Genomic DNA, 138,158 nt, shown 5'->3' on the forward strand with positions numbered 1-138,158 from the left:
GCAAACTTTGAACAGTAGCTAGCTAGCAATTACCAAAAGTGACCCAATTAAAACAACTTTATATTCCACTATAACACTCCCTTTTCGTTTCAGTAATTTGGAATATCTGCTCCCATTCCCATGTACATTATACATATCATGTCTAGCACTTAGCTAGCTTAGCTATTCCCCACCTGCCTCCTCTGCACCTCTTAACTCTTTCAATCCCAACAGTGAACAGTTTGTCTTAATGCTCAGGTCTTGGCCTTTTCCTTCATTTCCCACCCTAGCTACCTAGCTTCATTAATCAATCAAGTGTTCAACATTTTAATTACTACATTATATCCATGTTGCATAGCAGAAATGCATGTTTGGAATGACCCTGTTGTCATTTTAATTTCTCTAGTACGTTTTAAACATATCCATGTTGCTAATTAAAATTTCTGTCTTGCAACTGATAAATTAGGCCCTTTAATTTTTCTTAAACAGGTTACGGATTCAAGTCCTATGTATTTACTAAATCAAAGGCAGGACTATCTGCAAAAGTTTCAATGCGGGCAAAACCAATTTATATTCAGTCGTTGGCTTGTGGGTACAGGACATATATATAGATAGGCAGTAATGTGATCAATTTTGGTTGGTTGCAAATTGTCCTATCCAATCTGAAAAGACCAATGTATGATTGTCACATGTAAAACTAGAATTCATTCTCCACACACAGAGTGTGCATATATGGAAACGCCAATTTTGTATTGACAAATGATTCAATATATACTGGTATGGATGGCACCCTTGCTTTTTCCATTTTTCTTAAGATCTATTAATTTTGATAAATATGCAGTTCGCATTTTTTCCAATTCACATAAAACAAGATGATATATATATTTCTTATAGTTTGGGAAATCGAGATTCTAAAACATAAAAACATATATACCCACTAATTAATTAAAGCTAGCTGCTCTCTTTATCCTCTAGCTCTTGGCAATCTAGCTAGGAAAGGCAGGCCAACCCACACAATATATAAACCCATGTCCTCCTCTTCCTACACTATAAAACCCACTCTACAAAATCGCCTTAAATCTCACTCTACATGCAATTAAAAGTTACAAACATACTGAGAGATATGGTTTCTTTGGTGCGGAAGAGAATAGCATTGCGCCGAAAGCTTCAAATTCTGAGGACCCTTACCAAGTCCAAATCTGTACGCACTGCAAAAAAACTTAAATACCATCTGCTTGATTTTCTTATAGATAGGTACTGCACTCTCTTGTGCTGCTAATTAACCTTTTTGATTAAATTGGTTGTTGTATATATGTTTTTATAAAGGTCAAGAAGAGCGCCATTCTCATGGATGCTTTTCTGCACATTCACTTGCTGAAACTCAAGCTTCAAGCAGTCCAAAGAGACTACTTACAGCTCATGACTATCAAAACACACTACTTAAATTACCTAATCAAACATTTTCATGTGCCTAAGGTACTCTCTCTCTCTTTCTTTGTTTTCTTTTTTAAACTAGAGCAAGTTCTTAACGTTTTGGTCAGCGTATAATATTGTGGATAGATGCATGGATGGACAGGAAGTGAAGGTAGAGAAGATTGAGGGAGGGTTTCTTGTTAGGGTGACCTGTGAGAAAGCAGGGGACACTCTGGTTTCAATTTTGCAGGCTTTTGAAGAAATGGGTCTTAATGTTGTGCAAGCTAGAGTTTCATGCAGCAATTCTTTTTCTATGGAAGCCATTGCAGCTCATACTCACGTAGCTGAAAATCAAAACCAGCACCACCTGGATGTGAGAGATGTCACGCAAGCAATTGTCAGGGCCACCACTACCAGCAAGCAAGATATATGAAATTAAAAGGGACGCATGAATTAATTAATATGCTTGAATTTGTAGTTCCCCATCAACTGCTTCATAATAACTCTTAGTTTGCTCATCATAAATCCAATGAAGATATTAACTAATGCGTATCCCGAGCAGTATGTAGTATATATGTATTTGTGTCACTTGCACTTTGAATAGAAAAAGCTATTGAAGTGGGGTATCTGAATTGAAAATGAGATCAAACATTGAAAATTCACTGTTTCTGTCCAATTTTGGATTTCTTAATAGCCTAATATAGTTAGTAAAATTAATATTACAACATGACATGCCAAATATTTAGTACGAGAATATCACCCCATATATATTGGTAAACTAAATTTTTAGAGTAACACAATTTCAAGAACTCTACTCTGACTATGTTATTCTTGAAAGGCCTTCGGCCCAGAAAATTGGAAAAGAACAAGCCCATTAATTTGAAAGTTTTTTTTTTTTTTTTGCTATAGCATTAATTTGAAAGTTGTGTAACCTAACCTCCGATCAATCTTGGCTTGCAACAGCCCAATCCAAAAAATATATATATTAATAATAAGTAAATATTTTATTCATTATTTATTATTAGAGTAATAGTACTTCCAGCTCACCTGTAACGACATTACTTCATATCGTTATGTGCAAAATATACATCATTATTTGTCTCACTATGCAACTCCTTTTTTCCATTCTCTCCCCTCTCATTTTGAGACCTGTTTTCAATTTATTATAATAATAATAACCAGTAGAAACCGAAGGACCAGATTCTTTTTGTTTTCTTTGGGCCTTAAAAGTATTTAATTGGGCGTTTTCTCAGAAGGCCTAGGCGAATCATCTGCTTTATTTAATTGTGCTGCCTTTTGTCTGGGTCGGCCCTATTTTTGAAGAGGTAAATAGATGATGGTAGTTACTGTTGGAGAATGGGTAATTGGGTATGCAGGAAGAAGCCCATTAAGGATGGGTAAATCTATCTTAAGTTTAAACCAAAAATAAAAAATAAATAACTCGAGTATAAACATGAATTCCAAACATTCTAAGTTAAAATTGATTCTGGGTGGCCCTTGATTCTAGAACATTTTGTAAAGAAAAAATAAATTTCCTTATGTGGCGAATATATATGACTTATCTCTCATAACACGCATATAAAACACTTCTTAAGGCTTTCTATAACAACAGCCAAAAAGGTAAGTTAAAACCCATTTTGGGTATTTTATGGCTTTATTGAACACCAATGGGTCAGAAAAAGTAACCCAAATACACCTAATATCCAAACGAGAAACCCAAATTTGGGATACCCTGAAACCCAAACCCAAAAGCTGACATGGCCCAGCACATGGGTGAGACATTCTTTTTGAATTTTTTAAGGGTTGAGATATGTGGCCCGTTGCAAATCAACAGCCCAAATTATGCCATTATTTATTTTTTTATTCATTAAAAATTCATAAAAAAATTTAAAAAATGTTAGAAAAATCGGAAAAAAATTTTAGAAAATTTTAAAAAATTTTCCATAATTTTATAACGGCTAGTAAATAAAAATTTCTATATATACCTCATTCTTCTTATTATTTTCTTCACATCTTTCTCTCTTTTACACAACAATTTCAATATTTATAATCATTTTATATTAATATTAGTATCATTTTAAATAACTAATTAAAATATTCATAATTATATAATATTCATAATTATAAAAGTTTATAAACTTTAAATTAACATGCACTTAATTAAATTTTTACATAAGTTAAATGCGTAGAAAATATTGAAATCCAAACCCAAATTTTGGACACTTTTTTGTGGTAAAAATGGATTTGGGTTTTATTGTTGTAGAAGGCCTAAGAAGAATATTACAGATAGCTATGCATATAATAACTTTTTCATTCCTCAATTTTTGTCCAAAAATCTACCCTGTTTAGTAGAGAATATTCGCAATTTTCCTTGGAAGCCAATCCAATACATTACAAACAGTCATATTGGAACATGTGACATGCATGTGCAAGGCTTTACTGGCTTATCCATCAATAGTATGCATCTATTGTAAATGTCGAAACGACTTTCTATTACACCCCTATTGATAATTACACAAGGCCTGCAGCTTGACCATCAATTATTAGTTTATCAAAGTGATGTGACCCATTTGATGACGAAATGCTGGGTTTTTCTTACAAAAAAAAAAAGAAATGCAGTTTGAGATATTTCCTTTAGAAGTACACAGGGGGCCACTTTCATAGTTCCATGTTAAAGCTTTCACTCAAATCGGTCAAATAGGATTATTTCTCACTTCCCAAGAACATTAACATATACATAGTCTTTTTGTCTACTTTTTTTCCTTTATTTTTTTGTGAATTATTGTCGTGATCATACAGTGAGTATTACAATATATAATTTGCAACAAAAATAAATTAAGTATTACAATATAATTTAAATGTTTGTTGTGGGATCTGTAAATAATTGAAGAGTTATATTCTAACCAACTCTAGTCCAAAAAAGAGCAAAAGATGTCACTCCCACAAACCAAAAATCAGACAAAGCTAAAGTCAACCAATTAGTGCATGTACCTTCCATCGTATGTGGAAGTACTCCCAAAATAAATTTGTCCCATTAGACATTTTTGGAGCAGCAACTAGCTAGGAACCCCATTTTTGATTTGCAGAGTAAATTGATGTCAAGTACGTCTCAAAATAAAACTGTTTATCATACATTTACTACTATATTATAAAACTAACAAGCTAGTTATTAATCTAATAGTAATTTTTTTCACAAAATGAAAAACTCGAATACCAACTAGTTAATTAGGTATGTGCATTCCATTTTGGCCTGGACTAAAGAAGGTGAATCCACCTCGTACGTACCCAACTCTTATTAATGGAGATGGTTGTGATCGAGTTGTGTGACCCCAAGAGCATTACACGGATTAGGACAACATGTGGGTTACATTCCATTGATCATGGCTGAAAGTCTGGGATCATAAAGGTAGCTTTTAATAAATATGCCACTTGTATATAGCTCACCAGATATGGCTCCATCTATTGTAGTCATAAATTTGAACATATAATAAATATATATATATACACATGCTTTCTTAATATTCATACATGTCGTGCACAAAAAGTATGCGTTTGGCTCTTTGGGAAGAGATTTCTCAAGGAGTTTAAAAATGTGAATGAGGAAGGCATTAGGATGTTTCCTATCCTTGAAAATATAGTTGCGAGCTGTGACTTTGTGAAGGGTTGATTAAAGCAATGAAAAGATATGTATAATATAATGGATGCAGTGGGTGAGTCAATATTAAAATAAATTATAATTAATATAAAACTAAAATAAAAGTGGGGTAGTGGCCGGCTAGGGTTATAAATATATAAATTATGTATATATATATACAATGAATTTACAAAGAATATTATAATACTCACATTAATTGCTTCACGGCATCCATGAGGTCTAGAAGACTATGGCTTAGTTTGATATTTTTGATGTCACATAAATTGCCCAATTGGCAATTTCCATCCCTTTACCTTCGGGAGAGGGACGGAGACTGCTGAAATTCTAACTGACTTGGTCAAATTCTGTGGCTCCTCTAAAATTTGGAACCATGCCTGCAGAAGCCACTTTCTATAAGTTATCAATCCAAAATCTCATCATATTATTATTGGTTTATTTTGCCTTGAGTCATGGGTCATGACCCTGAAAAATACTATACTAAATGTAAACGTATGACTGATTAACTTAAAAAAAAAATATATATATATATATATATATAGGAGTGCTCTAAAATTAACTGGTTAGCAAGTTAATAAGAAGCTAACTATGCTTTTAGGGTTACCACATAACTAATCTCATAATCCGAGCCGTTCATTTTTTATACCATACTTCAAAGATCATTATTGCAAAAAATCAACTAAATCGGAAATCATTTAGTCATTTAATTGTGATCAAATAAATAGACGATCACTAATTTCAATAAAAACATATAAATAGTTGTTATTATAATCAAATGACTAAATGACTTTCGATTTTAGAAATTTTTTACAGAGATGATCTTTGAAGTAGGGTCTAAAAAATAAACGGTTTAGATTTTGAGATTACATTATGCGGTGGGCCCAACAAGGTGGTTAGTTTTGTATTAACTTGCTAATTAGTTAACTTTAGAGCATTTTTGTATATATATATGGTTATTCTCCACCTTTTGGTTTTACTCTATGTCTATGGCACCCCAAAACAAATTTCCTGTATTCTGATCTTTGGGGTTTGGGTTGCTCTAGAGGTTTTGGGCTGTTTTGCTAGAAAAAAAAAAAAAAGAATTAAACTTTCCGATAATTCCTTTTCAATAGTTTTGGAAATTATGAACATAAATTCGATCTGGCCGGTTTAGGTTTGTTTTTTCTCCATAACCAAAAAGAAAATGAGAATAAATTTTAGTAAACGTCATTTAGGGATTGGTTAAGCTAGCTAGCTAGCTATTAAAAAAAGTTAGTAAAGAATAGCTGTATTTGACTAATTTAAATAATTAAAGAATAGTTTATTGGAATCAGATAGGGGTAAGAGGCAAAGAGCCCTGAAAGAAAGGAATATGAAAAACAAAATTGATGAGATAATCATGGTTATAAAATATAATATATGTACGTCATTAGAGAAATTAATGTAAGCCGATAAATTAACATTATCATGATCGTATCATTTGTATAATCATTTTCATAAATCATACATGATACATACCATCTTTCTCCTTGTATCTTGATTGGGGTTAAAAGTCCATGTGAACTAATTCGAACTGGGTCTCCATTGAATATTCGAGCCAGGAGAGAACAAATTTAATATACTTGTTTATCATTAATTGGAAAGGAGTAGGTTTTTGGCAGACTCGCAAAATAATAGACTAACATTTACAACAAACAATTAATGTAACTAAATTGCAAGATCGAGAACCTTAACATATGCTTTCATACTGTGAATTTGTGCTATTGGTTGATCGAGTTGATTATTGTCTTAATGTGTATTTCACTGACAAGATTAATTTAGAAACAAGAGTCGAAATGTAGCTCTTTTTGTGGAGAATCTAAAGTGTCTTTAGTTGATCTGAAAGAGTTTTGGTTTTAAGATCAAATAAGAATGTAACAAAATTATGATTGTGGTTTCACAATAAAATCGTAGTTAGGTAAAATTGAAGGAATTTCGATTTGGTTTGTAATTTTGAAATCGTGTGTGTGTGTACAGACACATATAATATGTTAGCAGGGTTTCATGGTATGGACTTTTCTTTATGAGTGGGGGAGTGGGGTATTAAACATTGAGATAAAGACCGAAAAGGGTTATCACCAAAAAAAAGACCCAAAAGGGTGACGTGAATAGAAATTGAAAAGAGAGAGGGGTCTCTTTCAAATTGCAAAATGTGATTCGTTTGGCCAAAAAAAAGAAGGAAAATGGGATATAATTTGAGAAATCCATTATTGGGGTTTAGAAAACAAATTTGGTTGCACACTTGCACTTGCACGTCCTTGAATAAACTAATGAAACAAACAGCCCATTTGTCAATGTGGCGGCCAATTTTTAAAGGACCCACCTCCATTTCTACACCTCCCCTCCCTCCCTCCATTTGTTTCTTCTTCCCATCAAACCCAAACCCAAACTCAAACCCTCTCTCTCTCTCTCACAAATCTCCATCTCTCTCTCTCTCTCTCTGTGCGCTGCTAATTAAGCAAGCAGCCACTTTGTGTTATATGCAAGCTTCATCATCATCATCAGCACATCCAAACCACCAAATTCAGCACTTACAAGTTCCAATTAAGCATGGACTCTACATTCTTCAACAACAGCAACAGCAACAAACACTTTATGAGTGATCAAGAAGAGAATGACAACAATACTACCAGTTCCACCCCAGAAAATAGCTCAGACTCTCCTCCACCTTGTACCACCGCTTTCAACGACGTCTACTCCTCCAACTCCAAGACCAACAACAACAACAATATCACTTCCACCTCCTCCCCCAAGAAAAGGTTCGTTTCAATTCACAAACCCCATATATCTAATTATTCACTCCATGCACCAATGTTAATTCATAATGGGTAACTGAAATTAATTCATATATTAATGTTACAGTGGTAGGCGAGCCATACAGAAACGAGTGGTGTCAATACCCATCAAAGGTGACAGCAACACGAATACTCCACCACCCTCCGATTCTTGGGCTTGGAGGAAGTACGGCCAGAAACCCATCAAAGGTTCACCTTACCCCAGGTACTCGATCAACTACCAATCAGTCAATTTACAATAAATCAACAACCCCTATTGGGGTTCTTAATTTACCTTAATCTCTTGGGCCTACTCTGATCAATTTGGTTACGAAATGATATATGGAGCAGAGGGTATTACAGGTGCAGTAGCTCAAAGGGATGCCCAGCCAGGAAACAAGTAGAGAGAAGCCGCATGGACCCCACCATGCTCGTCATCACCTACTCCGCCGACCACAACCACCCTTGGCCCGCTTCCCGCAACCACCACCACAACAACTCCAAACCCGGCACCAGCAGCACCAAACCCGAAACCCCCGCCGAGGAGCCCCACCCCCAGCCCGAGAGCTTCGCGGATCTCGGCGCCGACGACTGTTCTCTTATTGCCAACGACGACTTTGGCTGGTTCGCGGACATGGAAACGACGTCGTCCACGGTGCTCGAGAGCCCCATTTTTGCGGAGGACAGCGCTGACGTGGCGGCGGCCATGGTGTTCCCCATGCAGGAAGAGGACGAGTCGCTCTTCGCCGATCTGGGCGAGCTGCCCGAGTGCTCGCTTGTGTTTCGGCACCGTGGTGTCGGAGTGGGACCACAAGTTCAGATCTGTTGACACGTGTCCCCTTCTCATATCCAAAGCCTCCACTTTTTCTTTGTCTTTTGGTCATTTGCAATTTACACGCCACCATTTTCCCTCTCTCTCTCTCTCCGCGTACATACGAGTTTTGTGTTGTGTCATTCAGCGAGAGGTTGGAAGGGAGTATCATGCGCCCTAAGATACCCAAACTTTTCCTTTTTTATTTTTTTAACATTTTCCTAATTTTAATTTTTCTTTTTTAGTAATAAAAATTTTAATTTTAAATTTTATTATCTTTGCCTTGATTTTAGCTTAGAGATGAATAAACAAAGTGCCCAATCTGGATCTGTCCTGATGTGGGTGTAATTAGCATACTTGGCCGTCTGTTTTCAGTTTTTTGTGCATAGAATATTTTCAAGTGGGGCTCACCAATCAATTATTGGTACAAGATTACCATTAAAAAATATCTAATTTATATATGCAAATCAAACGTTGATGACATAATTAATTTTGTAGTACTTGTTCATACCATGCCCTACTGGCTGCTAGCCTGCTACATTTTATATATTTTTTTCAATATATAATAGCACATTAGTTTTGTACAAAATTGACCTATATAGCATAATTTTAAGCTGTGAATGGGTGGTGGCAATGTTTAAAAATTTTGTTTACAAACTATTATGCATCATACTGTTTGATATATTATGTTATTATATTTTTAATTTATATGCGGTTCAAATCAAAATTTAAGACTTTAATTATTTAAGGAAAAACTTTTCTTATTATATCCTATGGATGCATAAAAATTAAAGAGCTTTGTTTTGGTTTACTTTTGAGTCAATAAAGATAAAGAGGTTAATGTACGGCAATTGGTTATAGTTATGACATGCATGGTCCTTAGTCTTCAACGGTATTTGTATTAGGTATATGTTTCTCTTGTCTTCTCATACTCAAATTGTAAGTAACATGTCGATTAAAGCTTAATTTTGAGTCTATTTGTGTAATAGAGGATTAGGGAGATCAAATATGAAACTTGATCCAATTCATTACTCAGACTGTTAGCTAGGACTTGGATAGTTGCCAATTTTATTATTTATTAATTATGGAAAATAAAATAATAAAAAAAACCATTGATAATCACATGGCCATTGGCTTCCTCTTTTTTTTTTTTTTTTTTGGCCAAGACCATTGGCTTCCTCTTTATGCTCCTTGAATTCCATCAAAAAAAAGTAAGACCCGCGACGTACATACTCCATTAATTATTAGGTTATACTCCACCTCTCATAAAGAAGCTAGCCCACGTTATCGGAATGAGAACTCAGAAATTGAGGAAGATTCTGAATGTTGGATTAGACGTGCAATTGAAATGTCTAAAGTTCTAAAGTCAAAGCAACTCTAAAGCCTTGACTTTTAGGTGATGATATAATTAATATAGCAATTAGCAATAGCAGCTGGATTATTAGACTCCGTCAGCTGTCCCGCCCCTATTAGTTGGTGGTCCATTAAACAAACAACAACTAATATCTTCTTGTTACACTTTCGATCCAAATTCGGATAAAATTGCTTGCACTTAGTCTATTAAATTGACCACAGAGAGAGGGAGAGGGAGGGAGAGAGAGAGTTACTGTAATAATATAAAACATGGAGTAGTTGAGGAATTAGATAAGGACCCTTTAGTGGATATTATAGTTCAAAACCTTAAATTATTAAAACCATCTATGTTTTCTTACATAAATATTAATATTATTATGAATGAATTACTGGCTACATTTTACTTATTGTTTGTAATATGTAATACATCTATTTATAATATTTAACAATTAGGTCACTTTATTATAATATTTAGGTCAGTTGGCTTTACTTCACTCTCTCACACCCTCTAAAGCCAAAGAACATGACAAGTTTATCACTATAACAATGCTCAAAGATTAGGAAAGCAACCTCCACCCTCATGCCTTCCTTATTAGTAGCATGTTCTTGATTTTTTTTTTTTTTTTGTTTAGCTCAGTTTCTGAAACTGCAACTTATAGTTTCACCTACTGTTTTTAAAACTGCAGTTTCAGTGGTGTATAACATTTGATATGAGTTCTTGATTTTTTTTGTTTAGCTCAGTTTCACTTGTAGAAACTACAGTTTTAGTGGAGTGGAACACTTAATATGAATATTTTCTGAAACTCTAGTTCCAATTATGTTAAGTGGCACGTAAGAATATTAGAAAATAAACTAAATAAAAAAATACTTGAAATAAATGCTTTTTGGTTTAGGATTTGAACCTTTTAACTAAAATTGTAGAGGTTAACAACAACAAAAAAAAGCTGAAATTGTAGAAATATGAACTAGTTCAATTAATTGGAGGAAGCACTGGTACCTAGTTTCTTTGATGAAGATTTACACACCCAATTGATTAGATTTGTTTCTTCAGATTGGTGGCTTCATCGGCCTCTGCAACATAGCAGAGATATGGACATAGGAGAGAAGAGAGATAAAGGGAGAGAGAGGGAAGAAGAGAGGGGGGAGAGAGAAAGAGTATGATACAAACGAGAACAAGAACACCCATATATATAGAAGGTGGTCCGCAAAAAAATTATGAGGCTTTGGGTGTGTTTAAGTAATAAAAGAATTTGTCAGTACCTAATAATTAATGAGCTCTATTATTATTGCAATTACATGAGAGAGAAGAGAAGTGAAGAGAGAGAGAGCCAAAAATAAGATGTAATAAAATTGTTAAAAAGAATAATTAATTAGTTAATTAATTAAGGACCCATCTTGGGCTAAATCTTCCATAATACGTGAGTTTCACCTCATTGTAAGAATGTCAGACATGCCCATGAAAGAATCTCTCCCCATCTTGGCTTTGAATTTTCGTTGGCGTTTGCTAGATTTGCAACACCTACATAATAGCCTAACGTCGCATACAAAATGCATCGTCATGGGTAACATCATTATCATAATCGAATAATCCTTGGATAGTTGGATCGGAATCTACTTCTTCCTTATCCATTATCGCATAAACTAACGCAAATGACAGCTTAGCCATGGGATTAAACCATTTTTTAAAAGCTTAACCTGCAAACCCTGCAAGCTTTAGTCTCTACATCTAACATGCTTTACATTAATGGCGGCCACCACTACTGCACAATTTTAAGCCTAAAAAGACAAAACACTAGTAATTATCTTTTTAATATAAATTTTAAACTAAAAGACAACCTTGTTTTAGATATAAACACATAATCAGCACTGGAAAACAAACAGATTTTATTTTCAGAGTACCTTTCGAATGATTTAAGGCAACCTTGTAAGGGTACTGGTATTTTGGAGACTTGGACAGATCATTATCAAACGACATCCCAACTAAAGTTTCATTAAAAAAAGAAAAAGAAAAGATTAAACCACATGCCTTGCACCACCTTTACCACAGCCCGTCTTGAGAAAACTAAACTATTACACAGGCACAGCCAAGTCTTAGCCTCCAACCACCAAGAAACTTATACAAATGCACAACAGATCATATGCATGGGGTTGAATAAACAATTTCAACTAATAGGCCTCAAGAATAATCTCGAAATACAGAATTTTGGTGCAAATTTGCCCCATTCAACACCTATGTGAGAGTAGAAAGATGTAATACCATGTTCCTAAACAACCTCTTCTTCATCAGCTAAACATATCTGTCTTGGGTAATTACTGATAATGACAATGGTAGTGAAATCAAACCAGACAAAAGAATTTTGCACAACCCCGGTATACAGAGATACAGATGTAGCAACACAAATCAGCCACATCTAATGCAGAAGATTCAAATCCTAGCTTGAACAACACCCAGCTTTCTTCACAGCAGAAACATCTTTACTGACGTCGATTTTCTCTCCTTGGGAAGGAACAGCTGAAGCAGCTCCTTCATCGCCAGCCTCCATGGTCTTCTTGCTCACAATGTGAAAGATCTGGGTAAGGACTTCAGCAAATGCATTGTCCACATTAGTTGCTTCAAGTGCAGAAGTTTCCATGAAGTAGAGGGACTCCCTCTCGGCAAACGATTTTGCATCCTCAGTTGAGACTGCCACAAGGTGACGAAGATCTGATTTGTTACCGACAAGCATGACAACAATGTTGGGATCAGTATGATCTCTCAACTCCCTTAACCACCTTTCCACACTTTCAAATGTTGCATTCCGAGTGACATCGTACACAAGCAGTGCACCCACAGCCCCTCGATAGTAAGCACTAGTTATGGCTCGGTACCTACAAATACAAAAAGGAAATACATGCTGATTCTGAAATGAACCTCAAAAAGTAGAAATCTTCAAATTCAGTGGGTAGCAATAGCAGTAATTTAGTCATGCTAAATAATAATAACAACAATACTATCAAACACAATTGAAACATTTAAGTAGCGGTAAACATATCCAGAATCTCATATAGAGCATCATCGGAAAGAACCAATTTTAACCAAACCATCCTGGTATAGCTGTTGGAACCTATTAAATTTATCAACACAGTGTCTAGAGTCTCATACTGAATTTGTATATTACCATACATGTAGATGTTCCCAGATCAATTGTCTGTCATATTATACATTTGAATCAGAATATGATGTAACCATACATAATACATCTGAACAGAGCCCACAATTCATCAATTTTCTATTCATAATGGTACCTTATACTGAAGCTTTCTTTTGTCTCTTCCAAATTGATATGATTCCCAAGTTATATATAGCATATATACAAGCATTCCAGCCAGCACCGCCAAAGCCATCCCAATCCCAGTCCCAACGACCAAACCAACTAGTAGGAGGATCTAAACATCATCCATGGCAGTGATGGAGACGATGGATGGCCAACGATGAACGACGAATCATAAGAATTTGCAGCATGTTTGTTGTTATATTACAACATTCATTATTTCCTCCCTTTCAATGCTATGAAACAAAGCGGACCAGGTAGGGTTCACACACCTCACACTTCTAGTTCAGGCAAAACCCATTTGAGATTTGAATTCGAGAAGTACCACTCAAAGCTAAAGTTTTTAAGGGTAATTGAACTGTCATGCAGCTCATACAACTTCACCAGAAGAGGAAAGTAAACTAGACAATCTTCAGCTAGCTGGTTTTGTGGGTGCTCAAACTATCATCCATTATTGAATATGTGTCAATTTGAACTGATGGTGGCACACTAGTTATGCAGAATGCCTTGCCCACTTACTCATGTTACAAACAAAACGGCATGTGAATGAAGTTGAATCACAGATGATGATTCTGAGTTTGGATTTCTGGTGGGCAGTACTCGTCTTCATGGTAATAAATTAAAAAGCCTTACTTTTTAAAATGCATAGTTACCATCTTGCTCATAAAGAAGCCATTAGGATATAAAAAGACACATTTTGAATCACATGTACTATAAGAAAGAAACTTTTAGCCAAATTAAGCATCCAGTCACTCAAATACCATGGGTTATCTTGTTTTATTATATTATTTTAACTTGAAAAAAAAAAACACACACACACCAGACCCTACTTATAGATTCAAACCTCACTATACAGGGATACTTGTTATAATTAAGCAAGATAACCACTCGAGAAGCTTTAAAGAACTTTACAAAAAGCCTGGGACAGTTCTTATAAAAAAATTTAAACTACATTATCTAACTTTGGATTACTGAAATAACTTTAAAGGAGTTCAAAAAGAAATTTTTCAGGAGTTTTTAAACTTACAAGTTGGTATCAGCAATCATAAAATCCCCAAGAGCAATAATTTCTGCACTTCCTACCAAATGGTATGTAGGATGAAGAGCAAAAGTAAAGCTTTCACATGCTGTAGTCTAGAACACCTATATCTGATACAGCTTTTTTTTGGGCAAGATACAGAGGAAAGAACACAACTGATACAGCTTTTTCACAGTGATGTATGCTACAAACTTAAATATAAAATTGCCTGTACTCAGGGGGTGACAACCATATTGAAGCCCATAGGAAAACTTCAAAACAGAACTAATGAATGACCTCCACCAAAATCTACCAACAAACTAGCTGAGATCTCTAATAAGCAATGACTTTGAAACTGATGTTAAGTTGGTTTTGACTAGTATCAGATAGTGAGAGGCAAGTAACCTGCCACAGGACACTTCAGAAAATACCCAAACAGCCCATCAAACAAGCTTCACATGTAATAGTATCTAACTAACAGCATTTCAGCATATAGAATCAGCAACATCCCTCCGAAATTAAGTATCTTCCACAGTAAATGAAATAAGGTGAAATGTTTTTCAGCCAGAAGAATAGTCCACAAGTAGTCAAACAATTTGTATAGACTGGTAAAGACAATAGATTCTTTTGAACATAGGATAGATATAAGCTTTCATAAGTATTCTATCCAATGGCTTAATGACGCAGCAACTGGGATTTTCGATATACCCTTCCCATCATCTGGGAAGCAGAAATTACACTGACCTAAAAGCTAACACAGTTTGCACATTTCACACTTCATTTCTAAACTACCAAAAGAGAGGCAAAATACGCAAACCAAGCATAAAATATCGAATGCAAAATATTATTTAGTTGATGAATCTAAGTTTGATCTGTGTATAACTTAGATTGTTACAAGAACAAAGTAATATTCTTTATGTGAACAATTTCTCAAATAGGAACTTATTACATGACCCAAAAATTATTTGTGTATATCTTACTTAATCCCAACCTCTTCGGATCTACTAAAACCGAACCCAAATAAGAAACCAAATCTCACCAAGCTTATATATAATTTCATTACTTAAAACCCAACAAATCTTGTGCCTGCACTCAACCAAGCCTAATAATACGTATAGTTACAAAAAGTTTCTCATGTCCTAAGATCATTTCCTCAATTTTCTCAGCAACCAAACAGGCGAAAGATTCAAACCCACATAAAAACTGAAGAAAGCAAGAAAGACCCAGATCATAAACAAGCATAAATATAAAGAAAGAAGAAAGAAATCGGACCAACCTTTCTTGGCCAGCAGTGTCCCAAATCTGGGCCTTGATGACCTTGCCATCCACATCCAAGCTCCGGGTGGCGAACTCGACTCCGATGGTGGACTTGGACTCGAGGCTGAACTCGTTCCTGGTGAACCTGGAGAGCAAGTTGGACTTGCCCACGCCCGAGTCCCCGATCAGCACCACCTTGAAGAGGTAGTCATAGTCATCCTCAGCTCTGTACCCAGCCATTATGGTTACTAATTCCTTACTGTAACCAAAACAAAAACAGTAACGATTTATTTGCTTCCAAGAAGAAGCCGAGAAAGGTAGTGGTCTTATTCTTTAGATCTCTCTCTGATTTTGTTTTTTTGGTGTTTTTCTTTTCGACCTTTCGGCTTTTCTGAGGTGTGTCAAAGTCTCAGACCATGGAAGACTGCTGTCTGCCTTTGCTGGTTTGGGCTGGGCTAGGGTCCAATAAGGAAGAGGGTGATGTGTCTTGGCCCTTGTGAAACTTGAAATGACATTTATTTCCTTGTTGGAGTCATTTGAATTGGATTAAATATGAGGGTGTTTTTGAGATTTTGTAATGTTATCAATTTGCTCCTTTTGGGTTTTCTCATTTTTTTTCTTTTTTATCAGATAAAAAAAACCTGATCAAGGAATAAGCTTCTGATAACGGAGGGTTCTTAAATCTTTAATGAATGATAATAAATTTACTGTTGCAAGAAAGCAGGAGTGAATTAATGAATTTAGCAGATTCCAGTGAGATATTAAGAAAAGTTTTGAGGGCTGCTATTTGCACATCCTTTTTTTTCTTTTTGCACACCCTTTTTCTCTTTTTTTCTCCTACACACCCCACACACTTACTTCAAATTCAAAATCTCTCAACACACACCTAACCCATTACTAAAATACCCTCATTTCATTACACACCCTTCTTTCTTTCCCTCTCTTTTTTCTCACGTTCACACCCCCTTCCCCCTGTTTTTTTTTTTTTTTTCTTCTTCTTCTCCAACCCTCCCCCAGCCAGCCAGCCCCTCCACCCAACCCACCTAGCCCCTCAACCCCCTCACCCGACCCACCCCTCCCTCCCTCCCCCTCCGGCCTCCCCCCTCCACCCAACCCACCTAGCCCCTCAGCCCCTGCACCGACCCCCCCGCAGCACCACCTTCTCTCTCTCTTCCCCAGCCCACCCCAACCCAGCCCCGACCACCCCTCACAGCCCACCCCAGCCCCGACCCACCCACTCAGCCCCTCACCGGACCACCTCATTCCCTCCCGCACCCCAGCCCTGTAGCAGCACCACCTCCTCTCTCTCTCTCCTCCCGCGCGCAGCTGCGCATCCGTTCGACACTGGCCCACCGAAAATGTCACACTCGTTCGGCAGGCATCCGCCGAACGATGTGAGTGTTGTTCGGTAGGTACCCACCGAACATCAAGGACCCGTTCGGCAAGTGCTCGCCGAACCAGCTACTCGGAGAGAGAGAGAGAGAGAGAGAGAGAGAGAGAGAGAGAGAAGGGCACGCCGGTGGTTGGAAGCCGCTGCGCGCGGTGGCTGGAGGGCTGGGGTGGTCGGGGCTGGGTTGGGGTGAGAAGGGGCGGGGCTGGGGTGGTCGGGGCTGGGTTGGGGTGGGCTGGGGTGGGGCTGGGGTGGTCGGGAGAGATGGTAGAGAGAGGGAGAATGGTGGTGGGGGTGGCTGTGCAAGCTTGAGAAAGATGGAGGGGTGTGTACGGGGGGGGATGGGAATGGGGTGTGTGGGTGAGGGGAGGGTTAAAGTGGTCTTTTTTTTTAGGCTTTTTTTTCTTTTTCAAAAGGGGTGTGCAAAAAGAAAAAAGAGGGTGTGCAAATAGCAGCCCTCAAAGTTTTTTTTTTTTTAAAGGAAGATACTAATATATATTTTCACATGATTAATGAATACCATTACTTTTCAATATTATTTTGTTAACTAAACCTATCCTTATATATTGTTTTGAGAATTAACTTGGAGTATAAACAATACATCAACCACAATTGTAAAGCTTACTAACTCATATGATTTTCACTAATGGTTTAATATCATGAGCCATTATTGGCCTACATGTGTAAATGGCTGGGTTACACCATAGCTAGTGACTGCACTAAGACTGTGATATTCTGTTGCTATATATCTTTTTTTTATTTTTTTTGGGTTTGTAATTATGATTCACAATTTTTTCATGATGGTTCACTTTTGAGAATCATAAACTGTGAATAATAAAAAAAAAAGTGGCAAAGGGTGATATGAGAATATGAAGCAGGAAAACTGAATCAACACTGTTTTCAGCACCTTCCTTATTCTCAACTAGAAAATAATTTATTTTCTACTAGAAGTGTCAACATTGATAATATTATATCATCATTAGTAATCATGAAGCATGACAACTCAATAGTGAATATAATTGATCTCTTACCAGGACTTTGCAATTTGAAGTGCATGACAACATAGAACAACTTTGGTTGGTAAACATCAGGAAAAAAAAAAAAAAAAAACATTCTTCATTAGGTAGGTAATATAATCAAATTAAAACAAGTTGCCGACAAGCATTATAAGAATTAATTAAACCACCAGTCAAACTCATGTCTGTCTACTTAATAACAAAACTGAATCTGCTCCAATTGGTGTAATATGCATGCAAATAAAACTCAATTACAAATACCAACAGAACAGATCAGACAAAGTGAGTACTAGAAAATTTTGATTTGTTATGATAAGTGAACAGTGCACTTGCAGCAAATTTGATTTGTTTGAAAACCCATTTTATAGAATGGAGAAGCTCGATGGTGGATTAATACACAGTCCACACATTTTGCACAGGGAATATATAAAGACTTTGATAACTAGGAATGTGCTTAATTATGTTACATAAAAGCATAAAATTGCTTCTGCATTGATGAACACCTCACACGTTTAATACTAATCTTTGTCACCAACCAGACGAATCTTTCGCACCAACCATGAGTTGAGTTATGACCCATGAAGTAGACCCACAAATGATTATGTTCCACCACTATGTCCATCAAAGAGAGTGATATACGTTGACTGATTCAGAAACGAAACTTATCTTTGTGGGAATGTGATGAATAAATCTCTTTGAGACATGTGATCAGATAATTTTACTGTACTCTTTTACAAAAATATCAATAGTTGGGGGCAATAATCCATATTATGGGAGTTGGAAAAAAAATTAATGGGAAAAAATATTTCCCTAGAAATAATTGACCCCTACCCATAAGTCATATGGTAAATTACTAACTAATTATCAGTTGAGTGGTATTTTTCTCTACTTTATTAAAAATAGTCCCAAATTCAACTCAAATGTCATAGTATAGATTGAAATTTGTTTTGATAAACAAAATATTTTATTTTTCAAGAGGAAGCAAGCACATCATCATCTAGTATGGGGACCAACCATTGTAAGCCCTCCTCCATCCAAACAGATAAATTGGAACAAGGTAAAGTAAAGTAGAAACACATGCGCTGCACGGTTACAATTCGAGTATTCGAGGCCTAAATTTAGCATACAATTAACTGAAAATTATTCAAAGAACATTCAATTCAGATTACAAATTTAACACATCAAATTATCTTATAAGAGAATATTTTCGACACTACATAAAATTAAACGTATAAAACAATTTTTAATAGCAGCCGCTATACCTCTAGCATCACTCTAAAATTAATTAAGGTTTTCAAAGCTTCAAAGACTCTTGAATCTTGATAGCCTACCTGATATTCAAACACATGTACAATGATCATGTAATATGGTACCCACGACCTCCCTATGATTGCATACATACAGCCATACACGTCCTTATCAGACTCCCCACCAACATGTTACAAAATTAGTGACTACCTCTGCAAAGTGCATCAACTATGTCCCAATTCTCAATCCCCAGCCACCAATTCCAAAGCCAACCATTTATTCATTTATCATTATCTTATTCAGTTTTCAGTTGTATTCTCCATTGTAATTTGCCAAATGTCTGGCTCTCAGTCTGAGGTCTCTTCTTCAGCTTCCCCTCCAAGTCCAAGGGTGATGTTGGTCCCAAAATCCACTTCGGATCGACTGCTTGAGAAGTTCTTTGATGCTGCACAGTTTGACTTTGATTATGAGCAGAGTGGATTGTGGTCTCCTCCAATCCGGCGTAGTGCCTTCTTCAGCTCAGCAGGTAGAATTTTCACTGAACAAGAAATGCTTGCCAAACTTACAACTCTCATGGATGCTCGCACAACACACAGAAAACCTTGTTTCCGAGTAAGTTGCTAGCTACCCATTACTCCTTTGTTTCCTCTTTCACTCTTGAGTGTGTTTGAGAGAAAGACACACACACATACATAGATATTTAACTTGTACTTGTTAATGTCTCTGTTGTAGGCATTCTGGTGCTCTTGAAGGATACCTTGTATTCATGAGAATTGCAGGTCAGGAAACAAATACAGAGCAAACAAGGAATAAGAAACAGAGAACCAAATTTTTACTTCTTTTCTCCTTTATCATGTAAATATTCATTGTTCAAAATTATTAGAAAGGAAAAAGAATATAAAGAGTAAAAATGTTTTGTCATCGACCCTTTTCCTTTTTTATTTTATTATTTTTGGTCTTTAATTGCATTTACCAAACTGAGAAGTTCTGTGATGTGCATATTCTTTGTTGTTCAATTAAAGTATTTAATTATCTAGTGATTCTGTAGTGGAAGTCATCTTTATAAAAGTATCTATTAGCAAAATAAACTCCATAAAGATTGTTACTACAGGAGGTGTACTAGGAGTTATAAAAATAAAGAAAAATGATAGAGCTGGTTTTGGGCAGTGGAAGTTCATTGCCCTGTAGTAGATGCAAATTAGCTGATGGGTTAACTTCAAGATGTTATATATATTTCGTCAAGTCATGACCAGCAGACCAGGCCGCCATTCTGATTATGACTTGAAAACATAAAGGGGATAATTTGCTTACTACTCAACCCAGCTCACACAGAAAACCTCATATTCCAGAGAAAGGTGGAAAGTAGAGGACAGGTCCAAACCCCAGAAGAAGAAAATAGAAAAAGGGAAAAAAATTCATGTTAGATTTTCTGCTAGAAATATTCGTGTAATCTGTAGTCTGTAGAGCAACATACATTAAATAATATGCTGTAATTGATGAGGTCATGCACCATATATGACAGACCAGCTCATTCAGACAGACTTGTGGGTCCTCCAGTTGCAGTATTTGCTAGCAATAAACAAAGGGAATAAATAGGGTGTGGAATCAGGATCATGAACATATCATTATGCAGAGAGGCAAGGATTTCTTTTGCATGTGGCAGCAGTGCTAGCTTGACAGACTTCTAAAGATTTCCTGCTGCAGTTCTGATTCAGAATTTCCAGCTGTACAAGCAGATCCCTACTTTTAGTATAACAAGGTCAGGCTACTTAAAAGGGAGAGCTTCCATCAAAGCTTATTACCTACATTGCACAGAGAAAGAGAGCTGTCAAACTATGCGGCTCTTCCCATTCACACTTTTGCCTATTTGGTTTTACATCTACAATGTGATTAACTGATAAGAAAATGGTAACTGATGCTAAAACTGTCAGCTGCTGAAAGCTACACTAGGCCTCACTCTACCCCTCTCACTACAGGGTTAGCTGGCTTCTTATTGAATATTTTTGTGCTTTTTTTTAGTCACAATAATTTTTTTGGGACCTCTCTCTATAAAATGAGAAAAAAAAAAAAAAAAAAGAGCTCAACTATGTAAATGGAATGGTACGTAGCTTTTCCAAATTTCAATTTGTTACACACTTATACTCGCACTCCACTGGTTGCATTTGCAAAAACTTGGAACTCAATCGAGTGAAATAATCCAATGCTTCTACTCGTGACACTGCTTATTTTCTTACTGATTGAGGAAGGTGCATCATAACAACCCTGAAAAAAGTTGCTTTTTTTTTTATTAAAGAAATGTTGTCATGCCAACACAAACCACAGAACTATAAATATTGGAATTTACGGGGTTGCTGCAGAGATGGTTAAAAGGGAATTTTTTTGGGAGTAAAAAGGAGTTGAAAAAGGACTTGCTTGCATGGAGGGCTTCAAACTCCTGTTATATAGATATAAAATGTAGAGATACTGTATATACAATAAGTGGAAACCTCTGTAGCCAAGTGAGGTCTATTTTCCCTCCAGAACCCTATAATCTTTATCGCTTACATGTTCCTATATAAGTCTCTGCCTATCATCTTCTAGGGGTATATACACCTGCATTGAGACAGAGACGGAAGGTAGCATTTTATCAAAAGGTTATGTACAGTAGTTACAAGAAGCATAAGCCATGGTCCGCGGTTGTTTCCAATATGCTCCATTGATCAGTCAAAATCAGTGGCTTGATAAAGGACCAACATGCGTATTCAATGTAATGCACCTATATCTATGAAGTTTTTTATATACTTTGAATCATATAGCTTCAAATTTATTTCAAACTGCAAATGAGAAAAATATTCTGTTTTCAGATTTCTTCTCATTGCTGAGAGAATTAACATCCATAGGTCAAAATGGTAAATCTATTAAGCTCCACTATACTTACAGAGTTAAGGTTGAAAAGCGAGCTCTATGCATAAGCATTACACTGGTACAGGATTTTGTTCCAAGGTTTCTTTTCCTGTAATTCCATCCTTCAAAGTTTTAAAGTAAACATCATACTCCTTCTCGGGAGGTGGATTTTCAGGGTCCACTGTAAATGGCTCGCTAAATGGTATGACACTTTTAACCTGCAAGGGAGTTGTGAGTATGTGACATTGTCCAGAGGTTTTTAACTAAGAAGAAACATAAATTGGTGATTTCCAAAAGCAAATTACAGCCACAGTACACAATTAATGGAAATGAGTTGGGGTGTGACCTCAAATGTCTTGCCAGAAGCAAATGGGCTTTCTAATGCAGCAACACAAATTTGAGCAACCTCTTCTCTTGATATCTTACCCTGTATATTATAATATATATCATAACATTAAGAAATATTACTGTATGAGAAACGGGCCATTAACAATTATCTGCTGTCCAAGAACCCAATTTCAGAAGTATACTTTTAATACTATTCCAATGGATATTTAGACATGGAGAGATCAATATATCACCAAGCATACAACAAAATTGGAACATCAATCTTCCATTTAATTATGCATACCGTAATATTGTCTCCTTGATCGAAAAGGAGATCTGCTCCGGCAGGTTCCTCAGTTAAAGCACAAGGCCTCACAATCGTATATGGAATTCCACTTTCCCGTATTAAATCCTCCCCCTGTTATAAAACTGACAAATGTAAGAAATTGAAAAGAGCTAAAATGTGAAATTTTGGTTTTCTCTTTAAATGACCTACAATGAAGCAATAGGGATGAGGATTGGGTACATGCAAATATCAGTATAAGATGAAATAAACTATCAGGCCCCAATATGAGTAATAAATATAGGTCAAATTTTCACACAGCTTGCACTGGATTAGGATGAAACCTTCAACTTGAATGTCAGGATAAAACCCAATTCCTTGTTCAAGCGAACAGCAGGAGGTTGTTTACTCAGATCAAGTTCAGGCCTGTCAGGTCGGGTAACTCCTGCAGATCCTACATGTACAAACCTACATGTGACACAAACAAAGGAGATGAGTTAAAGAATAAAGCCAGAAAGTGCACCTAGCAGATCAATTCTGTTCAGTCATAAGAAAATAGTAAAACAAAAATTAAAGATCATGAACCTGGGAGTTATAGGTTCTTTTAGATATGCCCGTATGCTTGATAGTGGGAGCTTAAATGCACCTTCCACAAAAGTAGGATTCAGTTTCCCATCATATTCAAACTTGCTGAACATAAGCTGCAATTGTTTTGAATTTCTCATCAATAAACATAGAAGAAAATCTTGAAGTGAAAGTATAGACTAAACAAAAGGTGCTACAGAAATGTGCCTGCAATGACAAAATATTGCTCGGGTCAAATGGTGGCGCATCAGGTACAGTTCGTGCTCGAAATATCGGCTTCAAAGAAGAAAAAGGCACACGTACCTGGAAAAACAATTGGCAGAGTTTGAGACTTTTACTAACAATTTTAATATTCAATTTAAAAATACTCGTGCTTCAAAAATATCCCCAAAATTAATATAGGTCGGAGAAATCAGGTCTTCAAACCTTATTTCAATTCATGAAATTGTGTCCTGAAAACAGATTTCAACAAACAACTTAAAGCTGACTTATAATCTTGTTTTCAAGATGCAATTTCCTAAGCTAAAATCAGGTTTTGAAAACTGGATTTCTCATGCTGCAACAATTTTGGAATTGGTATTGAAGTGACAGCATTTCTTAAATTTGATTGTAAGTTGTAAGAAGTCCCAAAAACCCGAGATGGAGATTGTATATCACAACTCATTGATCATGGGGCTATTACTTACTGTCTGCCACTGGTCTCCTACAGTGTCAAAGCCTGCTGTGTAACCAACAGTATCCCAATCACGGCTTGTGCGAACAATTAATTTATAGCGACGGCCATCACCTTTAAGGCGCAGTTCCAAACCATCATATGCAGAGAGATCCTCAGGTGTTGATAGATTCTAAAAACAAGCACAAGTAAATTTAGGGAAGTAAACTCAGCGAATTGTTCATCCATTAAATATGGAGTTAATAAATAAATAAAATCCATTCAACCATATAACTTGTTTGAACCTGATAACTAGAATACCACCATTGCTCTTTACCTTTGTTCTGATACTAGTAAAACCACCATTGTTTGCAGTGGAAACAACTCCTGAAGAAGATGTACCAAATAAATTAATGTTTAAATAAATGCATCCAAATCCAAATATGAAAAAAGAACAAAGTCACTCTAGTTCTAATAGAATCACCAGTAAGAGAACAATAAACAGGGCAAAATTCTAGAGTTTGAAAAGGGCAGACCTTTAAAAAGCCCAGTTGGTCCACCATTTTCACCGCCATTTGGGTTAATCTGAAATGTACTTTCACTCACTCCACCCATCACAACATCATCTAAAGCACCCCAAGACATTTCCCTATAATTATTATCTGCAAATTAGAACCAAGAGAAAAGAATCTGAATTGGTATACATACTTGTTCACAAAATATATTATAAGCATAGCATTAAAGACCAAGTATAAGACAGCAGCAAGGATGCTGAACAGTGGTTTCACCGTACAGAAGAGTGTACCTTCAAATCCAAATAGTAGTCTTCCATTTTGAAGACCAACACTTTCTTTTACAGCATTGATCAAGTTTTTCATCCCAATGTACTCCACCATTTCAGGTGAATCCCCCTTGATCTGCTTCCACCGATCAACCAATGCTTCATAGTTACTAAGAAGAACATATAAAATAAATGGGAAGATAATTCAAGTTCCAAATTAAATTTTATATTCAAGAAAACTCTGACTCCATATATAAAATTTCGGCAATCAGTTCCCCACCTCTGGTTCAAAGAACTTGATTCCCTGTACAACACCATATTTGAATGTCAAGTTCCTGCTTAAGACAAACAATAACTGGAATATAATGCAGGCAAGCAAATAATTTACAAGATAAAAGGCTTGCTGGTCCAAGTTTACAACAAATAGAAGTTAAAAAATGAAGTGTCTTCAACTTAACAATGTTTATAACATACTTGGCTGTATTTTTGCCTGTCAGGAGTGTCCCCTTCCTTTGGGCCAACAATGACAGAAACAGCATTAATCACTCTCCTCACTCCTTTGAAGTGCTCAGGGACCAGAGTACTCTCCTTAGTAATGTCTCCAACAATCTGAGATTTTTCCAGGAAAAAGGTCACCATTGACAACATAAAATGTAAAGAAATAAAACCAAAATCATAACAAAGTAGGAATTACAAACAAATTTCCATCAAGGAAATTGAAGATACATGGGTTGCTAGCTCACCAAGTCGATATCCGGGCCTAACATTTGTCTTGCTTTTTCTTCATTTCTAACCTGACAGAAGTTTATATGAAACTAAATAAATTCGAGAAAGGAAAAAAGTAAGCAGTAAAGGTAATTTGAAAATATGAAAATCAGAACGGAGATGTTTATATTTATTTTATCCTTCTTGTTTTCTCAATTGTTCTGCAGCAGGAAACCACACCTGTGAGCCAAGATATGCATTATGCATTAAATTAAAAAGGTAAGAGCAGAATACCAATACTCGGACTGGAATTCCTTTCTTCCGTAAGATGTTGACTACCCTTCGACCTACACCACCAGTTGCTCCAGCCACTAGGACGGCCCCAGAAGTTTCCATTCTCTTCACCGGTGTCCTAGGTGATGGGCTGGATAGTTTCTCAATCAGAGACTCAATGAACTTCAAAAATAATAAATTGTTGTTAGCTGAGACGTAATCAATTTTCACTTTTAGATAAGTTGAAAAGTTTAGTAGTGTCCAACCTTAGCAGGAGAGGGAGGCTCGTTGAAGAAATATAATGTTTTCAAAAATCTAGTCAAGTCCCAACCCTGCTTTCCAGCTTCTGCTGCTGATATGGATAATTTATACGTTCTTGGAGAGAGATGACCGGAGTTTTGTTGGTGGAGAAAGGTCAGTGGTCGAAGAAACGGTTTAGGAATTGGAGAGGACAGCAACTGAGGATGTAAAGATTTTTTAAAATGGTTCCTACCAACAGGTGATGAAAAATCCTGCAATGTCAAGCCATCAAGTAATTAAATTATAACAATTAAAATTCACTAAGTATTCTCCTGCAGCAAATTTTGTTAACTTATTATACATGATTGTAGGCACAATTCACAAGAGAAACTCCCAGTTATTTCTTCTAGAACATGCAGATTAAATGAGTAACAGTGCAATTTGTTTTGATTGCTCCTAGAAATGAGTTGAACCATGCAGCAACTGTTTAGGACTCAAAGCAGATACAATTTGTCACCTACTCATTCACCCACCACAAACTGAAATTCATTTGGGGGAAACCTTGCTTCACAGAGTTTTGATAGGCATAGCAAGAAAATTACACAACAAAACCACTCCAACTTTAAAACCCACTTCCCAAATTGGGTGGGTCTGTGTAGCTATGACCATATGGGACTTTAGACTATGCTAAACACCAAAATGGCTACGTTCCCTAAACATGCTCATTAATCATTATTGTTTTATTAAGGAATACAATTTGTACAATACAAAGCACTAACATCGATCGAAATCATGTGGGTTACCTGAAGATTGAGAGCGGAGGACGACAAGGGCGATGATAGCTTAATGACACCAAATCCCATTTTCAAAGAGAGTTGGAAACAAAACTCAAGACCCTTCAGGGTATTATCTTGTTGCTTAAAGAGCTGATATTCGAATAGGAGTGAGTAAATACAGACCACATACACAAGGGCTGAATGGTAAACACCACACTAAACCTTTGGCAGTCGGAAGTGAGTCAAGTGACTCATAAGCAGTTTTGTTCGCTCATTGCTATACTGAGTTGGCTGGTAATGATAGGAAAATGGTATTGACGGTTGCCACGCGCTGGTTCACTTCCAGCCATTGATACGTGGTGGGGGGTCCCAAAATAAATGATAAGAGAATGTTGTATTGGACTATTTGCGTTCGTTAATCCCACATCGACAATCTAGTGAAATAGCGAAGTAGCACTGTCGACATTTAAAATTGGAAGCGAGCATTTGTGAAACTCATACCTTTCTCGGCCTTTTGGCTAAGATCAAGTGTAGTATCTGTTCTTATCAGTTTAATATCTGATACGTGGCCCAATGGGTCACATGATATTAAATTAATTTTTTTCAAGGGGAAGGTCCATCACAGTAGCTTGCTACTGGGCCCTTCACGCGTCCCCCATGCGCTGCACTATAGCACGGGCCTGGCGCACCCTTCCAAGACTAGTCTAATTGTTTCAGGCCCAAGATGTCAAATTGAACGGCCCATTCATTCACATTTTACAATACAAAATGTAGCCAAACTCAATGTACGGGCTGTGTGGTTTATTAGCATGAGCAAGTGAAATTACAGGAAAGTTTTCTTATTCTAAAATAATTTAGGGTTAAATACAAAAATGATCCACGAACTTTACAGTGAAAAAGCAATACAAATGTTAACTTTCATTGAAAAATTTAACGAAAACTGATCATGTGCACAGCAAGTGACCACATTTTCAAAGGCATTTTAATCCGTTCATCACATTTTCATGTGACCAATTCCGTTAATTTTTTGATGAAAATTAACATTTGTACTAGTTTGATACAACTTGGAAAGTTCGTGGACCAAATTGACATTTTTTATAATTAGTGAACTAAATTGAAATTCACTGTAAAGTTTGTAGACCATTTTTGTATTTAACCCAATAATTTAAAATAAAAAGATTCCTACAAGCAAGAATGAGCCGTGACAGGTTGGACTTAGATCTTAGCTATCTGATCAGTATGAGTCGTGTTAGACTTAAATTTTAGCTACTTTATTGACATTAGCAAATTATTATATAATATGACACGAAAACACAAATAAGTTCAACTTAAACAAATCGAACCAGCATGAAGTGGACATCTTACACCTATGGCCCCATAGGACATGATATAGTTGATCTTAGCTAATTATGCAAATGGAATAATATTAAAGGACTCAATTCATTCTTTTCTTATGAATCACATTCTACCATACCAAATCATAAAGTACTGCCCTCAATGCCACACAAGACCCAAAAAAAAAGTAGAGAGAAAGAAAAGGGGCCCTCAACTTGATGATGTATTAGTCCAAAAAAGACTTTATGATGTATGGTGCGAGTCGTGCGACAAGATAAACGTTTTTGGGCGTGGGAGCAGATAAATCTCGTCTCTAAGGAAGACATTGACGAATGGTTTAAGGGCATTTTGTTGACATTCTACCCTACAATTTCTTCTTTGTTGGGCCATTTTGTGCCGACAGTGCAGGAAATTCAACACATACTAGTATACTACAGAGTCTACAGTGACTTCTCTTGGATTTGGGCGCTTATGTTTCTGCATTATGTGTGCAAATCATGCATATACTTTTGTTAATTTTATGCATATGGCCTGTATTGGTAGCATGTAAGTCAACAATATTGACATGGTTTTGTCTGTAATGGGCATGGCCATGGAATCGAGGCCTCCCTGGCTCTGATTTTTCCTTTTCTAATTTGTATTGTGCATCATGCATTATCAATTATAAATCAGATTCAAAGATTTTGATCTTAGTTCTCCTATCGTTGTGATTCAATGGACTGATGTACGTGGTGCCATGACAAGTACTTATATAACGCATAGCATTTCATATGATCAATTGCTTTCTATATACAAGATATCCAGGTGAAAATGCTTGCATGTTCATGTTTCCAAACTAGTGTTTAAATAAAAATAAAACCCAAGAAAATTAACAAGATCAGCAAAAGGGTCCTACGAAAACCAAAGAAATGGTTCATGGGATATGATATACTAATTAATTAAGTAGAGTAAAAAGCAGACCCGGCCATAAGGGGTTGTCACCAGAAAATGTATAAAATCTTTTGATATCTCTTCTCGGAGAGTTGAAACATGGAATAATATTAATTAATTGATTAATTATAATGATGGTCCATCATTCATATCTAGTTAATCTAATGAGAGGAGTTGTTGCTGACTTTCTCTATATATACAAAATGCATGACTTTCGGCCAATTATATATGCAGTACGTGACATACAAGTTACAAAGTCAAACACTCCAACTCTTATCAGTTATCATAATTCACAGCCTACTTGACTAATTGTCAGTGCAGTACATGAAGCAAATTCATTGATTACGAAATAATTGTTAGATTAGAAGTAGCCAAATCTCTAGTCTTGTATTCTTAACCACTTGTTCTAAAACTAAAACAAAAGAATTTTCACGATTCTGTTTAGTCCTAGATCAGCCTCGTAGCTAGGCACAATTTAATTAATTTTTGTCAAGTCAAACTTTCTTAAAAATGTTATAATCAATAAGCTTTATTGATTGCTAATAAAGACTGTAGTCCACGTCTCGCATACTTCATTGACCTCATGGTGCTGAGAAAAGCTGGGAGATAGTGACGGAATTAGATTCTTTCTTTCAAGTATCATAATTCTATTATTTTATAATTAATAAACAATTTTTAAGGTGATTATGGTTGCATAACAACACTACAAAATTGTTAGCTAGGTGGCCAAGCATAATATTCAATGACCTCTTACACCTCTGCATTCTGCAGCAGCTAGTCCCACGAAACCGCGTGTGTAGCAACTGCCTAACCTATTTTAAGGTTATGAACTTCATTCATACTAAATATAGAACTATTTAACTAAATCCAAAAGATTTCATTCAATTAAAGTAGCTTCACTCTTAATTAATTAGCATCGATCGCTAAACACATACATAAAATATATATATATATATAGGAAATTTTTTTAAATACGAACATTTATATTTATTTACATAAAAAAAAACACTGAGACCGATGCTTTATTGTTTACCAAAGTCCGCAGTTGAGCAGTTGAGCCTAAGATATATTATCATATATTCATACCCCACCAGAGCGGTAGAGAGCCTGCCGTGCCAAGTTTTGTAGATTCTCGCTGGCTAACTAGAAAAATAATGTGAAGCTACGTAGCCAGAATTTACAGGGCTGTAAATTTTTGGAGTTGAATTGTGAATAAAATAATTAATTTATAACGTCATACAACATGTCATTGCCATTGCAATTGTGTAATAAGGTGTATATGATAATCCTACGTATCTTATCAACTAATATACTAATTAATTAAAGCTCTTAGTCAAATTAAATCCTACTGAAGCATCACGTACACATAGTCCACTTTTTGCCACCAACTGTCATGGGTGTTCTTGGCATATATATCTTATTAATTTGTGATTAATTTTGTTTTTCTATAGATAAGGCCTTCTACAATGGTGATCTCTAAATATTCAATACTCAAATCAATTTTGGATATCAAAAAGTGTAAAAATATAGATTTTGAGGATCACCAACACACTGGTGTTGAGGCCCAAATATGAGGATATTAATATTTAACTCATTTATTTGTTGATGGGTCAGCCATTTAATTTGATGATAGGCAAGCCATTTAATAACTTTTATTTGTTGGTGGGTCAGCTATTTAATTTGGTTTTGAGTATAGTCTATACTCAAAACTGGGAATAACTTTTGAATTATACCCATTTTATATTCAAAAAAATGAGTTTGAGGATCAGATTCAGACTACATTGTGGAAGACCTAAGAGAACCAATAACAACAAACCCGATATCAGGCAAGTTGCATCCCGATAACACTTGACTTAGCCATGACAGTTAAACAACTGGGTTACAGCGGTACAGGGTCCAGACAAGTGCAACTAATTATACATGGCACCAAAAATCAATAAACTTTTTCTGACTCCAAATAAAAAGTAATGGCCATGTAATGTCCATTTGATGATAAAAGAAATCCATTCACATCAAAATGGTTTTGAATATATTATAAATATTTCATATACACTTTGTGGAAAGAACTTTAACAATTGTATTGAAAAAGAAAAGAGAAAGAAGGCAATGGTGAAATTCCAAATCGTTTTCTGATTCGTGGGGTTTAGCTATTCAGAGCAAGAAAGAAAAAGATCTTAACAAAGAAGTTAATTAGATGCTGTAGAACAAGAAGAATAAAAGGCTCCATCAAATTAGACCAAACGTAGCATTGCAATGTGACTATGATTCTGAGGATAAATTTTTTTTAAAAATAATTTTGCATATTATAATTTTGTAGATTCCACGTTACACTCGAAAATGGGAGACCATTGAAAAGGTGGTTTCCATTTTCTTCTCTTAGATTTGATTCAAATCCGAAGCTCTTTCCGACGTAAAAACAACTTCACTTTGGCGTTGTGAGGTAGGGACCACATGGATCTAACCCTTCAGCTTCACGGCTTTGACTTTGTCTTCCCATCCACGAGCTCAGCTGCTCAAGGCTACAGCTAGCTCGGCTGGGCTTGGCTAGTTGGCTTGGCAGGTTAAGTAGCCGCTAATTATTTGAATTTAGATATCAGTAATGCTACGCTTACTACATTTTTATACCACAATTTTATACCATCTTACATGACATTCATACATTGAACACTACAAATTAAAAAAAAAAAACCTAAAATATACATAAATATAGGTGCATTTTGGGAGCATCTTTGTTACTGCCAGCTGGCTAGATGTTTCTTTCAATTTATCTGTCTGTATAAATATTGTTTTGAGCTAGGTTCTTGCTCACTATTTTAAGAAAGAAAAACCTTGATCAATTTAAAATTCAAACCAAACCAGCAAAATCGAACAATCTAATTCACTCTTTTATAATTTTGATTGAACTCTTAACTCAATTGAAATATTGGATTAGATGAATTTCAAATAATCTAATTTAATTAGATTCATGATAATCGATTTAAGTGTCAAACTCTACCAAAATGAATTCATCGGCCAGTTAAAATTTTTTAAATAAAAAAAATGTTACATATTATATTCATGTTGAATTAAATTTTTACGTTATAAACAATGAGTTTGCATACAGCAGTAAATTCTATTTTATTTTTATTTAAGGAGGGAGAGTTAAGTTTGACCTTAAGACCTCTTAGTTATTTGGTGCAACACCAATTTTTATGTTGAGTACGTATTAAAGTTTAATTTTTAAAATTTGTGATTGAATATAAACAATAATTAAGTTTGAGTGGGTACGTTTCACATCTATTAAAGAAATAGTGTACAATATAATCAATTAAAATGGTTCAAATAGCATTACTCTTAAAATGATCCAAAGCCACTCTTTCGACACATCCAATCTTATCAACTTTGTGTCTATACTCTTTTTCTTTTTGTTTTTTAAAAATAATTCCGAATTTTATTTCTCTTCTATCACAAAAATATTAAGGACTCCCTCCCCGGATATAAACAAACTTAAAAAAATTGGCAATCGAGCCACAAGTAGTAGCAGCTAATGAAGCCGATGGAGCTGAAGGCATTAAATGAGGGGAAAAATGAGGGGGGGAGTTTTGGAAATTGATGCATTATGCATATGAAATTATCAATGTATGATTATGAAGTTACCGAGAAGGAACCAGTGGCCGGCGGCTTAGCTGAGCTCACACTATCTATCACCTAACTACAAGCCTCCAACTTCCACGCGGCCTTCTCACGCACACACTCTCTCTCTCTCTCTCTCTCTCTCTCTCTCTCTCTCACATCCATAAGACTATAATAGTCCATTGTATCAAAATTAATATTGTCACATTTCTCTGACTAATATGACTCCCCATCCCCACCACCCCATTTCTCCTCCAAATTTGATCTTTGACTAGGCCACCCCTCTTAGACTCCTCTAACGTGATCCCCAAGCGCTCTCTCTCTCACTAATCACTATATATACAAGGCATAACCCAATGAGACCACTCCCTCATTAACATTCAAAACCTTCCCTTTGCATTCATTGCCTTTTCCACACAAAACCCACAAACCCCCATCTCTCTTTGCTTTGTTAATTGATAATTTGATACAAACAATCACTATGCCTCGCATAAGCGCTTTGGCACTCATGTTTTTAGTGGTGTTGGCCTCATTTGTGTCGACTTTAGAAGCCAGAAAGCTCTTGGACACCAAGAATACCAAGGTGGGTTCCTTGGACGGGTCTCTGTTCCTCAGTGCCCTTCCCAAGGGCAAAGTGCCATCCTCTACCCCTAGCAAGAAGGGTCACGCCGTCGTCAATATCAACCGCCAGCTCATTGCTCGCCGTCTTATTACCAACGATCGGATTCTGCAGTCTGTTCCTAGCCCCGGTGTAGGCCATTAATTACTCTTCTATATTCCTACATCCTATATTTTTCCATTAGTTTGGTCTCTACAATTTTGGGTTTTATCTTTTTAATTTATTTTTTTGTTTTTGGTGGGTAGGTATAGAATTTAAAGAGCTGAAATTGAACTGTATAGACACTGTAGGAGTTGTTTATTTCGATCATTTTCTTGGGATTCATTTTGTAATATGAATCCCTTTAGAATTAAGACAGTTTTTACAAGCATTATGACATTGTATTTTTTTATTGTTCATAATCTTCTTTATTATTGGTTATTAACTTATTATTATGTCATCTTAATAATATCCAAGAAAAAATAGTTCGGAGAATTTTCAAAGAAGAGAGAAAGACATGCAGAGAAGAAAAGTAATAAAAGAAAAAGGTACCAAACACAAGGAAGTCAACTCTCTAAAGTGTAAACAACATTTCTCACTATGTTTATTCTGGTTGATTTGGCCTGCATTTGATTCAAAAGGTTGGCATGCATCTAATTCAGAGCTAGCCCTCCTACTAATTTAGCCCTTGTTGAAGTTCCACAAATAGGGCTTCTAATATTTGGTGGGTATTGGCCTATTGGGTATTCAAAGCAAAGCTTTCTTTTCATTGAATGTCGGAGCAAAATAGAAAAATATTTTTTAGATGGTGTTGGGAAATAAAATAATGCAATGGCAGTGTATAACAGTATATGTTGGCATATGGCATATATAATTAAAATGGCAACCATTTGGCTCCAAGGTGGTGCTGAAAGACAGAAAAGTATCGAAAAGGCAAAGCGCGTTTTCGAGAGCTATCCACCCCGGCCGGGACCGTCACATAAGCCATTACTTGGTGTTTGCTTTTTATAAAAATGGCATTGATTTGGAGTTGTATATATATGGTATTAAATTGACTGTTACCTTAATATTTTTTTTTTTTTTTGGAGATAGGGATTAAACTTGGGTGTATTGTGTATAATTGTACAACTATTTCAACTGGACTACCCAACCCAACAAACTGCACCTTAATTCTTTCTTTAATCATGACTTAATTATTTTATTGATTGTTTTATAGTATAATCTCTTTGTATAAATGTGAAACTTATTCTGTATATAATTTACTGAATGAGAATTATTTTAATATTTTAATTTACTTATTCATCTTCAATCAGTTTGCCCCATAAATTATTTTAATATTAAACAAAAACACTGAAATTTGATAGATTTATTCCAAAAAAATGGATTTACGTAGTAAATGTAAATCCAATGAGAAAATAAGTGGAAAGTGACTCTAATATCCTAACCATCAAGATTGACTTGGAAGTCTAGAATCAGATAAGCATGGTAGTGTTAGCTACAGTCTACATGTTTTGGTTGTTAGTCTCTGCAATTGGATCTTTAACTTTCAAATCACAACTTGTTAAATTGTAAGATCAAGTAGCTAGGTCACTGTTTGTCTTGTCTTAAGTTTCACATCTATTTATTATGGTTGTCTTCCTTAATGTTCATTTTGATTGACCAGGCCTAATTGGCTAATTGTATTTGGAACAGTCGTCATGCTAGTAGGTGCATTTGGACTGTCCAGTAGTCCTCCTCTATGTGCTAAGCAATAAAAACAAAGATTAAATATTAATGCCGACTTGGGTTAAGAGATTAATGACATATATGAAGCAATAAAAACAAACATTAATGACATGATTAATTCGACCTCTTTAAAAACATGTATTGACATAATGCAAAAACATGCATCAAACACATAAGGCACAAATTAGAACATATATCGAACCACCAAGCCAACCTTGGCTTTTCCAAACCAACATAGGGGCTCCACAAACCGCCCAGCCATTAATTTGGAACTCACAGGACCAAAAGGTCCAAACTTCCACTCTCTGTTTGTGAATTGTGATTTTGGATTTTTGGGCACAGATTAAATATGTTTCCATTAGATGCGGAAAGGCTTAATCTATTTTTGGCCATGTGCATGCACCAGTCCTCTTAGTCTTGGTCATTATAGTGACTAAGAAATCTGGGTGCAAGCAATTAGAAATTTGGTTCCAATATTTGTCGTCAAATGGTAATGGTCCTAATGGACAAATAGGCATATTCTGTTTGTTTACGCAGGGCGCAGCCTACCATACTGATGGTCGTTGTGGTTGGGGGTGTGACCTACAGTACATAGGCAGCGCTACCACGTACGAGATTTTTTTGACCGTTTGACTTTTACTTTATACCATTATGGAACCTCAATTTCAGCGAAAGTTCTTAAATAGAAAGTTTTCTTGCCACGTGCGTATCATTTGTTTTGTTATCAAGAAAAATAGAAGCAATGAACTTGTTGGAACTTTAAACTAAATTAACATACAAGAGACGCAACTCACCGGAGGCCAATTAAACTAGGGCCGGAGAGAGCAAGAATTTCTACTTTCTAGGCCCCATGTTGGGCCTCAGGCCCAAAATGAAGAAGAGACGTTAACACAAATGGCACAGGTGACAGGGCCTAATAACTTCAACTAAATCATTTTGGGATACACATGTGGGACTAATGGTCCCAATGGTCCCAATGTCATGAACTTAACTAGTGTCTTGAGGAATTAGGTGCCTTGTTGCTCCTATGGCTTGGGCCAGAAGGTGGGATAGGATGCTTAGCAACAACATGATGGGAAGCCACTGCAGCCACCTGGTGCAAATCTAACAGCAGCAACCTATTATGCACAACAGCTGGCTTCTTAGAAGCGCCTAATTGATAGGTTGAAGTTGCAGATGCTATGGCTGCCAAAATACAGAGAGATAATATTGTGAGGGTGAACAAGAAAGATGGTTTCTGACTGAAGGTGGACATCATAGCCAGAATTTGGTAGATTAATTTGGATAGATTCACATTTCACATACTAATGCACATGTGCTCATGGCTTATATATGAAGGAAAAGATCGTGGTCACAACTCACAACTACGGATATGACTTTTTGGATATATGCTAGCAAAGAATATAAATGATGACACTTTGGAAAGTGTTAAGGAGTGATAAGATAATTAATTTCGTCGGCTGGCTAGGTTTTTTCTGTCCATGATGTTCATGTTCTTGTTGCATATTGCAAATTTGCAAGCCTAGCCTATTGACATTGAATTTAGCCCATTTCTCCTACCTACCAATTTTATTTTCCACAAACCCCACATAGAAAAGACTTCATGATCCTTTACAACCTTTCACCCACTCAAAGAATCCTACCACCATCATTTGGACTTTGAAATTAGCTCCACTATTTTCACAGAAAGGTGAATGAAAAGGGCTTTCTTGATATGTTTAGCCTCACCTTTTGGAAAAAGCTCATGAAGGTTGAGCTTGAAAAAGTTATATATACGAAGTGTAGCTATCCCATTACACACTTTCTTTCTATTCTTCGTAGGGGCAAATTACAAATTGATAATTCCATTCAAAAACATTGAATAAGAATCGTGCTCTTGAAAGGCGTTTTTGAAACCAAATTCAACAATAAGGGCTAATCCACATTATACTTCATTACAAAACACTATGAAGGTCAATGACCTTGTACGTATTCTAGTACAAACGCTTTCTTTAGATAAATATAGGTCATACATATTATGTTGTGAGAGGAAAGTCATATGTTGACCTTCAAGTCAGTAGAAGAAGAAGCCTCGAGTATTTTTGTGGTCTAAAGAGGTGCAGGACAAGTTTATTGAAGTAGTCAATCAGTTGGGACTTGAAAGTGAGTCTTCTCCATCTCTATTCTCTTCTGCTAGCTAAGCTACACAATTGATCCATGTCTTGCTTTTGCTTTTGATATACTACATACACAGATGAGATGACCATCTTAATTATATCCTTCACTCATCATGTACATATTTTCTACTTTAATATATATTTATATTGATTTTATGCAGCAGCCGGTCCTGACAAAATTGTTGAGCTGATGAATGTTGAAGGACTTTCAAGCGTAAATGTGGGCGGCCATCTTTGGGTACTCATCTCATCCTAAAATTTGTTGTTACTTTCATAACAACTTAACTCGCCTTTAGGCTTTATGTAACTTAATTTGCTGCACGTACAAAATCTTGAATCAGATAGAAATCAAATTATTATTTCGACCCAGGAATTTGGCTATACATTTCATGGGGTTTAATAATATGCATACAAAGAATCAAATATGATCTTGTCATTACCATCATGCCATGATAGATTTAGAAACAGTACCTTTTAAAGAGTCATTGTAGTGAGAAAATAATTGCTTGAATTTTACTAAATCTAAATCTCTATTAATCTAATATTCTTGATTTGTTTCCCCATTAGAAAGCCTGCTGTATTGATCGGCAAACTTCTTGTAAAAGGAACCTCCCCTCATGCATCCGATCTGGCATTATATTAATGGGTTAAGCTAAACATTTCATGGGTTCATTTTAGGAAAGACTTTACCCTGTGGAGACCTTTCTTGAAAGGGCTCTTTACCAACAAAAAAAATAAACAAGGTTGTCCTATGATTTTGGATTTTCAGTAACTTTTTCACAGTGGCCAGTAGGCTTGTTAGAAATAAACTTTGGTTTTTGTCATACATACGTCCATGGTTACCGCTCTCACTTTGTGTTGCAGATATATAGGAATGACCTCAAAAAGCGTAACTGTGTGGCAACCCATCCAGCTACCTTGTTTGCTTCTTCTGAGGGGGAACATTCCTCTTACATGTGCAATGGTCCCCTAGAGGGGTTTGGAGGTCTACTACGCTCCTTAGCTGGATCAGGGAAGCTCTCAAATGCTGCTTTATCATCATGAACAGATTCTGGGATGCTTGGCAGATTAAACTCCCCAGCTGGTTTGAGCAAAGCAGGACAGCAATATCATGAAATTAACAAGTGTCTTGAGGAATTAGGTGCCTTGTTGCTCCTATGGCTTGGGCCAGAAAGTGGGGTAGGACGCTTAGCAACAACATGATGGGAAGCCACTGCAGCCACCTGGTGCAAATCTAACAGCAGCAACCTATTATGCGTAGGAAATAGCAGCTGGCTTCTTAGAAGCGCCTAATTGGTAAGTTGGAGTTGCAGATGCTATGGCTGCCAAAATACTGAGAGATAATATTGTGAGGGTGAAGAAGAAAGATGGTTTCTGACTGAAGGTGGACATCAAAGCCAGCATTTGGTAGATTAATTTAGACAGATTCACATCTCACATACAAATGAACATGTGCTTATGGCTTATTATATATTTAGGAAATCACGGTGGTAACAACTCACAAATACGTATAGACTTTTTGAATATATGTTAGCATAGAATATAAGACACTTTGGAAAGTTTGAGTAAGATGATAATTGATTTCGTGGGCTTGCTAGGTTTTTTCTGTCCATGATGTTCATGTTCTTGTTGCATAATGCAAGCCTTGCCTATTGACATTGAATTTAGCCCATTTTTCCTACCTGCCTATTTTATTTTCCACAGACCCTACATAGAAAAGAGTTCATGATCCTTCACAACCTTTCACCCACTCAAAGAATCCTACCACCATCATTTGGACTTTGAAATTAGCTCCACTCTTTTCACAGAAAGGTGAATGAAAAGGGCTTTCTTGATATGTTTAGCCTCACCTTTTGGAAAAAGCTCATGAAGGATGAGTTTGAAAAAGTTATATATAAAAAATTTAGCTATCCCATTACACGCTTTTGGCAACTTCTTTCTATTCTTGGAAGAGGCAGATTACAAATTGATCATTTCATTCATAAACATTGAATAAGAGATGAGGTTTTGGGATGAGCTCTTGAAAGGAGTTTTTGAAACCAAATTCAACAATAAGGGCTAATTCAAAAAGGATTGCATTGAATGCATCACATGCCTTTGGTGAGTGTGCTAACGAAGAACAGTAGCAGCAACCCTATCCGAAAGAATGAATTGTGTGTATATATGATGTAGCTTTTCATAATCATGATTGGGTGCATGTTGGTGATTTTGGGCAGTTGCAGGGCTCTGTTCACTACATGAGCTCATTTCTTAATATAGACGAGACTGTAAGCGGCATTATTGAGACCAATCAGATCGAGGAAGGGATATGTGTCCCAGAGCCTTTGAGAACTTACTTGGGAGAAGATTACTTGCTGCCATTCGTCTAGGTATAACTTGTCCTTTAAAAAGTTTAGCTATCCCATTACACACTTTTGGCAACTTCTTTCTATTCTTGGAAGAGGCAGATTACAAATTGATCATTTCATTCATAAACATTGAATAAGAGATGTGGTTTTGGGATGAGCTCTTGAAAGGAGTTTTTGAAACCAAATTCAACAATAAGGGCTAATTCAAAAAGGATTGCATTGAATGCATCACATGCCTTTGGTGAGTGTGCTAACGAAGAACAGTAGCAGCAACCCAATCCACTCAAGTGCATCTTATCTAAGCAGACCAACTTGTGCACAAAGTCTAGTCGAAGGGTTGTGTATGTAATTTGTAAAGGACAAGTTATACCTAGACGAATGGCAGCAAGTAATCTCCTCCCAAGTAAGTTCTCAAAGGCTCTAGGACACATATCCCTTCTTCTATCTGATTGGTCTCAATAATGCGGCTTACATTCTCGTCTATATTAAGAAATGAGCTCATGTAGTGAACAAAGCCCTGCAACTGCCCAAAATCACCAACATGCACCCAATCATGATTATGATAAGCTACATCATACATACACACAATTCATTCTTTCGAATAGGAATGTAGAACCAAAGGAAAGTTTTATAAGCACCTAACTCATTCTGACCATACTGGATTTCTAATTTTCTGGTGTAGTAGTATGTGCAGTTCGAACAGGTCGCCAAAATCACGTTTGAGTCCAAGGCAAGAAGCAATCCTTGTACAAAAAACCCCTGGGATGAGTCGAGACCTAATTTACTTGAAACCATCTTGAACACATTACATGGTATGTTCAGCTGGAAATCATAAAATTAAAATAGTTAGCAACCAATTTCAATATATCCAAATTTCAACAGCCGCTGCATCATATCAATTTCAATATATCCAAATTTCAACAGCCGCTGCATCATATCAATTTCAATATATCCAAATTTCAATACATGGGATCAGCCGCTGCATCATATCAATATAAATATAAATATATATTAAAGTAGAAAAATATATACATGATGAGTGAAGAATATAATTAAGATGGTCTATATCATCTGTGTATGTAGTATATCAACAGCAAAAGCAAAACATCAATTGCATGTGTAGCTAAGCTAGCAGAAGACAATAGAGATGGAGAAGACTCACTTTCAAGTCCCAACTGATTGACTGCTTCAATAAACTTGTCCTGCAGCTCTTTAGACCACAAAAATACTCGAGACTTCTTCTTCTTCTTCTGACTTGATGGGTCCTCCTCATTGTTATGTTCATCAGGTGAAACACTACCCTCTCCAATTCCAGACTTACTTTGGTGTTTGGCATCAAATTCCTTTGACTCATCCTCACCATCCAAAGCTCCACTGCTTTTAATTTGAGAGAGAGGATTCGAAAACATATCCATTGCGAGTTTGCCACTCGATGATCACCAACTTCAAACACCCGATGGCTGTCCTCCGCGGAGATGAATAATTTAGGGTATGTAATTTTGGGGATTTTTCGGGGAAGAGGTAAGTAAAGGAGGCTTCCAATCTTAGCCGCCCAAGAGAATGAACAGCTAAGATAATGCCACGTGTGCATAGGCATGTTTTTAACAATTTTATTTTTTATTTTTGTTTTTGTTTCAACGAGGGATAGGCCGGATAGCTAGGAAAAGGGAAATAAATGTTTAAAATTTGAAGGAAATTTGGCGACCCAAGTACCACCCTGCTCTCCCGAAACGGCGAAACCTCAATCCCCGATTCCATCGCTCTGTTCCTCCCTCCTTCGTTACCCAAAACCCTAGCTCTCTGTTCCTCGCTCCTTCATTAATTCTCTATAGTAAACCATGTTGGATATTACGCTTTTTCGAGAAGAGTGGGGTTCCGACCCCCAGAGGATTCGGGACTCCCAGAGAAGCCGTCAACGAAACATTGAGGAGGTCGACGAGGTCATACGACTTGACAGACTATGTCGCAAGCGTCAATTCGAGTTCGACACCATTCTCAGACTATACTTAGGCCCCGTCACTGTTAGTATTTTTTATCTCTCTCTTCCTTTAACTGGATGTGTAGTTAGATATCTGTTGTGTAGAGTGTGTAGGCGGTTAGGGTTTAGTTCAGTATTTTTATTTCAATATTGAGAAGCTGTTGTGTATTCTGAATATGATGATACTTAATTCTGTTACAGCCTTTTTAGTTCAATATTCAGCTTCATTTCTTTACTAAATATCATTATACTTGCGGTTAGTAGTTGCACTGGGGTATAAGGGTAGCACAAGTATTCTGATTAGAGACATATTAGGAGCTTAATAATGCAATTGATTCCTTAAAGTTCATTACAGTTTCTTAACCCTTTGTAATTTTTCTCTTTGGACATTTTAGTTGTTGTTTTACAGGTTACTGGTGATGATCAAGATAGTTACCTGATTGATTCACTGGAGATACCCATGTTAGCATTTAATGCTAACGAGTTGATACAAGCCACTCGCTTACCTTAGGTAGTAACAACGTGTTGTGTAGTTCGAACAGGTCGCCAGAATCACGTTTGAGTCTAAGGCAGAAAGCAATCCTTGTACAAAAAATCCTTGGATGAGTCGAGACCTAATTTACTTGAAACCATGTTGAACACATTGCATGGTATGTTCAGCTGGAAATCATAAAATTAAAATAGTTAGCAACCAATTTCAATATATCCAAATTTCACCCCTAGTCTCGATGAAACTTTATAGATAGACCCAATGAAACTTTCACAAATTTAAGTTTCATCATATTCGATGAAACTTTATAGATATATCCAAATTCAGGTGCCAAACTGAGAGAATTTAAATTTCAGAGGACAAAGTGAAAAAAAGTATATTTTACAGGAGCAATGGTGTAAATAAACTTTCGCCAAAAAATAAAATTGTTAAAAACATGCCTATGCTCACGTGGCATTATCTTAGCTGTTCATTCTCTTGGGCGGCTAAGATTGGAAGCCTCCTTTACTTACCTCTTCCCCGAAAAATCCCCAAAATTACATACCCTAAATTATTCATCTCCGCGGAGGACAGCCATCGGGTGTTTGAAGTTGGTGATCATCGAGTGGCAAACTCGCAATGGATATGTTTTCGAATCCTCTCTCTCAAATTAAAAGCAGTGGAGCTTTGGATGGTGAGGATGAGTCAAAGGAATTTGATGCCAAACACCAAAGTAAGTCTGGAATTGGAGAGGGTAGTGTTTCACCTGATGAACATAACAATGAGGAGGACCCATCAAGTCAGAAGAAGAAGAAGAAGTCTCGAGTATTTTTGTGGTCTAAAGAGCTGCAGGACAAGTTTATTGAAGCAGTCAATCAGTTGGGACTTGAAAGTGAGTCTTCTCCATCTCTATTGTCTTCTGCTAGCTTAGCTACACATGCAATTGATGTTTTGCTTTTGCTGTTGATATACTACATACACAGATGATATAGACCATCTTAATTATATTCTTCACTCATCATGTATATATTTTTCTACTTTAATATATATTTATATTTATATTGATATGATGCAGCGGCTGATCCTGACAAAATTGTTGAGCTGATGAATGTTGAAGGACTTCCACGCGGAAATGTGCAAGGCCTTCTTTTGGTACTCATCTCATCCTTCCTTAAATGTGTTGTTACTTTCATAACAACTTTACTAGCATTTATGTAGCTTAATTTGCTGCTCTTACGAAATCTTGGATCAGATAGAAATCAAATTATTATTTCCACCCAGGAGCTAGTGATTTTGAATTTAGTTATACATTACATGAACATTGGGGGTTTTAATAATTTGTATACAAATAATCAAATATCAAATATGATCTTGGCATTACCATCATGCCATAACATTTGGAAACTGTACCTTTTAAAGAATCATTATAGTAAGAAAATAATTTTACTAAATCTAATTCTCTATTAATCTGATGTTCTTGATCTTCTTTTTCCCCATAAGAAAGCCTGTCCACTGATCCGCAAACTTGCTCTTGATAAATAAAATAAAAAAATAAAGAACCTCCTGTCTTGGATCTGATCTGGCATTATATTATAGGGTAAGCTACACATTTCATGGGTTCATTATAGGAGGACTTTATCCTGTGGAGTCATTTCTGGAAAGGGCTCTTTACCAACAAAAAAAAAAAATAAAAAAGGTTGTCCTACGATTTTGGATTTTCAGTAACTTTTTCACAGTGGCCAGTGGGCTTGTTAGAAAGAAACATAGGTTTTTGTCACACATTTGGCATCACCTCCATGCTTACGCTCTCACTTTGTGTTGCAGAAATATAGGGATGACATCAAAAGGAACAACTGTGTGGCAACCCATCCAGCTACCATGTATGGAGGTCAACTAGGTGTATATGGAGGTCAACTACGCTCCTTATTAGCTGAATCGGGCAGGTTCTCGACATATGGAGGTCAACTACGCTCCTTAGCTGGATCGGGTAGGCTCTCAAATGCTGCTTCATCATCATGCACAACTTCTGGGATGCTTGGCACTTTAAACTCCCAGGCTGGTTTGAGCATAACAGGAAAGCGAAGTTGGGATTGGGCAGAGCATGTGCCAGATTGCAGCGATAACCTGAATCAAACTTTCAGTGCCGTTGCCATAAATACCCGAAGACAGAGTTTGGACCGAAATGATACGGAGGTATTCAGTAAAACGATGAATTCGTCTTTGTTAAACCAGTTAAATGAGGATGAGTCAAAGGAATTTGAGTCCAAGCACCAAAATAAGTCTGGAACTGGAGAAGATGGTGTTTCACGAACAGTTATTTCACCTGATGAACATAACAATGAGGAGGACCCATCAAGGCAGAAGAAGAAGAAGAAGTCTCGAGTATTTTTGTGGTCTAAAGAGCTGCAGGACAAGTTTATTGAAGCAGTCAATCAGTTGGGACTTGAAAGTGAGTCTTCTCCATCTCTATTCTCTTCTGCTAGCTTAGCTACACATGCAATTGATGTTTTGCGTTTGCTTTTGATATACTACATACACAGATGATATAGACCATCTTAATTATATTCTTCACTCATCATGTATATATTTTTCTACTTTAATATATTTTTATATTTATATTGATATGATGCAGCGGCTGATCCTGAAAAAATTGTTGAGCTGATGAATGTTGAAGGACTTCCACGCGTAAATGTGCAAGGCCTTCTTTTGGTACTCATCTCATCCTTCCTTAAATGTGTTGTTACTTTCATAACAACTTTACTAGCATTTATGTAGCTTAATTTGCTGCTCTTACGAAACCTTGGATCAGATAGAAATCAAATTATTATTTTGACCCAGGAGCTAGTGATTTTGAATTTGGCTATACATTACGTGAACATGGGGGGTTTTTAATAATATGTATACAAATAATCAAATATCAAATATGATCTTGTCATTACATATAGTTGGGTACCTTTTAAAGAATCATTCTAGTGAGAAAAACTAAATCTACTTCTCTATTAATCTAATGTTCTTGATTTGTCCTTTGTCTCATAAGAAAGCCTGTCGATTGATCCACAAACTTGTTCTTGATAAAAAAAAAATAAAGAACCTCCCCTCATGCATCTGATCTGGCATTATATTAAAGAGTTAAGCTACACATTTCATGGGTTCATTATCGGAAGACTTTACTCTGTGGAGATCTTTGTTGAAAGTGCTCTTTACCAACAAAAAAGACATAAACAAGGTTGTCCTATGATTTTGGATTTTCAGTAACTTTTTCACAGTGGCCAGTGGACTTGTTAGTAGGAAGCTTAGGATTTGTCACACATTGGGCATCACCTCCATGCTTACGCTCTCACTTTGTGTTGCAGAAATATAGGGATGACCTCAAAAGGAACAACTGTGTGGCAACCCATCCAGCTACCATGCTTGGTTGTTCTCGGTTGAAAGATTCCTCTTACTTGTGCAATGGTCCACTAGGTACATATGGAGGTCTACTACGCTCCTTAGCTGGATCGGGCAGGCTCTCAAATGCTGCTTCATCATCATGCACAACTGCTGGGATGCTTGGCACTTTAAGTTCCAGTACCATAAATACCCCTGTTTCTGACACTGGTATTCCGGGTCCTCTAAGCCGAAGTTTGGGCAGAAATGATACTGTATTCAGTAAAACAATGAATTCATCGTTGTTAAACCAGTTGAAAGAGGCCACTACAATGAATTCATTGTTGTTAAATCAGTTGGGACTTGAAAGTGAGTCTTCTCGATCTCTCTTCTGCTAGCTACACAATTGATGTTTTGCTTTTGCTTTTTCTTTTGATATATATATATATATATATATATATACATGGATGAAAATGTTATATTCTTGACTGATAATGTATGTATTTTCTACTTTTAGCTTATGTTTATATTTATATTATGCAGGGGCCAATCCTGACAAAATTATCGAGCTGATAAAAGTTGAAGGACTTTCAACGGAAAATGTGGCCAGCCATCTTATGGTACTCATCTTTCCTTAAAATTGTTGTTTCACAACAACTTTACTAGCATTTATGTAGGTTAATTTGCTGCATTTACGAAATCTTGATTCAGATAGAAATCAAATTATATTTTCAACCCAGTTGCTAGTGATCTTGAATTTGGCTATACATTACATGGGGTTTAATAATATGTATACAAATAATCAAATATGATCTTGTCATTACCATCAAATATTTTGTTGGGCTCCCTTCTTTTATCACTTGGTCCATCATGTTACAATTGGCCCAATAAGCCCACCTACCTTCAGACCGTTGCAGCTACAGCTAGCAAGATTCCGCATCTTAATTTATTGGTAGAAGTTTTTATTGTCTGCTGTTGCGTTTAGTTGTTCCCATCTAGGATCTGTTGCCCTAAGACCTAGCTTGTATTTAAGATCCTTAAGGGTTTGGACAGTTATGAATGTAAAGCATTTTCCCTTTTTATCTTTGTTTTACCAAATTTTCCTCTTTTCTCTGTGGCTCTACCATATTTGGCATCCCATGATATATTTGGAAACAGTACCTTTTAAAGAATCATTCCAGTGAGAAAAGTATCGCTTGAATTTTACTAAACCTAAATCTCTCTTAATCTAGTATTCTTGATTTTTGTTTTTTCCATAAGAATGCCTGTCGTTTGATCCGCAAACTTGTTCTTGATACAAAAAGAACTTCCCCTCATGCAGCTGATCTGATCTGGCATCACATTAAAGAGTTACACTACACATTTCATGGGTTCATTATTGGAAGACTTTACCCTGTGGAGACCTTTCTTGAAAGGGCTCTTTACAAACAAAACAAAAAAAACCAAGGTTGTTGTATGATTTTGGATTTTCAGTAACATTTTAACAGTGGGTAGTGGGCTTGTTAGAAAGAGACATGGGTTTCTGTCACACATTGGACTAATCTCCATGCTTACGCCCTCACTTTGTGTTGCAGAATTATAGGATCGCCCGGAAAAAAAACAACTGTCTGGCAACTAATCCAGCTACCATGGTTGCTTCTGACAAGCACATCTGTCCACTAGATGGGTTTGGAGGTCTACGCTCCTTATCCTTAGCTGGATCAGGTGATGATGCGATAATGAAACGGGTATGATTAGTAAGCTGCCTATTATAAGGCTGTTTCATTGTTGATCTGCTCTATTATTTTTTGCATGTCGTATTTAAATGGGTATTAAATCTTTGATCTCTAGTAAACCATCAAAAGCATGACTCAAAATCATGGGTAAGGATTTTTAGTTATATGATCTTGTTCATTTGGTGTGGACATATTATTTTCTTCGTGTTCATTTTTTATGGATTCTTAAATTGACAACCCAGACAGTCCTGAGATATCATTTGTGAAGGCATGTTAACATTATATAATAAATTGTCAATTTATTGTAATACTTCTCTGTTCATGCGAAGTATATGTGGATTGAAAAGCAAAGAAACAGAATTTCTTTTTAAGCTATGATTATGTTTCTCTCATGATTTGGCACAATTGTGGGATGTACAACACAATTTCTGTCAGTGGTGTGTTGTTACTCTCAGAAGAACAGGCATGTCGCCCAAATGTAAAATCCCTACTTCCAGAATTACCTGATGTTTGATGTGAAGGACCCTACTGCATGCAATTTTTTCTGTTGATATGGACTGTCGAATTTTAATGTGTTCTCAATCTTTAGATTTGTGGTGATTTATGGAAGTCTGCTAGAGAAGTAAAATCTATATGGTGCAAATGATTGGATGGCTCTTATTAATTGTTGCTGAATTCAATAGATAAACACATGGCATATCTTTTATTTATTTTTTTCCATAGTGTCTGATCACAAGGACCAGTTGCTATCTAAGAAGATCCCAGTACTAGGGCACATGTTACATTGCAATCCGAATTTCCCGTTATTTTGCTATAGAGGTTTCCACTGGCCAAATATATGCCATTTGGAAAGACTGATTGTGGGTTTGTGCTGTGTCCTATCTATATTAATATGTTTGGTTAACTAACACAACTAACAACTAACAGAGGAATGTGCCCCAACCCCTCCTCCCGGGTTGGAAGCCCACTACAACTAAAAAAATATGTTTGGTTGATGAATGAGAATACTTAAATTTCTGTTACAACCCTTTTGTTAGAATGATCTGTGTTTAATTCATTATTTTTATTTCACTGTGTCTATTGTCTTTATCCATTTTCTTTCTCTTCCTCTTCAGCAGTATATAATATGAATATGATTAATTGATTATGTTGGACAGGGACAAAATGAGAATATGTTACCGGACAGGCAGTTTGGATCTGAGGCTTGCTCTCTTGGGTCATGTACATGAGACTTCATTACTGCTATTTCCTGTTGAAGAGAATGACATCAACAGCAGTTTAATTACTTACTCTATAAGAAACTTGTAGCCACAACCTGAATTACTTTACAACTACTTTTGGGTTTTGATTTTCTTTCTGGCGGTGACTCTTTAGCTATATGAATGCCCAACGTTCGATATATTATTTCTTATGTTTTAATAATGTCAGGAATGGTGAAGGTTCTAGCTACCATGAATCATATGACCAGGAATGGAGCTAAAATGTGAAAATGTTAGATTAAAGATTTTTTTCTTCCCTCAATTTGAATTGAATTGATTTTAATGGGTCATCAAAGGCTCTATAACATGCAGCGCTATCATATTCTATGAGTTGATAGGACTAATGACAATTTCTACCAATAAAATTAAAAAGCTCTACCGTGCATCATGCATGCATCACTTATTATGTCAGGTGATGCCAATTATAATATACTCTGTACCCTTCACCGGAGAATGCACTATAAACCTGCATGTAGAGCTTATTAAAATTGAAGTGGACAAATATCTACTACTCAAAGGATATATAATTTATGAGAAAATTACAGATTTGGTCCACTTATTTTATACCTAGTTCAATTTTGGTCCATAATCTTTTTTAAATTCTGTTTTGGTCCACTAATTGTTTCATTTGTTCAGTAAAGGTCCAGATTTGTGACTTTAAATCCTTTGGGTTGTGTTTTCTTCAATTATAATTGAACTATAAGTTATATTTCATCATTTCTTAGTCATAAAAACAAATTTGGAGTATTATAATCTAAAAGAATTGAGATTTGGTGAAGTTTGAAAAATTGACAGTTTCGGGTATCCTACTTTGGGGTCAATTATCTTGAGTTTTAGAACTCCAATTTGAATGATTTTTATATGGTTGTAAAGAAGAAATACATAGTTTTAAAACAAGTATATGTTCGCTGAATTTGGGTGAGATTTGATAGGATAAAAAGCATGCCAACTTTGAGAAAACAAATATGGACCTTTACTGAACAAGTGGAACATTTAGTAGACCAAAACAGAACTTAAAAAAGATTGTGGACCAAAATTGAACTAGGTATAAAATAACTGGACTAAATCTGTAATTTCCTCTATAATTTATCCCCAGAATATGGGGTTGGGGATAATTATTACCCTTCTTTTTCATTCCTCTCTCATCGGTGAGAACCAAACCTCTTAACCTGCAATCCAATGATGCCCATTAAAAAACATTGCATATGGCAAGGACATGGAAAAGAATTACGGATTTAAGAGATGAAATAGAGTGTTAATCTTTTATTTGTTTTTTTTTTTTTGGAGCAAGTTAATCTTTTATTTGTTAAGTTCATGGATTGAGGTGTATTTGGTAGCTATTTCATGTTCAGTACTCATGTATACGGATAATTCGAAGTGGAAGGTAGCTAGCTGAGAAGTGGATTAACTGAAATTCTCATTTGTCTTCTTGACTTGGATGCATATATGGAGACTTGGTCCTCTAGAGATTTAATGTATAATTAACTGACTAGGGTATGTATATATAAAGTTCCTAATACGTACTAATAAATAGCCGCACAAATGTACGTACGGATCGATGATATACTTTCTCCTTGAGTATGTACGTGTTCAAGTATTAATTTAGAGCATTGTTTTACAATAATATTACCTCTTCATGTGCTTGTGCATGTGAGTGAGAAATTAATAAAAGCATCTCCAATTTATCTTCAAACTGATCTCTATTTTGGAGCACTAAAATAGAAGATTCTCATTATTTTCCATCTCTCAAAAGTTTCATCTCCAACCATTCTCTATCTTTACTCACTAAAACATATTATTTTGAGATTAGGAAAAAAATTAGCAAAAAGACCCCAATTGAGAAAGCAAGCGGGAAGTGCAAGGGGGCTTGTTGGGTGTAGTTTAGGAGCTTACCGGCCAAAATAAGGGACACAATCTCTCACTTTCCTAGTGGACGTCAAAGGATTCATTAAATCCAGTTTAATATTCACTTTTTGGGACTTGAAAAAGAGTCCAAAAAGGCAGGGTTGTGTGGGTAGTGCCACGTAGGCCGGCAAGAAACCAACTAAGAGCTTCAAGGGAAGTCTATTGCAGTGGATGCTTCAAATTCGGGTGATGTTTATTTTCCAGATGAACTTATAATTAATTGCTGGAGACAGTTGGGTCCATTGAAAGAAAGGTCCGTCCACGGTGGAAATTGTCAAAATCTGATGCTACAAGGCAATCTTTGAGTGACTCCTACCATTGAAATCCACATTCCATACCTTTTTTTTCAGTATCATTTACCCCCCCCCCCCCCCCCATTGAAGGAATTTGCACAGGTTTAAATGTTCAATAACCATTCATTTGATCTACTAGCTTCTCTATAAGGAAGAATTAGTTCACTTCATGCCAGGTATGACAAACCCGCTAAAATGAAGAAAATAAAATAAAAATGAGATGATGAAAGCAAGAAATATAGAAAATCTTTATTTGAAAACTAGAGCTTCAGAGATGATACAATTTCACATGTGCACTTTTAAACTGATACAAAAGAAATTAGATAACCGAAGTCTTTAAACCCTGGGATTAGACACCCTCATTTCTTAATTTCAACCTGCATGGGATGGCCTGAAAGTTTACACTTGGGCTGAAGTGTAGACTCCTACGCCAGGCTTACACAATACTAGGTTTATCAACAAACCGAAGAGGAGGGTGGTGGGTTCCTCCTTCTCATCAAAGGAAAAATTAAACATGCATGGATTTGAACTTCCAAATGCATGTTGATTCACTCTTCATGAGACCTAACACAGACAACAGTAAGTCTACCTTGATTATTATTCCTTTTCAAGAGAGCCTACAAAAATAGAGGGCAGAAAGCTTATATAACCTGGTTAGCCATAATAAAAAGCCGGTGAGAAACTCCAGCATTACAATGGAAGGGGATATCCACGGAGATATGTGGAATCCACACCGGAATCCCGCTCCAATGCCACCCTCCCAGTCCGTGCAACCTTCAAGGAGGAAAAAAAAACCGTTAAGATCTGAGAACTAACAATCAGCCAACAACAATGCAACCAACTTCTTAGACAATGACAATTTTGATCCTGATCTGTCAGATTCAAATTTTACTACGATCCAATAGCTTTCAAACTTTGCAACAAAAACATAGGAAATGCATATGCAAATTAATCATTGGTTTTGTGTTCAAAGAATGATAAGACATACCTCACAAATCCCATAGCGCTCTAGTAACTTCTGCAGTGCAACCATCTTATTTAAATCACCAGTAAGCTGAAAAAATTATGAATAGATAGTACTTGTGAGACTTTATGAAACAAAAGCAATAATACAAATGCTAAGTCCCTACTATTTTTACAAAATCACTTGAACAATGAATATTTAAAATTTCCCTACTATGATGTGTTCATGCATCTTTTTACTTTGAGCCTAACCCTGCATAATTCCAGTGATCAACAGAAGGCAAGAACACTTTCTAACTGCTGTTGAATTTGTGTAAGTATATTTAACAATCACAATATGTTGACTGGAAAGGGAGGAAAACGTTTCAACCTCAAGGGTTATTGTGTGATCAGACACATCAACAGCTTTAGCGCGGAAAATGCTGGCAATATCAAGAACATCCCTTCTAGCAGCAGCATTCACAGCAATCTTTATCAACATCAACTCTCGCTCAGCAAATGGTGAGTGAGTAATATCATGAACCTGAAGAAACAACCATCTTTTTTATCATCTATAAAGGCATCAACGAATCCCATTTTGTTAATAACCTTGGAAAAACTTCATCTTCTCAAAATTTAAATTCATTAGTCATCAATATTGAGTTGAGAAAGGATCAATGACAGATAAAAGAGGAACAGATTCCGACTCATTGAGATAAGGAGAAGTAAAAAATAGATCCTGGGCCAAAAAGCTACTATATATTTAGCAATCAACCCCAACCTACCTAATCGACCTCAGTGCCATCACTGCAATGGCATTTGACTTCCAGAAAGTAATTCCAATTAAACATATGGAGCCTAAAATGTGTACTGGGCATGTTTGAAGGTTTCCAACTCTACAACTACAACTTGACCAAAAAAACACTCCATAACTACAAAGTTTGAAAATCCTCCAAATAGCCACTACGTAACGATTAACCCATCATCCCCCAAAATGAATACTATAAATTCGCAATAAACTAGTCAACATGTAAGTTCAGTAACCCTCACCTCATGAAGATCTATTAACTTTCGAAGTTGCTGGACCAACTTGGTAATTGACTCCTCTGTACCAGGAACAACAGTTGTAATGCGAGAAAGCCCCTCCTTTTCAGCAGGCCCCACAGCAAGGCTCTACAAGTATGAAGTCAAAGACAATAATCACATGAGCAAAGGCCAAGGAAACAAATATAAAATGATGAGCGCAGATCACAATCAACTAACCTGAATGTTATAACCTCTTCGAGATATGACCCCTGAAACAATGTTCAAAACTCCAGGGCAGTCATTCACAAGCATAGACAAAGTGTGTGATCGAATCCCTTTTGACTGAAATATCAAATTGAATGGCACAAAGGTTTAGGTCATATGGGCACTGATTTGTAGAGTTTACACAAAACATGAAACAAATAGTAGATTTTTGGATTTAAAGTGAAACACATAGTCATCCTTTTAGGAAGAATTATAAGATGAAATTACAACTTGAAGCATTTTATGTTTTTAAGAGAACTTACATCTTCATCATAGAGAACACCCCAATGAGCATCAAGAACTTGGTTCAAAGGAAAGTCATCATAGGGTTCCACAGGATAAACATCACCCTTCAATAATGAAATGAAATTCACTTATGTGCAATCCGAAATTACCAAGACAAGAGCAAAAGTTGTGCAATGTAAAGAAGAACTGAAAAAGGAAGAAATGACAACTGTAGCATATTTGGTAAATCAAGACCAAAATAAATATCAAATTATGATAGATACATATATTTCAGAACCTTCTTGCATGACTCTTGACACAATCCTTGGGCAAAAATAGAAAAAATTCAAAAACATAACACAGCTAGTCAAATATCATATTGACTTTTTTCCCTTCCATCATTAGGGTTTTAAGGACCGGCTAACCAAATATCTAACATACAGTTATATGTAAATGAATACGATGTAGATTCCGTATGGCCACCAAATGGCATTCGTGAATAAGTTACAAGTTTTGACTAGTTGGAGGCTCTCTATCCATATGTTTTTCAAGTGTATATAGTAGTTTTTGGAATTGGGAACAGACCGCATGTTGTGTACCATAAAGTTTTTTGTAACCTGGTCAAGGGTATCTTAAAATTTTCTGCTTTTTCCTAACTGGTTAGTAGGCGTTGAACAGTGTGGGCATTAGTTTGTCAGCATTACTTGTCGACTTCGTCAGAGAAGGCATACCTTTTTGTGCAACACATAAATAACTAAATGTTATATGGATTCATAAGCCAAGTCATTATTTAATTTATTTTCATGTGAATGGGGCACCCACTATATATAGGAGAATCCCTTTCAGCCCTTTAGGTTGATTCCATATAAATAAGAAAAGATAATTATACATGAATGGAGAGAAATTAACAGCATTTAAATCTCCTCAATTGAAAAAACATATATACCCCTGAGGCAGTACTAGGATCACCATTGACTGAACGGTTTGCTTTCACCAGCAGAGCATCAACAGACATTGAACTTTCAAGATCTGGATAAGAAGCTGCAGAAAATCTCCAAAAAGGAGCTGTCTCCCCCATCTTTTCTCGTCTTAAAGCAATCTGTTAGTAGAGTCAAATTGAAACCCAATTACATGATATTTACATAGTACATTAAAACAAAAACAAAAAAAGATGTGTCAAGTCATCTACACAGTTGCTGTGATACATCACCACCCTAATTAAGTTACATCATTGGAACTGAAAAAGAAGCACACAGTAAGAGAATAACAGAAGTGCTCTCTCTTGCATATGCAAAAACATTAAAGAGAATTTATAAACCCAAACTTGATAGTGAATTGTGTGAGAACATATTCAACAAAATCCAACCATTTGGGGCTATAGGTACATAGGAACCTATTAAAAGATACCATCCATATAATTCTATTACTCATCATGGTGGTGCACAATGATGTTCAACTCCCATGAAAATTTGTCTTAGAATCTCCATGCTAACAATAAGTAGCTTCCTGACTGGACTTCTATTTAATATTATTGTTGATGAACATCTTGAGGGCTCAAGTTATTTGGCTATTCATGAACCATTTATTTATTGTATATCATACATATATGACTTGAAGGTTTCAAATATGACTTTTATTTCAGTTTGGGATCTCCAGGGGCACCATCCTACGGGTCACTTTTTGTAGTTTTATGTTCTAACAGAATCAGCTTTGATATCCAGCTATCAACCTAGCAATTTATTGCAGCTTTTTACATGCCTTAGTTTATAGAGTTGCACATTAACACATGCATGAATGTACATCTTTGTATAAGCATAACATAGTAATGCAAATGTGCAACTTACCTTTCCAGTTCTTGCAAGTTCTTTGATCCCAAACTTGCTTAAGTTTCTTTGAACAGCAACCATCTTCCCAGGGTCTCCAGTAACCTGAGACATCCACATGGTATGTATTGACATTTATAAGCCTAGACAGACTTGGAAACAGTAAGACTATAAGAGGCTACGAAGTCAAATGAAGAATTGCACACACTTAGCATAACAATAGTATATTTTAATGTTTTATAAAAGTTCCAACATATAAGGATCTGACAAAATTCACCTCGATTGTCAGTGAATGCTCAGAGATATCCACAATTTTTGCTCTGAAGATGTCCACTAACCACATGATCTGAAAATTAGAGCACACAAACAATATCAGGTACAAGTATGTATAAATGAGAAAGAGCACCTGAAAACAGTGCTCATAACCGTCAAACTAGAAATGGCTCCCATTTCTTCCAACAATTATCTCCTACATCAATACACAACCAGTACAAAGAACAATGACAGCCTAGAATAAATGCAATTGATGGGCCCAAATTTCAGACTAATTATTTAAGACTGAAACATAAACGTATAAAAAGGAGATGGTTTATCCAAATATTGATTGGATGATCTAAATTATTACCTCTGCGCGGCTACTTGGATCTGCATTAAGTTTGATAAGCATCAATTCACGTTCTACTTGTGCCTCCCTTGAGATATCTTCGACCTGAAAAAGAAAATTTAAAATTTGGGGTCAAGTGATAGGGAGCAGATGCAAGGAATCACAATTCTTGAATTCAATTATATGAAGTTAGTAGGCATTGATCAACCAGTTTTTGATTGGTTGTTGGTCAATCATCTTCCTATTCATCCTCTTGAAAGGGGGAACTAATCCAAGTTAATACCTTACCTAGCTAAATTGTAAGCTAAACATAAGTTTTCCACTCATTAGCTAAAAAAGAAAAAAGGTTTTGGCAAAAACATGTTATATTTTTCCATGTCATGATCTGTCAGCAGAGGTAGCTTGTTTGTCCTAATCTAGACTCTGGATAGTGTCCTGTCTTATTACGTCAAACAACAACTGTACGATCCTCTACAGCACTTGGATGCAAATATTTATTAAAACTAACTTTCCTGGAAAGATAATTGATAAGCAGAATCAATTTCTAATCAACAAAGGCTACAGACCGGGCACATTAACCTTTCTTTTTACAAGCATGCAAACCCAAATTTCCCAAATTTATTTTCTTTAGGCTCTGATAATAAGACAAACAAACTATAAATTTAGCATGTCAAAGCATCCAGCACATCTTCGTGGTCCACAGGGAAAGGAATGAAAATGAAGGGTTGTGTTATCTACAATCATTTAATATAAGCATAATAATGTTGAATCTAGTTCAATTTATTCCAATCTCAGCATCCAAATAAATACACCTACATCAAATTCATGTAAGCTACCAAATACATTTTGGAAAACACCCGACCGCTGAGATATTTTATGTAAAATACTAAAGTAACACCATAAACTAAGATCTCTATGGAATATTAGAAATAATTAAGGTTGAATCATAACCTTTATCACATTCACCAACTTGTTGAGCTGTTCAACAACTTGTCGCAAAACCTTTTCAGTTCCAGACACGACTATGGTAAAGAGAGCTTTGTCCTTGTTCAAACCAACAGCAAGGGACTCGATGTTGTAGCCCCTCCTAGCGAAAACCCCAGCTATTCGGTTTATTATTCCACTCTCATCCCCAACAAATACAGAAATTGTACGGCGTTTCACCCTGAAATGATATATAGGATCAGTGTTGAAAACTTGAAATAGCAGATGTGCACATTGGAAAGCCAAAGAAGGCTTTCTCAGTAGCCTTTTCAGATTTAAAATTTCTGGCTCATTTATGAAAAATTGCAATAGACTTCCAGATGCAGGCATGATCTGGGACTTGGAATCAGCAAGAGAAGAAGCCAAATCCCTGCCCAAGGAATTAATTTCCTAGGGGAAAGCCAAGATTCAGCCAATAAAATCAATCCCCTCCCCTACTTTTATTCAGGCTTGTTAACTGCACTTTGATACAGGCATACAGCTAAACTAAGATAAAGTGAATTCCGTCTATAATCACAGCTCTATTTATCTCCGCAATTCAAAAATTTAGAAAGAAAAAGAAAGACAGAGTAATCATTTCTAGTAACAGGATCATGGCCTGTATTTTCACTCTTGCTACTATCGTCAGTAGTCGCAAAGGTAGAACTCCCAAATCAGTTCTTCACTACATTGGTTCATTCCTTTAACTAAACTTCAAAAATGAACAGTAATTAAAAAAATGTTTCTGGTCTCCATCAAAACTTAAAAATTTAGTTTGGAAAAAGGACAAAACTGTTCCTTAAATAGTAATAAAAAATAAAAGTAACAATGATTTCGGTTCCTTACCTTTCAAAAACAGAAATACAAGTAACAATGCTAACAGGGAACAGTTCTATGCAAAACCACTTAATCAGACAGCTGATATAACAAAACCCACAAAATTGAACTCAACCCCGAAACAATAAGCAGCCCAATTTCAACCAAGAATTTACCAAAATGCAAGCTTCATTGCATTCAAAGCAATCCCAGAAAGGAAGGAAACGTATAATAGAGAGAGCACAAAGTTAAAACTCGAAAAATACTCACTTAGAGTGAACCATTGAAGGCACAGGATCAGCTACAGACACTGCATTGTCGCTGGTAGCAGAGACCACCAGTTGCTTGAGCTCAGAAGTACTCTTCCATTTGAATGGCCTCTGATGACCAAAGTCAAAGCTTTTCGAAAACCCACGCCCGAAATCCACTCTGAGACGCGGTTTCTGGGTCAGCAACGAAGTCGAGCATGGTGATGACACAGCCGCCGCCATTGTTGGTTTCAGAGAGAGCTGCCGACAGACAGTGTTGTGTATTTTGTAGAGGGAGAAGAGCAGCCAGCCACATACAAAGCCTTCTTGTCACTCTTGTAGCACGTGTTGTTTGATGGACGGTATGCACCGTCGGCTCAAACCCTTCAACGACGCGTTTCGCCACCTCTTTATTTATTAGCACTAGGGATGGCAACGGGGCGGGTTCGGGGCGGGTTTGCCAATACCATACCCGCCCCGCCGGGTAATCGGGTCCCCATCGGGGGTATTCAGGGCCCCTATTATTTTCAAAAAAATAATTTTTTTATTAATAACATATCAAATTAATATAAATATATAATATAATAGATGAAATACATTAAAATTCATCATATTATATTACAATAACACTAAATCATAAAGAGAACACTATTAAATTTTAAAGATATGCAACAAAAATTAAGAAAATAAATTAAAATATAATTATGTAATATAATATTTTTATTAAACGGGTATACGGGGCGGGGCAGGGATGGGGATGGTATTACCATACCCGCTTAATCGGGGCGGATCCCCACGGGGATTTTCGGGGGCGGGGAATTTTGCCATCCCTAATTAGCACGGCTCAAACTACACCTTCCAATTTCATTAGTAAAGAGAAAACTGTTGACTACTCTGTTGTTACTGTTAGGGTTAGTTTTGGTGTTTGTAAATAAAAGAGTGCTGCTATTTGCACACCCTAAATCTCTCTTTGCACACCCTTTCTTGAAAAAAAAAAAAAAAAAAACTCAAGGGAAAAGACCATTTGGCCCTTCCCTCACCCACACACCCCATTCCCATTTCCCCCCCGTACACACCCCACCCCTCACCTGCAAATTTCCCTCACCTGCAAATTTTTTTTTTTCTTCTTCACCGTCGCACCCTCCACCCTTTATCTTCTTCTTCTTCTTCCCCCCACCCCAACCACCTCCCCCCGAGCCCTCCCCTTCTCTCCTCTCCTCTCCGACTCCTCCCCCCTTGCTCTGTTTTTTTTCCCTCCGCCGATCACCACCTTCCTCGCACCAGCAGCACCACATTCCTCGCAGAACCACCACCGCGCGCCACCACCTTCCTCGCAGCTAGCTCACCGTCGCGCGCCGGAGAGAAGATAACTTAAAAAAAAAAAAATTGGAGTGGGTTCGGCGGACCAGTGCCGAACCCGATGGTTTCGTTCGGTAAGTACCCACCGAACAATCCTATTCTATTCGGCGGGTACCTGTCGAACGAAACCACCGGGTTCGGCACTGGTCCGCCGAACCCGCTGCAATTTTTTTTTTTTTTAATTTGTTTGGCTGTCTGCTGGGTGAGAGGAGAGAGGGAAGGAGAGAGAGAGAGAGAGAGAGAGAGAGAGAGAGAGCGCTGCGCGCGGTGGCTGGAGGGCTGGGGTGGTCGGGGCTGGGTTGGGCGCGGGGAGGGTGGTGCAGCAGGGAGGAGAGAGAGGGGTGGTGCATGGTGGTGGGCACGGGGAGAGTGGTGCAGCAGGGTGGTGGGCGCACGGTGGTGGTGCTGCGCGCGGGGAGGGTGGTGCAGCAGGGTGGTGGGCGCAAGGTGGTGGTGCTGCGCGCGGGGAGGGTAGTGCAGTAGGGTGGTGGGCGCGGGGAGGGTGGTGCAGCAGGGTGGTGGGCGCACGGTGGTGGTGCTGCGCGCGGGGAGGGTGGTGCAGCATGCTGGTGGGCGCAAGGTGGTGGTGCTGCGCGCGGGGAGGGTAGTGCAGCATGGTGGTGGGCGCGGGGAGGGTGGTGCAGCAGGGTGGTGGGCCCACGGTGGTGGTGCTACGCGCGGGGAGGGGAATGAAGTGGTCGGGCTGGGGCTGGGTGCAGGGGAATGAGGTGGTCGGGCTGGGGCTTGGTGGAGGGGAGGGAGGAGGTCGGGCTGGGTGCATGGATGGGAAAGAGGTGGGCTGGGTCGGGGCTGGAGGGAGGGTGCGACGGGGCTGGGCTTGGTGGAGGGGAGGGAGGAGGTGGGTGCTGCGTGGGTGGCCGGTGGGTGTGGTCGGGTGAGGGAGATGAAGGGGGTGTGTGTGTTTTTTTTTTGTCTGTTGATGGGGTGTGCAGAAGAGAAAAAATTGAGTTAGGGTGTGTTGGGTGAGGGGTAAGTGTGTCTTTTTTTTTTAGTTTTGATTTTTTTTTTACAAAAGGGTGTGCAAAAAGAAAAAACAGGGTGTGCAAATAGCAGCACTCATAAATATTTATATTAACTCATAGTATTCATATAAACTATTTTTTTATTATAAATATAATGAGGACGAGAATTCAACTCTTACCTTTAATAAGTGTCATACCACTGAAAGTATAAACTTTCACTAGCTTATCATCTCAAGCACGCAGTGAATGTTGAAACAAAATAATTATTACAAATAAATTAAAAATAAGCGTGTATGTGTTGCACAAAGCCACAAACATGTGTGCACGTATTTGGTAATTGTTAGTCATGATCATGATTATTAATGCCTAACAATTAAAGTTAAAATGAAGGGTAGAGGTGAAGAGGAATGAAATAGTGATTTATTGATAGAATGATGAAAAGAAAAAAAAAAAACAAAGGTTACAGTTTGAGACAGATTCAGGGCACTACATAGGCTGGGGAGTGTATAGAAACTGAGAAGATCGCATAAGCAACCCCAGAACAAAACACAATAGTAAGCACCCACCCACATATGAACTTAAATAGTAGCTTCCAGTTTACATTCTGCAAAAACCAAGTTAAGGAATTTTTAGTATCAAAGATAAATAACATTGTGGTTTTGCAAAATGTGCAACTAAAAAATGAACAAACATTAAAATAAATAAGTAACAATTTTGGGAAATCTTACCCTTGGGTCATCTGCAATCCCAACTCCTACTAAAGATCCAACAAAAGCATGAACAGTTGAAACAGGAAGCTTAATCCTATTGACCGTGATGATTGCTGCCACAGTGGACAATTGTGCTGCTAAGCCTCTTGAGTTGCTTATATATGTCAGCTTCCCACCTAGACATTGAGTCAGCCTCCACCCACACACAAAGAAACCAATTGCAGCACCAAACCCACCAATTGCCTTAAACCACCAAGTTACATGGATGGATTCCTAGAAGCATCTTATGATTGGTCAAAATGGTAAAGTTATAGAAAACCCATATGCAAGAGAATCATAACATGCAGCAAAAGATTGAAACTGATTAATTATTAAGTACCATTAAATTGAAGATTAGATTGAAAAGCAGTAAGACGAGGAGTGCTTTCAACTCACCACATCTTCACCATTTCCAGAATATTTTGCTCTATGTTGAAAAACATCAAGAATAGCTCCATATGGACTCACAATGGCAGCTACCTCACCAGCAGATTGAATAAGCCTGCACATGTCAATGTATATTCATTATGTCTATGAGGTCATGGAGTGTAAATTTGTAACTTTGTGATGATATGTTTAATGCATTTTGTGTGTGTGTGTGTGTGTTTTCAGCCAGAAGTGAACTTACGCAAAGATACACGAAGCTATAAGCTGTGGGAAACTTAAGAAGTCTTCCATATCATCATATTTTTCAGCTAGAGCATGGCGAACAAGGGTCTGTCTGTCATACTCGATTGCCTATTTCATTTCATAAGCACCACATTAGCAAATCTACATATATAACCAAAATGACCAAAAAGTTTCATTCTGCGGACAGCTAGCACATACTATATACATATATGTGGATGTAACTTCTCTGAGTTGCACTAGTCTAAAAAATGTATAGTTACAGTTCAAAGTGATATTAGTATATATGTGTCAATCGAATAATATTTTAGAATGCAAGACTCACAGGAGAAAAAGTTGATTTTGAGGAACCTCTCATGAGCTGAAAGGCATTCTCAGCCGGTGCTGTTTTGTCAATCTTCTTAAAGTGTCTTGTTTGAACTGACCGATTTGGTGAAGAATCAAGCAACTGTCTAAATGAAGTACTAGATTTCTCTGTAGTAGACTGATCATGAGAACCTGAATGGTCATCATGAGCAGGCTCTGCAGGCTCTTGTATTAATGAGTCTGGTGAAGCCCAGCTCCTCTCATCCTCTTCATACACAGTATCAAGGACTCTCATCTGCATGAAATCTTTCAAGGCTTCTTCAAACTGTGCTTGATCATCATCTGATTTTGAATTGCATGTTTGATCTTCACTTTCTATGCACTTTTTCTCGGATTTGGACATGCTTCTCTTCATGGTCTTGTAATTTTCGGCTGTACTGAATTTTTTGATGGCCAAAGGAACCACCACAACCTATTACGTGCAGATCCGAATTCAGATGCTCAGGAACATATAGAAGGAAAAAGAAGGTGAAGGTTCCCAAAAATCTGATTGTTATAAATATTACCATGGATAATAGTGCTCCAAACAAGGTGGCCACTGCAACTCCAACAATAGTCACCCAACTATAAAGAGATGTTATATATGGTATGACCTGCAATATGGACAACAATGAACTGGTAAACATGATAGGGATGCTTTTCTTCAATAATTTCATTGTTCTGTTGGTAGTGAAGAAAATGAGGGGAAGTAATGTTATATGTTCTGGTTTTCCAATGATCTCAACTTGGTCACTTGATGTAATAGCTCAACTGAATGGGTGCTATAAGACAGAACAGGATTTGAGGATTTGATTAAAATTTATTGGAGTTATGAAAATGGTATAGCCTAGAATATGAAAGAACTTATGACCTTTCTATCATACAAGATTAGATAAGAAATATATCCATAATATATAACCAATTATAAAAAACCTGATACATGAGAAAGAGGCAAAGCAGTCCAGCAGATATTCCGTAGTTGATTGGAAGAAAGATAAGAATCCTTTTTTTGGAATTTTCATGGCGAAGCAGAGAAAACTTCAGGACAGTAAAGAGGATGAATGCGCATAAACAGGCAATTAGTGGAGCAACAGTCCATTCAAGTATTATCCAAACAAGTCCTCCACCATTGAAATTGTGATTTTCGTTCTGCATTTCATCATGACTTGAGAATAAGAAATGAAGAATTATAGAAGGCAACCCCAGCGTAAGCATTTGACATCAAAGAGTTACAGACTTCCAAAAAGAAGAAGAAGAAATCAAAACATTTACATTTTTCAACCTCATGTAAACTTTAGTGTGCAACATCTTAATTAGCCATTTGAATCTGTATCTGCTTACCTTATTCCACAAGGGTATGTAGCTAAAACCTTCAGTAACAAGTATAGTTCCTAATAGAGCACCTTGCATTGATTGCTGAGATGAGACTGGTAGCTGCAAATATGTTGCCAGAGCAAGCCAAATTGCTGTCCAAATTACAGGCTTATGGTTATAGATGCCATGACATGAACTTATGATACCACATGGTTGTCTTTCATAAATAAAAACAACCTGAAATTATTGATTTCCAAGCATGAGAAGAGAGAGCAGTCCAATAACCATTTGGATTATGAATGGTCATTGTAAGATTGTCCCTCCATCTTCTCAGCAACTGGAAAATTCAATATGAAGTTAATTACCAACATATAAATATGACAGTAATAAGCAAGTCTTGTAGTACCTGCAGTGAGGAGAACAACCACCAGACTCCACATCAAGAAACCTTCACTTGGCTGATTTTCCTTAAGAAACTGGGAAAATAGAGAGCTCTATAATTAGCTAATTATAAGTAACAATTTTATGGTGATTTGGAGGCAAAAGAGATTTTGAAAATTTAGGCACCACTATTGTTTCATCCATACATCAGAAAACAAATTATTGACAGAACTGCTGGAACTTGCAAAGGCCGCTCCAGGAACATAGATGACACAAGCCATTACAAATGCCTTTAGAAGGGTCAAAGTCCCTGACCCAACAGGCGTTGAGAACTGACAAATCAAACAAAAAACATTTTCAGAGGCTATAAAGTGGGAAATCAAAAATCTGATGTCATACATAATACAGAATGTGTTTGTTGCTTAATTGTGTTTGAATTATGCTTAACAATGTGACTAGCTAATTAATAGCCTAAATCATGCAATGAAGCTCCTTCCACAAACCGGAGCTGGAAGATTGTTGGCACCAGTTAAAAAAGCCATTGCAATTGCAGCAAAAGCTCCAAATATTGGTATCCATCTATAGGTCTCCTTCCACTTCCCCAAAACATTGATGGCTAAATCAATCGGAACTTGGCCATTCTTTGATGACATTTTTCGTGTATCCGAGTTTCAATTTGTCAGAATGATACCCCAGAATTTCATAGGATGGTAATAGCATAGGTTAATGATTAATATTGTTATTGAGTATTGACATTGGATTAATCTCCAAACTTCATAGGATGTGCTGTTTTTTCTTATGTTGTTTAGCATCTTCTGTACTTCTTGTGTTGGTAGTTGTTTGACCATGACAAGTGTGTTGTCTTCCTTGTTGTTCATTGGGTGAGGGGTTGTGCACTTCATACATGTAATAAGGAGTTTTATATTACCAAATGTACGGCAGTTTTTTGTTTTTTTTTAATAAGAAACTAATCACCAAGGATGATTCATGTATTTAGAAAAAAATGTATTCATATAAAAGGGAGTGACTAATTTGACAAGGCCCAAAAGAGGCTCCAGTAGGACATCCCTAAATCTAGCAAGCCCAATACCATTGAGAGGGAGTGACCTTTAGAATGAAAACAGAATGTACCAAGGATATTCGGATGGATACAAAGATTGGGATCAACTATTACAGAAGTAATCTCACTCTTTTTTGGGTCAGATATTGCAAATGCATTTTGAGTGCCAAATTGCCAATATGTATGAAAAATTAAAGTAACAAAAAAACAATATATGAGAAATTATTTATAAAATATATTTTCTCACAAAGCACACCCTCATCCTCTTATTTCCCAATCCCATGCAAGAAAAATTAGGTAAAGAAAAGCATGTTAGTCAAAAGAAAACGCCCACCACATGGTCTTACTCACATATATATTATATTTGGAGAGAGAGATAGAGAAATAAAAGTGTAGCATATGCAATTTTTAATGAGGCATTAATGTAATAAATATAATACCCCCCCTATTCCATGGTTTATTGTAGAGCAAGGCAACTCAACTAGCCAAGGGTAATTTGGACCGTAAGCCCCAATCCAACAAGAACGAAAACGACATTGCATCACCTTCCCAGTTTGAACTTTGAACCCCAACCATGCAAAATATGAAATATGTATATGATTTTAATGCCAACACCACCAACACCAACCCAAACAAAACCGAATGTGTAAATTGTAAATTGCAACGCCCACATTCGACCAAAAAAAAAATTGCAACGCCCACAAAACTCACTCCCACAGTCCCACCCAAAACCACGTGCATGCCACCTCCAATTTTTTTGCATCACTCATGACGTCATCTCTCCCTTTTCACCTTACCCCTATTTTCGTATTATTAGGCACCACGTGGCAACAGCTGCAGCTGTTGTTCCCACCAATGTTATTCTAATGCTTTTAGAGTTTTAGGACCATTTTTTTTCTATAAATTTACTACATCCAGCACTTGTCTATAGTATTTTTTTTGTTGTTTTTAAAGGACTAGTCTATAAAGTTAAAATTTTTTGAAAAGAGTGACTCACTTATGAAAAAAAGATTAGATTTGATGGCAATGAAATGAGTTTGGGGGACTGTAAATTAAAGTGCTTCTTCCATATATTTTATGACCTTAAGTAGGTAGGAGAAGGAGACTTTGAAAATATTGGTGACTAGAAAATATAGATTACAGAAAAAAGGAAAAAAAAAAGGATGGATATTGGATAATAAAGAGAAATATTCTTCAGCAGATATTCTACATGTATGATGTATTATGGAGATTGTCTGGAAAGGAAAATTCTCATAGCTCTTAAAAAAATATATATAAAAGTCCACAAATAAAACGAGTATAGCAAGTTATTCGAAGTGCCCAACAAGAGGAAGCCACGTGTCAAGAATTAATATGTCTCAACTTTGTCACGAAAGCAATGGCCGAGTGCAGATATTTAAGTAGTACGTGAAAACACGGGATGATTTTTGTCGAGTGGATATTATCCAACACGTGTGGGCCGGAGGGGGGCTATTTCACGTAGAGAGGTCGACGTGTCCCCACGCCTTTTTCAAACGGTGTATGGCGTGCCAACGCAGTGTTGGATTTTGACACGTCATCACATGTCTTGGCAAGCGGGAGTAAGAGCGCGTGAGCGAAGCTTTTCAACCAAGCAGCCAGTTGGCGTTACTGGGTAGTCTACTGGCCAACCTTATCCTCTTCAATTTTTTATTCTTATTTAATTTCCTTAAAAATATAAAATAATATATTTTTTATTCATTTTGTTCCTCCAAAAAGAGGGAAGCATTTGTTATTGTATGGAGAGAGAGAAAAAGAAGAAGAAGAAGAGAGAGATTGCAAGTGTGACTCTTGGAGATAGAGAGAGGACCAAACCAAACCCTAGATTTCTCTTTTTCTGCTGAAATCACCCAAATTGCATTTTTTATTTGAATTCTCAGATCCAAATTGTACCTGGGAAAGATTCAAAATTTGTTCTTTCAAAGCTGTGAAAGGTATCCTTTTTTTCTTTTTAATCCTATTTTGTAATCATTGAATTCAATTAAGCCTCAACGCTATCCTTGTTTTTGGGTTATAAATTTAACATGCAGATTTATATTGTATTGCGGTTTTTGGTATATGGGAGTGGCAATAATTAATGGTCATCTGCAATGTTTGAATCTAATTTAGATGTTAGAATTAATGCTTTGATTATAGGGACCTGCTTAGTGTGGTATAAATTGATTCTTGGTCTTTGTAACGATGTCTGTTTATTTACAGATCCTGCTCAATTATAGTCCATTTCAAGAGGCAAGGAATCTTGGGTCTGGTTTATATCTCTGAGATCTTGCCAAAGATTTTTGAGTGGAGGGGAAACCCCAAATAAAAGTTATTCAAGATGATGTCCAAATCGTATACCAACCTTTTAGATCTAGCTTCCGGCAACTTCCCAATAATGGGTCGTGAAAGGAAGCGACTTCCGCGTGTAATGACCGTTGCAGGGGTTATATCGGAGCTTGATGATGATCAGGCCAATAGTGTGTCGTCGGATGTTCCCTCCTCGATCGTTCAGGACCGTATAATTATTGTTGCCAATCAGCTCCCAGTAAAAGCTAAGCGCAGACCTGACAATAAAGGGTGGAGCTTTAGTTGGGATGAGGACTCATTGCTATTGCAGTTAAAGGATGGTTTGCCTGAAGATATGGAGGTTTTGTATGTAGGTTCGTTGAATGTCGAGGTGGATTCGAATGAACAAGATGATGTATCACAGCTCCTGTTGGATAGGTTCAAGTGTGTTCCAGCCTTCTTGCCAGCCGATATTTTGACCAAGTTCTATCATGGGTTTTGTAAGCAGCATTTGTGGCCTTTGTTTCATTACATGCTTCCATTTTCAGCCAATCATGGTGGACGGTTTGATCGGTCTTTGTGGGAGGCATATGTGGCTGCTAATAAGATTTTCTCACAAAGGGTGATTGAAGTAATAAATCCAGAGGATGACTATGTGTGGATACATGATTACCATTTAATGGTGCTGCCTACCTTCTTGAGGAGGAGGTTCAATAGATTGAGAATGGGGTTTTTTCTTCACAGCCCCTTTCCTTCTTCAGAAATATATAGGACTCTACCGGTCAGGGAAGAGATTCTTAAGGCACTTCTAAATTCAGACCTTATTGGGTTCCACACTTTTGATTATGCTCGGCATTTCTTGTCTTGTTGTAGTCGGATGTTGGGTTTGGAGTATCAGTCAAAGAGGGGTTATATTGGGTTGGATTATTATGGAAGGACAGTCGGAATAAAGATCATGCCTGTTGGGATTCACATGGGACAGATTGAGTCGGTGTTGAAACTTGCAGATAAGGAGTGGAGAGTAGGAGAACTTAAACAACAGTTTGAAGGAAAGACTGTGTTGCTTGGTGTTGATGATATGGACATCTTTAAAGGTGTCAATTTGAAGCTCTTGGCAATGGAACAGATGTTAAAGCAGCATCCAAAATGGCAGGGGAGAGCAGTTCTGGTGCAGATAGCAAACCCTGCTAGGGGAAGAGGGAAAGATCTTGAGGAAACACAGGCTGAAATACAGGCAAGCTGCAAGAGAATTAATGAAAAATTTAGTCGGCCTGGTTATGAACCTATTGTCTTCATTGACAGACCAGTCTCTCTTAGTGAAAGAGTTGCGTATTACACCGTTGCTGAATGTGTAGTGGTCACAGCTGTAAGGGATGGGATGAATCTTACTCCATATGAGTACATTGTGTCCAGGCAAGGAAACTCTTCATCAGATTCTGATTCAGAATTTGGTGGGTCAAAGAAGAGCATGCTGGTAGTATCAGAGTTCATTGGATGTTCCCCTTCACTGAGTGGTGCTATTCGGGTTAACCCATGGAATATTGAAGCAACAGCCGAGGCTATGAACGAGGCAATTTCAATGGTTGAACCTGAGAAGCAGTTGCGCCACGAGAAGCATTATAGGTATATTAGTACACATGATGTGGCATATTGGTCACGAAGCTTTTTCCAAGATATGGAGAGAACATGCAAAGACCATTTCAGAAGACGCTGCTGGGGAATTGGTTTGGGCTTCGGTTTCAGGGTTATAGCACTTGATCCCAACTTCCGAAAGCTGAACATTGATGGCATTGTGTCTGCTTATTTGAGATCTAAAAAAAGGGCTATACTGTTGGATTATGATGGCACTGTGATGCCTCAAACATCTATAAACAAGTCGCCGAGTCAAGAGGTCATCTCCATCATCAATACACTTTGTGGTGATGTTAAAAACACTGTTTTTGTGGTCAGTGGAAGAGGAAGGGATAGTTTAAGCAAGTGGTTTTCTCCTTGCAAGAAACTTGGAATTGCTGCTGAACATGGTTATTTTGTGAGGTATATCTATTATCTATTTGTCCTTCACAGAATCCTTGTTTTTTATTGCACTCATTTAAATTGTGTTTTTTTAGGTGGTCTGCGGACAAGGATTGGGAAACTTGTGGCCAGGGTAGTGATTTTGGGTGGATACAGATAGCTGAGCCAGTTATGAAACTGTACACAGAAGCCACTGATGGTTCTGGCATTGAAACCAAGGAGAGTGCATTGGTTTGGCACCATCGAGATGCAGATCCTGGTTTTGGGTCCAGCCAGGCTAAAGAATTGTTGGACCATCTAGAAAGTGTGCTAGCAAATGAACCAGTTGCTGCCAAGAGCGGCCAGTATATTGTAGAAGTAAAGCCACAGGTGAATATCTTAACTAACTTTCTATTTTTAATTCTTTACGTGAATGCAAAGTCTTGTCCACTTGCTGGAAAGTAATATAACCAGGTTCTTCACCCTAGGCACTACCTATTTCTATCTCATCACAGCAAAAACACTTAAGTTCCAATGTTGGACCACATGAAAGATACACACCAGTTATTTTGCCATCTTGCTCTTCCCCATGGAACTGATGGAAGATACACTAATTCAGGTTAAGAAACTGAGAATATGTGTATAATAACTTGCCAAAGGTGGCATGACACTCGGCTATCTTTGAGAGAAGATTCTTGATTATGCCTTCATTTAGCATAATCAAGTGAGCCTGAAGAATTTTGAAACAATAGCATGCTTGGAGTTTTTTGTTTTTGTGTGCTTAATGAGGGTTTCTTCCACAAATAGCCTCATGAGAAAGATTTTAAAAGATTAACAATGAAGCTCTGCCAATGCTGGAATGACATTAGCTCATGACGGCAGTCACATTGAGAGTGTTAGTAAGCTTGACTGCGATAAATTTTAGACAAATAGTTTGCTTTCTGATGAGAAAATAGATAAAAGATAAATGAGATACTTATCAAATAAGTAGATAAAAATAGATGAATACAGACGTTAACAGCAGTTGGCAGTATTTATAATGGATATTTACATTACCCTAATGTGGGGTTGTTGCAGACAAATTGATTGTATGAAAAAAAAAAAAAAAAAAAACATGATGATTGAAGGTACTTTTTGTTGTGGCTTGTAGGGTGTCAGTAAAGGTGTGGTTGCGGAAAAGATCTTCACATCAATGCATGGGAGTGGGAATCAGGCTGATTTTGTCCTGTGCATTGGTGACGATAGATCCGATGAGGACATGTTTGAGATTATTGGCAATGCAATGACAAATGGTGTCCTCTCCTCTAATACAAGTGTATTTGCATGCACTGTTGGACAGAAACCAAGTAAAGCCAAGTACTATTTGGATGACCCTACTGATGTCATAAACATGCTTGACGCCCTCGCAGATGCTTCAGACTCTCCACCCTCCTCAGATGTCGAAACAGGCTCCCCTTGAAACCTTGCGCCTTGACTTTGTTAGACTCCAGTGTCTTCTTTAAGCCAATGATGATGAATCACAATATCACAGACTGGGAAGTGATCCTTTTCAGCTTTCTGGAAGTGACTTGTTGGAGGGAAATATTCTATGACCTCCTGCACTGGTGATTTGCTGCCAATTCCAAAAACATCAGTAGCTTGGATTTCTTCTGTGATATAAACAATCAATTCAGAGTGTGGATTACAATGGGTTTACTTGGTAAAAAACTGAACTCTTAAATCAGCTCATGCTTCTGAAGATCTAATGGGAACTACAACGTTTATTCATGGAGGAGTTGGACCATTAAAAAAGAAAATACCCAATCAATTGTTGCATCATATATATATACATGTATCTGAAGGTTGACAAGTCTGACGAAGGGGTGCAGGTGACTTGCATTCTAGGGGCAGTAGATTATTATGTTAATGGCGGGGAAGGTGATGGTATTCTAGTAGTAACAGGAGGTGTCTGCTGGTTAGTCAAATTCCCGTTGAAACAGTAAATACTGGTTTTTTCTTCTTTTTCAAGAGTGAATTTGCTTTGCCATTTGTTTCTCAGATCAATTCCTTTGCTTATTGAACCTGTAAATTATTATATAGCAATATTTGCAAGAAATGATGACGTTTTCAAAGATGCGCCAAATAATGCACCTTTCAGATTTCTTAGAATTCAGGTGGGTCATTCTTCAAGCACCTGTCAATTAAAGCAGTCAATGTTTTCTTGAAGTTTGTACGTGTCTCCATGCCTTCATGCATGCAACCAGATGTTTTCATTTGATTTTGGGGCTTGAAATCTTTTTTGGTAAATTGTGGTAGGACTCAAACAATCAAAATCCATTCTTTGAGGTTAAATTCAAGCTATGGAGTCGTAAAGACTAGGTTATATCGAGCTTGGCTTGAATAGGTGGAGACTGAAGAGAGAGAGAGAGAGAGAGATTCAGAGGTTGGAGAAGGGACTATGTCACCCTGGATAGCTGCAAACAAACAAACAAACAAACAAACAAACCTCAGGTTTTCATTGCATTGAGCGCTGAGAAGCAAATTGGAAGTGCCTAAGCTAAGCAGCTTCAAAGTTGAGAACTCCAGAGCCCGAGTACCAATATTTATCATTGGGACTATGACCCCTTATTTACTTATTTCTAACTCGAAGCTTTGTCTGTTTTACTTGGATGTCGGATATCCAAAGAATCAAAGATAAGGAGTATCAAAGCCGGTCTTTTTCTCTTCTTTTTTAATTTAGAGAAGCGGAAATGCGAGAGTGAACTCTGATGATGAATGTAAGTACTTTACCTTTCCTTTACACTTACATTTTAAGCATGAATTTTCAAAAAAACAGCTCCAGCTCCCTAGATTAGTTCTCTGGTGTGTATTGTTTCTTATGTAATATAGACATGAAGAGGGGGAAGACACCCAAATCACTAATATGTCTTAATCACTCCCACTCAAGACCTGATATTTCACAATATGTGAGTGAAAAAAAACCCAATTTGATTTGGAATTGAGGTTGGAACAAAAGAGGGTATGTGGGATTTGTCAAGTGTAATATAGAGGATGACAAGCTTAAAATGTGAATTCAACAGTTGCAAACAGTCATTGTTCTTTTCAATACATATAGAACCAAACATTCGAATATGCAGCCAAGGATTTGCTGGCAATTGGAATTTGGGACATCTACTAGAGTGTAGCTAGACACAAACAAAGGCTGAACTGAGTCAGCTATTGCTGTCTTTTACAAGGCACAGGCCCCGTGAACCATGCTCAGAGTTGTCACTCCCTAAGCCCAATAATATACGAGAGTAAAACAAAACGATGATCACCAATGGCTCTATCTATAGGCCAACACTGGTATGGTACATATAAGAAACTCACCAAACAACTAAATACCCTTATCTTTGTCAAACTTGCCTTAAGCGTATATGTATATAGAAAGCATGCCAATGATGCTTGCATTGAATTATTTCATCTCATTTCTGAATTTCATGCAAGTTGCAAAGCCTGACTAGGCTGAATTGTATGTGGGTATGTACATTTACAAAACAATACAATTGCAGAAAAACATTCATTGAACATTTTTAACTCTTAAGTCTCTAACCCATTTAGTGGCAAAAAAAAACTCTACCCCATTTAGTTTATCTCTCTTGGTTATTGCAATTCAAAGACCAGATATCCTTTGGGCCTACACAACCTGACTGCCCTCTCTCCTCCATTACTATGATCCGAATCCAGATCATATCCTCTCTGAACCACTTTCATATGTACTCATGTAGGTCCAGCAGGATGCCAACTCCTAGCAGCTCCTGTTCCCCCCACACACAGTCCCACATAAATATTTATTGTATTTATCGTTTTTATCATGTGCTAAATCACAAAAATTTAGAGAGATAAAACATATAAGATTAGAGGTGAGATCGGTTTGGTTCCACTCAGTTTTAGGGCTGAACTGCAAATCGAACCCAATACAAAGAATCAATTTGATTCCACCAATTAAAGGATTTACAACCGAACCTAACCAAACCAAACTAAACCAAATCAAACCGATTCTTATCGGTTCAACCGAATCTAAAAGGATGTTCAGTTCAATTTTGGGTCAATCGGTTCAGTTTTTTTTTTTTTATCAAAAACCGATTTTTTTTATTGGGTTCGATCGGTGTGGTCGATTTTTGGGTTTTCAAAGATATATCATATATACACTCGTGACAATTAAGTAAGTTTTTATATAACTGGCCTTGTAAAAAGTTCAAATACGAAAGAAACGTCGTATTTTATCCAAAGAAATATAAATGCTACACAAAATATTCATTGCTCAGCAGGTAGCCTTTGCACCTCTAATGTGAAAACTGAGCCATACTGGCAAATAAGACAAGACAACTGTATACCTCTCTCTCTGCTACAACTTTTGCACCTACACACCTTCGCCCCACACAACCATCAAACGGGTCTGATCATTATTTACATTTCTTATGACCAACCATCACCATCCGATCTTCAATTCTCCAATATTGTGTGGCTCACATTCCAAGTCCCAAAACCAAGCAGAGCATCAAGTATCAACCATCAACTCGCCGGAGTAGTCGCCGGAGACAAGTAAACCTGGCTCTGTATCACCGTCTTCCCAATCTTGAACCCCGGCACAACCGTGAAGCTCACCCAAGGCTCTGTATCAACATCGTTGGGAGTCACAGATTCCATGAACACCTCGGAAAATCTACAGTTTTTCTTGACCTGAAAGATTGAAACTTGTTGCCCCAACGAGAATGCCAAGCAATGCAAGAGCCACACACGCATTGACATCTCTGCAAACGCTGCGAAAAACGCAGAGTCGGGAACCCCACCGGAGTTGATGAGCTTTCGCTGGTTCAAATTGCCGAAAAGAGAGCACTCCATCTTTGCGTGCACGAGTTGGAGGTACTTGGCCCTTGTGAACTTACAAAACGATGCGTTTGGGTTCTGGGTCAGAAAGATTTTGGGGTTCACTGATTTGAGTTTCTTGAATTTGTCGAAGAAGAGGAGATGGGGTTTGTTGTTAAGGGATAAAGACTCACTGGGTAGTCCAAAATTTGGGTGGTTGAAGCCTTCAAGCATGGTTTTGGTGACGAATGATTCGAATACGAAGCAGCGATGGCTCTGTTCTGCAAACTCTGCCTCTGGCTCGATGAATTGGATGGCTGTGTCAAGATCCCAGTTGGCCAATTCCATTTCACGGACCATCAACTTCACGAAGCTCCTTATGGGTTTCAAAGTGTGTTGCTGAAATTGAACGAAATGTGTTGGGTTTAGCACCGAAAGTCGAAGATTGTCGAAAATGGACAGAGACCCACTTGCGCTTAGCTTGCTCTCCAAGGACTTGTTGAAAAAGACAGAGTCTTCAAGCTGTTTCTTGAGCGAAGAAATGTGTGAGTCTTTGTTCTCTGCCTCGGACTCCAATTTCTTGATGGTGATCTCGTAGGTCTTCATCAAGCCCTGCTGTTCTTGAATCTCTGCGAGCATCAGAGTGACTTGTGGGGAGAGGTCGAGTTCTTTCTTCAAGAAGCTGCGTTTCAGTTCAGATATGGCTTTGAGCTCGTCGACCACGGCCTGGTCAGCAGTCTGAATAGCTTCGTTGTTGTAGGGGTTTTGAGCCATTTGGAGCTCTGCATAAGCGGCTTTGATGGAGGTAATGCCAGCAAAGAGCTTGGCCAGCAGAGCTTCCATGACTGCTCTGTTTCGAGCTCTGAAATCTTGTTCCTTCTTGCAGTGATGGTGGTCATGGTCGTCTTTGACTTTGGTCTGGGACGTGAGCATACAAATGCCATTGTTGGAGGCAATTCTGCTTGTTGCGGTTCTGAGGTTGAGGACCTTGTGAAAAGTCCTCGCCAGTTTGCTCTTGTTGGTGTTTGGTTTGGGTCTGAGGGTGTCCATCTGAAACAGTAGTAGTACTCAAACTGATCAGATGAAAGTGAAAAGAGTGAGACTTGTTGGAGGCATAAAATTGGGTTGATGGGTTTCTGTTTGTGGGGATAAAAGTGTTTGAAAGAGAATGAATTTAATGGGAAAGCGAAGCATGAGGCGCAAACTTTGACTATAAGATTGAGAGCCGGAGATGGAGGTTAGAAAAGTGGGGATTTTTAAAGCGCGGGAAAAAAGATAAAGAACACTGTGGTTACTGATCAAAACAAGTACAAATCAGAAATAAAGAGTCACAGATTATATATATGTTTTAATTTTTGGGTGGTAATTTATGATGGTGGTATACAGAGAGACGATGATGCGAGTGATTGATGGCTACCATCTACTCATGGACCCTACCTGCTGTATCCATGGTAGTGTTTCACTTTCACCATTGGTCAACATGATTAACGACCTTTGTATGCAAATTAAGCATTAACATGATGAACTAGGACAATATAATGCCAAGATGACATATACATGGTAGCAAAGAATTCTATAATCCGTAATGAAATATATCATATTAATGCAACATTAATGCGAGATGTGAGATAATATTCAAATGTTTGATGATAAATGTTTGAACATTGTCGCCCCATCTCTTGTATTAATGTTTGATGATGAGGCGAGGGAGCATTGTTGCATATTCCATTTCAGTCCTACATCTTTTATTTCATATTCGAGAGAAAATTTGACTTAAAGTTCAATATATAGAGTTTATATCAAAAAAAGTATTAATCAAATAAATTTGAAACCATATAGTTTTAAATATAAGTACAATATTAATATCTAACACAAACTGATGATCGAAATTTGAAAATAATGTTGCTTTATATAATATTAGGTAATTAACCAATGAAGTGAAGTCGAAGCAAAATAATTGGCAGTGGGATGCTACATTATTATTGGTACATGTATATCATTACTAATCCAAAAGAAAACGTATAAACCATACGTGAAGTTGTTAAAAGCCAAATGTATATAATTGATGTCACTCAGTACTGACTATTATTATAAGCCAAGTGTATAAATTAACATACTCATGGTCTTTTTGAAATTGATTTTTTATTTTTTTAAATAAAAAATGGAATTGAAAGCAACAATTATTAACCTGCTTCGAACTCGTGTGGAGCATAATGCAGTGGCCTCAAGAACCCTAAACGGCAAGGACGGCAACAAAACAGAGCTTTGGATTTTGTGATTTCTTCAGTGCAGCACTAAGTACGTACTGAATACCATCAGCAATGCAGAGGTCAACTTCCTTAATTGGATAGGCATTGCTCCAACAAAAAAAAAAACAAAAATGTCAAGACTTCTTTAGATGATATAATTAACAATTAATATTATACATATGTACGTATATATGAATTGCAATTTGCAAAACAAAGCCAGCAAGAAAAAGAGTTTGGTTGATCATCTTTTCTTTTTTCCTCAACTGTAATGTACTTTGGATATATACATAAACAACTATCATTAGCCATGTGATTGTTCTTGGAAATTTAGAATATGCAAACTGCAAAACATAGACATAAAGAAAGGAGATATATTGATGATGATTAAACTTTTTATTTATTGAATAAAAGTGGTTTTATAACATATTTTGGACAAATTAATATAACAGTGGTTTTATAACATAATTAACTATGCAAATTGTATTGGTTTGTGCAAAAGTTTTAATGTTTTATTTTTTGTGCAAAGCATTATTGGTTGTTAAACTGTATTAAACTTGTATTTGTTGAAAAACATTTTTAATTTTATTTTCCGGTTTTGGGCAGGCATGGTTCTGAATAATAATTAATCTATAACTCATAAGTAGGGGGATTGCAGTGTGGGACCCGAGAGGCACACACAATTCAAAAGAGACAGAGCCGAAAGAAGATTGTGACGACATCACAGTCCTGACTCCCGAGATATGAGCACCACACTTAATTGGTTTTGTACTCTGCAGCCTGCTTCAAATTTTTAATTCATTTTCTTATACCTTTCCTTTGATTCTTTTAATCTTTCTTTCTTCTAGAAACATATTTTTAATTCATTTTCCGACCCAAAAAAAGAAACATATTTACATAATCTAAAGTTCTAAACACTGGTTATCCTAGGATTATTTGCTGTTTTTTATATTGATATCGCGTGTTTATGAGGAAATTTGACATCATAATTATTATAGAAAGAAATATCACTAAAACATTAACAGTGATATTGCATGTTGAGGAACCATTAATGGATCAACACCAGCTCTGCCTATTTGAACATGCATGTGAAACAATTAGTCTCCTCAAATATTATAGGTTCTATATGTTCTTGCTGTAATACACCTTCGACATGTCCCACGAGGGTTAACTAAATAAATAGCACATTCATAAAATTGATTGAGGTGGTAATAAAAGATGGATAGTGGATATGTTTCAAAAGTCAAATTAGTGGTGTTCCACATTAATTATTAGTAGACAATAGGAGTGGGGCGAAAAGAAAAATATTGTCTACAAGTCTACAACCCAAACGTTTATATATATATATAATTCAGATTGAGCCACATCCCTGCACAAAAAGTTGCTTAATTTGTCATAGAAAACTACAAAATGTGACCCATAAGAGAACACATCGATTTGATTTAAGGATCAGAGTGTGCTGGATTTCCATCTTTTATGATGGAAAATTACACAAACTGTTTTTGGTTTTTAGTAAGAGGCAAAATCCTCTACATTTGTTCTTCAAATAGGAGACGAGAGTTTCAAGCTAGTTGGAGCAAAGTATTCAATTATATATAGCAAATTGCCACACCAAGATACAAATGTTGACGAGTGGTCTTGAACAGTTGAACATATGATTCAAATGATATTGAGTTTATATTATACGAGGTATTTTTGAATTTTAAATATTATATATATTACAAAGATAATTAATAAAAGTCTAAAACGATACTAATTTAAAATTTGAATATGATATCTGCATATATTAAATATGAACAGTAAACTATGGGTTACAAATTAAAGTCCAGATTGTGTGATATCTGGCAAACAAAATCATGGTTATGTGTTAGATTGTGCACGTCCATTATAACTTAAGTGAGAACTTTCATTAAGGATATATAGACCTTGTACACTACTTATAATATGTGGTCGATCAATATTATAATATATTATTGGGACCACAAGCACATCTAGTACAAGTGGGCAGCAAAACTAATACCATTATAGTTGCTTGTAAAGTTATAATTAATCTTGCATGGCGGACCAAATCGCTTGTTTCTTGAAATACAACATTATTTTGTCATATATCCACTATATATATATCTAATCTTCGATATAGTAGTTGGTCATAAACCTATAACATATAATAACCTTTCTTTTTTGGCATGCGACTTTAGTATATATATATATATATATCATCACGCGGACTCAACATTAAACCAAATCATTTAGTTGAATTGTCATGATCTTTCGATCTCCCATTTGCATATATAATCAATTCATAATTCTTCAGTGTTAATTGCATGGCACAAGACCAATTGGAAAAACCAAGTCAATATATCACGAACAAACCCTTTCTCAAGCTAGCTAGCACTGTATATATATATATATATATATAAAAAAATCTCTCCCACGAATAAGTTGGTATAGCAATTACATATGTATAATAATTAGGTACACGTAGAGAAATTAATTATTCAGTTTGATGAATATTAATGTGTTTCTAATGGCATGGCAAGCAAAATTGAAACTATGTACCATGAGGACTTGCTTGCATTATAATTGTGTTTTCTAATCCATTAATACTATTCTCTATTTCTCTCGTCTTGTCGTCTTGTCCTATAATATTCATACAAATGTTCATATATATCATGATTTCGATCCCCATAGCGATCACTTTACCTTGCTTGATTCTTTATTGATAATATGTTGATTGAGCTTGTGCTTTGTGTTGGACCTACCGGTTCAGTAGGTAACTTCAGTTTCCTTGAATCGAATTTTCCTTGTATCAAAAAACTAACAAAATCTGATATTTATTATTTGACCCCCAAGGCCAAGTGGGCCTTACTGTAGGGCATTCTACATTGCTTTCCAGCTCCAGTAAACTTCGAATATCCCTGAGAAAGGATTCATAGTTGCAATTGAGATTGGAGGGGACTACTTCATTTTGGACATTTATGTATCCTACTACTAGTACTTGCAGTTGTTCAGTGGCTCAGTGGCTCAGTGCATGCAGCACATATCAGCTTTTCAGGCCAATGTCTAATCGAACGTTTGTTATGCATGGAAGGGAATATATAGCTAGGTAGGTCTGTTATAGGCTTTTAGCACAGTGGCCGTCTTGGTGATCCCTCTAGTCACACAAAGTCTTGGCTATAACTCAGTGTGTTTGAGAAATTCTCACTTGCAATGTGTGTCAGCGTACGTGAGTAAATATCAAAGAAACATTAATTGTAAACACTCATTTTACTTAAGAATTTCTCCAAAATCTTGGTATAACTCAACATTTTGGCGAAATTCTTAGGGACGCCCATTTTTATGTGATTGGCATGTGATGAAAACATGCATATAAAACACTGCTTTCATATAAAACACTGCTTTCATATAATTATATTTGACAGTGAAAAATTTATATCCTAGTTGTCGGGTTGTGAACCCACTAAAATTTTAAAAATTAAAAATAATTGTATGATGCAAATTTCGATTCCCATTTGTTTTACTGAGACTTTTATACTTAGCATCCCTCAGCTTAAACACTGAATTTCAGATTCACATCCTAAAAGATTGTCTAGACATTTTAATAAGAATTTGGAATATCGTTGGTACAATAGTAATCTTTACTTTTTTAAAATAAATTTTATTTGTCTATTAGGAAATAAAAAATTCTCAAAATCTTTAAAAATCTAGAAATGTTCCTCGTATTAATTACTTTAAGTGTCCAGCAAGCATCCTTGGCAGCAAAAATTATAGGCTGCGGGATCCAATCATACGAGACATGCATGTCCCCTATTTAATCTAATGCATGATGGATAAATAGAGGTCAATTTAATTGTGAAGCTATATAATGTACAAAAAATAAAGCCAAAAGTTGCTAAAGTTACAAAAATAATAGAATCCATATAATCTAAAGTTTGAAGTTGTCGATTAGAGGGACACACCATGATTGCCAACTACGTAATATCACTAAGTAATCATTTATTAAATAGCTTAAAGGGGAAGATGAAGGATAGTAGGTAAAATACTAAAAACGCAAAGTTTGGAAATTATGGGCTTATCAATTCTCGAAGTATTTGGTGCAAGTTTCATGTTCTGTAAAATTAGTTCATCAGGTCCAACTCGATCCCATTTTTTGGGCCATGTCATACACAGGTTCGACCAACAGACAAGGTTGGGCCAAAATCCAAGACTTTTAGTACAACTTGACCCAAAATTCATGAGCTGATGAATGTTGAAGGACCTTCAAGGGAAGATGTGGCCATCCATTATATGGTACGTACTCATCTTTCCCTTGCCTTACTTTCATATACAACTTTACTAGCACTTATGTAGCTAACTTTGTCACAAGAAACATTGAATTAGGTAGAAATCAAATAATTATTTGGACCCAGGAGTGATCTTGATCGAATTTGGTTATACATGGAATATATGGGATTTTATAATATTCATACAAATATGATCTTGTCATTACCATCAAAGATCTATTAGGCATAAAATATTTGGAAACAGTATGTTTTAAAGAAGGATTCTAGTGAGGAAAGAAGCTCCCCTCATAAAATATATGTGTATCTTGAATTTTTTCGTAAGGCTGTTAATTGATCCGTGAACTTGTTGTTGATTAAAAAGAACCTCCTGTCTTGGATCTGATCTGGCATATATTATATTATAGGGTAAGCGACACTTTTCATGGGTTCATTGTAGGAAGACTTTAACCTCTTGAAAGGGCTCTCTTTCCAAAAACAAAGGTTGTCTAATCAGTAATTGTGGTCTGTTAGAAAGTTGGGTTTTTTGTTTTTGTGACACATTGGGCACCTCCATGCTTACACTCTCACTTTGTGTTGCAGGAATATAAGATCGTCCTTCAAAATAAAAGCATTGCGGAATATATAATATCCAGGTAGCATGGTTGGTTCTGCGTGGAAATCTGTGTGGGAAACTTGGTAAGCTTCTTATCATCAGGCTGCTGTTTCATTATTGATATTTTTTCCATGTCATATTTAAATGGGTATTAAAACTTGGATCTCCAGTAAACCATCAAAAGCATGACTCTGAATTAGTTATGCATCGATGTGTGCAGTATTGTTTTACTCTGTTGAGAAAGTAAGGAGTAAGATACTAATTAAGATGGGCCATATTGGAGACGGTCTCTTGCTGCTACATTTTTATGCCGTTTGGTTTTACTAATCAGGAAGTCATCTCAATCAAGTTACTAATCACTTCGTTATAGCAGTCATAGGTGATAATTTGTCTCTGAAAATTCTCACTCATCCGAAGTTCCTGTTGATAATCACCTCTCAACTCTTTTGAGTGTTGCCATTGTTGTTTTGTAAGTAGCGCGCTGTTCTCTATTCCATAATGTTCCCATGTATCTTTCTTGATAAGGATGTTTAATCATATATGATCTTGTTCATTTGGGGTGTGGACATATTATTTTCTTCATGTTAATTTCTTTTGGATTCTTAAATTGACAACTCACACGCCGGTCATAAGGATCAGTTGCTATCTAAGAAGATCCCAGTACTAGGGCACATGTTATATTTCAATCCGAATTTCACTTTATTTTGCTAGATAGGTGTCAACTAGATAAATATTTGACATTTTAAAAATACTGAATGTGTTTGTGCATGTTTATGTGCTGTGTCGGTGTGTCCTATGACTCCTATCTATATCAATATGTTCGGTTGATTGTTTGCTTTTAAATATCAGCTCACATATAGAAAGAATACTTAAATTTCTGTTACACCCTTTTTGTTAGAATGATCTATACTTTTTGAGATCGAGATTGGGTTTTGGTATTGTTGGGAAAGCAGCATGAGAGTGGGCTCGGCTCAGCTAAAAGAAAAAAGTTTATTTATCCAGCAACCCAAACCCACTACCCCAACGGCCCAACCCATCCCTGAAGGTGTACAACAGGCCGCCCCGGAACGTTTAAAGTACGTCCATTCGTGCTTCGTGCCGGGCCAATCCGACTCAACTTCTCTCTGAAGGGGACCTTTCTGTCTCCGGTAGAATGACAGAAATGGTCTCACCAAATGCAGCACTCTAAAGTCTAAACCCTCCTCTCATTTTCAACTACCTGTAGCTCAGAGTCAGAGACCATCCAAATTCCACAACCGTACGTAACCCAAAACATTATAGCATGTAAAACAGAAAAGAAGAGAGTTTTACCTGAGAGAGCTGGAAAGCTTCAGTTGGTATCCAATGTGCCTCAGGCTTCTCAGGCAAGAGACAAGTATAGAGGCACCACAAATTCTCACACTTGCCTGCCTTATCCAATGCGTCGTGGCGACACCACTTGGCCAATTGTCAATGTCCGCGTAGCTTGTGAATTTGAGCAAGTAGCGTGCTTCTTTTAAATTATTTCTTTTTGGCAGTTGATTTTTGTTTTTTTTGTTTTTCCTGATTTAATCTTAATTGGGCCAGGTCTTCCACCGGCCCAACCATGAAAACAGTAATTACGTAGCAAAATAGTATAAAAGTTAAAACTGCAGACTAGCACAGTTGCACCATATATCTGCCATTTTCGTTCATCCTTGCAACAACATCTTTACAAGGTGAAGATACAACGTTTTGAAAAGTATCAGCTCATAATGAACACGGGTGTAATCTGACCTAGGTGTCTATGAGATGGGCAACTCTACTTCACCCAACATCCACTGACTATTCCCCCATTTATGGTTACAGGGGATTGCATCCTAACTCAAAACTACATATTCTGTATACGCTTCTTCCGGCAGAGTTATCTTGCAGGTAGATTTACCACCACGGTGTAGAAATCCTAAGCAATGATTCAGATTTAAAATTTAAAAAATGCATCCTCCGCTTAAGCTGGCAGCTGAAGCTTTGCATTATTTTTCCAGCTGCCAAAAAAAAAACACCTTTTACTGTTAACAATGTACGAGGATGTACAAGGAACATTAGCAAGAAGGTGACAGGATTTCCCACCTGAGAAAGTAGTAGTAGAAAAAATCTGCATATAAAGCTGTCTGAACCAAACCAGAGATGCACGCTGCAAAATTAGAAAAAAAAAAGGAGAGTCAGCCAATTAGCCAAACTCTCCCCAAGTAAAATAAAACCAAAAAAGAAAGAAAGCATTTGTCCTCTATAACTTACCGATCCAACGAGTGAATTGTGGTTCTGTTAGGTAGCGATAGATCCAATTGAGGATGTAAAGTGCACGATAGGCCCTGCAATTTGAAACATTAAGTTATATCCCAAGATGAACTGTATTTGCACACAAGCACACACATCAGCCATTTAATCTGGTCCAAACTGCTGCATGTTATTTGGTCTTCTTCATTTCAACACATTCAGCATTCGTTCAAGGAAGCAAGTATCAAAATTTTCCATAAATAACTCACACCTCAAGAGTAACCAAATACTAAGGACCGATATTAAAACCTGGTATGCGTAAAGAAAATGTTATGATTTCCCCTAATTACACATATCATTCCAACTTGGCAGACCATACAAGTCAGGTCCGTAGACATTGATCTGAATAAGTTTGTCTTGCACACAAAGGACCAAGCTACTCTATAACCCAGTTTGGAGCTTTTTCACCAGTTCAATAGCCTATTCTCTTTTATCTTTTCCTAAAGCAGGGCTGGCTTTTACTTCTTTCCCAAAAGAAGGAAACCTCATGGTAAGTAACCCTTCTTAGCCAATAGTGCATCCAGGGTGAATACCCATAGTCCAGATTCCAGAAAGACAATTTGCTTTGCTTTCCCGACAAACAAGTCATATGCTCTGTCCTTAATGAGACAAAAACATTTGAGACACTTATAATCCCATTACATGTGACAAGAGAAACAAAGTACATATCTGATAAATCTGATTGTGAATAATGACTGAGGAAAGAAAATTTTTAGAGGACATCTAAATTCAATTAAACTCCACATAATAGACAGAAACCAAATTTTAAAGCCAGGTTAAACACAAGATATTCTTGAGTGTAAAACAGATTACGAACCTCATGGTGGAATGAATATACTTACCCAAGAAAGAGCACATACTGCCCAGTCAAATTGTCCACATTTCCACTTCGATGAAGCAAAACCAACTGCGGAAGAATTGAAACTGCCTCCAAGTATATTGAGAATGCCCAGAACACCTGAAAATAGTTTTACTTCAGTGTTAGAAGCATACCATGTTGCAGGTGCACCATTATGGCTTAAGAATGCATGAGGGAACAACAAAACAAAAAACTTACAACAGTGGTGTTTGGGATCAAGAATCAAAGAACAAGATCACTAAATTCTTACCAGAAAATAAGTATTTATAATAATTTTAAAATAAAAAGTCTTAGTCTACTATGAAAATAGTAACTTGTACTCAATAAGAAAAAGAACTAAAAATATGACTTGGTCGTATAGTGTATAAGAAACCTCAGGAATGTCAGGACCAATATGCAAAATATAGCAATCATTATTATGCTAAATCTTCCCCCTCTAGGAGTAGGAACCCATGTTGGTGAGACTAACTGGTTATCAAATAACTGCCTGTATGTTAAAGAAAAAGCTTCTTCCATGTAAGAAGAAACTAGCAGCCTTAACAGGCAAAAGGAAACCTAACAAAAGTTAACTAAAAGAAATAACCAAACATGAGATGAGAATTTAAGAACAAAACACAGGCAGATGCTACATACATGTATACAAACTTCTATTTAAAAGTGAGAGTAGAGGCCAAGACCAGAGTACACAGTAGATTTATAAGCTCTATCTGAAATTTACATAATAACTCAAAATTAAACAATTATCATTATGGAACATCAATTGTTATGAATTAAGAGTAACACAACGGGCAACAGTGAATCTATCAGGATGGGGTTTTCCAGCTTGTGGTTTAGTTTAGGATGGGTGAAAAGGTTCACACTAGATTGAAGAGAAACCAACTAAGAGGCACAATTAGGCTGAAGGCAATAAACCATCAAAACTACACACCGCACAACATGACAGCACAATAAACCATAAATGCCAACTAGAAATATTCAAAAGAATCAATCATCATAAATCCATAATTCAAAAATGACTAAACATAAAATACATCAAGACAACTAGATAACGTTAGATTAATGTGTCACCTCTTGAAATGTGAACTTCTCATGGACAAGGAGCGCAAACACAAAGCATCCCCCAATAAGGTAATAATGGCGGAATGTGTCGAGCTCTTTATCGTAGGAACGCCTCACCAATCTGTGCATCCGCATACACCAAACAATCGCCAGCGTGCTCCCAATGAACACTATCTTCATTACAGTGTTATAGACGGAGATAAAGTCCATGAACAGATCCAAGTACCGAGTCAGAAACACCAGCGCATAAAGCTCCTGAGTCTTAAGCGAAATCCCTAAAACAATAAGCAAATATCAGTTTCACAAATCGATCACGCTCATCGCTAATGCGTTTCTTGTTTGCCAACAAATTTTATGGAAAATTGAACTTAATTGTTCCGGTTCCGAATATTTGTCATGTTTTGGGAGGGAGCTGACGAAACTAATAACCTTTACAACCGAACACTCATCAAGTATTTGTCATATTTTCCTTTTACTTCCATCCTCTGTTTCTCAGCAACCAAACGCTAAACAACAATGCACGATTGTTTGCCGGGGAAAAAAATTAAAGAAATGAACACGAAACGACAAGCCTTCAGTTAATAAAATCTGATCCAGCATTACTGAGTAGAGTAATTTCCCACTTTGAGCAATCTTCCAAGGGGAAAACAGATGAGATTAATTTTCTTCCTCTACTTTCCTGCGTTTTCTCGGGAAGCAAACAGGGGTGGGAAATTAAATGAGAATGAGAAAAGCAGTGTGTGATTACCTGAGCATGATTTGGTGGCGTAAATCTTGAGAAGGAGGACCAAAATACTGGCCAAGTGGGTCATATCCCCAGCCAACCTGAAGACATTCATGGTTTGAACTTTGAAGGAAGACTCGTGTGCCCTAGATTTCAGCAGAACAGAAGCGGAGGAGAGAGGGAGTTGAATTCGGTGTGAATGAGTTTTCCAAGAGTGTGAGGGAAGGAAAAGGTGACGTGGCAGTCGGTAACGACTTCTACCGCCTCCACGATGTTCACAGGAGCTAATGAGAGGGAGGGTTTGTCTTAGGTGCAGCACGGGATTGGTGATCAGTCGTCCTTGGCCTCTTTTGGCCCGTTGGATTTATCGAAGGGCTAGATGTTAAAGAGAAGGAGTAGTATTGTAAATTCAATTCTTAGGTTCAGGCCTTGGTAAAATGAAGCCCTTAGAGACCATGTTCTAATGTCGGCCCAAGCTGCTCGCCCAAAAAAAAAAAAAAACAATGCCAGCCCAAGCTGATCAGATTATTTAATTGGGCTCGTTTGGCCATAACCTGTATTTTCCCTTTCTTGAACTCTTTTTTATTCATTCTTTTTTTTTTTTTGGTAAGACTTTTTTATTCATTCTTTACCATCTATTTTAATGTAAAATAGTTTCATGAAAGTGGTTTACATGTGATTCAACATATCCTGAGTTTTTCATAAGGTCTTTATAGAGTGGTCTTCCGTAACCCTAAAAAAATGCGACCAAAATAACATGTTCGACATTTAAAATCCAAAAATTATAATATCATTTGAAAAGATAGTGTGTTATACAATTAAAAGATATTTTTATCAGAACACTAACGGAGAATTGAATTCACCGCTAGCTTCGCCGCCCCTACTAACCCTACGGATTGTAGCAAATTAAGGATCAGTGCGAAGCCGCCACAAAGGTGCACATTGGCATGCCAATACCTAATTAGTAGAAACAAATGGTGAGGAATCACTGCTTTTCTATAGATTACATATTGCATCACTCCCTAAACTAATAGATATCAAGGCTTGGGAACACATAACCATATTGTTGTCCCTTGGGAACTAGACATAAAGAAGCTTTTCCAATGCATAAAAATGATGCTCTCCACCCTCCTCATACAGGCCCCCCCTGAAAAAGAAAAAAACAAAGTGAGAAAGCTTTAGCAAAGTCAGCTGCATTGGATACAGATTGCATGAACTGCTTTAATTATACAATCAAGATCATTTGGGGCCTATCTATGAACCATGTAACGACAAAATTGCTCTTGCTATAAAGCTTAAGTGCATGTTTGAATGCTTTGGAAGATCACAATTAAAGTAGATTGTTTCATTATTTAATTAATTGCAAAGCACTTTCATTTTGGTGTCATCAAGTTGATTTTAATTAAGTTTATTATAGTCTGAGTTATTAATTATTTAGGGCTTGGCTATGATGTGCCTTTGAGTCCTTAAAGGCTAAAGCAGCAGTCAAATTAAGATTTGTTGAGAAATAAAGGGTGGCCGGGTAGATATCATCATCTTCTTCTTTTCTATTATAGGTGGAAGGTGTCATAATTTTTTTTTAGGGGGTTCCCATAAATGTTTTCAAGGGGCTAGCTGGTATATAGTTGAAGAACGAACCAGAGTCTAGTTCAACCCTCCCCATACAAATATATGGTCTCCATTAGGTCACCAACCAAATTAAAATGGGCATATTCACATGGACTTCATGTTGGCTTCAACTGCTTATCATTCACAATTTAGTACTGCAACATATTTCTTTTTTTTTTTTTTTTTTTTTTTTCTGGAAGAAATGAAGAATGGTTTGCTTTAATCTCTAGAATTGCATGACGACGTACCATTATATTTAAGGTCCATTGACTTTAGGTACCAAATTGTAATATTTTTTCATTTTAACTACCAAAACATTTATGTCATTTCACTTTAGGTACTAAATTTCAGTATAAGTACCAACTTTAAAAAACATGGTTATATCGAGCTGTGACTGTCTAACAGTCATAACTTTTTTATTAATTTGTTGTTTTTTCAATATTTGCAAGGCTTAAGCTTTAATATTTAGTTTTTGAGTTATAGGACTTCATCCCCAAACCTAAATCAAAAGTATGAAACCCTTAAAAATTTTGATTTTTTATAAATTTTAAACAATCACAACTGTGACTGTTCGACAATTATAATTGTAACTGTTTGACAGTCACAACTGTATAATAAACTGATTTGTGACCCAATCCAAAATGTCTTACTCTAAGTTAGTACCTAAACTAAAAAAATTAATGTTTTGCTGCTTTACTGAAAAACTATTGATATTTGGTATTTAATTATAATTTTCTATTATATTTATGGGTCAACCTCCATGAATTAATATGGAAATTTCATAAATAAATGAGGAAGATTGCATGGCCCCAAAACCCAAATGGTATAGATCATTGATCAATGTCACCGCATGATCTGATTGGTCCTACCAAAGGTAATTATATATATTTAGGCAAACGTACAAATACGATCAAACACTAGTACGTTTTATACAATCCAAAAAGCATAAAATTAAACATAAATGCAAACCAAACACACACCCGAAGGAAGAGCGATTGGTAGCTGTTAGCAAGAAGGAAAGAGATAGATCGATAGTGGCTTGGCCTTCTATATGGTCCATTACGTACCTTGCAACTTTGAGGTCACATTGGCTGGTATCTAGTGGCACTGCCATATATGTATGGTACAAGGTGCAATAAATTTCGATGCAGATTTGGCCTTCTAATTATATTTAATTTTCATAAACACTAGTGTAAAAATTTTGATATAGATTCTCCGTTTGTTTTATTTTTATTTGTTTTAAACCTTACTATATAATTTAAATTTAAGAAAAATCGCATGCATATTAGCTATTCCTCATTAGATATTAATTGAAAACTAGTTTGGTGCGCTAGCTATGGTACCTGCAGTGCAGGCACTATATTATATATGTACATGGTCCCATGCCCTCTCATATTTTATTTATTTTGGCCACTCTCATATTTTATTTTAACCTTATGAGAATCCTAGAAATTTCACATGCATGGACTGAGTACTTCGATCGATCTGCACCTATATATTTATTATATTACTACCAAAAATCCAAAAGTACGTCTTGGATGGGTGGGTATGAGACTCGGCAAGCAACAAGCAAAACATGTTTCATCTGCATGTACCACTCTTATTAGTTAATACTTTGGTCCCCTCCATTATACTTTGGGGCCATATGTGCCATAACAACTGCACCAACATCTGAACACCCTTTCTGGGTATATATAATTCAATTTCTGTTTACAAAAAATGTATCTGCAAGCTAGACTCAGAATTTCACCAATTAATTTAGAGTATATATATAATTAAACCAAAAACCAACAAAGAAGAAAAAACAAATGACCTTTGCAAATCCAGTACTATTAGGTTCAGGCTAGGCAGTGTGGATGACAATGTCAATATTATATACCAAACGAAAATCTGTCTGTAATTTGACAGCATATCTTATGTCATATTGAGATCTGATTCCCTCATGCATATATTGCAGTCATCTATTGATCCTCTATCTGTAATTCACATAATTCTCAATCCGCATTTTAAAATTCCTGGTCTGATAATCTGTAAGTATACCAAAGAAATCAACCCGTTCAAATTAATTCTCAATTGTTGCCAAACGTACTTGTGGATTTTTGTTGAAATGTGAGCTCAAATAGTTCTTAATAATGAAAACTTCCATTTCTAAAGAGGACAAAATAAAAGACATTTAATTCCCCCACCCCTAAATTTAACCTTTTTTGCTTTTGAGTCTTTTTTCTTTCTTTTGAGCCAACTGCAAAGTTTCATCCAAGTTGACTCGTAAGAAATTATAAAAATTCATATATACTCCATTAAAGAAATAAGACCCCTGCAATATACTATAATGTTAAAGGTCTAATAGGTCCAATGTCAATTACAGCTTGTCTTGCATTAGAGATTCCCTTCGAAAACAAAAGTGACAGAGCATCCTATCCTATTTATATCCCAACAAAAATAAAATAAAATAAAATAGAGAGAGAAATCCTATATCTTTATTCTTCTTTTTTTCTCTCTTTCTTGGTCAATCCTTATCAGCTATAAATGACTTGTAAACAAAAAAGGGATGTCATCTTCTTGCTGTCTATGTCTCATAATTCTTCATTAGTATTTATTAAGAATTTAAGATAATGGTATCATATATAATATAGGAACCCATGATTTCTACAGGGCAACAAAAGTTCTCACCACAAAATAAGAGAAAAAAACATATGGTAACAAAAGTTTTTTCATGTCAATGCTGCTTAATCTTAACCCTTTCATCTCCCATAATTCACAAGTCTATATGAAGAATTTGTTTTTCTTCTTGGATTGTGTAACGTGTATGCACGCATTGATCAATCAAATGTATATTAGTAAAAATATCCTCTGCTTATTTATTTATTTTGTTTGATATTGTGGACCTTGTGGTTACATTATTTTGAAATTTGAAGTTAGACATTTATTTTATGAAAGGACAGTAGGATTCGAACTTAAAGCATTTAATATTATAGAAAAAATTACTAGCTAGTAAACTATAAAGTATAAGCTAGTTAACATTTGAAGTTAAACACTTTAAATTTTAATTTACTATTTGAGGTTTATATTGAAAAAAGTAATTACAAAACTTTAAAACAATGCAATTTTAGATAAAAGCATGATATTAACGCAAAAAATATCAGCATCCCAAGTTATTTAATCAATCCAATTAATCTCATGTCCTAAACACAATTTCAAAAATCAAGGTTATATTTTTTTATATTTAATTTAAGAATAATTGTTTATTAAAAAAAATAACAATTCTAGGCTACATGTCGATACATCCAGCCATCCAGGTGTAGTAGATCAATGCCATGTTAGCATCATTCTACTTGTAAGAATCAGGAAGCCATCCACCATGATTCGTGAGTTGAATGGTGACACTGACAGTGATGGTCACTTTGGTCTTAACGGAGTCCTTCAACACTGAGATTCAAATACCCACACGTTCTTTCTCTTTCATTAAAAAATGAGACGGTCGCTGATGGCTTCACCTATTGCCACTTGGCTCTTGCTTATTGGGATCATGCATGTGTCACAGTCGATTTAATTGGACAATGCACATAATTATTGTTTTAACTTTTAACTCATACTCGATCACTCAATTTGTAATCCATCAATTATGATAAATAAAAAAAAAAGACTTTCATATATAATGAGTATATATTTTTTATGTCAATTTCTTTTATCACCTATAAGATTATAAACACATAAACACTCTTACTAATAACACTATCAAGTGACCATTAAGTTAGTCAATAAAATAGTAAAATTACACTTGTACTTGAGCTAGGATCATAAGTGAGACAATAATGACAATGGTATGACTCCTCATTTAAGGTTTTGGGCTCAAGTTTAAATTGTGAGTTTGTGACGTTGTAATGTATAACACTATCATTTAATATTAAGAACAAAGGGAGGCAATGACATTGGACATATTAATGGTAACTAGTAGAAATGTGATTTATTCAACCAGAGTTGACCCACATAAGAAGAAATTAAGATTGGTGCACTATGACTTATGCCACATGAAACGCATGTAACCATTTTAAGAGATTTTTTGAGAATCAGTGCCATTATTTGAGCAAAATCACTTGAAATTAGGTTAAAAGAAAATAATGGTTGGTTTTGAGTTTTTCTTTTTCTCTTTTTTGGATTTGTCTTTTTCCTAATTTTAATTTCATACCATAGTCAATGCCAGCCTAATTGCCTATCCGCAGTTTAAAATTTAAACCATTGAAACATTGCATTTATGGTGATATTAATGAAATCAAGATTTCCCCTTCACATAATAAAATGGTATTAGACAATTCGTTCACCAGCATGTACGTTTTATGGTGTTTGAACCAATCACTAGTTATCATCTTTCCTATTGTTATGTGTGTTCCCAACTCAATAGTTATGAGCAAGAGGGTGTACCGAAAAAATAGTTATGATCAAGAAAATAAATATTCTGAATGAATTATAGAGATTTACAAGGTGCCTGGCCCTTAATAAGAGAGGGAGTAATGCATATGTTGACTAACGCATTCATCGACTAATTTAGAAGAGATAAAGGACAAGTGATAAAGTTAAATATTCGTCTACTTCTTTAATCAAATTGGACAAATAACAAGTGATAAGTTAAATATTTGTTTAATTCAATGATTAAATTAAAAAAGACAACTGACAAATGGTAAGTTAAATGACATGCGGTAGTTATGAAACATATATATCACTACTCTAACCTAACTGTCATCGTAATTGTTATAAATAGGTGGTTAGCAAAGGTGCAGTCGCCAAGTTATCTTTTGTATGATTTTTGTACTTTCATATCCCATGTTCAAGTACTTCATTTGTGTTTGTTGAACCCAATTTTGACATCAAATACTAATAAACAAAATTATTCCCTAAATATTGTAATTGATTAAAAAAAAGACTTGAAAAGTCAACATGATGAAAGTACACTGTACACCGTTAATAGAGAAGCAATATTCATCAATGCTACTTAAAAACCCTTGGGCTCAAATGCTCAATAGAGAAGCAATATTAATCTGAAGGCAACACCATTAACACATACAGATAATGCGTTGCCAAATAAAAAGTAACATTAAATTTTCCGCAGTCAATGGACAATGTCAACTAAATCATTCAATCAATCAATCAAATTTTTTTTTGTTAACAGCAAAACCGACTTTTGAAAATGAAGGTCTCCGGACTCTCTGGCTCTGTGCAATCCGCTAACGTGAGCATCATCAAATTTCTCCAACAGTGTCAGTTTATCTGTCACCGGCTATATTTCAACGGAACGGAACTGTTGAGTGCTGGCCGTTGGTCCTCAAATCGAAACTTTTGAATTTGTTTCGAAATAAAATTGAGAAAAAATAAAATATTAAAAAAAAGAGACTATTTTTTTTTTGCATGCTCAAACAAACGGAAACACCGCTTTATTTGCAATGTGTTCTCTGTTTTCAGAGGTGTCTCTCTGTGTTGTCTGTAACAGATCTCACCCATTTGTCATTATACCCACCTCTCTGTCTCTCTCTCTCTCTCTCTCTCTCACTCATTCACTATCTCAGAGATTATTATTTCTCTCTCCCCACACAACACACGCACACCCACTCTCTTTATTCTCGCTAGTTAGTAGTTATTCTCTTGCTTCTGAACTGAACTCTCTCTCTCTCTCTCTCTGAGGGGTTGTTTTCACTGAAAGAGAAAAGGCCTCGTGAAGTGCATGTGAAGCTCGGTGGGAGATCTGGGTGGGAATTAAATGATCGAAATGGTGCACTTAGCTTTTCTGATTTCAGGTGATTGGAGTGTTCCCTTCCAGCTTTCCCTTCTCTTTTTGGATGCTACTTCATGTTCTTTCTATCTCAGCCTTATGTGAATTGTCTCTCATTTTTGTCAAAAGCCAGTCTCTTTAGGGCTTTACTGCAAGAGCCTTGCTATTTTGATTGCTTCTGAGGTTTTTGAAAATGGGTTCTTTTTAGTTGCTTTGCTACTGTGCTCTGCAAGTTGGACCCCAGTGTGGGACTGTGGGATGAAGTTGTGTTTGCGATTATAGTTTCATGCACTGAACCTCAGCTGAGGTTTTTAGGTGGCTATTGCTGCTTATTGTTGGGTTCCATTTGGGTTTATTGTTGTAAAGTAAACTTTATTGCTGTTTCGATGAGCTAAGGGGATTACTGTTCTTTCTCTTTGGAGTTGCTGGTGGGTTTATTGTCTTTGAGTGAGAAATTATGTATTTTGAAGGGTTTGTACTGTGTGGGGGGGATTTTGCTAGTGTGTGGCGCTATCATTGGAAATGGTGTCATTTAATTTCAAATCGAATGTCATCTTCTTGATGGAGGATCTTTGATTAATTGAATTTTGGCATTGTCTCAAGCTTTGCCAAGCAATTAGTGGGAATATTATTGGTAGATATTGAGAAAATTTGTTGCTTTTGTACTCCCATTTTTCCAAAGATTCGTGTGGTATTAAGAAACCATGTCTGACATTTGTTTCCTTAATTCACAAGAGATTCTGCTATCGGACACCTTGACGGTCTGATCATGACCAGGGCTGTTCGTGATAGGATTCTCAAGGATGCAAATGGTGATATTGGTGATCATCTGCGCAACCACATTCATTTGACAAATTGCATTCACTTGAAGAACCATATGCACAAGTACAGCCCCATACTGGCTGACAGGTCACTTATGAGGGACCTTGTTGTCCTTCAGAGGTCGCGATCTCTCAAGGACCCTTCTGCCAGTCCTCCCTCATGGCATTCGCCTTCCATTGTTGATATGCTTCCCAAGAAAGGTGAAAATGATGCCTTGGTGCGTGAGGGGAGAAGGTCGGTAGGAAGTGAGTATCGAAGGGAAGGCAGAAGATTGTCGACAAGTTCTCCACCTCTGGCAAGTTTAGCGACATCAAAAGTTGCTCCGCGTGAGGCTAATGGGGGAAATGATGAGGTAGCCGGAATCAGCGAACATGGTAGCAAGAGTGGAGTTAGGAATGGTAGAAAAATTAGGAGAGAAGAATCTAGTCAGAAAAGTAATAGGACTGATAGTTTGGGTGGCGGTGAGGAGCCTCCAATAAACCAAAATGGTAATGATTTGATTCATGAAATTCTTTCCAGGAATTCAGAATCCAAAAGTAGAAAAAGTAAACAAATGGGAAAGCAAATCCAAGGTGCTCACATGAAGACTCTCTCAGAGCAATTGAATGATGTTAGGATGGATAGTGATGATGTGGCCTCCTCTAATATCCATTTACCTGGAAGACGGTCTCGACAGGAGAGAATTGTTGAGGAACCAGAAGTCAGCATTCGGGGCTATTGCAGTGGACTAAGTAGGGTAAAACAGCGGAAATTTCGAGGTGCAAGAAGAAGCCGTGCTTCTGTAGCTTCCAGAGACATTGAAGCTCAGAATGATTTGTCTGTGGCTTCTAATACTTTAGCTCAAGGGTCAGCTCACCCAAAGTTTCACATGGAACAGGGAGAGGATGAATATGGCGAGCAAAATGTCACAAGGGCTCCTAGAAATGGGTGTGGGATTCCTTGGAATTGGTCAAGAATCCACCATAGAGGTAAAACATTCCTTGACATGGCTGGGAGGAGTTTTTCGTGTGGTTTGTCTGATTCGAGGTTTAAGAAAGGTAGTCTAGCCCATGGCAGACATATGTCTGACATGCCTGTGGCATCTGATAACTCGTGCTCTTCTACTAAATCTGATTCCGAGGTACTGCCTTTACTAGTTGATGCATCTGGATCACAGGAAAGCACTGAAAACGTTGGTTGGGTACATGACTATTCTGGTGAACTTGGTATTTATGCTGATAATTTATTCAAGCATGATGGCGGTTCTGACATTGCTTCTGAAGCTAGATCCGGTGATCAACACAAATTGAGGGGGCACCACCACAGTAGGCACAAAAATCTGACGCAAAAATACATGCCAAGAACCTTCAGAGATCTTGTGGGACAGAATTTGGTGGCGCAAGCTCTTTCGAATGCTGTCATGAAAAGGAAAGTTGGGTTGTTATACGTATTCTATGGTCCTCATGGTACAGGGAAAACCTCCTCTGCTCGTATATTTGCTAGAGCTTTAAATTGCCAGTCTTTGGATCATCCGAAGCCTTGTGGCTTTTGCAATTCTTGCATTGCACACGATGTGGGCAAGAGTAGAAATATAAGGGAAGTTGGCCCTGTTAGTAATTTTGACTTCGAGAGCATTATGGACCTACTTGACAATATGATTATTTCTCAGCTGCCATCACTGTACAGAGTGTTCATCTTTGATGACTGTGATACTTTATCCCCTGAGTGCTGGAGTGCCATATCAAAGGTCATTGATCGAGCACCTAGACGCGTGGTTTTTGTCCTTGTCTGTTCAAGTCTTGATGTTTTGCCTCACATAATCATATCCAGGTGTCAAAAGTTCTTTTTCCCTAAACTGAAGGATGCAGATATTATCTACACTTTGCAATGGATTGCAACCAAAGAAGATTTAGAAATTGACAAGGATGCACTGAAACTTATTGCGTCAAGATCAGATGGTTCATTGAGGGATGCCGAGATGACTCTAGAGCAATTGAGCTTGCTTGGCCAGAGAATCTCTGTTCCTCTTGTTCAGGAACTGGTAAGTTGTTTCCTGTTCCACCAGAATTCCTATTTCTATGGTTTTCTTGTGTATATATTGCCTCGCAAAAAAAGGAAAATTATATACATCCCATTTCTTGTTGCTTATGGATTTTGTTTTGATAGGGTATTCTTCTTTCTATGTATGTTTCTTAAGCTACTATTAGTAGAGCTAGCTTGAATGCTTCTTTCTTATTGCTGCTCCTGAGATGTCTGCTCTTACACAATTGTAATAAAATTATGTGTTAGTCACAGTGTGATTCATATATGTCAACGGCAATCTTCTTTCTTCCCATAAATAAATTTCCTTTTATCCTTGTAACAAATTCCTTTGGTATTGATTCCTTTTTTAATTTCTGTCCTTGGCGTTTGCTGTTAGAAGTAAAATACAATTTCCATATGCAGATACAGGAATGCTTTTCAAACCCGCATAACCACTCTTAAGAGAATTATGTTTGCTCTTGTTACTACAGATGAACTGCCTAAAGATTTTGACTCTTTTCCAGGTTGGGCTTATCTCTGATGAGAAATTGGTAGATCTTCTTGATTTAGCGTTATCAGCAGACACAGTTAATACTGTGAAGAATTTGAGAGTGATAATGGAAACTGGTGTTGAGCCATTAGCCTTGATGTCACAACTTGCAACAGTAATTACAGATATACTTGCTGGCAGCTATGATTATACAAGAGAAAGGCGTAGAAGAAAGTTCTTTCGACACCAACCATGTGAGTCCAAAGTTTACTAGATTAGTTGAGCAATCCATCTATTTAATAATAAGTTGTGGCGATGATGTTCATATTTGGTTTCTAATATCTACTTATCTTTTCATCTTTAGTTGTGCAATTCATCTGAAATCATTGTTCTTTTTTTCTCCCAGTCTTCACCATAGTATATTAACATGCTTGAACTTCTTTTGGTGTAATATATAATGCCCTTTCGGCAACCTCCTTAAGTAGATTACTAACCCACACATGGAAATGTTTTGTGTTATCATTCAGTCCACTGACAAAACAATTTACTGGTCGCAGTATCCAAAGAAGACATGGAAAAGCTGCGCCAAGCTTTGAAAACTTTATCTGAGGCTGAAAAGCAGTTGAGGATGTCAAATGACAAGTTAACATGGTTAACAGCTGCGCTTCTCCAACTTGCTCCTGATCAACAGTATATGTTGCCTAGTTCTTCTGCAGGCACAAGTTTTAATCAGAGTCCCTTGGCCTTAAATAATGCGGGTGGAAGGGACGTAGTCAGGAAAGCTAGTGAGCAAGATGAGATGCCTAATTATGAGAGAGGCTTGCCAACAAATGTTAGAAATGCTGGAAGTTCTGGTTTCTATGGCAATGGTTCGGTGAAAGGTATGAGTTTAGATAGAAAAAGTCATGCTGGTGCTGGTATGTCTCCTCAACAGGCAGCTGCATGCTCTGCTGACATAAATAGGGTACATGGGAGGCAAATTTTTAGAAAAAGCCATAAAGGAATTGAAGAAATTTGGTTGGAGGTGCTTGAGAAAATTCCATATAATCGCATAAAAGAGTTTCTGTACCAAGAAGGGAAGCTGATCTCAGTCAGTTTTGGTGCAGGTACCTGCCCTAATTTTCATAATGTTTGTGAATGTCCATTATGGCCCAATTTAATAATTTATGCAACTTTAATTACTCTCTTTTGCAGCTCCCACTGTGCAGTTGATGTTCTCTTCACATATGACTAAATCTACAGCAGAGAAGTTTAGAGCACAGATTTTACAGGCATTTGAGACTGTTCTAGGGTCTCCCATGACAATTGAAATTAGATGTGAATTAAAAAAAGATACTAAAGAAGGGGCCCAGATGCCTCTTATCATACCAGCTTCTAAGGATGATTCATCCCAGATTAGAGATAAAAATGGGGTCAGCACCGATGCCCAGCTCCTGCACTGTGACACCCGTGAAATGGGGAAGAGTGAAATTGTTGAAGTACCTGCTTCTCCTAGGGAAAGCAAGGGTAGTGGTCACATTGATAACCACAAAGAATCTGGTAAAAGAGGTTTGGAAGGTGCGCGGGTGGGAGAAGCATCAGCTCTAAATAAGAAATCAACCATGGCTTCAATTTCAGCAAGACAGAAATTTGGGGAACAAAGTCAGAGTCAAAGCATTGTCAGGAGTAAGGTGTCCCTTGCACATGTAATTCAACAGGCAGAAGGATGTTCACAGCGTAATGGATGGTCAAAACGCAAAGCAGTTTCTATTGCTGAAAAGCTTGAACAAGATAATTTGTGAGTATTGCAATTCCATTTTTCTTCTCAAATTAATCTCATTTATAATTTTCACTTAACCTTGGGGTTGAGCAGGATTAGTTCAACGGCAAGACAACCAAATTTCTCATCTAACTATTCAAATTAGAAAAGGCGAAAAACTGTAAATGTTAGGACTAATAGTTGGTAGTGATATGGATTTGCTGGGTGTAGGGGATGTGTTTTCCAGTCAAAACTTAATCCCCTTTAGCAATTTTCATTATCAAATAGAGTTCAGTGTAGCTTACTGTTGATGGGTGTAGGCGTTTTTTTCTTATTTGCATGAGTTTCAGTTTACTTTAGTGTAGTTTAACACCATATCAAGGATTTGGTTCTCTCCCAAATCAAATAGAGTTCACTGATAAATGGAAATATATTTAATATTAATAGAAACATGATTAATGTCCACCTACTGAAGTGTCATTCTATCATGGAAGCTTTTTTTGTAAGCTTCGATATCTGATGCTCTTGATTTAAAAATGGCTCTAATTCTTATTAAATGTACAGGAGACTGGAATCTCGATCGAGAAGTTTGATTTGCTGGAAAGCATCTAGAGCAACTCGTCGAAAGGTAATTCGTGATGCATTTCACAAGGTTCCCATAATGAAATTTCTTAGCAGGCTAACATGCCTTACCACATAATATGCAAGGCCCAAGCCTTACTCCTCACAGACATTGGATCTCATTTTTAAGCCTAAGTTGGACCTAGACACCTGGCTCCACCAAGCTTTCCAGTGCTCTTTCGCCCTATAGGCATGAAATATTTGTTCAAGTGTGCCCAATTAGTTAAGGGCTTGGCCGTCCAGGCCAGGCAGGCCACCCAGCACATATTGAGGTCTTATAACCAACTCAGTTATAGAGTCTTATAAGACTGATTGTTTCCTCCCATGGCATCTCATCATGAGTATCATCAGTCTGTCTATCATAGTATATACAATTTCAAGGAAAATACAATATTTTGATTGAGAAAATGAATACCAACTAGAACTAATTCCTTAAAAATGGTTGATGTAATGCTCATCTCTATCGCTGTTGCATCATTGTTGGTATGTAATATAGTTTTTAAGGCATACGTGTTATATTGCATACCTGCTTCATGTTCTTTTAAGGGAGGGCCATATTTCTAGTGAAGCAAATTACAAAAATATGAACAAGGTCCTCTTTTTTACAGAGCATATAAAGTTTCATTTACTGTCAGTCATTGCCAAGACTGACAGTAGAGCTTCCCCAAGGTTTAGTTTTTAACGTTTGGGAGTTGGGTAAATCATGCAGTAGGGTCAATAGTTAAATAATGATTGTGAAGGTGATCCAAATATGTGAATATGTAACTTACGAATGTATTTCATATGCAGCTTTCATGTTTGAAAGTTAGGACACGGAAACCACATTCATTGCTGAAGCTTGTGTCCTGTGGAAAGTGTCTCTCTACAAAATCTCCGAGGTAATATGAGAAAAAGAAAAGTTTTGGCTAGCTTTGAAGGTTTTGTACAACCTCATCTGTATTTCTTGTATTTAGCCAATTTCCTTCAGTTTAGTAGGTCAATTTATCTGTCAAATCCTTCTATTTTATTGAATAAGAGTTATATTTAATGTAGAGGAAAAAAAATTAAGTTCTGCAAGACTCGATTTTCTTTTCTTTTTCTTTATCTTCAAAGCTATTCTATTCATGTGCACACCATGGTCTCTTTGTTCCTTAGATTCTATATCTGAATCTCCATTCTGCGGGTGCCAATAGCTCAACCCAAATGAGCAAATTCAAAGTTTAGATTTCAATGATGACTGTTTTCTTGAAAAGAATAAAAATTCATTGATTGGGTTAATAACTATGTTTCTTAAACGTAGTTCAATAAAGAAAATTGTGACGACCCATTTTCCCATTGTGCTTGGAATACTCCCAAAGCATATCCGAATAGGTACTGCAATTTGTCAACGGTTCTGGTATGAACCCATAGAATCTGAAATCTGCAGTCGCTCTCATTTATCAATACTTAATTGTTGACTTAATTGTCGACTTACGTGTCATTTGGTGAAATTAGGCCCTGTATTATGTTAGACACCCTTTCAAACTCCGTGGTCGGTCAATTTGGAGTTGGAAAGGAAAGGCATGGCACAGGAAGGAACTCTCAATCTTTTTACTTTTCATAAAGCCAAGCCTTTATGCTTATAACATATTCTCATTTTTTGTTGGACGTTTTTGTGTCTGAATATTCAAATTTAGAAGCTTGAGCTTGCATAGGTGAAAATTTCAAAATAACAAAGATATTCATACCAACATACAAAATATTGTTAGAGAGGGTTATTACTTGATAAGAGGCTAGTTGTTATTACTTCCTCCCTTGCGGATTAATTATCCCAACATTTATTATATCCCTTCAGTTGGTAGCATATTGCAATGGCATGTGATTTGATTTATTATCGCATTGAAGGCAACAAATTAGGTGAATCCTGTACCTGCTGCTTTACTTGGTGCAATTTTTTGGGTGCAATTGTCAAATCAAATACGCAGTGATGCTTACAATGCAATGTTTAGAATGTGGCAGCCAAATCTTCACATTATATATTAGCTCTTAGAAGTTAGGACTACGCTCTAGGGTTGAGGATAGGATTACAGTTTGGACTTTGAAGAATGCTTAATTTGAAATCCAAAAGGATTAAAATTAAACTCTGCTATTATAATTCAAAATTTTGTTCTTTTTTTATTGAAGATCATTTGAGGATTGAAACTCACTACCTTTATTATTGGATAAGGTATTAGGTACTCCTTGGTTTTGGGCCTTTGGCTCATAGTTGGAAATCAAATGGTCAAAATTATTAAATTATGACCCAAAAAGAAAAGTATGAAACATATGTTTGTTTTATTTGATTTAAATTGAAAGACCCAAAGATTCTGAGCTATTATAGAATTATACATATACATGGTAATGCCAAAATCCAATATATTTTTCTCTTTTATTATTTTGTTTAAGGCAGCATGTTTTGCACTTGCAGTGTGAAATTGGAACTTCCAAAACCTCTTTTAAAAAGGTGAAAATAAAATAATTTCCTTAAATTTTGAGGGGTTTAGTCAAGTTTAAGAGTTTAAGACACAACATGCTGTGGGCAATTGTACTTTGTAAGTTTGTGTCTGGAGGTTGTGTTTTGGAGTTTTTGTCAAAAAAGAAAGTTTGCCAGCGTGGACATGAACGTCTAAGGCTGTATGAAGCCCATCTAATACGCCCCAATAATAATAAGGAATCCCAAAATTTCAACGCGTCTAAAAGCAGCGTGGCCCCACAACTTTATGGAGTCAACCTTGAATCAAACTTTGTTTGAGAAGCTCAAGCCTAAGCAATCATGCAAACATTACATACTCACTGGTCACTTCTCAACCTAAAATTACACTCTCTCTCTCTCTCTCTCCAACCATTACAACAAATAGAGCTATGATAGATTCTATTCTCTCCTCTTGCTCCTCAAAAGTATGTGCTTTTTGGCTACCAAATAATCAACTTAATTACAATTCATGTATGTAGACTGTAAGTGTAGATCATTCATTTTAGAACGAATGAAAAAAAATAGAACTGTAATTTTAAATCGTTGGATTGAATTTGTAATTTATAAGATTAATAATTCACTTACTCATTGTATTATATCATACTATTAAGTAAATTAAGTGCTTACAGTGCACCAAATTTGTTCCTTAGATGAACATGTTAATACATATATCTATTCTAAACTATAAAATGCACCGGTTAATAAAAAATATATCATCTAATTATATACTTTAAGCTTTTATTTATTAACCTTTGAATTTTATCAAACGGTATTGCAAATATAAATTTAGAAAACTAAATAATTATTAGTCGACTCTAGTGTTATTTTTCTCCTTATTTATCTAGAAGAGATGAGCACATAAATGATAAATTTTTGTGATGTGATGTGAATATGTGATGGCAAATTAGGGTGATAGTTGTGGGCTTGAGGAAGGTTGGAGGAAAGCCGAAATTGGCATCCGAAATGAAGGGCTAAGGTCCTTGATTGACCCAAAAAAGGGCGCTTAGGGTCCTTCCTTCGTTCACAGTGAAAGTACAGAAGAGGAGGGAGGGGACATGGTGACCTCATTAAGAATCCAAAGTCCAAAGGGCAGGGGAGTGAGTAAATAGAAAGAAAAAGCATGTCCTTTTTGGTCAAAGAAAAGCAGCAAACGTTATAAGAAAAGCAGAGGAGATGAAACCAAGCATGGAGTATATTAGTACAGGAATATGTAGTATATTATCATTATGTGGATAATTTAATCTGGCTTCCATTTCATTTCATGCCATCCGTCGAAGTGTCAAAGCCTCAACAAAGCCTCTGAAAGAAAGCAAAGTCCTTTTCACGAAATTGGTCGACACAGAAGAAAACAACAAAGTCCTCCCTCGGAATTTCAGTGACTCTCTCTCTCTCTCTCTCTCCCGAGTCCTGAGTCAGACTCTTCCTTTCGAAACGCGGAACCGCCCCCAAAATTTAATTAAACAACTCACAAAATTCTTCATTTTTCATTGCTTTGAACATTCATTCAAAGCTTCAGAGCTTCAAAGCTTCAAACCCAAGACCCAACAACAACAGCAACCAAGAGACCCTTGGCTCTGCTTTGCTTTGTTTTCATTGACCCAATATTTATTTGATCCCGTTTCTGAGTTTTCATGGCTTCGGCGGCTATATTCTCCTCCCTACGGCGGCGGAGGTCGCCTTCCCTGGAGGCGTTTTTAGCTCCGGTCGACCTCTCCGACGTTGCGCTTGTACAGACTCTTCTCTCCGTCACCGCCGAGATAGTGTCCTCCTTCTCCGACAAGTTCTTCTCCTTCCAGCGCAGAAATTCGCGGTCGCTGGTACGAAAAGTCGAGGTCTTTCTGGTGCTCTTGGAGTATTTGAGGGATTCCGGGTCGGGTTTGCCTTCCACGGCGGTCATCTGCCTGAAAGAGCTTTACTTGCTCCTGTACAGATCCAAAATACTCCTCGATTACTGCGCCCAGTCCAGTAAGCTATGGCTTCTGCTCCAGAACCACCCGATATCGGGTCACTTCCACGATTTGAATCAAGAAATTTCGACCCTTTTGGACGTTTTTCCAATGGAGGACGTTGAATTGGGGGAGGACGTGAAGGAGCAGATTGAGCTCTTGCAGAGGCAGGCCAGGAGGGCGAGGCTGTTCATCGATGAAGGGGACGAGGAGTTGAGGGTTCAGTTCTTTTCGTTTCTTGATGAATTTGAGAAGGGTCGGGTTCCCGATTCGGATCAGCTCTGGTTGTTTTTCGTGGAGCGATTGGGGATTCGGGACGCCAAAAGTTGTCGACGTGAAATCGAGTTCTTGGAGGAGCAGATTGTGAATCAAGAAGGAGATGTTGAGCCCACCGTTCCGGTTCTTAATGGGTTTGTTGCATTCACTCGGTATTGCAGGTTTTTGCTTTTTGGGTTTGAAGAAGATGAAGTGGAATTGGGGGTTGGGAATAATCAAAAGAAGCCAAGGAAGGGTTTGATTACTCAGGAAATTGCAGAGACTTTCATAACGATTCCGAAGGACTTTAGCTGCCCCATAAGTTTGGATTTGATGAGAGACCCTGTGATAATCTCGACAGGACAGACATATGATCGGAGTTCGATTTCGAGGTGGTTGGAAGAAGGGCATTGTACTTGTCCAAAGACAGGGCAAATGCTGCCCAACACCCGCCTTGTTCCGAATCGGGCGTTGAGGAATTTGATCATGCAGTGGTGCACTGCTTATGGGGTTCCTTATGATCCTCCAGAGTGCACTGATGCAGCTGCTGAAAGCTTTGCAGCTGCTTCTCCCTCTAAGGCTGCACTTGCAGCCAACAGAGCAACCGCCGCACTTCTGATCCAGCGGCTAGCTGATGGATCACCATGTGCACAGACCATAGCTGCTCGCGAAATTCGTTTGTTGGCCAAAACAGGAAGAGAAAACCGCGCCTTCATAGCGGAAGCTGGGGCAATTCCCCATCTTCGGAAGTTGTTATCGTCTCCAAACTCTGTTGCACAAGAGAATTCTGTGACTGCAATGCTCAACTTATCGATATATGACAAAAATAAAAGCCGGATTATGGATGAAGAAGGGTGTTTGGGGTCCATTGTCCATGTTTTGAGGTTTGGCCACACAACGGAGGCAAGGGAGAATGCTGCAGCAACATTGTTTAGTCTATCTGCGGTTCATGACTATAAGAAGAGAATAGCAGATGAGGATGGGGCAATTGAAGCCTTGGCAGGGTTGTTGAGAGAGGGTACCCCAAGAGGAAAGAAGGATGCTGTGACGGCTTTATTTAACCTGTCAACGCACTCGGAAAATTGTGTGCGAATGATAGAGGCTGGGGCTGTAACAGCACTTGTAAGCGCATTGGGAAATGAAGGGGTTGCTGAGGAAGCCGCAGGTGCATTGACCTTGGTTGTTAGGCAGCCAATTGGGGCTAAAGCAGTGGGGAAAGAGGAAATGGCAGTGGCAGGTTTGATCGGGATGATGCGTTGTGGGACTCCAAGGGGTAAAGAAAATGCAGTTGCAGCTTTGCTCGAGTTGTGCCGGAGTGGTGGAGCTGCAGCAACTGAGAGGGTAGTCAAGGCACCGGCTTTGGCTGGGTTGCTTCAGACGTTGCTTTTTACCGGTACAAGGCGGGCAAGAAGGAAGGCAGCATCTCTTGCTAGAGTGTTTCAAAGGAGTGAGAATACGGCAATGCATTTTGGTGGTCTCGGTGTAGGATATGGTAACTCAGCTGCAAATCGGGATTCAAGTTTCGTTGGTGATGTCTCACTGCCAATGCCCATTTCAGTGCCTGTTTTATAGTGGTAACATCCACCCTAGAGTTGTAGTGTTCCTTGCTCATATATGTTCCCATTTTTGTTGGAAATATTTACACATTCTTTCATTGAAATTTAAGGTCATAAAGAAGTTACAGGAATATCATATCTAATGTGCTTTATGAGAATGTCTTGTGTTGTCGAGCTTTTAGTGTAAGTTTATTATACATGTAATGTCCAATGATTTGGAAAACCAAACAGAAAGTGTGCACAAAATGTCAAGACCATTACAGATACATTGAGGAAAGTGCAGTTTCAGGGGCTGTTTCTCATATGGCTTAGCTGATATGATGACTGTCCGCTTTAATCTGATATGATTGTCTGCATAAATTTATAGTTTATTGACATTCTGTTAACTGATATGATGACTGTCCGCTTTAATCTTTATTGAAGAATACTTCTATAGTTGTCTAAGTGGCTTACTTATTTGAATTTTTTGTAACCTAATATAATCATGAATATGATATCTCAGACCTTGAATCTCTTCTAGGTCTTATAACTGGGACACAATTAGCCAAATTTACTGATTATTTTACTTTGTGCTGTTGGAGGTCTCTTGTAAAAATATTGTCTTTGGAAATTGAGGCTCACTTTGAATCTAATTTGCATGCAATATTCGTTATGGAAGCTGTAAATGAATGCCCTAGTTAATGCTTCTGAATTTGATGCTACAAAGTATTTACTTTAAGCTCAAAACAGCTTTTGCCTAATCTTTATGTAATTCAATTGCAGTCATAAAATGTACTCAAGCGGATGTGGATTTAGACAGAGTCGTTGCTATATTTTATAATCACCTATTGACGAAAAAGAAAAAACTTCTATGAACTACTTATTTGCAGTAGTTAGTTGAATCGGTGATGCATTGAGTTGGGAGTTTCCATTTTTAGCTTCACTGTAGGCTCAGACTGAAGTTGGCTCTATTAAACTCATTTCATCATTTCTGTAATATGTCTCATAAAGAATTTGAGGAACAAAATATCTATTGGAAAAATTCACTTTGTGACATTGAATCAGAAGACAGTTTTAACTGTCAACTCATTGTCACGTTCGTTTGAATAGTCTTTTTTTTTTTTTTTTGGTCTGACGTTTGAATAGTCAGAAGGTGAAATCTATTTGATGTTTATGTTCTGTGAGGAAAGGCATGAAGACATTTCAACATAGGGAACTTTCTGGAGACAAAATTTTGTGAGTGATGTAAGATGGGACAAATTTTTCTTCTTTCATTTAATTGTTTGAGCCAATTACCAAGTTTGGTTAGGTGACCCAACCAGTTTCATCCATTAGATTCTTATCAGCCAAGCATGTTAGACTGGTCAGAGGCGCATCAATATGCTGGTATATTGTCTCTGTATTATTTCAGGTAGAAAGCAGGATAAAATCTCAGTGAAATTGATTGGAGCACCTTCAGTGCCATAAGCTCTCAGCAAGATTCATTGGCCTCTTTAGGCATCCACTTAAGTCTGTTGGAAAATTCCACTTGAAGCAGAATCTTCATGTAATCGAGAGCTTTTGGAATGGCAAGGTGTAGTGGGGCTGGGGCATGCCTTCACTAGCCACCTAACTACTTATTACTATGAGATTGAAGGGAACGTAGTCAAAGTTGATGCACCAGAAGACCCCATTTACCTGAATAATAATTGGAGAGTGATGAAAGATAATTGTGGCAGCTGATGAAGCTTCTGTCTTGAGGGGGTTGCAGTAAGAGCAGTGCTTGGGTACTCAGAAATGAGTACAAGCTTGTCCTCACAATCAATCATATGAGCTCATAATAGGGTCCACCATGAGAGAGAAGGTAATGAGTTCATCATAGACTCATGTGATTGATTGTATGGGTGCTCATTTCTGAGCACCGAAGCTTTTTCCTTGCAGTAATGATAATAACAGAACACCCATGATGCTTACAGCTTATACCACATATTCTTGGTTTTTCTTTCTTGATTTCATAATTAAAGAAAATCACCCTTTATGGACTATTCACCAATAAAAAAATGCTGTGGCTAGGGAGTGGTAAGAGAATAAGGAGGAAAAATATATAGATGTTAAAGGAGTACTGGGTCCCAGGAAAAGATTGAAAATCCCTTTTCCTTTGGCTGGAAATTTAAGAAACAATAAGGTGGTAATAGTAGTGCTTCTTGTCCTTTCATCTTACAATGATATCACTTTGTGTGCTTCTAATCCATCCATTTGGCAAAGCCAATGTGGAGGACACTGTGCAGGGGCTCTCTAGTCTCTTCACCCTCAAAACTAGGCAATCCCCATGAAACATTTACTGGTTTATGTCAATTTGTACTTACCTGGCCGGCAAGAAAGTCCTGATTTTTCGTTGTTGCCATTACTTTTAGCTTTTTTTTTTCGGTGCTCACCATTATTTTTAGCTTCAGTGTGTAACTACAATCCAATTTAATATGTTGCCTCCAAGTCAGGTAGTCCTACATTCTGCTGAGAAGAATTGTATTTTCAGGCTGTTCAATCAGTGTTTTTACACTGCAATTGGGTACGTGGATTTAAAATTGGTATTTTAAGATGCATGGTTGAATGTTAATTCGTCACAGAAAGTCTTTGTTGCCGGCCTCTGCCATCACACTAGAAACAAGGCAGTCAAGAACAAGATGGTAGTTGAATGTTAAATTGAGGTATACATTATATATAATATGGTTTTTCTTTTGGCCGGCATATATAAGATGGTTGAATGCTAATTTCTCTGTGTTGAACTTTTAGTCCAATCAAACGTAGCCTTCGTACAGACTCTGCCATCACAGTAGAAACAAGGCAGCTAAAAAACATATAATTAAGAAAAATCCTTTAGTACAAATTTGTATACCATATAGTTATTTTTCTAAACCTTAAATCTGATGGGTTCGTTTTTTATACTAGAGTATAGGTTTGTGAACCATTGGACCTATTCATATGGTATTCGAGTTCACAGAGTAGATAAACCCTATAATAAGATGGTTGAATGCTAATTCCTCACATAAACAAGGCTTTTGTTTTGTTGTTGAGTGGTCATAGATGTCAACTTACAGTTTCCTCCACTGTTATGGAGTAATAAAAAAATTGAAACATTCACAAAAAGGGCATTTAATCCAAAGGTATTCAATTGAAGGGTATATGCATCCTGGGATTGGATTGTTTAGGACCACTTTAAAGATAAATAAAGATCATGGACTGGCTTGGTCATGCACATGCAGCTCTTGGTCCTTACAGGCCTTCTGGGAAAAAAAGGGTTACAATGCTTTGACCATTTCAAAATTCAAACTTCAGGCATTAAAACATCAAATTTGCAACAGGGCATGTGTTAGTGACTTTGAATTTGCAAGGAAATTTGATGCTGAAATGCAGTGCATAGTTTATTGCAACCATGGGGAGGATATAACATTTAATTGCAGACATAAAGTTGAGCCAGTCTATTTTAGACATGCCTATGAGGGTGCTAAGAAATTCTCTAACCGGGCTGTTTACGTCAGGAATAAACAATTTTAGACAAGAATATTAAATGAGGGTGGTTGGTTTCTGCTTGGGGAAAGTGGGGTGAGTGCACATCAGGTCAGACATCTGGAATTAGAGTCTTGGTCTAGCTATCATGGCTTGATGTTTGAATTTTTCCCTTTGCCTTTTCTTTTTACAATTTCTATTTTTGGTTTATAACTTTATTGATGTAAACTGTAAAGTGAAAACAAAGTCAATTACTGATCTCTAAGAGATTTTGATCTTGAATTTAAATTTTATAGACAACAGTTATTAAAAGTAATAAATAAAAAAGTGAAAACCAAATCAAATGACAGAGGAGTCCTTTACACAGCAATTGGGAGACATTGTACACAAGAGCCCAATGAGAGATCTCAAGACAGTCCACTAAAAAGTGCAGTCATCATTATTCCATAAGACTTGAGAGGAAACAGAGTAGATGGCAATAGGACCAAAACAGTTGTTAGTGAAAGCCCATTTCACAATGTTATGGGCTGAATAGTTTGTTACATCAGAATCAAAGATTGCAAAATATTCATTCAACAGTCTAAGATTTCAGCCTTCAGGTCTGTTTAGAAACATTCAAATGCAAAAATTGATTGGAAAACTTAACCCTGTAGGTAGAAGGTAGTCTTTAAGCTCAAGCTAACTAGTGTGTCTTTGTCTCCATAAATGGGTTCATTGCTTAGGCACAAGGATGTCAAAGTCACTAACAGTCCACTCAGCAACTTGATCCGGGTCTTTGAAAATTTCAGTCCCCAAATCAACAGACATCCATTGCCTTCTAGCTGGTGGGGTTCCTGGATCCTGCAAATTAACCACTTCTGTTAGCAGGTGTCAAAAGAACTGTAAAACAAATTTTGGTGTATAAATTCTATGTGTCTATCTCATAATCTCGTGTGCAGGTCACGTGATAAGAGAGAGACAATGAGTAGCTCGACTCAATTTCTATTTCAAAGAATTGGTGCCAAGTTAATCTTTAACAACAAACCTGGTAAAAATAGAGTGATTGTGACAACCTCCCAACATCCAGCTCCCATGTCCTTGGATCCCCAATCCAACCCTGCCCTTGTTTTGTAGGGTACCCATACTCCCCCCAAACTGGGTGTGGCAAGATTTGCAGTATCTCCTGAGGCTGAGGATTACTATATGGATCACACAAACTAAAAGGAGCCTCGAGATGCTCTCCATTCCCCGGTGAGCAGTACAAGTGATAGGCGGCGTAAGGGAAGCGGGCAGTTTCATTGCGATGAACTCGAGTGCCATTAGGGAATGTGTGGTAAGGTGGGCACACATTGAGGTTTTCTGCATGGCACCATGCAGGTGTGTTTGGATTTATGATCATTTCACTGTATCTGGTAACATCTGAAGTCACATTGCCATCACAAGGCTGCCCATTGTTCTTCCAACAGCTCCCTATGTCCATGAGGTAGAACTGGCTACTGGGACCCCCACCTTTCATCACATTTAAGCTCAACCTCACTTTAAAATTTGGTGATTCTGGAATCTACAGCATGGTAATTGACAATGTTGAGTGAACCAAATATATTCATCCCCAAGAATGTTTTGCTTCCAAGGAAAACTTCTAAAAGTATGCTTTCTTAATAGTACTCACAAAGATTAATAGGAATGATGTTTTCTTGGATATGCCACATTTTCAAACTCCTTTTCGCCAAGCAACATCATGGAAGAAATGACTAATGACTATAGTGTTTAATTAATATTTAAGAAAGTTATACAGACCCATAAAGTATATTAGAGGGCTACTGCTTCAATTGGGCAACTTAAAAATATAAAGAAAGGGTTACTCACAATTTTGGACATCCCTCTTGTAGTGTAATGGTAGCCACCTGAAAATCCATATGTGGCGTCTGATCTCAAGTAAAGCATCAACCATGGATACTTTGCTGAAGTCCTCAAGACATGATGGAAAACCCAACTTCCCTCTCCAAGTTTCTTTTCCCAAGTAACAGAATGGTAAGAAATGTTCCCTATCATTCCTCCTCTCAAATCTGCATCCAAATCCCATGACCCATAAAACCTTCCCTTTAGAGTCATACCAGTCCCTTGCAACCTGGTATAATCATGATAAATAGATGGCTGGTTCATGCACCCATATCCAAAACAAGGAAAGGCATTGTGATCAGGGGGTGAGGGTTCAACTTTGTGACCATTTTTGGGGCATTTGGCAGCATAAGTGTCCATGTTGCCACTCTTGAGCATTATCATCCAAAATTGCCATGGATTTGGGGTGTCTTCAACTTCACATTTAGATCCCAAATAGAGTTCCTTCTGCGCCGCGTAAAGGTCTACGTTAAACTGAGCCTCTGGTTGCAGTCCAAGAAAAGGTTCTCCGATCCTTAACTTGTTGTCTTGCTCTGTGACTCTGTGGACTAATATGTAAGGCAGCTTATTGCAGAGAGAGCAACTCTGTCCTGTAAGGCATAGATAATTTAAACACTTAGACTGCTAACAAGTGAATCAAAATTTTCATTGAGGCAATTGCAATTTGCATGTACACTGAGTCACTGACAAACATTTAACAAAGTGAGTAGTGTGGAGTGCTCAGCTAAAATGGCAAAAGATACACACAGGCACACACATAAGTAATACAAGTTTCTCATGTTACAAAATTTAGTTAAGTAACAACAAGAAAGTGCATAGAAAACAGCTTTTCCATCATCTTTTAAAATCAAAAAGAAAAAGAGAAGGATAGGAAGCCTGCCTTGTGCCGGTGGAGAACCTTCGTATATGTCAAAGCAATCAGCAGCCCTTGGGCTGCCAGTCTGAGGAGCTTCTTCTCCAACCTCATTGCACTGATTCCATGACTCTATCGCAACCCGTAGGTTGTCCCTTCTCATCGCTGGATCACCCACTGCCGATACATACTGACTCTCAGCCCCCACCAGCAAAACCCCTTCACAGAGAAGCTTCACCACAACAAGAACAAGAGGAAAGCAACATGGGGATTTGCTCTGCTTAGCCATTGATGAAAACTAAGATATGTGTCTTTTAATATAATGTACACACATTTATATACCAAAGAGTGCTAAGGGTTGATGGACTTGAATGAAAACATGGAGAAGAAACAGAACTATTAATTGGAGAGTAGTGTGTTTTTGGAATTACTTCATGCTTTCCGGTTTGCATGGAGCATACTCATTCTTATTAAATGCTTTGTATTTAGCTGATTAGTAGGAGGTAAAATTGACACTTTCCTCTAAACTGACTTTCCCACCAGAAAAGAAACGGACAAACCGATTGTTCTCACAAATTAAACCCGTCCCCTGTTTTTCTTTCCCCAAGCCATCAAAACAGGTAAAAAAACGAAAAAGAACAGAACAGAAACCCAGAAGATTGGAACTAACTAGGACCACCATTAGCATATATCACAAAAGTTCATTGTAAACTAGTCAAGAAAGGAAACCCAAATCAAATGTGTGACTTGTTCTGAACATCTGTTTTATTTGTAATGTATACGCAACTTAAATTTGGGTCCACCAGCAATAGACAGAACAACCTCAGAGCTGGGTGCATTGGACCAATTTAGAATTACGTTTTACCAGCTTTAGCTATCAATATTGGTGCACATATGAGTAAAAGTCTAGCACTAGTTACTTCGTGACAAAGAATTGCAGGAGCTAAAGGAAGAGCACCATCCAGTTAGGAGGTGAATAAATTGGAAAATGGACCCTTCCTCCTCTGATAATCATTGGGCTACACATGGGAGTTGGGTTCTCTAACGTCTGAGTCTCTAGCTGACTAAGATTGTAAAACGATTAAGACTCACGGCCTACCAACTGGAAAAGCTAGATGTATTGATACCTTTATTCACACACAAGCCTTTGAACATATCTTAATCAAATTAATTCTAAATTCTTAACTTACATCACATAACTTACATAAAACTAATCATATTTGAAAGGTCCATTCAAATAACAAAACAAAAGAGAGAACTTGTTATTTTCTATAGAAGTTGAGAGATATGGGAAGCAATCTCATAAGATATGCGTGTGAGTGCTTGTCAGAAACTTGTACCACCCTTTTGTGGCAAAAACAACTTGTACAACCCTTCTGTCAAAAATCCCTTTGCATGTCATAGATATTGTAAAGGAAGTAAATACTGAATAGGCATCTTCTGTGCTCTAATGAACAATTATCTCCCCTTCTACTAGCTAATTCATTTGCATTCTGCATTGGGCCTCTGCAAAAATTTCTAAAACCCCAAATCCCAAATGACTTTAGATGTTGTATGGGCTAAGTTCAGGAGCCCAACCCAGATGTGATTAGCCATCCTCATCTATGGTTCCCTCCAACTTTCTCATCAGCCTAATCCAATCTACAGCCCTGTTATATTCAACTACTCTGGCCGCTGGCCCACTGTACTGGTCTTTTTGACTAAAGTAGATTAGTTACAAAATTGACCACCAAAGACAAAGCAACAAAGCAAAAGAAAGGAACCCATCTGGTTTTTATCTAAACAGTATATATGACCAAAAAGGAACTACCCAAATGCCCTTGTTATCTCTGCTCCAAAGAAAGCAATAAAGAAAAAAAAAAAAAAAACAAATTGTAAGGACAATGTAATTGAAGAAGTTTGCCTCCATCTTAAAGCCTAGTAGCTGTGCCAGACAATGACACGCAGACACAAAAGGGGGCTACTCTACTCCTTAGTCCTACTCCTACCCATCCTATCCTTGTACTATGTAGTCTTAACCGCCAACTTGCTTTTGAATTACAGAGTTGGTTATAAACTTATAATAAATGAACTGGGTGATTTTGTTTTCGGATTATTCTACAATTATTTCGAGCCAGTATTGATATACAGATTTAATACCTACTCATACCAACCGATACACATCATACACTAAACCCTTTTGTTCTCTCTACCAAAGAGGATTCAAGAAGCTGCATTTAATGTAAGTTTGTGGGGTAAGAGGTCCCATGATGAGCACAAATCTTTTACCAAGTAGAAGCCATAAAAGTAGGAAAAAGTGCGTGAGTGGTCACAAGATTTAGGGCGGGCCTTTCTTTTGAAAAACACATCAACAAAACCAGTAAGATCCACGTTCCTATTAACAGCCTAACCGTCCCTCCCCCCTAACTCCCTTTAGTTGCTACTAGTCTCACACTTCATTACCATCACCTTTCAGTTCAAAGCCATATCCTTCTCTGCAACTCCAAGAGACCAAAACCTTAAACAGTGTCCCAAATAATTCTCATCCTAAGTTCCTAACAGAAGGGAATTCAGATAGTCAGTGGCATATTATGAAGTGGGGTAGCAAAAAGAAAAAGCCTCCACCTTCCTCTTTACCTTCTTCTTCTCGGCCTTCTTTGATCTCTCATGTCTTTCCCACTTCATGGCTTTCAAGGTTCAAGCAAAAGAGTGGCAATTCAGAACCAAAACCCAGTAAAATGAAGCCAAAAGGGAAGCGGAATTCTCCATCTATGGGTTCGCCCAGGTGGGTTAGTAGTGGTGGCAGATTCTATGATCTAGATGATGATGATGATGATGGATTTTGGAGACTATCTTTTGGTGAAGATAGTGCTGAAGGGAAGAAGAAGAATGGAGGTGTTGTAAGATCGGTTCGGTATGATTCAGATGATGAGTTTGAAGTTAGGCCCTCGAGTTGTCGAAACTGTCAAACAAGTACAAAAATGGAGGCAAGAGAAGGGTCCAAGAACTTGACGGACATGCATAAAAGTGGGAATGCTAAAGAGTGGAAACTGAGGAAGGAAGATGGAGGAGTTTCGGGAAAGAAGTGGTTGGAATTAGAGAGAGAAGCAGATGAAGCAGAAGAGAGATCAACAGGAACAGAAGAGAAGGCTGTACTGGAAACGTTAGCAGCAAGAACCGTTTGGACAAGGGAGAGGGATAAGCACAGATTGACTGCTTCTGACACAAGGAAACATCACTATGCATCTTCATTGAATTCAAGAAATTCTGGTCTGAAAACTATTGAGGAAGAAGTTTTGAACTTGGAGACTGAAGAGGTTTCTGCAGAAACACTGACTTCAGATTGGCAAAAATTGAGAGAAAGGAAAATAGAAGAGCTGAAGTCAAAGAGTGAGAAACACAGGAAATCTCTCTACATAAGTAGGGAATTACAGAGGAGAAGAACAAAGCGGAGTAAAAAAGTCAGAGTTTGTTCTCCAAGAACAGCTTCCAGGGTCGAAATCTGCAAAATAAAAGCTCTCCAAGACATGACGAAAGCCAAATTGAAGACAAAGAAGCTGACTAAGGAGAGAACAGTGCAGCAGATAAGAACAGGCTTGAATAGCTTTGCAGTAGTAAAGTGCTCCTTCGACCCACATCAGGACTTCAGAGATTCCATGGTGGAGATGATTGTGGAGAAAAAGATTACCCAGCCAGAGGATCTTGAAGAGCTCTTAGCTTGTTATCTGACCTTGAATTCTGATGAATACCACGATCTCATCGTCAAGGTATTCCGGCAGGTGTGGTTTGACTTGAATCAGACGTGTTTTGGTACTGAAATACACAGTGAGCAAGGTTGCAATGACTAATTTCTGTTGAGTTGATGACAGCCAAACTTGTAATCATGTTGTAAATGGATACACTAGTACTGTTATGTTTGTAATTTCATTGGCTCTGCTCTCTAGCTTTGATGCAATTGCTTCAGAGGGTGTTAAAGTTTAGCAAGCAATGTCAAGGTAGGATTTCAATGTGTGCAGGATGTAAAACATTGTGGCATTACAGACCAACACATGTAGATTTACATGGTTTTGGCAAGCAAATACTTGAACATCCATTCTGCGTATAGCACTACCATTAACCCAAATCAAAACTTGCAGAGAGAGTAAAGTTTCAAATGGCATTCCAAAAAGCATAATTCAGTGGAACCTCAATTTCAAGAAACAACATACTTTTACAGCATTCTATTGCTTAAAACTGCACATACCTGGAACTAGCTTGCATATCAATGACTACAATTTTTTTTTTTCTTTTTCTGTTCTAATAATGAAAGATTACTAGCAAAGGGAAGGGGGCCATATCGCAAGAAGCATCCACAATCAAACGGATTCATTAAAAGGTTTCTTTTCTTTTTTTCAAAAGAGAAAAGACTAATTGAAATGCTTGTCTGATAACATTATTAATTTGGATGCTAATGCATGAATTGTTGAGTAACATATATGGCCATCATAAGGAGATGAGGTTAAAAGGAAAGCTTGTGGATTTTTGGCATTAAAAGAAATTAATGTTATTATTTGATTTCATAGGTATAACCGTATAAGAATTGCAATCAGCATAAACTAAGAGAGTCGATTGAAATAAAGAAGAGGTTAAAAGGAAAAGCCTGTGGATTTTGGGATTTTAAAGTTTAAAATAATGTTATTATTTGATTTCATAGGTATAAGAATTGCAATCAGCATAAACTAGGAGAGTCAATTGAAATAAAGATAGCATGAAGGAAAGAATGAACTCAAACACAGAAAAACTATTTATATCCAGAACAAAACATCCATACCTAAATTAATAACATGTGAACTACTGAGCATCAAAATCCAAAATGAAATAATTAGTATCATGTTTTCTCTATTGGAGTAAGATGCCCCATCTGTTCTGTAAGGTTATTTACATTCCTCATATTCCACCACAACCCGCCATGATCACCAGGTTTGCTTTCATTACTTCTACCATCAGAATCCTTTATTTCCAACTGGACTTCCTGAGTGTCCAATGAACCAGGATTTTCTGTCAAGAACTGTTCCCAAAATACGTCATTTACCCCGGTGGTGGCAGAAGCAGTGGTTCCAGCTGTTTGTTCTTTTGGAGATTGTTGTTTTGAGGCAGCAGCAGGCTCAGGAGCAACATCTGTAGCAGGCTCAGGAGCAACAACTGCAGCAGGCTCAGAATTCATGTCAATTCCCGGGGATTTAGACCGAATGACAACATTAAGTTGTATGCAAGGCATAGCTGGACTTTCAGCACAACTTATGGAGTCATCAAACTCCAGGTTTGAACTAACCTGGATGTGACTCACACCAACATCAAGAACGGTATTTTCCCAAAATGTCAGGAATGCCTCCAACTGCTCTAACTTTTCCGTATCCATATTTTCGCTAATTATAGATTGTGAACTCCCCATCTGATTACTTTCACTGCTGGCTTCATCATAGAAGCAACTGATTCTTGGCAACCTTCTCTTCCGATCATGGAATTCCAGTTGTGGCACTGGATTTGAGGCAATTTCCGGTTTCTGCAAAACCCGAGCCAGGACAGACACTATGGTTTGCTGCTGCCGCTCCAAATGTTGAAACCGGTCCTTCAAGAACTGCATTTGCAACTCCAATCCCTGCCGCTCCTGCTCATGCCTCTGTAACTCCACAGCAAGGAGTTCTTTCTCACGCTTAAGCCTCTCAATTTCATCCTTCATATTCTGTCTCTCAGATTCGGACAACGCAGTTCCTTGTCCTTGAACTTGGAGATTCTGCAAAGAGTGACTGTGCACTGGCTTGCGTCTATGGATGTTCTTCATAAAGTGTGGCTGACCTCTTATAAAATCGTCATTGGCAAATTCCCATTGTTCGGGATCAATTTTCCTAAAGCCCTATTGTAACAATTCAAATCAAATTAAGCAACTCGTACAAAGACATGATAAATGTATATATTCCAATGTAGAAAAACCAGAAGCAAAACAAAGCAGGCTGATTGAAAGCAGAAAGTTTATTGACTTACGTATGTATTGAGCTGCCTGATGAAGCTAGAGAAGTTATTGTGCTTAAAAAATTTTGGCAGTAAATCTCTAGCAAACTCTGGCGGGTTCCAAACAATGAAGCTTTTATTGCTGCCACTCCAGGACACAATTGAATCCGTCGAAGAATCATCCACCATCTCGTATGTCTTTGAAAGGAAAGGAGGCAACGAACCCGAGCCGGCTGAAGCTTCATCCATCCTAACCCCCTAAAATAAAAAACCCAAGACCCCCAAATCCAAAACCCAGTAGCAAAGCATCAACCACTCCTCAATACTCCAAAATCCCAGGAAAACCAAATCCCTCAATCCCAACAATTCAATTCCAAAAGCTTCAATTTCCACCCTTTCAATCCCAAAACCTTAACTTTCCAGGAAATTAGGGAATCCCAAGAACCCTTTTGGAAAAGCCCTTTGAATTCCCAGCTGGGGTTTTGAATTCAACCAAATAAAACCCTTCTGGAAGACTCCCGAAGTCTGAATTGGGTCAAAATCCAAAGGAAATGGGAACCAAAATCCGGCAATTGACCATAAATTCCAAATGTTTTTCAACTAAGCGTATGCTACAGCCCACACAAAACCACCGAAATAATCGAAGTCCCGGACAGAACAGTTGGCAGCTACCGTCATTTTATGCCCAAAAAAACCATAACTTTCACACTCCATTTGTTTTTAGTTGGAGAAATTCAAGAAAACAAAAAAGAACCCATTTTGAAGAGTCGTTAGCTCGTTGAAGCAGTTGCATAAATCTTAATTTAAATTACATTTCAAAATCAATCGCGAATTTTGAAAACTTGGAGCAAAAGCAACTAGAAATGGATAATAATAGACGGGGGGGGGACTAGCGAAGTTGCAGAGAAGAGGGGTTGGCTACGACTCCAAACCCCAAAAATGATTCGTTTCACTTGCGATTTTTCGAATATTTGGGGATCGTTGTCCTCGAAACGCGTGAGAATTTTCCTGTGAATTTTATAGTCCATAAAAAATAAAAGTAATCTTTGTACGAAGAAAAATACTTATCTAATTAATATTTTTCCTAAAAATGTAATAAATAAAATTAATTAGATTAGATCTGGGTCTGTCACTGTCTGATTTAATAAATTTGGTTATTATTAATGTGGTTAGGTTACATTTCTCAGTTGTTAAATGGACTATTGGACTCGGACAAGACCTTGTTTTCTTCCTGTGTGTCTTTTATGTGTGATTTTTGGGGATGATGACGTGTGTGCTTCGGTGGCGTACCTCTTTATTCAAGGGATTTGTCACCAATTGGGAGATACGTTTAAATAAATAGGCGGTGTTTCAAAGGAGAGGTAAGCATCTCCCAACCTCGCCCGTACACGTGGTTTGACTTTAGCCTGTTACGCCACAACACGTTTGGTTAGATAAGTATAAGAAAATAGACTTCTAACACACACCAGAGATAAGTATAAGAAAAAATGTCTGTTTACAAAAGACAAAATAGGCCTCGTTTAATTTAATGTATAAGATATGATTAAATAAAATAAATGTATTAAAGAAAGAATATCAAGAATTTTCTGTAATTTAATGAAAAAATATGAATTATTTAATTCCATTATTTTAAAGGGAATTAGAAAGAATAAGTCTCTCTTATGATTAAGTTCATTTTAATACATCTTATTTATTCAAATTAGAAACTTCTTAATTATACATGAATTTATTCATTCATTTTATCCAATCATATACTATGTATAACATAAAGTAACATTTTCCTTCTTTACTTAATGCGAAATTTGGATGCATGCATGGGTGATATTTTAAGATGGGAAAAATGATTCTGCGTAGTACGAATATAAGAGTATTTTGTGACTTTTTGGGAGATGTTGATCCCTCTCTAATCCACGTGTAAGACTTGTGGTCACTTGAACTCCTAAGAATCATACATTTGAATACTATAGCTAATGCCTAGTCAGAAAAACACAAAAATACTATAAGCTAATGCAAGTTAATGTCTATAGTTTGGAGATAAATTTGGACACGGGACATTCAAGAGATACAGATATGGCATGACAAACCAATAATAGAGTGACGAGAAGAACTTAATTCCTATAACGTAATTACACTGACCTGATTGATATCACTATCTTATAAAATATTTATGACATATGGGTCTTACAATATAGAAAATAATAGATGTATATGTTATATATTTTCATTAGTTGAAATACTCACACTAAACCCTCATTTAGTGCTCAAAATTTGATTGGATAGGTTAACTTATTCGATTCAAGGAATATTAATAGAAGAAATTGAGGCTAATTAATAAATTTTATCCAAAAAATATGGATTAGTCATAAGGGGTTGGAATCCCATCATTTTGTATAGATTTGAAAGAATAAGTTTTCTTCATGACTAATCCATCTTCTTTCTTTAACTTAACAAAAATTAGAAGTTAATTTTTATTTATTCTTTCAATATACCTTCAATTTAGTGAGATAACTTATCTATTTTGAATCAAACCACCAGTCGTGTGGCCTAAATGCTAATTCAGCTTTGATACAATTCCGGTCCACACCAAAAATAAGGTTGGATTTGGGCTCAATAACCTCCAAGAAAATATGGGCGGCCAACCACCAGATTCTCATGCAACCATTGTTGCATGAATGACTAGCTTGCACGTACTCATTGTGAGAAGACATATTATTACTATACAATGCTGACCTTCATAAAGCACATTGATACAGACTATCAAGGAAAATATGGAACTGTACATGAAATTATAACAAGTACATGTGTATAGTACAACTCATTTCGAAGCAAATAAAAATAAAAAAGATCAAAATTGTTGTAAACTTGGTGGAACAGGTGAGGTCAGTAGTCCAGATCAGGTAGAGTATGGTACAGGGAAAGACTCGCAGAGACAGCAAAAAGAAGAGAGGCTGAGGTTCGAGGTAGCTCAAATTCAATGAGTCCAAGTGTGGGCACTGCCTCGTGGGTGGCGGGCATATCGGGCATCACATGGGACCCACCACCGATGATCGACATGATTAAGGTATTACGGTGGTCCCCACCGCATACAACCACAAATCCATAATCGGTGCCACGCGCCTTGGACAAAAGAAAGTGCCCAGCAGGCCCCTCAACGCAGTGGCGGACCCAATGGTATGCGTTCCAATCGGGTTTTGATATGCTGGTGGAGTCCGCGGCGCACGTGTAGGTGGTTGAAATTTTGGACGATGGATAACCCTCTTCTTAATTAATTAATTATTTAGGGAGTCTCACTGCTCAAACCTTATCTTAAGCGATTTAGAAATAGCAAACTGCCAAATGTTACTGGTTGCTTGCTGCTCTCTCATCTGGACTTAATACTTACAAATTAATAATGTTATGAAGAATGAGAATTGAAGATATCAAATTCAAAAAATTGAGATTTATACTCATATTCGTATAGGTAGGTTTTTTCTTTTGTGCATCTAGTTTAGTTTAGATATGCTGTTTCTTTTTGGTCAAAGTTTAGATATGCGGTTAAGATATTGAATTAATCCCTAAAGAACAACACCTGAATTAGGAGCAGTAGGGTCCAGTAGTGTGCCAAAGCGCAAAAGTGAGGAGGACTGAGGACAAGGGTGAAGATCAATGAGAGGAAAATGTGGAAGGTGGCGCATAGCAGGCAGTTGGGCCCACAGAGTCCCCCACTCTCTCTTTGCACCACCTGGATCTCAATCATCTTTGTCAGTCAGACTCTCTTATTATTAGTTATTGGATCACTCACGCAAAATACATCGCTCACTATTTGGCATGGGGTGGCTTGACTCTTGAGTCTTGAGCAACTTTCAACACAAACGCCCACTGAGAAAAGACAAAATTGGCACTGGATAGGGAGATGTAGCCACCACATGCCAGCGGCCCCGCCGCAATATGTGGCCCACCTTCCCCATCGATCAGAATCAGGGCCTAATCCTAGCTAGCTTCCTTCTCCATCGTGTTTGACTTTTGATTTTACCTTTAGACTAGGTTGGTAGCTCCACCCTACAACACTCCTAGAGGCTAGACTACCACTCCTAGTGCAATCAAACTAGCGCTAAGTAACCATCAACAATATTATTTTCGCTTAACATTAAATCATAATAATAAGCTACATTCATTATTGCATTACTTAATCAATTTTTGCATTAATTTTGTTTATTCAACTGTCATTTTACTCTAAATTTTAGTTTTTTCAGATAAAAAAAATATCTATATTTAAATTATGAGAAAAATTTAAGTGTAATAGAAATATACATCTTTGATTTCACAATAACAATAAATTGTTATATAATTAGTATGTAAAAAGGTGTTGTAAGAGTAAAGATGTATACCCCCATTGAAATTTTTTCTCTTACACTACATAGAAAACATTCTTGCTCCACTCTTCAACATTTTAGCATGAGTAATACTCGAAATATCAAAGTAAAGCTCAAAATTTTGCATTCTACATGAGTAGCTGTGTTTTATTTATTTATATTTGTGCCTGCTACAAATCTAATTATTTGTAACTTGTAAGTGTTAAGATATTGTCATGTTGCAACTTGCATGACACATTAGTTTGGTTATTAAAATTTAGGAGGAAATTTGGCGATTGCAATATTATTAAGTTGGTATTTATTAAACATGAAGCTTAGTACAATACTACAAGTAGCATGACCAAAAAGATGAGGCAATGAGGTTTGTCAAAACTAGGCAAGCTGGTCAAGTGAACATAACCGTTTGAATTTTGATGGTCCAAAAAACCATCACGACAAGGCTAATCATAATCTTATCCCCTTATATCATCAATTTTCCCTTTTTTACCCACGATTGTTTTTAAGCCATAATCACTTGTTGGCTTGCTGGCAGAGATATGAATGAAGAAGCAATCATGCTAAGGAGAGGTTCTAATAAACAATTAAACGACGTCGTTTTTCGTGCATTGTAGACAACCTTGTAGCTTAGCTAGTAGCTACCCCGAAGCTCCAAGGCCACACCCCTCTCCTTTTTAAAAAAGCCTAAACACGTGTTAAGCCCCGTGATTCCGGAGTCAGAAACCAAAAATATAGAAAAAGATGAGAGTGGCATTTTCGTGATTTTCGAATCAACCAAGGGCATATAATTTATATCCAGTCCACCCATTGTATTTATCTCGCCCTCCCCAAAACCCCCCCTCCACCTCTCTCTCTCTCTCTCTCTCTTTCTTTATTAAAACCTGCTCTCCAAGAAAAAAACCGCCAATACTCCGGTTCACCGGCCGGTTCGCGCCGGTCTCTCACTTTTCCCGTTCGTTCGACCTGTTTGGTTCCCGAGAAAATACTTATTATCGCTGAATGATGACGTCGGGGACGAGAATGCCGACGTGGAAGGAGAGGGAGAACAACAAGAAGAGGGAGCGGAGGCGCCGAGCCATCGCGGCAAAGATCTATTCCGGCCTCCGGATGTACGGAAACTACAAGCTCCCCAAGCACTGCGACAACAACGAGGTCCTCAAAGCTCTCTGCAACGAAGCTGGCTGGACCGTCGAAGAAGACGGCACTACTTACCGAAAGGTATACTCCTCCTCCTCCTCCTTGCGCACGTTAGCAAATCGCTTCTGATGCTGCTAAAAATGCGCTGGCGGTGTTTTTAAACACCGCTGCCGATCCGGTGCTGATCCTTGTGATTGACGGTTGAGATTGATCGATTTGGTATTTTGTTTTGGTTGCTTTAATTTGTTTAGCGTCTTTTGGTTTTGGTAAATGCCTTCTTTAGCTCTTCTTAGCTACCGGCGTACGTTAGATCGTTAATGTGGACAGGCTCGCACGGTGCACGAGGTTTTTTGAGATTCGATTCTTATACGAACACGGTGAACACAATACTCAGAGACTCGCAGACGCTTTTTGTTTACCCAAAATACCCAATCAGAATAGCCAAACGACTCCCCCGTCCAATTCTAAATCGCGGGCATTCGACTAGTTGCTAAGGGCATTTCTGTCATTTTAGTATTCCCCACATCGACTTCCACTTGGCTTTAATGCAACTGAATGTTCTCTCTTTTCTCAGACTGTGGACTCTGTTTTTTCTCTCTTTCTGAAGATTTCAATTTCTCTGCTCTTCTTCGCAAATTTGCGACAAAACCTTTTCTCCTCTCTCTGTTTGTTTGTTTTACTGTTTACAGTGTTACTTACTGTTTTTTCGTTCCCAAAACTGCCACTTCAACCTCCTGAACTTCGCGGGAGACCCCGAGGGCAATCTCGTCTTTTGAGACCACCATGGGTAGAACGACCAATGGCCTTTTATTTTTTATGAAATTATGTTGCGTCTTTCCGAGATTTCCGGGTAATTGCAGGACTTTTCCCTTAGATTCAGAACATGCCATATGATGGTTTGTCATTTGTGGGCCGGTGGGTGTTTTTTTTTTTTTTTTGGCTTATTATAATAACTATTTGTTTTTTGTTTAAATATTGAAATTCGGCCTAGTGATTAAATTACGGGGGAGCCCAAAAGAGTTTTTAGGAGAGAAAGGGGATTTTCCGATTTTGTTAGAATCCTTGGATTCCTTTTTTGGCTAAAATGGTAATTTGCGATTTAAGGCAGCAAAGCAAAGCGTGTGGGAAGATTGTCATGACTATGAGGGAACATGTTGCGGAGATGGCGTGTCGTGGGGGCGCCGTAGAACGACAATAACTAGCTGCTGTTTCACATTGTTTTCACTTTAAATCAAGTCTTGTTCTGGGTGCAATTAGTCAAAATTACATTTCTGCCACCATTCCCTTTTTAGGTGTAGCCTAATTATATACGTGTTGGCATTTATGTTTTGCTAAGCTTACTTACACACATGTGGAATAAATAAAGATAGATGTTAATTGTTTTATCAATTCGGACTCACTATTTATAGAAAGCTGTGTAAAATTCATGAAATTGTCCAATGTTAGTTTTTATTATTGAAAAGGATTTGACAGACCTTCGATTCATGAGAGAGGGGGGGGGGGGGGGTCTGAAGATAGATAGGTGTTTTGAGTTTAAATTAGAAGTAGGATTTATAGAAGAAATTAATTAATTGAACTGGATAAAGGATGTTCAAATGAGGGAAGAAAAGATTCTTTCAATGAGGGTAGCTGGTTTGAAGTTTCAAAAGGCTTCATCATCAGTTCAATATTTTTTTCAGTTCACTATTGAAGTTTCAAATTGTTGGAAAGTATGTTTAATTTTTGGAAAACAATGTTCTGCTAGGCTTCCTCTTTCTTAAGGCAGATGCAACCCAGTCACTGATTATGTAAAATGACTGGATTTGAATTACAAAAACAATTCTGAGTATAATAGGAAATTGTGTCTCGATTTGTTATACATTCAAGTATTATATGACTTTTACAACAACATTTTTTATTATCTGAATAGTTTAATTTGTCTCACCATAGATGATATGTTCATTACTGCAGGGATGCAAACCTGATCGCATGGACATAATGGGTGGGTCTACATCGGCAAGTCCATGTTCATCATACCAACCAAGTCCATGTGCATCCTACAATCCAAGTCCTGCCTCTTCTTCCTTCCCAAGTCCAGCCCGCTACACTGCAAATGCAAATGGTAATGCTGATGCCAATTCTCTCATCCCTTGGCTTAAAACCCTCTCATCAGGCTCATCATCGGCTACATCCAAGCTCCCCCAACTCTTCATTCAAGGGGGTTCCATAAGTGCTCCAGTCACCCCACCACTGAGCTCCCCAACTTCCCGAACTCCTCGAACCAAAAGTGATTGGGATGAAGCAGTGGCTGGCTCAAACTGGGCTGGCCAGCATTATTCTTTCCTGCCCTCATCCACCCCACCAAGCCCTGGTCGTCAGGTTCTGCCTGATTCAGGATGGCTTGCTGGAATCCAAATCCCCCAAAGTGGGCCATCATCCCCCACATTCAGCCTTGTGTCGAGAAACCCATTTGGCTTGAAGGAGGCTTTATCAGGTGGAGGATCTCGGATGTGGACTCCTGGGCAAAGTGGAACCTGTTCTCCAGCAGTTCCTGCAGGTTTAGATCACTCTGCAGATGTTCCAATGTCAGATGGGATGGCAGCTGAGTTTGCATTTGGAAGTAACACATCAGGGTTAGTGAAACCATGGGAAGGTGAGAGGATTGAGGAATGTGTATCGGATGATCTTGAACTTACTCTTGGGAACACTAGAACCAGGTAAGTTGGAATCAATTTGTGGCTGAATGATTCCAACTGTTGGAGAGTTCCTCAAACTTTTCTGGCTTTGTTTGTTAAGGACTTATCTTGGTGCTGCAGATAGAGAGGCTTGAGAGAATGGATTGGGAGAGAATTGTTTAGGGGTCTCTTGGTTCAGGTTCTTCCTTCTCTTCTTGCCAAGTTCAACTTCATGTCCCTGGGTGTTTCAGTGGGTCAGTTAGAAGTACAGTGAGTAGGACCAGCTGTTTTTTCTTTTTCATTTTCTCCTTTTATTTATTTTTTCTTAACAAAAGAGGACTAAAAATTTAATTATAAATAGTTCATGGTGGTGTTTTGCCCCTTCTGTTAAATTCATTCTTCTATTTTATTTTTCTTTGTCTTCCTTTTTCCCATTACCATTGGAAGGATTGATATATTGTCTTGGTAGTTGGTTTGTTTCGGATTTGTGATTTGAGACGGATTTTGGATGTGAAGATTAACTAAGTGGCTATGAGTTGAGTCTTCTGACCACTTGAGCGCAATAGTATCTTTGGCCAACATGCTCGCCATTTTTCCAAACGGTTTATTGTTTCATTTGCAGATTTGCACTGTTCTATTTCATTACTGACATTGCATTTTTATTTTTATTTTGCCAATATTATTTTGACATTGCAATTTTATATAAGTACGAAAGACAACAGTCCGCCTCATATTATTTCATATGGGATGGGTCTTTACATGGATCCAATAATCTTATCTCATATGATATAAGAGAGTTGGAAAAGAGTTGGATTTCTAAAGCTTTTTCCATATTTGTATAAATCCCTAAATGGTAGATCTTCTTAAAACGGAATGGTATGGTTTAATTTCCACTTTTGAAAAGAAATTGAAAGGAAGAAGGCTTTCTTAGCTGACTAATGCAAGAAAGAAATAGAGCAGCATCCATATCAAAGCGCTAATTTTATCAAACAGTTAATTTTGGAAGTCACCATGAGCAGCTAACCCAATTGTAAAAAACCTCTCAATATCGAGATTATCGTTGGCAAATAGAACGTCGAAGGGGGCCAAAATAGGGATGGTTGATGTTGAGAGACGTCACACATTGTGTCAAGTTTGGCTTTATTGGGCAAAACGTCACACATTCGTTGATCATATATTATGATCCAATCATCGACATCTAAGCACTGCTAAAGTTCCAATGACAAAACAAGCCTTCTAACGATATACAATCTGTATCTGATTTTTTTTTTTTAAAGATACTATTTCAATTAAGTGTTGAGTGTTCATTTACAAATAGAAGGCGAGAAGGCATGAGTATATACACTGGCTCCATTAAGGAACCCCTTTTTTCGCCCTTGCTGTACCGTCCATGGACATGCTATGTCCCACGAAGCGTTTCATGGACAAAGAATGGCAGCAAAGAACCTTCGCAACTTGAAAGCTCTACAGCATATGCACAAAGTATACAGAGTTCACAGATTAATTTTGCCCTGATCATCGCTAGATTCAGCAAATAATTAGAACACCTACCCAACTTTGTCACCACTCGAGCTTCTGATACAGATCTGCAAGAGCACGATAAAGAGTAGCAGCAGCAGGTGGCCTAGGAAACGAGCCAAGAAGTACCTCTGATGCAGTTATTGATTGGCTGCCATAAAATCGAGAATTCACCGCTGTGCGGGTGGTTACAATACTACCTTCGAGTGAACATCCAACAAATGCACCTGCAAATGCCAAAATGATTGGTGAGGTTATGTGGTATTAACAAGATAACTATGCAAAATGGCAAAAAAAAAAAAAAAAAAACAAAAGATACTACAGATATAACATTTAGGGTTTAGGAATACAGGAGAGACACCAAAATGTATGTTGGACTTTGTTATAAACACACCTTTACTACAGCTGTATGTATAACAAGCAGCGTAACCACCATCACCAGCTCGAACACCAGCTTCAGCTGCCCTTCCAACAACACCAACTGCGGCACTCAAGCCAGCTCCAACTGATAGATGCGCATTACCACTGAATGTCTTTACAGCATCACTTGTTCTCAAAATAATGATAAAATCTGTCAACTCCCCTCCAGCCTGCAACAGAAGGGGGCAGGGGAACATATTTTAAGTCTTTAGAAATATAGAAAAACCATTCGAGACTGATATCATGGGCTTGTTATGCTGACTTAATATCACATCACAAACTTCTTACAATTACATCAAATAGGAAACAGGGAACAAGGATATTCAATTCAAAATTGAAGATGTAGACAGCATAAAATTTCTAAATTTGGTATAATCATTATTTTTTGAGAACTGCTTAAATCTTGATGTTCTTCCTCCATTTGAAAATCTGAATAAATATCTGGCTATTTCTTTCAGAGTGATTGTACTTTCTTGGACATGAGAATATGTCAAAGTTGTTACAGAGAAAATATCTCACCTGTGCTCCCCAACCTATACCAAATGTGGAAACAGCAGATGGCGGAGACCAAGAGCCATCTTCTCTACGAGCAATCACGAGTCCTGTACCTATATTGTAGGTAACCATAACTCCAACTTTCACAGCAGTGATTATTGCAAGGCCTTTCGCTTGTCTTAGAATGGCATCTGGAATTGACTTCTCAGGCCTTAGGGAACATACCTGATCAATTAATTCCATGAGGTAATGCATTTACGGAAATCCAAGAAAGTCAGAAAGACATGTTAACTAAAATACATGGTAATATCATAGAGACTGATTTATTTGGCGAATAACCAAATTCATGAATTCTTTTCTATGCATGCTAAAATTATCATCCATAGAGGAGCTAAACCTTGCACATATTATTTAAATTAGACAACACAGTTGCTAGATATTAGGCCAAGTAACACAGTTGCTAGATATTCGGCCTTCTTGATTAAATTTGAAGTTTTGAACTATAAGGCAAGAATGTTAATGAGGTAAAACTTAACTCACTGGATATCAAAAGTATAGGCATCAATAATATATGTTTAAGAGTTTTTGAAGTTAAAACTCTTACCTTACTGTAAGCCCGAATTGTATTTGCCGCCTTATATATCTCATACTCCATGGACTGTCCCCAAGGAATATTAACCCATGACCTCAAAGTACTAAGGTCTGTAAGATCTTGGGTTGGCACCTGAGCAGCATGACTTACTTGGTCCATTAAGTATGGCTGGACAGATTCAAGTCGTACACAGCATACATCACAGACTCGTTGGGGATCTGCAGTACGGAACTTTTCTGGCAACAAACTCCTTCCCTTAGAGCACTCCCCACAAAATATTCCTCCGCAAAACCGACAGTGATGCCTAGAACACATGATTGGATGAAAACGGACACCACAGAGCATACAAGCAGTTGCAGAACTATCGGCCAACCATTTTGGTGGCTCTACTTCAAGAATTTCCCTTACATGAGCAACATTTGCGTCTGTGAGTGTTTGGGCCATTTCTTTCCAAGCTTGCTCAAGTAGATGGTCTGACATCCACGAAAGTTTACATCCATAAGTATCAGCAGAAGCTAAGGAACTTACTTTCCCACGAGCCGCAAGCAACATTTCGACCATCACATCCCACATGGTCAGCTCCTTCTCTTCCCCAAGATACTGGCCCCAACCCATGTCACTATCAGGGAAGTATCCCCCATTGGAGTAAAAACCTTTGGCCCACTCTTCCTGCTCGGTTTCCATCATAGGTGGAACAGAAACAGGTATCCAGACACCGGTATCTTCAGAAAGTGGAGCATCATAATAAAAGTATTTTCTTTCCTCCAGAAATGAAGATTTTGAGGATACCCCATTTTCCTTTCCTAGTAACTCACAGTCATATTCTCTTGATTCTGTAATTCTTTGACTATCATTATGCTTCTGCTCTCTATGATTTTCAACTCCCCCATCATCCTGTCATTCCAAAACAGTAGGAATTAACATTTGCTATCCAATTTTGAAATGATTCAGACTCCCCATGTTGTAAGTTGCGAGCCGCAAGCACAAAGCAATACTTACAGGCAGAAAAAAAACAAATAATAAAAGATAAAACAGAAAGACCTAAATGAAAAGTCACCAAAAGACTGGACTTAAGAAACCCTAATTGTTCTACCGGTGAGGCAACACCAGCTCAATTTTGGGACTTAATCAGAGTACAATACGTCAAGATAGACAGAGAGACTATAAACAAATTCCAAAACATATTGTTTAGCGAAAAAAATAAAATCAAACTTCGATACACACAGAAACAAATAAATTCAAGGAAACCCAATTCAGAAAAAAGCAAGATATGAGCAAAATTACCATCTGAGGGAAGAAATTCGAGTGCCGGGTGTCATCATGAAGCGATAAACCCGAAACCCTAGAATCCAAAGCATCGGCTTCAGCCTCAGAATTGACTCTATGGTGGCCCTCCATCAGTTCAGACAAATCGAGCTTCGCCCTATGTTCTTCTGCGGCATGTAACAATTATCAAGGAAAAATAACAGCTAATTTTGTGAGGATGAAGAAATTGTAGCGAAGACGCAAATTAGAAAACATGAATTGGTAGGAGACTTGGAGTTGGAGAATGAAGCTGTAATGGCGTGTTGGTCTGTCTTCGTCTCGTTAACGTTTCCTCAGTCTATTATTGTATCCAAGTTGTAATTAATTTTTTTTTTTTGGTCTGAAGTTGTATTTAATTTCTTTTGCCTGAAGTTTTATACATTTATGTAATTATTATTATTTATCACTTATTCATTTTCCACCAATTAGAAATTTTGTAACCAAAAAAACAAAATAAAAAAAGGAAGCACGTGGTATTTTACACTTTTATAGCAAACTCCAACAAAAAAAAGAAAAATCAAAGTTCAATTATGGAAAATATGTGTGTAAGATGACTGCTAAATGTCTGTAAAAACTGTTTACAAACAGCTAAAAAATATTTTCTGTCTGGGTGGCTTATGTGTGTAAGATGACTGCTAAATGTCTGTAAAAACTGTTTACAAACAGCTAAAAAATATTTTCTGTCTGGGTGGCTTCCGTGTCGAGCGCTTCTGATTAAAGTTGATCAAATTGAAATTTTTTATAACAAGTAGGCTGGGTTATTAGCCTAAATTTTTAACTGATCTTTAAAAAAAAAACCCAAAATCATTTCCCTCTAAATCTGAAAAGCACAATGATATTTAATATTATCAGTAAATAAATAACTAAACATCAAATTAGGATAAAATATGGAATCTAGCAAATTATATTAATGATAAGACTTTAATCTTAAATTTAAAATTTAAAATTAGGATAACAAAAAAGATCTGTTGATTTTAGGTATCAAATTTTAATATTATTTTATTTTAACTATTAAAATATTTATATCATTTAACTTTAGATACTAAATTTTAGTTTAGGTACAAACTTTAACAAATATGATTCTACTGCAGTCACAATTTTTTATTGATTTATTATTTTTTAGTGTTTGTAAAGCTTAAACTTTAATGTTTAATTTATAGGTTATAAGACTTCATCTCCCAGACCTAAATCAAAAGTACTAAATTCTTATAAATTTTGAATTTTTATGAATTTCAAATAGTCAAAACTATATAACAAACTGATTTATAACTTTATTTCAAAATGTCTTACTTTAGGTTAGTATCTAAACAAAAAAAAAAAATTAATGTGTTACTACTTTACTGAAAAACTATTGATATTAGGTTTTAATCATAATTTTCTATAACAAAAACTTATAGTTCGGAAAGTAAAAACTCATGATTGAAAAGAAAAAGTAAAACTGTAAAAGTCCAAGCTGTGAAAATAAAAAATAATTATGACAAATATGAAAGTAGTAAATAGACTTCCACTTTTACTACTATTGAGTTTTGTCTTAAATTATAATTTATTATTGAGTAAACGGAAGTTCCTTATCTTTGTTTACCACACCAGTCACCAATTCACCATTCTAACATCGCAGCAAGCGAACCGGCAGAGACGAATCGTATTGTCCGAAAAAGCGTAGTAGACTCTTTGCGAGTGTGGAATGGCGACCGGCGGCAAAAGTTGGAGTGAGAGTTGGAGGCTTGCGACTTTGGTCCCAGTGGTCCTCCTGCTCATCGTCCTCTTAGCGAACCTCTGCGGGTCGTGCCATGGATCTGTGGGTTCGGTCCGTGCGGTTCGCAACCTCTCTGGCATTCAAAGGAAGAGAAACAATCAGATCCCGAGCTGCAACGACTTGCCGTCGGAGTCACAGTGCTCGCGGAACCCAAAGTGCCGGTGGTGCCGCAGCGATGACCTCAACGACATGTGCTTCGCCAAGTCCGAGGCTTTGCGCTTGCCCCAAGAGGTCTTCTCTTGCAAAATTAACTCTGCTCGACCCAATTTGTGAGCGTCAGTTCAATTCAATTGAAGTCGGTGGTTTTCAAATCTTTTATATATATATGTTTGTCGATGTTTTTTTGGTAGCTATAGGATCAATTGAAGCTCTGAATCTTGAAATTGCGATTTGGTTGTAGGCTATAAGATTTGTGTTTTACCCAACAAATTAAGGATTAGGAAGTTTTTAAGTATGGAGACACATTTTGCAAATTTTTGTGAGTTTGAAAGTGAATCAACTGTTGAGTTTGATCACTGATCGGTATAAACCAAGAGCCGAGCATCACAATTTAGCCTGGTATGCAAGCTAATGGACAAGAGTGAGGAAGATAATTACAGAAGGACTACGTTATACAAAAGATCCCCTCATGTGTAGACCACAACTAGATTTGAATGGTGATGTCTTGAATGAGAAAGTCTTAGATACAATGGTTTCATTATGTGGTTCTTCATATATTCAAAAATTCAATAAGATGTCACGTAATTATTGTTGATGGATCACATATCATTTATGTTCTTAGCCGGATTCGGATCATTTATGTAAAGTTTTGAATTTAAATGGTAAAGGGATCCATCAACGATCAAGACAACGCGCAATCTTATTATCAGTTTGTTATACCATGTCTAGAACTTTCTATGTAAAAATCGTTAAAAGTATGGAAAGAATGTGTTGCTGCTCTGGGTGCAACTCAAATATGGGGGTCTATGGTTTTAGTTGGTTAAGCTATATTTTGAAGAAATGGAGAAGAATGTGGGCTTTGTAACAAAATCATCGCTTCCCATTTATAGTGGCTATTGAGAACAGTTGACAGCAAACGCCCTAAACAATGTGAAATGGAGGCAAAACAAAAACCTATGAACATTAATTACATGGCAACTGAACTGAGTTAGAAATCGAATTAATTATAAGTTTCGGTAAAAGAATTTTCAATTTAATTCCAGCTTACAAATACAAATTGAACATTTTTGTTCAACTTTCAAACAAAGAAGAGAAACATGAAATGGAAACTCTCCATAATAAAGGGATAAAACAAGATAATAGTATGAAATTAGAGATGCAAAGCTTGGGGCTTGACATCATCTCCAGATCCACAGGCACCAGCAACGAACAGCTTCACAGCATCCCTCACGTCCTCACAGCAATCACAACAAGACCCTTTAAAGAACTCCAGCAACCTCCCGAGCTCCCGGTCCGCCATGTCATCCACAAACGGTCGGACCGGGACCGCATTCTCCGGTTGAAAATAATACGAATTGGGATTGTCATCCACGATCACCACGCGCCTCAAGTCCCTCCCCACACCCGACAAATCCTTCACGAACCTCCCGGCCACCTCCGTACACGAGTCCCTGTACAGGCGGTGCGAGATCAACCGCTTCCGGTCCAGCCGGTCCAGCACCAGCGACGCGTACTCCCTCAACCCGGCAGTGAACACCACCACCTCGTACTTCTCCGCCAGCTTCTCCAGCAACTCGTCCACGCCTGGCCGCTTCAGAACGTAGAATGTCATCGGCATGCCGTCGATCCTCGGCCGCACCACGAAGTCGTACTTCTCCGGCGGCGTATCCGCCGCCTGGGCGTGGACCAAGGTTTCGTCGAGGTCCAGGAAGACGGTCCTCTTTTCCGGTGAGATCAGCGGCGGGAGTGGGGTGTCGAAGACGAGCGCGCGGCGGAGTGGGGCGGTTTCGGATTCGGGTCCGGGTCGGTTGTCGTCGTGGGTATGGGGTTTCTTGAGGATCTTGAAGCCTTTGTGGCGGTTGGGGGTGCCTATGCGGGCTAGTTTGTTGAAGAGCTTGATGAGGCGGCGCTGGCACGTGAAGAGCGAGGCCAGCACGGTGGCGGAGGCGGCGGCTGCGGCCTTCGTCGCCGAGGACTTGCGGCGGTGGCCGCAGCGCCTGCTTGCGATTTTCTTCATAATCTTGGACACCATTTTCTCAATTTCTTGCTTCTTCAAAATCAAGAAAGCCAGAGAGAGAGGGAGGTGTGGAGTTTGAAATGGTGGATAGGGATGGGATTTTGAGAATTGGGGGGTTTTGGGGGACTTTTAAACTTTGGCTCGGTGCAACGGTCATCAGTGTAGATTCGGAACCGAAGCTAGATACTTGGTACTTGTTAAGCCCAATTTTTCAGTGCGGTTATTCCTTTGGTTTGATTATTGTTAAAAACTGAACGATGGTTACTTTTTGTTGAGAGAAACTTACATGCATCGGTGGCACTGAGGTGACATTTCAGTAAAGAAAAAAGTTGGACAAAGGATGGGTCTTATTTATGCCCACCATTTTCTCCGCATTGGATGCCACCTCAGTAGCACTGTTGTAGCCAAATTTTTTTCTTTTATTTTGTTTAGCATCGAGTCAATAAAATTGTGACATCTGGCAATGATTGAATAGACTATGTGTCATATGCTGACATGGCGTGTCGACTCAATATATTTGTGACATCTGGCATCGAGTTGAGCACAAATTGTGAACTTATATATAGATAAGCTCCCACCAAAAACCAAACAAAATATACTAGCTCCGCTAGTCTTGCCTTTCCTTCTACAGTGTAGCAAATTACTCTGCTCTGTCGCTCTTGAATGGAAGGAGCTAACATATGGGTTTTCAAATTTGGTTTAATGCTTCAACCACTCATAATTAGGGGTGAGAATGGGTCGGGTCGGTTGCATATCGGTCAAACAACCAACCCGATCCAACAAGGCCGATAATGTAATTTTGACAACCAACAACCGACCCACCTATTATAGGTTGGTTGCGAGTCGGTTGTCGATAAGGCCGATATAGGTGGGTCGGGTGAAATTATTAGACCAATATTTGATCAATTTCAAAACCAACATCCGACCCATTATTGGTTCAATTGTCCCTTGGGTCAGTTGTTGGTAGAAGTATCGATTGACCAATAATGAGTCGGTTGGCTAATAATGGCCAGTAAAACCGATCTATTCCCACCCCTACTCACAATGAATCCATATCATATGATTCATACCTCAATTTAAAAAGTACAACATGAAAAATGCTACAAATTCTAATTTTTTCTTAATTTACATAGCACATAATATGACGAAATTAAATTATCACAATAACATATTGAAAAAAGAAGAATTATCACAATTAAAAGAAAATGACACCAAATCATCACCATTTCTATATACCTCACTTACCCAACACAAATTTACAATTCTTTATTATTTGTTTCATTTTAATCATATATAAAGAACATTGTCATTTTAATCAAATTACAGATTTGGTTCACTTATTTTATATATAGTTTAATTTTGATCTATGATCTTTTTTAACTTATGTTTTGGTTTATTAATTGTTACTTGTTCAATAAAAGTCCAGATTTATTTTCTCAAATTTGTTTCGCCTACCCTATCAAATTTTAGTCAAATTCAGCAAACATATACTTGTTTTAAAGTTATGCATCTCCTCTTTACAACCATATAAAGATCATTCAAATTGGAGTTCTAAAACTCAAGATAAATGTTTCCAAAGTAGGGTACCTGAAACTACCAATTTTGCGTAAAATTTTTTTCAAATTTTTTAAACTTCACCAAACTTCAATTCTCTTTAATTCTAATACTCTAAATTGGTTTCTATGACTAAGAAATGATAAAAATATAACTTATACTTCAATTATAATTGAAGAAAATACAACCAAAATGATTTAAAATCATAATTTAAAAAGAATCGTAGACCAAAATTGAACTAAGTATAAAATAAGTAGATTAAAATTAAACTTAAAAAAAATCGTGGACCAAAATTGAACTAAATATAAAATAAGTGAATCAAATATGTAATTTCCTCCAAGAATTATTAAGGCTCGGGGGCATTGGTCAAATCCTGGAGTATTTTATATTTCCCCTAATATTAATCAAATTTTGGCTAGATCCAAGTCCATAATGTAAACAAAAGGATTTGAAATAAGATTGACTTATATTCAAATTCAAATATATTTTATCGTGAAATGACCGGATTTGGATTATATTCCAACTATATATTAGACTTGACTTATCAATTTATATCCGATTCATATTAAATTTGGATTCCAATTCAACCTATTTAAAGGTCAAGTCCCAAATGTTGTAGACTTTGCACACTGACCCAAAATTTTAAGGGTATTTTAGTATTTCCATTGAATTAAAAGAGCATTTGAGTATTTTGAGTTTGAGTCTACTTACGGTTTTCTTGGTTAGTATTTGTTATAAACTTTTTTAACTAGAAAATTAAAACCTAAGAACTCCTAACATAAGTGCCTAACAAGTAACAACCAACTCCAAGGCAATCAAAATCAATGACATGATAAATGGGAGACAAAATAGAGTGTCCTTATCATCAATATAATGACCCAAGGAAGCGAAGGTGATTTGCTACAAAATTGGCCTCTCGACTCTACTTCATCAAATAAGGCCAAGCAATTAAAGTTGTTATATCTAGCAGTTTACGATCGATAGTTATTTAAACTTTGGACAAGAAACATAGGTTAATTAGTATTAAAGGGTCCCAAAGGAGCATCTTTGAAAGAAGAATGAATACCCATATTAACCTGGTGTGAAAGCAAAAGGTTAAATGAACAACACCATAACGAAGGTGCATAAGATGGCCATCTTGGTCCAACACGACCAACACTCCAAAACTCCTCTTCCAAATGGAAAAAAGTCGCGCAGACTGTTAATGCGTGGTCTTAAGATGATCAATGGCGATAGGTTCGATTTCAGCCCCAGCTCATCAACATCAACATCAACATCAACATCATCATCATCATCATCATCATCACCATCATTACCCTCGTCATCACCCTCTCCAGACCCACCAGCAATAAACTGCTTCACAGCATCCCTCATATCCTCACAGCAATCAAAATCATAGCCATCAAAAAATTTCAGCAACCTCCGCAGCTCCCGGTCCGCCATGTCATCAATAAAGGGTCGGACCGGAACCGCATTGTCTGGTTGAAAACAATAGGAATTGGGATTATCATCGACGATGACCAAGCGTCCCATGTGCCTTCCCAAACCGGCCAAGTCCTTCACGAACCGCCCACCTACCTCTCTACACGAGTCCCTGTACAGGCTGTGCGAGATCACGCGCTTCCGGTCCAACCGGTCCAGCACCAGCGACGCGTACTCCCTCAGCCCCGCCGTGAACACCACCACCTCGTACTTCTTCGCCAGCTTCTCCAGAAACTCGTCCACGCCGGGCCGCTTCAGAACATAGAATGTCAGCACCTTGCCGCCGATTGTGGGCCGCACGATGAAATCGTACCTCTCCGGCGGCGGGCCGGCCACGGCGTGCACCAGGGTTTCGTCGAGGTCGAGAAACACGGTCCTCTTGAGCGGCGAACCCGAGTTTTGGCATTCGGGTGGTCGAGCGTCGCGGGTTTGGGTTTTCTGGAGGATCTTGATGCCTTTGCCGTTGCCGATACGGGTGAGCACGACGGAGGAGGCGGCAGATGCGATCTTCTGGATGGAGCAGTCGCGGCGGTGGTGCCGCCATATGCTGCGGCAGCCCTTGATGGATATGGATTTGGTTGCGGGTTTCTTCGACACCATTTGATTCTAAATTTGCAAATGATTCGAATAAGTATAATTAAGGTTCAATGTAAATTTTAAAAAATTAAAGTAGTGCGGAATTTTGATTGTGAGAATTACGGGTGGGACATTTTTAAATCTTGGTTCGGTGCAACTGCCGCCAGTGGAGGTTCGGAACCGAAGCTAGTTGTTGTTTGTTAATTGTTTGGGCTAAGAGTGGTGAGTTTGTTTGAGCTTTGGTTTATTTTGGTTAGGATATGGTTTGCTTGGTTGGTTGGCTTCTCTGGCTGCTGTGATGTTCTTTTCTGCGTTACTATATCAGTCTATCACTATTCAGTGTCCACTTTTACATTTCAAGAGAGGAACTTGCCTGCCCCCGTGTTAGGGGGACAGGTGGTGTCACAAGAGAGAAAAAAAACAGAGAGAGAGAGAGAAAGAGAGAGAGAGAGGAGAGAGATAGAGAGAGAGGGATGCCAGCTGGTGAAACAGGGGTGCAGGCAAGTTTTATTCCATTTCAAAATAACTATAAACGGTTATTCTGATTATTCCTTAACAAATAACTGCTAATTGTCAAATGCCAAGTGGCCTAGTGCAAAAATGCACCTACAAACACTTTGTTTTGTTCGATGCATAAGACTAAATTAGAGAAGATAAAAAGGATAGAGAATGTCTTATAACTTGAAGAAAGAGATGAATTAGTTATAAAAGAAAACTTATCTCCTCTAATCTAAACTATTTTTTAGGGGATTAGAAAGGATAAGTTTCCCTTATGATTAGTCAATCTTATTTCTTTAAATTAGAAGTTTTTTTCTCGAATCACATGAATTTAATCATTTATCCTATTAAATTCAATTTTACATTAACCAAACCCTATTAAGAGCCAGTTTGGTATTGCTGTGTGAAAAAACAGCTGTGAGGTAAAACAGCTGTGAAGTAAAGTCAGCTGTAAAGTAAAGCAGTTGAGTGTTTGGTAAAGTATGTTTTCAAAAGTACTGTGAGTGCAAAAAACAGTATCAAAGTGTTTGGTAAATGTTAATGTAAAAGTGCTGTGACTGTGTATAATTACTAAAATAGACATGATGCTAAAAGTGTCTTTTACTTATTTGTTTGGTAAAAATAAAATGTGTTTTACTTGTTTTTTAAATTTTTGGCTACAAATTTTTATTAGCATTAATTTTTCTAAGAACAACATTATTAAATAACTATGTATATTATTTTTTTAGGTATATTATAATTTTAATCATGCAAATAAAATAGGGATTAATGTCATTTTGCTCCCCAGACTATTACATATGTATCAGTTTGCTTCCCAGACTTCTAATTTGAAAAATTAAGGACCCTGACTTTTTCAATTTTGCCAATTAAGGTTATTCCGTCAATTTATACATTT

The 138,158-nt window shown here is 37.3% G+C and overlaps 21 protein-coding genes, 1 long non-coding RNA gene and 1 other non-coding gene across 27 annotated transcripts; 11 read left to right on the forward strand and 12 right to left on the reverse strand.

Annotated features, from left to right (window-relative positions):
- The first annotated feature begins 1,043 nt into the window (after positions 1–1,043).
- On the forward strand, positions 1,044–2,006 carry LOC147296996 (transcription factor bHLH35-like protein). The gene is made up of 3 exons (XM_086229842.1): positions 1,044–1,180; positions 1,306–1,455; positions 1,556–2,006. The coding sequence occupies exons 1-3, from the start codon at positions 1,070–1,072 to the stop codon at positions 1,823–1,825; spliced, it is 531 nt and encodes a 176-aa protein (XP_086085968.1). The 5' UTR covers positions 1,044–1,069; the 3' UTR covers positions 1,826–2,006.
- A 5,467-nt stretch (positions 2,007–7,473) lies between these two features.
- WRKY65 (WRKY DNA-binding protein 65) lies at positions 7,474–9,003 on the forward strand. The gene is made up of 3 exons (XM_086242422.1): positions 7,474–7,821; positions 7,925–8,062; positions 8,188–9,003. The coding sequence occupies exons 1-3, from the start codon at positions 7,613–7,615 to the stop codon at positions 8,663–8,665; spliced, it is 825 nt and encodes a 274-aa protein (XP_086098548.1). The 5' UTR covers positions 7,474–7,612; the 3' UTR covers positions 8,666–9,003.
- Positions 9,004–11,961: 2,958 nt separating this feature from the next.
- On the reverse strand, positions 11,962–16,025 carry LOC147296998 (ras-related protein RABA1d). Its single transcript, XM_086242720.1, has 2 exons — positions 15,606–16,025; positions 11,962–12,868 (listed from the first exon to the last, which is right to left on the reverse strand). The coding sequence occupies exons 1-2, from the start codon at positions 15,824–15,826 to the stop codon at positions 12,433–12,435; spliced, it is 657 nt and encodes a 218-aa protein (XP_086098846.1). The 5' UTR covers positions 15,827–16,025; the 3' UTR covers positions 11,962–12,432.
- Positions 16,026–19,239: 3,214 nt separating this feature from the next.
- Positions 19,240–20,705, forward strand: LOC147296999 (uncharacterized). The gene is made up of 2 exons (XM_086242732.1): positions 19,240–19,852; positions 19,973–20,705. Exons 1-2 carry the CDS (start codon positions 19,379–19,381, stop codon positions 19,988–19,990), a joined length of 492 nt encoding a protein of 163 aa, XP_086098858.1. The 5' UTR covers positions 19,240–19,378; the 3' UTR covers positions 19,991–20,705.
- Positions 20,706–20,792: 87 nt separating this feature from the next.
- LOC147297000 (NAD(P)-binding Rossmann-fold superfamily protein) lies at positions 20,793–27,002 on the reverse strand. Of its 3 annotated transcripts, none has more exons than XM_086242704.1 (17): positions 26,773–27,002; positions 25,996–26,241; positions 25,751–25,912; positions 25,495–25,545; positions 25,226–25,360; positions 25,032–25,055; positions 24,776–24,887; positions 24,507–24,632; positions 24,308–24,357; positions 24,005–24,163; positions 23,526–23,621; positions 23,319–23,434; positions 23,078–23,201; positions 22,755–22,868; positions 22,470–22,550; positions 22,158–22,341; positions 20,793–21,042 (listed from the first exon to the last, which is right to left on the reverse strand). In XM_086242704.1, the coding sequence occupies exons 1-16, from the start codon at positions 26,830–26,832 to the stop codon at positions 22,195–22,197; spliced, it is 1,803 nt and encodes a 600-aa protein (XP_086098830.1). In that variant the 5' UTR covers positions 26,833–27,002; the 3' UTR covers positions 20,793–21,042; positions 22,158–22,194. The 3 variants fall into 3 exon arrangements, with proteins under 3 accessions (XP_086098830.1, XP_086098822.1, XP_086098836.1); XM_086242696.1 differs by lacking the exon at positions 20,793–21,042 and adding an exon at positions 21,634–21,832 and having other exon boundaries at positions 26,773–27,001; XM_086242710.1 differs by lacking the exon at positions 20,793–21,042 and adding an exon at positions 21,864–22,053.
- Positions 27,003–27,242: 240 nt separating this feature from the next.
- Positions 27,243–27,439, forward strand: LOC147297001 (U2 spliceosomal RNA). Its single transcript, XR_015120116.1, has one exon. It is a non-coding gene; the product is annotated as a U2 spliceosomal RNA (small nuclear RNA).
- A 5,540-nt stretch (positions 27,440–32,979) lies between these two features.
- On the forward strand, positions 32,980–33,715 carry LOC147297002 (B-cell lymphoma 6 protein). The gene has a single exon (XM_086229481.1). The coding sequence runs from the start codon at positions 33,104–33,106 to the stop codon at positions 33,383–33,385; it is 282 nt and encodes a 93-aa protein (XP_086085607.1). The 5' UTR covers positions 32,980–33,103; the 3' UTR covers positions 33,386–33,715.
- A 5,260-nt stretch (positions 33,716–38,975) lies between these two features.
- Positions 38,976–41,073, reverse strand: LOC147297003 (uncharacterized). The gene is made up of 2 exons (XR_015123922.1): positions 40,612–41,073; positions 38,976–40,271 (listed from the first exon to the last, which is right to left on the reverse strand). It is a non-coding gene; the product is annotated as an uncharacterized LOC147297003 (long non-coding RNA).
- A 1,320-nt stretch (positions 41,074–42,393) lies between these two features.
- LOC147297004 (uncharacterized) lies at positions 42,394–48,376 on the forward strand. The gene is made up of 8 exons (XM_086229983.1): positions 42,394–42,788; positions 42,972–43,048; positions 43,721–44,345; positions 44,529–44,605; positions 45,250–45,631; positions 45,806–45,882; positions 46,837–46,989; positions 48,135–48,376. Exons 1-8 carry the CDS (start codon positions 42,536–42,538, stop codon positions 48,204–48,206), a joined length of 1,716 nt encoding a protein of 571 aa, XP_086086109.1. The 5' UTR covers positions 42,394–42,535; the 3' UTR covers positions 48,207–48,376.
- Positions 48,377–50,655: 2,279 nt separating this feature from the next.
- On the reverse strand, positions 50,656–57,747 carry LOC147297005 (acetolactate synthase small subunit 2, chloroplastic-like). 2 transcript variants are annotated; one of them, XM_086229524.1, is made up of 13 exons: positions 57,368–57,747; positions 56,270–56,483; positions 55,340–55,423; positions 54,992–55,060; positions 54,736–54,819; positions 53,838–53,990; positions 52,930–53,016; positions 52,640–52,744; positions 52,427–52,549; positions 51,768–51,920; positions 51,423–51,488; positions 51,085–51,208; positions 50,656–50,998 (listed from the first exon to the last, which is right to left on the reverse strand). In XM_086229524.1, exons 1-12 carry the CDS (start codon positions 57,586–57,588, stop codon positions 51,125–51,127), a joined length of 1,443 nt encoding a protein of 480 aa, XP_086085650.1. In that variant the 5' UTR covers positions 57,589–57,747; the 3' UTR covers positions 50,656–50,998; positions 51,085–51,124. The 2 variants fall into 2 exon arrangements, with proteins under 2 accessions (XP_086085650.1, XP_086085649.1); XM_086229523.1 differs by having other exon boundaries at positions 50,656–51,208.
- Positions 57,748–60,165: 2,418 nt separating this feature from the next.
- On the reverse strand, positions 60,166–63,756 carry LOC147297006 (phosphate-repressible phosphate permease pho-4-like). The gene is made up of 11 exons (XM_086230187.1): positions 63,607–63,756; positions 63,310–63,435; positions 63,129–63,198; positions 62,750–62,874; positions 62,342–62,557; positions 61,936–62,022; positions 61,389–61,841; positions 61,065–61,174; positions 60,833–60,938; positions 60,416–60,670; positions 60,166–60,291 (listed from the first exon to the last, which is right to left on the reverse strand). The coding sequence occupies exons 1-11, from the start codon at positions 63,754–63,756 to the stop codon at positions 60,166–60,168; spliced, it is 1,824 nt and encodes a 607-aa protein (XP_086086313.1).
- A 2,141-nt stretch (positions 63,757–65,897) lies between these two features.
- Positions 65,898–70,586, forward strand: LOC147297007 (putative alpha,alpha-trehalose-phosphate synthase [UDP-forming] 7). The gene is made up of 4 exons (XM_086229522.1): positions 65,898–66,115; positions 66,381–68,480; positions 68,555–68,828; positions 69,589–70,586. Exons 2-4 carry the CDS (start codon positions 66,499–66,501, stop codon positions 69,895–69,897), a joined length of 2,565 nt encoding a protein of 854 aa, XP_086085648.1. The 5' UTR covers positions 65,898–66,115; positions 66,381–66,498; the 3' UTR covers positions 69,898–70,586.
- Positions 70,587–72,611: 2,025 nt separating this feature from the next.
- Positions 72,612–74,559, reverse strand: UNE1 (intracellular protein transporter, putative (DUF641)). Its single transcript, XM_086229249.1, has one exon. It carries the CDS (start codon positions 74,313–74,315, stop codon positions 72,972–72,974), a length of 1,344 nt encoding a protein of 447 aa, XP_086085375.1. The 5' UTR covers positions 74,316–74,559; the 3' UTR covers positions 72,612–72,971.
- A 7,430-nt stretch (positions 74,560–81,989) lies between these two features.
- LOC147297009 (ER lumen protein-retaining receptor A-like) lies at positions 81,990–85,590 on the reverse strand. Its single transcript, XM_086244166.1, has 6 exons — positions 85,348–85,590; positions 84,609–84,874; positions 83,524–83,639; positions 82,643–82,716; positions 82,475–82,538; positions 81,990–82,389 (listed from the first exon to the last, which is right to left on the reverse strand). The coding sequence occupies exons 1-6, from the start codon at positions 85,436–85,438 to the stop codon at positions 82,353–82,355; spliced, it is 648 nt and encodes a 215-aa protein (XP_086100292.1). The 5' UTR covers positions 85,439–85,590; the 3' UTR covers positions 81,990–82,352.
- A 6,903-nt stretch (positions 85,591–92,493) lies between these two features.
- On the forward strand, positions 92,494–99,401 carry LOC147297010 (AAA-type ATPase family protein). Its single transcript, XM_086246916.1, has 6 exons — positions 92,494–95,534; positions 96,040–96,259; positions 96,563–97,111; positions 97,200–97,782; positions 98,308–98,371; positions 99,154–99,401. The coding sequence occupies exons 1-6, from the start codon at positions 93,462–93,464 to the stop codon at positions 99,244–99,246; spliced, it is 3,582 nt and encodes a 1,193-aa protein (XP_086103042.1). The 5' UTR covers positions 92,494–93,461; the 3' UTR covers positions 99,247–99,401.
- Positions 99,402–102,075: 2,674 nt separating this feature from the next.
- PUB17 (plant U-box 17) lies at positions 102,076–104,979 on the forward strand. The gene has a single exon (XM_086229769.1). It carries the CDS (start codon positions 102,466–102,468, stop codon positions 104,605–104,607), a length of 2,142 nt encoding a protein of 713 aa, XP_086085895.1. The 5' UTR covers positions 102,076–102,465; the 3' UTR covers positions 104,608–104,979.
- A 3,785-nt stretch (positions 104,980–108,764) lies between these two features.
- LOC147297012 (uncharacterized) lies at positions 108,765–111,424 on the reverse strand. The gene is made up of 4 exons (XM_086228840.1): positions 110,812–111,424; positions 109,899–110,521; positions 109,078–109,593; positions 108,765–108,893 (listed from the first exon to the last, which is right to left on the reverse strand). The coding sequence occupies exons 1-4, from the start codon at positions 111,071–111,073 to the stop codon at positions 108,765–108,767; spliced, it is 1,530 nt and encodes a 509-aa protein (XP_086084966.1). The 5' UTR covers positions 111,074–111,424.
- Positions 111,425–113,190: 1,766 nt separating this feature from the next.
- On the forward strand, positions 113,191–114,842 carry OFP5 (ovate family protein 5). The gene has a single exon (XM_086229558.1). The coding sequence runs from the start codon at positions 113,355–113,357 to the stop codon at positions 114,609–114,611; it is 1,257 nt and encodes a 418-aa protein (XP_086085684.1). The 5' UTR covers positions 113,191–113,354; the 3' UTR covers positions 114,612–114,842.
- A 681-nt stretch (positions 114,843–115,523) lies between these two features.
- Positions 115,524–117,702, reverse strand: LOC147297014 (heat shock transcription factor A4A). Its single transcript, XM_086229561.1, has 2 exons — positions 116,785–117,702; positions 115,524–116,656 (listed from the first exon to the last, which is right to left on the reverse strand). The coding sequence occupies exons 1-2, from the start codon at positions 116,998–117,000 to the stop codon at positions 115,631–115,633; spliced, it is 1,242 nt and encodes a 413-aa protein (XP_086085687.1). The 5' UTR covers positions 117,001–117,702; the 3' UTR covers positions 115,524–115,630.
- A 4,248-nt stretch (positions 117,703–121,950) lies between these two features.
- LOC147297015 (BES1/BZR1 homolog protein 4-like) lies at positions 121,951–125,559 on the forward strand. The gene is made up of 2 exons (XM_086240743.1): positions 121,951–122,318; positions 124,188–125,559. Exons 1-2 carry the CDS (start codon positions 122,100–122,102, stop codon positions 124,935–124,937), a joined length of 969 nt encoding a protein of 322 aa, XP_086096869.1. The 5' UTR covers positions 121,951–122,099; the 3' UTR covers positions 124,938–125,559.
- Positions 125,560–126,102: 543 nt separating this feature from the next.
- Positions 126,103–129,551, reverse strand: LOC147297016 (RING/FYVE/PHD-type zinc finger family protein). Of its 2 annotated transcripts, XM_086244146.1 has the most exons (6): positions 129,201–129,551; positions 127,929–128,810; positions 127,349–127,549; positions 126,804–126,999; positions 126,443–126,636; positions 126,103–126,355 (listed from the first exon to the last, which is right to left on the reverse strand). In XM_086244146.1, exons 1-5 carry the CDS (start codon positions 129,312–129,314, stop codon positions 126,452–126,454), a joined length of 1,578 nt encoding a protein of 525 aa, XP_086100272.1. In that variant the 5' UTR covers positions 129,315–129,551; the 3' UTR covers positions 126,103–126,355; positions 126,443–126,451. The 2 variants fall into 2 exon arrangements, with proteins under 2 accessions (XP_086100272.1, XP_086100264.1); XM_086244138.1 differs by having other exon boundaries at positions 126,103–126,636.
- A 2,724-nt stretch (positions 129,552–132,275) lies between these two features.
- LOC147297017 (uncharacterized) lies at positions 132,276–133,168 on the reverse strand. Its single transcript, XM_086229817.1, has one exon. It carries the CDS (start codon positions 133,166–133,168, stop codon positions 132,287–132,289), a length of 882 nt encoding a protein of 293 aa, XP_086085943.1. The 3' UTR covers positions 132,276–132,286.
- A 2,634-nt stretch (positions 133,169–135,802) lies between these two features.
- On the reverse strand, positions 135,803–136,789 carry LOC147297018 (uncharacterized). The gene has a single exon (XM_086229911.1). It carries the CDS (start codon positions 136,787–136,789, stop codon positions 135,803–135,805), a length of 987 nt encoding a protein of 328 aa, XP_086086037.1.
- Positions 136,790–138,158: the final 1,369 nt, after the last annotated feature.

Source organism: Dryas octopetala, chromosome 1 (assembly GCF_963921425.1).
Source record: "Dryas octopetala chromosome 1, drDryOcto1.1, whole genome shotgun sequence".
NCBI classification, from domain to species: domain Eukaryota; kingdom Viridiplantae; phylum Streptophyta; class Magnoliopsida; order Rosales; family Rosaceae; genus Dryas; species Dryas octopetala.

Excerpts from the sequence above, each read along its gene's own strand:
- LOC147296996 (XM_086229842.1), top strand. The coding sequence starts at position 1,070 with ATGCAATTAAAAGTTACAAACATACTGAGAGATATGGTTTCTTTGGTG. Across the intron at positions 1,181-1,305 it reads CCCTTACCAAGTCCAAATCT|GTCAAGAAGAGCGCCATTCT; the intron begins GTACGCACTGCA and ends GTTTTTATAAAG. Across the intron at positions 1,456-1,555 it reads AACATTTTCATGTGCCTAAG|GAAGTGAAGGTAGAGAAGAT; the intron begins GTACTCTCTCTC and ends ATGGATGGACAG.
- WRKY65 (XM_086242422.1), top strand. The coding sequence starts at position 7,613 with ATGGACTCTACATTCTTCAACAACAGCAACAGCAACAAACACTTTATG. Across the intron at positions 7,822-7,924 it reads ACCTCCTCCCCCAAGAAAAG|TGGTAGGCGAGCCATACAGA; the intron begins GTTCGTTTCAAT and ends TTAATGTTACAG. Across the intron at positions 8,063-8,187 it reads AAAGGTTCACCTTACCCCAG|AGGGTATTACAGGTGCAGTA; the intron begins GTACTCGATCAA and ends TATATGGAGCAG.
- LOC147296998 (XM_086242720.1), bottom strand. The coding sequence starts at position 15,826 with ATGGCTGGGTACAGAGCTGAGGATGACTATGACTACCTCTTCAAGGTG. Across the intron at positions 12,869-15,605 it reads GACACTGCTGGCCAAGAAAG|GTACCGAGCCATAACTAGTG; the intron begins GTTGGTCCGATT and ends TTGTATTTGTAG.
- LOC147296999 (XM_086242732.1), top strand. The coding sequence starts at position 19,379 with ATGATTGCATACATACAGCCATACACGTCCTTATCAGACTCCCCACCA.
- LOC147297000 (XM_086242704.1), bottom strand. The coding sequence starts at position 26,832 with ATGGGATTTGGTGTCATTAAGCTATCATCGCCCTTGTCGTCCTCCGCT. Across the intron at positions 22,869-23,077 it reads TCCTGACATTCAAGTTGAAG|GGGGAGGATTTAATACGGGA; the intron begins GTTTCATCCTAA and ends GTTTTATAACAG. Across the intron at positions 22,551-22,754 it reads ATCAAGGAGACAATATTACG|GGTAAGATATCAAGAGAAGA; the intron begins GTATGCATAATT and ends TATAATATACAG.
- LOC147297002 (XM_086229481.1), top strand. The coding sequence starts at position 33,104 with ATGCCTCGCATAAGCGCTTTGGCACTCATGTTTTTAGTGGTGTTGGCC.
- LOC147297004 (XM_086229983.1), top strand. The coding sequence starts at position 42,536 with ATGGATATGTTTTCGAATCCTCTCTCTCAAATTAAAAGCAGTGGAGCT. Across the intron at positions 43,049-43,720 it reads ATGTGCAAGGCCTTCTTTTG|AAATATAGGGATGACATCAA; the intron begins GTACTCATCTCA and ends TTTGTGTTGCAG. Across the intron at positions 44,346-44,528 it reads CAATCAGTTGGGACTTGAAA|CGGCTGATCCTGAAAAAATT; the intron begins GTGAGTCTTCTC and ends GATATGATGCAG.
- LOC147297005 (XM_086229524.1), bottom strand. The coding sequence starts at position 57,588 with ATGGCGGCGGCTGTGTCATCACCATGCTCGACTTCGTTGCTGACCCAG. Across the intron at positions 53,017-53,837 it reads ATCCTAGTACTGCCTCAGGG|GGTGATGTTTATCCTGTGGA; the intron begins GTATATATGTTT and ends TCATTATTGAAG. Across the intron at positions 52,745-52,929 it reads GTGTTCTCTATGATGAAGAT|TCAAAAGGGATTCGATCACA; the intron begins GTAAGTTCTCTT and ends TTGATATTTCAG.
- LOC147297006 (XM_086230187.1), bottom strand. The coding sequence starts at position 63,756 with ATGTCATCAAAGAATGGCCAAGTTCCGATTGATTTAGCCATCAATGTT. Across the intron at positions 62,875-63,128 it reads GGTTGTTCTCCTCACTGCAG|CAATTTGGCTTGCTCTGGCA; the intron begins GTACTACAAGAC and ends TAATTTGGACAG. Across the intron at positions 62,558-62,749 it reads ACATACCCTTGTGGAATAAG|AACGAAAATCACAATTTCAA; the intron begins GTAAGCAGATAC and ends GATGAAATGCAG.
- LOC147297007 (XM_086229522.1), top strand. The coding sequence starts at position 66,499 with ATGATGTCCAAATCGTATACCAACCTTTTAGATCTAGCTTCCGGCAAC. Across the intron at positions 68,481-68,554 it reads GAACATGGTTATTTTGTGAG|GTGGTCTGCGGACAAGGATT; the intron begins GTATATCTATTA and ends GTGTTTTTTTAG. Across the intron at positions 68,829-69,588 it reads TTGTAGAAGTAAAGCCACAG|GGTGTCAGTAAAGGTGTGGT; the intron begins GTGAATATCTTA and ends TGTGGCTTGTAG.
- UNE1 (XM_086229249.1), bottom strand. The coding sequence starts at position 74,315 with ATGGACACCCTCAGACCCAAACCAAACACCAACAAGAGCAAACTGGCG.
- LOC147297009 (XM_086244166.1), bottom strand. The coding sequence starts at position 85,438 with ATGAATGTCTTCAGGTTGGCTGGGGATATGACCCACTTGGCCAGTATT. Across the intron at positions 83,640-84,608 it reads AGAAGTTCACATTTCAAGAG|GTGTTCTGGGCATTCTCAAT; the intron begins GTGACACATTAA and ends AACTATTTTCAG. Across the intron at positions 82,390-82,474 it reads TTCTACTACTACTTTCTCAG|CTGGAAAAATAATGCAAAGC; the intron begins GTGGGAAATCCT and ends TTTTTTTGGCAG.
- LOC147297010 (XM_086246916.1), top strand. The coding sequence starts at position 93,462 with ATGACCAGGGCTGTTCGTGATAGGATTCTCAAGGATGCAAATGGTGAT. Across the intron at positions 97,112-97,199 it reads CTCAGTCAGTTTTGGTGCAG|CTCCCACTGTGCAGTTGATG; the intron begins GTACCTGCCCTA and ends TCTCTTTTGCAG. Across the intron at positions 97,783-98,307 it reads AAGCTTGAACAAGATAATTT|GAGACTGGAATCTCGATCGA; the intron begins GTGAGTATTGCA and ends TTAAATGTACAG.
- PUB17 (XM_086229769.1), top strand. The coding sequence starts at position 102,466 with ATGGCTTCGGCGGCTATATTCTCCTCCCTACGGCGGCGGAGGTCGCCT.
- LOC147297012 (XM_086228840.1), bottom strand. The coding sequence starts at position 111,073 with ATGGCTAAGCAGAGCAAATCCCCATGTTGCTTTCCTCTTGTTCTTGTT. Across the intron at positions 110,522-110,811 it reads AGGTTCTCCACCGGCACAAG|GACAGAGTTGCTCTCTCTGC; the intron begins GCAGGCTTCCTA and ends TATGCCTTACAG. Across the intron at positions 109,594-109,898 it reads CAAGAGGGATGTCCAAAATT|ATTCCAGAATCACCAAATTT; the intron begins GTGAGTAACCCT and ends ACCATGCTGTAG.
- OFP5 (XM_086229558.1), top strand. The coding sequence starts at position 113,355 with ATGAAGTGGGGTAGCAAAAAGAAAAAGCCTCCACCTTCCTCTTTACCT.
- LOC147297014 (XM_086229561.1), bottom strand. The coding sequence starts at position 117,000 with ATGGATGAAGCTTCAGCCGGCTCGGGTTCGTTGCCTCCTTTCCTTTCA. Across the intron at positions 116,657-116,784 it reads TCAGGCAGCTCAATACATAC|GGCTTTAGGAAAATTGATCC; the intron begins GTAAGTCAATAA and ends TTGTTACAATAG.
- LOC147297015 (XM_086240743.1), top strand. The coding sequence starts at position 122,100 with ATGATGACGTCGGGGACGAGAATGCCGACGTGGAAGGAGAGGGAGAAC. Across the intron at positions 122,319-124,187 it reads ACGGCACTACTTACCGAAAG|GGATGCAAACCTGATCGCAT; the intron begins GTATACTCCTCC and ends TCATTACTGCAG.
- LOC147297016 (XM_086244146.1), bottom strand. The coding sequence starts at position 129,314 with ATGGAGGGCCACCATAGAGTCAATTCTGAGGCTGAAGCCGATGCTTTG. Across the intron at positions 127,550-127,928 it reads CAATTCGGGCTTACAGTAAG|GTATGTTCCCTAAGGCCTGA; the intron begins GTAAGAGTTTTA and ends TTAATTGATCAG. Across the intron at positions 127,000-127,348 it reads GTATAGGTTGGGGAGCACAG|GCTGGAGGGGAGTTGACAGA; the intron begins GTGAGATATTTT and ends CTTCTGTTGCAG.
- LOC147297017 (XM_086229817.1), bottom strand. The coding sequence starts at position 133,168 with ATGGTGTCCAAGATTATGAAGAAAATCGCAAGCAGGCGCTGCGGCCAC.
- LOC147297018 (XM_086229911.1), bottom strand. The coding sequence starts at position 136,789 with ATGGTGTCGAAGAAACCCGCAACCAAATCCATATCCATCAAGGGCTGC.